Genomic DNA, 144,179 nt, shown 5'->3' with positions numbered 1-144,179 from the left:
GTTAGATTTTCTTGTTGGATAGATCCTTTAAGTAGGATATGGTGTCCTTCCTCATCTCTTATTACAGTCTTTGGTTTAAAATCTAATTTGTCTGACATAAGGATTGCCACCCCAGCTTTCTTTTGGGGTCCATTAGCATGGTAAATGGTTTTCCACCCCCACTTTGTCTTTGGGTCTAAAATGAGTCTCTTGCAGACAGCATATCGATGGGTCTTGTTTTTTTATCCAATTTGATAGCCTATGTCTTTTGATTGGGGCATTTAGCCCATTTGCATTCAGGATAACCATTGAAAGATATGAATTTAGTGCCATTGTATTGCCTGTAAGGTGACTGTTACTTTATATTGTGCGTGTTCCTTTCTGGTCTATGTTACTTTTAGGCTCTCTCCTTGCTTAGAGGACCCCTTTCAATACTTCTTGTAGGGCTGGTTCTGTGTTTGCAAATTCCCTGCATATTTTCAGACCACAATGCTTTGAAACTAGAACTCAATCACAAGAGGAAAGTCAGAAAGAACTCAAATACATGGAGGCTAAAGAGCATCCTACTAAAGAATGAATGGGTCAACCAGGAAATTAAAGGAGAATTAAAAGAATTCATGGAAACCAACGAAAATGAAAACACAATTGTCCAAAATCTTTGGGAGGCAGCAAAGGCAGTCCTAAGAGGAAAGTATATAGCAATGCAAGACCATCTCAAGAAACAAGAAAGGTCTCAAATAAACAACCTAACCCTACACCTAAAGGAGCTAGAGAAAAAAACAGCAAATAAAACCTAAACCCAGCAGGAGAAGAGAAATAATAAAGATTAGAGCAGAAATCAATGAAACAGAAACCAAAAGAACAGTAGAACGGATCAACAAAACTAGGAGCTGGTTCTTTGGAAGAATTAATAAGATTGATAGACCACTGGCCAGACTTATCAAAAAGAAAAGAGAAAGGACCCAAATCAAAATCATGACTGAAAGAGGAGAGATCACAACCAACACCAAAGAAATACAAACAATTTTAAGAACATATTATGAGCAACACTATGCCAGCAAATTAGACAATCTGGAAGAAATGGGTGCATTCCTAGAGATGTATCAACTACCAAACTGAATCAGGAAGAAATAGAAAACCTGAACAGACCTATAACCACTAAGGACATTGAAGCAGTCATCCAAAATCTCCCAACAAACAAAAGCCCAGGGCCACATGGCTTCCCAGGGAAATTCTACCAAAGATTTCAAGAAGAATTAATCCCTATTCACCTGAAACTGTTCCAAAAATTAGAAATGGAAGGAAAACTTCCAAACTCGTTTTATGAGGCCACCATTACCTTGATCCCCAAACCAGACAAAGACCCCATCAAAAAGGAGAATTACAGACCAATACCCTTGATGAACATGGATGCAAAACTTCTCACCAACATACGAGCCAATAGGATCCAACAGTACATTAAAAGGATTATTCACCATGACCAAGTGGGATTTATCCCTGAGCTGCAAGGTTGGTTCAACGCCCGCAAATCAATCAATGTGATACAATACATTAATAAAAGAAAGAACAAGAACCATATGATCTTCTCAATAGATGCAGAAAAAACATTTGACAAAGTACAGCATCCTTTTTTGATCAAAACTCTTCAGAGTATAGGGATAGAGAGTACACACCTCAATATCATAAAAGCCATCTATGAAAAACCCACAGTGAATATCATTCTTAATGGGGAAAAACTTAGAGCCTTCCCCCTACGGTCAGGAACACGGCAGGTATGTCCACTAACACCACTGCTATTCAACATAGTATTAGAAGTCCTAGCCACAGCAATCAGACAACAAAAAGAAATCAAAGGCATCCAAAATGGCAAAGAAGAAGTCAAACTCTCACTCTTTGCAGATGATATGATACTTTATGTGGAAAACCCAAAAGACTCCACCCCAAAACTGCTAGACAGGATTTCAGTAAAGTGGCAGGATATAAAATCAATGCACAGAAATCACTGGCATTCCAATACACCAACAACAAGACAGAAGAAAGAGAAATTAAGGAGTTGATCCCATTTACAACTGCACCCAAAACCATAAGGTACCTAGGAATAAATCTAACCAAAGAGGCAAAGAATCTGTACTCAGAAAACTATAAAATACTCATGAAAGAAATTGAGGAAGACACAAAGAAATGGAAAAACATTCCATGCTCATGGATTGGAAGAACAAATATTGTGAAGATTTCAATGCTACCTAGAGCCATCTACACATTCAAGGCAATCCCTATCAAAATACCATCCACTTTTTTCAAAGAAATGGAACAAATAATCCTAAAATTTGTATGGAACCAGAAAAGACCCTGAATAGCCAGAGGAATGTTGAAAAAGAAAAGCAAAGCTGGCGGCCTCACAATTCCGGACCTCAAGCTCTACTACAAAGCTGTCATCATCAAGACCGTATGGTACTGGCACAAAAACAGGCATATAAATCAATGGAACAGAATAGGGAGCCCAGAAATGGACCCTCAACTCTATGGTCAACTCATCTTCGACAAAGCAGGAAAGAATGTCCAATGGAAAAAAGACAGTCTCTTCAACAAATGGTGTTGGGAAAATTGGACAGCCACATGCAAAAGAATGAAACTGGACCATTTCCTTACACCACACACAAAAATAGACTCCAAATGGTTGAAAGACGTAAACGTGAGACAGGAGTCCATCAAAATCCTAAAGGAGAACACAGGCAGCAATCTCTTCGACCTCAGCTGCAGCAACTTCTTCCTAGAAACATCACCAAAGGCAAGGGAAGCCAGGGCAAAAATGAACTATTGGGATTTCATCAAGATAAAATCTTTTGCACAGCAAAAGAAACAGTCCACAAAACCAAAAGACAACCGACAGAATGGGAGAAAATATTTGCAAATGACATATGAAAGGGCTAGTATCCAAAATCTATAAAGAACTTATGAAACTCAACACGCAAAGAACAAATGATCCAATCAAGAAATGGGCAGAAGTAATGAACAGACATTTTTCCAAAGAAGACATCCAAATGGCCAACAGGCACATGAAAAAGTGTTCAACATCACTCGGCATCAGGGAAATCCAAATCAAAACCTCAATGAGATACCACCTCACACCAGTCAGAATGGCGAAAAGTAACAAGTCAGGAAACGACAGATGTTGGCGGGGATGCGGAGAAAGGGGAACCCTCCTACACTGTTGGTGGGAATGCAAGCTGGTGCAACCACTCTGGAAAACAGTCTGGAGGTTCCTCTAAAAGTTGAAAATAGAGCTACCATATGATCCAGCAACTGCACTACTGGGTATTTACCCCAAAGATACAAATGTAGAGATCCGAAGGGGCACGTGCACCCCGATGTTTATAGCAGCAATGTCCCCTATAGCCAAACTATGGAAAGAGCCAAGATGTCCATCAACAGATGAATGGATAAAGATGAAGTGGTATATATATACAATGGAATATTATGCAGCCATCAAAAGGAATGAGATCTTGCCATTTGCAACAACATGGATGAAACTGGAGGGTATTATGCTGAGTCAAATAAGTCAATCAAAGAAAGACATGTATCATATGACCTCACTGATATGAGGAATTCTTAATCTCAGGAAACAAACTGAGGGTTGCTGGAGCGGTGAGGGGTGGGACGGATGGGGTGGCTGGGTGATGGACATTGGGGAGGGTATGTGCTATGGTGAGCCCTGTGAATTGTGTAAGACTGTTGAATCACAGACCTGTACCTCTGAAACAAATAATACATTATATGTTAAAAAAAAAAAAAAAAGAAGAAGAAGAAGAAGAAGATAGCAGGAGTGGAAGAATGAAGGGGGGGGAATCAGAGGGGAGATTAACCATGAGAGATTATGGACTCTGAGAAACAAACTGAGGGTCTAGAGGGGAGGGGTTGGGGGGATAGGTTAGCCTGGTGATGGGTATTAAAAAGAGCATGTTCTGTATGGAGAACTGGGTGTTATATGCAAACATTGAATCATGGAACACTACATCAAAAACTAATGATATATTATAACATAATAATTAAAAAAATCAGATATACCTGAAAAAAAAGCCCCAATTATTGTCTCATTACAAAAGTCACACTGTAGATAAGAATATAAATAGATTTGAAAGAAGAGTTTCTAAAGTATACTGTGAAATATGCAAATACCCAAAAAATATTTGACATAATGATAATATAAAAAATTTTAATATAGAAAATATTATTAGGCACAAGGGAAGACATTTTATGTGGATAAATGGTCCTTATAAAAATGGAGGTATAACAATCTTAAATTTGCTTCAAAATGTAAAAAGCCAAAATTTGAAGATATAAGAAAAAATAGACAAATTTACAATCATAGATGAATATCTGAACAAATTTTAGTAACTATTAGAAAAGACTGACCCATGGGGCGCCTGGGTGGCTCAGTTGGTTAAGCAACTGCCTTCGGCTTGGGTCATGATCCTGGTATCCCGGGATCGAGTCCCACATCGGGCTCCCTGCTCAGCGGGGAGTCTGCTTCTCCCTCTGACCCTCTTCCCTCTCATGCTCTCTATCTCTCATTCTCGTTCTCTCTCAAAGAAATAAAATCTTTAAAAAAAAAAAAAGAAAGAAAAAGAAAAGATTGACCCAAATGGCAAAAATATACAATGTTTGTACAACACATTTAACCAACCTGTTCTATTTGACATTTATAGAACCCTACATTCAAGAGGAGCAGAATACACATCATTTGTAATAAAGATGGGACACTTTTCAAAATGAACTATATGCTAGACATTTAAGTATAAAGAAATCTCAAAGTATTAAAATAATACAGAAGATTTTTCTGATTAATGTGGAATTAAATTGTAATGATTTCAGTGCAATAACAGAATAATATCAAGTCTCCAAAGGGTTAGACATTTAAGCATAAACTTCAAAACAATCCACAGGTCAAAAAAGACATTGAAATGGCAATTATAGGGGCGCCTGGGTGGCTCAGTTGGTTAAGCGACTGCCTTCGGCTCAGGTCATGATCCTGGAGTCTCGGGATCGAGTCCCGCATCGGGCTCCCTGCTCGGCAGGGAGTCTGCTTCTCCCTCTGACCCTCTTCCCTCTCGTGCTCTCTATCTCTCACTCTCTCTCTCAAATAAATAAATAAAATCTTTAAAAAAAATAAAATAAAATAAAAAAATAAACATTCTTAAAAAAAATGGCAATTATAAAATACTTGTAACTGAAAAAAAAATAATATGACTTATCAAGACTTGTGAGATGCAGCTGAAGCAGAGCACATAAAGACAATTACAACCTTCTACGTATATGTTGGAAAAGAAGAAATGATGAAACATTTCACAAAGCTACAAGTTGAAGAGTCATGAAATTTCCTGTGTTTGAGTCTCATTCTATATTCAGGATGGTAACTCTCAGAGCATAATGTTGTTTATAATTTACAAATTTTCTATCATCACAATGATTTCAACTCTCTTAAGAGGAAAAAAAAATCTATACACACAGCAAGGTAAGTTAATCACTGAGCATGTAATACGTATACAACACTAAAACTGCATAAAAAAGATTAATATTTTCAGTGAAGTTATCTATTGTCTGTCAGCTCTAAACTAAACCTTCTATAGTCCACATGATTCTCTTGGGATTCATTTCATTGTGAGCTGGCTTCAATTTAGGTTAGATAGTAGGCACTAGAGAAATCTTGGGAAGTGGGAGTTGTGGGGAAGGTACTGACTTCCTGTTTTTCCTATTCCTATCTGTTGCCCTAGAGGCAGCAGCAGGCAAATCTCCAGACTTCCATTTTTTTGTCATTTTTCAGAGTCAACCTGACTGTGTTCCCCACAGGTAACAGAAGATTGAGAAGCATCCCCTTCATAAAGGTCTGAGAATCAGCTCTGTTGGGTCCCTCCTTCAGGGCCGCTAGGTTCTTCTAACTCCAACTCTTCCTTTCCCCCTTAGACTTAGAAGTGGTAGCTGCTTCCTCTAATTATTAATTTTTATTTTCTCTGAATCCCCTTTTCAACTCTTTATGTCTTGCAACAGCCATGTAACCAATGATCTTCTTTGAAATGACAGGAGTGTTTTCCAATTTCTAGATGGATCCTGACCGATCCAATTTCCGTTAAAAGAGGAAAATGAAGAATAATTTAAAAACGTCCCTAGAAATTTCTAGAATTAACGCTAATATTTGTTGAAGTCCATAAGTTTTCTGTTAGGCTTGCTGCTGATTCACCAGGTCCTGGCCTCCAGTTACCTGGAATCCTTCCCCCCGCTCTGCACCTACATGGCACATCTCAGTGCCCAGTCCAAGCTAAAGGCCTTTCTGGTCTTCCCTGAGCACGTGAACCTCCCCATCAACACCAATGGGAAGTAGTGAGAGTCTGTGGCACCCTTGGCAGAAAGTGGGGGTTGCCTGCCTTCCTTTCTCCAGGACCAATAACATTTCCAAGCAGGAAGCAAAAAATAATAAATAAACAAATGATAAAATCTTTTAAAAAATCAGTTTTCTTTCTGGGAAGACTAGATTAGATTAAAAGCTGCAAAAATAAAGATTTCTGCCACCTATCCCAAAATCCAGATCTGAGATCCATGCACAGGGAGATTTGGTCAGCAGTTGGGAAATTTACTCAGGCAGCCTAAGATAAATCACTGTTTTATACTCATCTTGTCCTGAGATTGGGGATAAAGTAGGCTGCAATTCAAACTTGCTTCTAAAAAGCAGGCCCTAGACTTGTACCCAGATGTGCTTATTTTATGAAACCTACATTCAGTGAAGAATGATCTGTTGTCACAAGCTAGCCTAAAAGTGAAAAGAGAAAACCACACTGAAATGGTCATCTTTAACACCTCAGCCCTGTATAATAGAGAAAGGAATAACCAGTAGCTGTGAGATTCTTGTCATTCTATAAATCAGATAAATCATTCCTCCTGAGAAACAATAATCACAAGGGTGAAGGGAGAGGCAGAAATAGCTTTCCCAATAATCCCCAAAGGGAAGAAGTTTCCATATAACAATCCAAAGAATTTGAGAAGAAAATTATCCACAGCCCAACCCTCCAAGTTGTCTACCTGAATGATATACTTTTGGAAACCCTGAAACTTGCTTTTACTTAGCTATATTTAAATATTATTTTTGGACTATGTAGGAGAATATATAAGAAATGACCAATAAAAATTGTTGTGTTATTAATTTCAAAGATGTGGTTGAGAAAGTTTGCTCACTGTGTTAGACTGCCTGGAAGAAGATGCATAGGGAAAAACTCACTCTGTCCTTAGTTCCAGAAATAATTATATTTCTCCTAAGCAGCCTCAAACATATTCTTCTCCCTGTTTATTGATCTTGGAGAATGGTACAACCAACCAAAGATGTGGTGCTATCCTTTCTTCATATTCTGTATACAAGCAATCACTGAATTTTATAAATTCTACCTCTTTAATATCTCTCCTTTCCTGCTACAACTACCTCCGTTGCTGGATTGTATTTCAACAGCATTCCAACATGTTTCATTGTTTCCTATCTTGAGCTACAAATGGCCACAGGTTTTGACCAATGCATTCACAATATTTAGGCGGTGGATTGGAATTAGGCATTTCTGTATTTGTCTCACAGATTAGACTGTACGTACTGAGAAGGTAGGTATTATGTCACGGACACTATAATTAATAGAATTATTTTCCTTCTTATGGTAGACATTTGTGAACTTATCCTAATTTCTGTGTCAATTCTGACAATGATAGAAGACCTCATGTGTTATTTTAAGTAGTAACATCTCCACAGGTGTATCATAATTTGTCTACTTTTGGATCTTAGCTAAGCTATTTACCCATTTACTCAATTATTCCTCTTGAATGTATTTTAAGTCCAAATCACTATTGGAATTAGGCAGGATATAAATAAATTAAGCAGTATAAACATTAATTCAAAAGAGAGACCTGGGCTGGCAGACAACCTGCAATGTCCTTGGGGACAACCAGTCTCCTGGAAATCACATTTGGAGAACTATAAATCTTGTCTAGTGCATGTCTATGAGTTTCTACATCCTCTTTACCGGTAGTCTCAGTGATAACATGCTTCAATCCAACTCTGCTCCTAACTGTAAGGTATTAATACATGTAGCCCTAGAACGCTATATTATTTCATGCTTCACATGCTCTCTGTTTTTGACCTTTTAAACATTATTAATAAATGTCACAACTCTCTTTGACCTCATCATCTTTAAGAGACACTTCTTAATGCACTACTGAAGAGGTATAATATTTAACAAAAGAATTGAAAAAAAATGTTGCAGATAAGCTTATAGGCATGCAAAAAGAATGAATAGTAGTTTTTCAATTCTGTTACCCAGAATCTTTGGATTATCTGGAGATATTTGAGGGGCTGCTGTGAGGGGGAAAAAAACCCAGATAATTGGCTAGCAGGATATTTCTCCTTTCCTTAAGTTTCTGCTTCAGCCATAACATTCTACTCCTTGGAAATTTGTGGTGGGGCGTTTTTAAAAAATTGTTTTAACAAGGACTATATGATTTCAGAACTATTTAATTGTTAGAAGCATTTTTTTGTTCTTATTTAACAAATATACTGTTTTTATTTATTTTTCAAATGAACAGGTGACCCAATTTTCATCTTCATAAATGCTAACACAATGGGAACAAAAGCATTTTCATTTAATCAAAGATTTTTCCCTCTTCATTTTTCCTTAGGAAGCTTGCCCACATATACCAAACTCACTGACTAGATAGTCTTTATTATTTTCATCTCCTCTCCAAAGCCCCCATTCAAAGTATGCTGATGCTTTAGTTAATCATGAATGGGCCTCAGTTTTTATCTAGAGTTTAGTAGGATTAATCAATAACTCCATTAAAAAATGTATTAGTCATCTATCTACCTGCAGAAGGGCTAGAATCTTGATATGTAATTCTTTGAAAAGTTACAGATTATTCTTATGTCACTGGTTTTATATATGCTGAGGAGAACTGCATCAGATTAAAACAAAGAGGGGACATATTAAGTACACAAAAATTTGAAAAAGAAGACATGAGAAAGAACATTTTTAGCAGCTAACTCTAATTCAATCTGTGTTTCAGATCAATCTGGAACTGAGAGGAGTATAAATTGCCTTCTAAGTACTTCTGTTTCACTTAATCAGGAAAACTTCAAAAAGCAAATATCTCAAGATAAATTGCACTGGAGAACAGTTGTTACCAAGCATCTGGCAAAATACCTAAAGAGGATTATTCTCATTAACAAGATTTTTTAAATCTACATTTTAAGACCATTAAACGAACTTAATCTTAGCCTGCATGATCACTACTACTCCATTATCTATTTAAAGATAAAATACAAGAACCAGTGTTTCCTAGATGAACCAGAACATTTCCAGAATGATGAAAAGTATTCCAGCCCACTGACTATAAAATTAGATTGCCGAATGACTGTGGCTGGCTCGATTCTGAGGTCATGATGACTCTTCTTTATGCTAAGCAGATGAAATGTCAGAATAAAATCATAGCCTGGCTTTAGTTATGAATCTTAAATTAAGTGAGATAAAAAACCTTTTGAAGTGTCATGTACTATGATGAAGTTTTATCTCCTTATTCTTATCCAGGGTACGGGAAACCTTATTACATACCATGAAGACAATTTGCTAGCTAAACTGAGTTTAAATGAGCTTGTACTCACCTTATGGGACCAAGAAAGCATCTTCTCAGTGCCATTAGTTTACAACCAGAAGCATGCTACTAGATTCACATCTTGTTTTACTTTCTTTGTTAATATTTAATTGGTAGGGAGCAAAATATTCAAAACCCAGCACATCATGTGGTGCATAATTAACCATAATTTTATTTTCTCCTCCATAGTTTGCTACCCCAATGGCGATAAACATTAAAGTACACTTTACTTTTGTTTTAGGTGCTCTGTGTTGGCCAAGAGTCTCTAAATGTTTTAGTCAAGACTACCACCATTATATCCTCAACATATTTGGATATAAGAAATTATTACTATCATAGATTCTCTAGTGTTGGTATGATTTTCATAGATTTGTGTCCAGTGACATCATCTGTTACTCAGGCTTCTGGAACTTGAATATTAATATTTTCGTAGTACAGAACTTTGATTTAAAATTTTCCCTTATCATGTCAAAGTTTTGAGACAAATAACATTCTCCGCATGACTGAGTTTCAGAACTAAAAGCAGGAACAGGGCCCTCTAGGTTTATTTCTTCCATTAAGCTTTACCTGAGAGAAATAAAAATCTAGGCTTTTCAAGCACATAGTTTTCTCACTCTTTCTTTTCTCTCTTTATGCTTGTCTCTGCAAATTTTCCATCCCTTTCATCTGATGGAAAACTATACACGTCAACATATAAATACATATACATATGCACATATACATACATATGTATTACTTATAACAATAAACAAACTTTACATCAAAATTATGATGCTCAGTTTTGAGATAAAAAGTTTATTTCATCAAATACTCCAGGGTTCTATTCATATGTTTAGTGTTACATTATAAAGAGACAGGTCAAGTATGTTCTGGGATCTGAATTAATTTTTATATTATTAGAATATTCAGCATGGTCCCCAACTTCACTTTACATATCAATTTCTTCAACCCCCTAAATATACCTTCCATTTTCTACTACAGAATTCTAAAGTACTTTTGGATATTCCCTCCCTGCCAATGAATGGAATGGATTGCTTCTATCATTTTAAGGAAACTGATTAATATTTCATGTATCATCTTTTGAAGGTCTTTCTAGAATTTTAATAGATACCTGATTCCACTCAAATGTGACCCAATATGCTATCTTAGACCTGAGACAAGTTGATGATAACCATAAGTTGGATTATAGTATCCTGTAGCACCAAATTCTTGAAGAAATACGAAAAATAGACGATTTAAGATCAGAGTAACTGCTTTAAAATAAATTAAGCTGTATGCTAGACATTAGAAAAGGTAGAAAACAGAGAATAATGAATTGATAGCATCAGCCAAAAATAACTTTTATTTTCTAGAATTTTAGTTTCTATAACCTGGTTGCACGACAGTATCACCAAGGGCAGTTTTTAACAATACTAGTGTCTAGATCACAACATTTCTGAAAAAGATTCTCTAGGAATCTGTTTTTCTTAAGAAGCTGCCTAGATGTTACTTCCACAGCCATTCTGATTAAAAAAAAAAAAAATAGGCCAGGCATTTGGAAACCACTAGTTAAGAACTTTATGCCTAAAAGTCCTTAATTACACTTTGAGTTTCATGTTTCACATGTAAAGAACTTGGAAATCATCACATCATCCTTACAACAAGAGCAAGTTGGAAAAACCAAAAATTAGTGACATCTAGGACAAATCAGAGAACTGAGGTTGCAGAGCCCCAAGTCTGTAGAAACAGGTGCGACCTATCCAACAAAGAGATCTGCTTACCTGGAGTAAGTGGCACGGGAGCCATAAACTGGCAGGAACACTTACCGGGTAATTTCAATGCACTGCTGAATGTGCACTAGTATTGATAAGGAGAAAGTCCTCAGGACCACAGCTTTACCTCTAGAAGTCTCACCAATTTCTCAGAGTGAGGATCCAAGAAAGATTCCTTCATGGCTCTGGTAGAGAGAAGGAAAGAGTAATCAGTATGCAATATGTCTAGAGCCTTTGCCATAAGAAAAGTATACTCTCTAGGGGAAAGAACCTGAGCACAATTCTGAGCCTAGTCTTAGCCCCATACAGCCTTCGTGTTTCAACTGAAGAGAGGAAAACAGAGCCACGGGGGCTCTTGAATATTGTAGCTAGAGAAGGAAACAGGTGGCAAGGGGTGAGGGCAGATAAAGGGGGAGAAACAGATGTGAAGTTTATAGCTCTAAAAAACAGGCCACTAAAATAGTGAGATATAATTGGAAGACTACAGAATGTTCACCTTCCTCACATGTTACTAGCCTAAAAAGAGAAAGAAAGAATGAGAAAGGTAGAACAGAGTATCTAAGAACTTTGGGACAATTTCGAAAGTGTAAAATATGTGTAATGTATAACAGAGGAGAAAAAAAGAGAGAAAGAATCAGGGAAAAAAAAGAAGTAATTATGGCTAAGAAGGTTCCAAAATTGATGACAGATACCAAACTACAGAATCAGGAAGCTCAGACAACACCAAATGAAGTGAATACTAAAAGCAACATAAACAAACAAACAATAACAAAACTAAAACTAAAACAGACAACTCAATACAGCTAAACATACCATATTCCAGCTGCAGACAAGACAAAGAGAAATTTTAAAGTAAGCCAGATGAAGCTTGGCTCAGTTGGTAGAGCATGTAACTCTTGATCTCGAGTTCATGAGTTTGAGCCCCACATTACTTTAAAAAAATAAAATAAGCCAGATGAAAAAAATCACTTTACCCAATGAGGAACAAATACAAGATTACAGATTTACTCTCATAAGAAACCTTAGAAGAAAGAATAGAATGGAGGGAAACATTTAAGAATATGTATAGATATATTTAAATATTGAAAAAAAAGTCTGTATCTATTGAAACTACCCTTCAAACATGAAGGAGAAATAAAGATTTTTTCATGAAACAAAAACTGAGGTAATTCATTGTTAACCAGACCTGCACTGAAAATCTTAGAAGAAATTCTAAATGCAGAAAAAAAAGCATATAGATCAGAAACTTGGATCAATATAAAGAGAAAGAAGACAAAGAAGGAGTAAGTGAAGATGAAATATCTTATTTTTTAATGATTAATCTTAAAGCAACTTGCTTACTTTAATACAGTAGCTATGTTTTGGGGATTATAATACATGGATAAGTAAAATGAATGACGGTGATGTTACTAGAAATGAGAGGAAAGAATTAGGAATTCTCTAAGTATTTGTACTATATGTAAAGCAGTATAATGTGATTTGAAGGTAGATTCAGAGTAGTTAAGTATGTGTTTTGAAAATTCTAGAGCAACCACTAAAATTTTTCAAAAAGCAGTGTAATTGATGTGCTGAGAGAGATAACCTTATAAGATAATTAAAGAAAAACAGAAATAGTAAAGGGAGGAAATGAAACAAGAGCAAATGCAGCATATAGAAGTTACAAATATGGTATATATTGAATGAGAGCAATAATTAAATATAAACAGTCTAAATACACCGATTAAAAGATAAACTGTCAGAACTGATAAACAAAGCTAAAATCCTGTATGTTGTCTAAACATAATTCATTTTAAATACAAGAAAACAGATATAAGGACAGCAAAGAGATGGAGAAAAATATTTTATGCCAACATTAATCAAAATAAATCTGAATTAGCTATATCAGTTACAGACAAAACAGATTTATGAACAAGAGTGATTATCAGGGATAAAGAAGTGCATTAAGTAATGATAAAGGGTCAATCCTCCAAGATAATAAAACAAACAAAATGAATGTAAACCCAACAGTAGACTGTCAAAACACATGAGGAAAAAACTGATAGAACTAAAAATAGAACAGATAAATCCACTATTTTTGTAACTTTTCATTCAGTAAGTGATAGGTCAAACAGAAAGAAAATCAGTAGGATATAGTTGACCTGAACAGCAATATAAATATATTTGCTCTAAGTGACCTGTATAGAATGCCCAATCTAGCAAAAGCAGAATATACAATATTCACATTATTCTCAAGTCACATAAAATACTAACCAAGATTAGCCACTTTGGGGGCCATGAAACATACTTCCACAAATTTAAAAATAAGAAATTATACAAATTATATACAAATTATACAAACTGGAAATTATTCCAATCTGCTCATTCTCAGAACAAAATGGAATTAAGCTAGACTCAAAAATAGAGAGATAACTAGAAAACCTCCAAATAACTGGTAATTAATCAATACACTACTAATAATTTATGGGTCAAAGAAAAAGTCATAATACAAATTAAAATATTTTGAAGTGAATATAAAAATACAATGTATACAAATTTGTGGGATGCAAGGGCAGTGGTTAAAAGAAAATTTATAGCATGGAATAAACATTGAAAAAGAAGGTTAATCTAAAATTAGTAATCCAAGCTTTCACCTTAGGAAACCAGAGAAATAAGAATAATTTAAGTCTAAAGCAAGTGGAAGAAAAGAAACAATAAAAAAAGAGTAGAAATCAACTAAATTTAAAACAACAGGAAAAAAAGCCAAAAGCTAGTTGTCTGAAATTTTCAATAAAGTTGATAAACTAGAGGAATGCCTGGGTGGCTCAGTCAGTTAAGGGTCTGCCTTCAGCCCAGGTCATGGTCCCAGGGTCCTGGGATCGAGCCCCATGTCAGGCTCCCTGCTCAGTGGGGAACCTGCTTCTCCCTCTGCCTGCTGCTCCCTCTGCTTGTGCTCTCTCTCTCTCGTTCTCTCTCTCTGACAAATACATACATAAAATCTAAAAAAAAAAAAAAAAGTTGATAAACTAGCTAGGCTAAAAAGAAAAACTTTTATCTAGAAAAAATGAGTTTTAGAATATATTTAGATTTACAGAAAAGTTGTGGAGGTGGTACAGTTTTCATATGCTCAAGCCCAGTTTATTACTGTGTCTTACATTAGTAATATATATTTACCACAATGAATGAAATATTATAGATCCATTATTATTAACTAAAGTTCATACTTACATTAATAGTTTCTTAGTTTTTACCTAGGTCCTTTTGTTATTGCAGGATCCAATCCAGAATACCACATTTATTGAACAAAAGCAATTAGGAATTATGGGATTGTTCTACCTCTGAAGTTCAATGTCAACCTCAATTTTGACCAACAAACTTATATTTTCTTATTTCCCTAGAAATGTATATTCTACACTATACTATTTCTATACTATTTACTTAGAGAAGCTTCTTAGTTTGACACTTAGTTTAAGATATTTTAAGCATACATGTTTATTTTATTAAAAATTACATTTGAATTTATAATTCAATTCCTTTTAAATAAGGCACTTACAATTAAGAACTTAATTTAGCCCAGAGACTGTCCTTACACATTATGCTACAAGCTTCGTTTTAGAGATAGTAAGAGTGAAAGCGCAAGAAGTGAACTGCCTTGCTAGGATAACAGCTAGTTAGCAGCAGAGCCCAAACTACAATACAGATCCCTGAACTCTTCTGTGCTTTTTCCTCTTTCCAACATTGCTAATTTTCCATCTTCATCTCTGGTCTTGTTTTTCCAGCCTTAGATATAAATTAGGATAATTCCTCCAGTTTTGTTCCCGTGTAACAGAATAAATTAAAATAGCATCTGAGTAATCTCTAAATATATATTTTCTAAAAAATTTACAGCTGCAAAATATTTTTTGAAATATAATTCTTTTAAAATGTTTAGAGATCAAATTTTTTCCAAACATCTCACAAGTGTTTTTTTCTTGAAAATGTATGCATTTTATTTTTATGGCATCTTTTATAGTAAATCATTGCAGTGCAGCCTTGATATTTTTATCTTTGAGATATTATAAGCCATTTTACCAAGAGATGGCCTATACTTACACCTGTACTGACCTACAGACAGTAACGGCTCATTTGTAAGTTTTATAACCTAACGGTTTAATATTTCACTGGAAAGACTCTAATGGGCTTTGGCATGAGAAAAATCTATGGAAAAGTCAGATGACTTTTTATAGATTATTAAGTAAATAATAGTCATTTGAAACAATATACACTTCAGTACCAGGAGATTATGCAAATGTTACAGAGATCTTTTTCTTTCTTTTTTTCCCCCTACCAACTGCTTGAATTTCTACTACATTTATAGTTTTCTATTACAGTTCTGGTTTGTAAGAGGTGGATATGCATATTATAAATGATTGTTGAGCACTTTTGCTTAAGAGAAATAAAACTGTGGGGTGACTGGGTGGGGCAGTTGGTTAAGCAGCTGACTTGATTTCTGTTCAGGTCACGATTTCAGGGTCCTGGGATCAAGCCCCATGATAGTCTCCATGCTGGGCACAGAGCCTGCTTAAGATTCTCTCTTTCCCTGTCCCCCTCTCCCCAGCTTGCGCACGCACACACACGCACTCTCTCTCTAAAATAAATGAATAAATAAAATAAAAGGGAAAGAATCCTGTGATCTTTTAAGCTCTGTTACCTCATCACTGTCTCCATTTCTTTTAAATTGCATTCATTATAACAAATGTTTCATACAAAACATAAAACGGTGATTTCAAATATTGGTTTTTATAACATAAAGTGTTTGCTTAATTTCTAATAATGTTTTCTAATTACTGATTCTGCCCCCGTTTATTAACATATTTTATTGAACTTTTATTTTATACATTTGGCCCATAGTTATGCTATTTATTAATAGAACTTTTTCAATTATTTTTACTTTCGGATGCTTTTTAGAAAACTATTCCTATTAGAGTAATGTCAAACAATTTTCATGTGGCCCAGCCTGACAAAACTCTTTGAAAGATATGACACAGTAAATTGACCAACTTATTGTGGATGTCAGACAATCCTGTAGAACCAACAGGATCTGCCATACTCCAAAGACAGGAATATGTTTTGTCTGAAAAACCTATCATACCTTATTTGAAACAAAAGATATATCAGTTAATGGTATAGAATGATTCCATCCGATTTCAAAAGAGTCCAAGGGTAAGCAAAAAAGATAATGTTTACCGAGGAATTACATAGATAAGAAATTTTGAAGGAATCAATCTCTCAATGAGGCAAGGAGGTAGGGGTGATGAAAGAGATGATAGGGTTAGCAGCTGTAAACTTATTGATCTTGGTTGGTTCAAGGGAAGCAGAGAATAAAGGAACTCACCCCTATAGGAAATTCCTGCTATCTGAACATGACATTTATGGAAAGCTCCATCAAACAACAGCAAAGAACACATTATTCTCAAGTTCATATGGAACATTCACCATGATAGACCACATTCTACACTGTAAAATATAGTTCAATGAATTTAAAAGAACAGATATCATACAAAGTATGTCCCCAGAACTGGATTTAAACTAGAAATCAATAACATAAAGACAACCGGAAAATCCCAAAATATTTGGAGATTAAACAACACATTTCTAATATAATACATGACTCAATGAAAAATTCTCATAAGAAAATATTTTGAATATAATAAAAATGTAAAGATAACTTAAAGACATTTGTGTGATGCAGCAAAAGCAGTGCTTAGAGGGAAATTTGTATCACTGAATGTATATATGGAAGAAAAGATCTAAAATCAATAACCTAAACTTCCCTCTCAGGAAATGAGAGCACAAGAACAATTTTAAATCTAAAGCAAACAGAAGGGAAGACATAATAGAAATTATAGAAGTAATACATAAAATTTTAAAATAAGGAAATAATAAGGAAAATCAACAAAACCAAAAGCTAGTTCCTTGAAAAAATTAATGAAATTGAAAAACCCATAGACAATTTAACCAAGATGAAGAAGACATAAATCACAAATATCAGAAATGAGAGAGTGTAATCACTTCTGATCTCACGGACCTTAAAAGGATTATAATAGAATAATACAGATAGCTCCGTGTCCTCAAATTTAATAATGCAGATGAAAAGAGAATAATTGAAAAGCATAAACCTAAACTCAAACAAGGAGAAATCAATGATATGAATGGACCTATATATATTAAATAATTTGATGACTAATTTATAACCAGAGCAGATAAATGCATTACAAAAAACTACAGATCCATATCTTTAATATAGATGCAGAAACTCTCAAGAAAATATTAGCAAATAAAATCCAATAATATATTAAACTATTATACTCTACAACTGAGTAGGATATTCTAGTTATGGAAGGCAGGTTTAACAATCAGAAATCAATTAAAGTAATGTACCACATCAATAGGCTAAGGATAAAAAGATCACATTAATATCGATAGTTTAAAAAAATTTTTTTACAATGCATATAAATCTACAATTATCTCAACTACAAAAACACAAAATGAAAAAGACAAAAAATGATATCCTAGGATACAAATTACATAAAAAAATAAAAAAACATGCCAGGTCTTTTGATCGACTACTTATCATCCTAAAGACTCATTTTTTTGTAAGTTTATAAATAAATTATATATGAATTTTCTGTGCCTCAATAAAATGCCAAAAAACAATTTTTGGATTTAGAAACACACACACACACACACACACACACACATACACATTTATACACATATATGTGTGTGTGTGTGTGTGTGTGTGTGTGTGTGTGTGTATGTCAAGCCAGTAAATAAACTTCAAAAACAGAAGAGAAATTATATGGGCATAACAAAGTTCAATATAAAATCGTACTGCCATTACGTTACGTTTAAAAGTGTTTTATTGGTAAATAAATAAAGCTAGGGACAGGGTTAATATACAACCTCGAATTCCATATTGCATGTATTAATATTACCAATGGAAAAATAAATAAAATGTAAATGAAATATAAAAAGGATTACACAATTTCATTGCTATAATTAGTATCTAATTTATTTCATTTACTTCAAAGTACAGTACTGATGCTTTTATTTTGGTTATCTCTTCCTAAATACAAAATATATCTTTTTTTAAATTTTTTATTGTTATGTTAATCACCATACATTACGTCATTAGTTTTTGATGTAGTGTTCCATGACTCGTTGTTTGTGCATAACACCCAGTGTTCCACGCAGAATGTGCCCTCTTTAATACCCTTCACCAGGCTAACCCATCCCCTACCCCCCTCCCCTCTAGAATCCTCAGTTTGTTTTTCAGAGTCCATCGTCTCTCATGGTTCATCTCCCCCTCCGACTTACTCCTCTTCATTCTTCCCCTCCTGCTATCTTCTTCTTCTTCTTTTTTCTTAAAATATGTTGCATTATTTGTTTCAAAAGTACAAATCTGTGATTCAAAAGTCTTGCACAATTCACAGCGCTCACCATAGCACATACCCTCCCCAATGTCCATCACCCAGCCACCCCACCCCTCCCACCACGACCACTCCAGCAACCGTCAGTTTGTTTCCTGAGATTAAGAATTCCTCATATCAGTGAGGTCATATGATACATGTCTTTCTCTGATTGACTTATTTCACCCAGCATAACTCGCTCCAGTACCATCCACGTCGTTGCAAATGGCAAGATCTCATTCCTTTTGATGGCTGCATAATATTCCATTGTGTATATATGCCACATTTTCTTTATCCATTCATCCGTCGATGGACATCTTGGCTCTTTCCACAGTTTCGCTATTGTGGACATTGCTGCTATAAACATTGGGGTGAACGTACCCCTTCGGATCCCTATATTTGTATCTTTGGGGTAAATACCCAGTAGTACAATTGCTGGATCGTATGGTAGCTCTATTTTCAACTGTTTGAGGAACCTCCATACTGTTTTCCAGAGTGGTTGCACCAGCTTGCATTCCCACCAACAGTGTAGGAGGGTTGCCCTTTCTCCACATCCCGCCAACATTCTGACTGGTGTGAGGTGGTATCTCATTGAGGTTTTGATTTGGATTTCCCTAATGCCAAGCGATGTTGAGCACTTTTGCATGTGTCTGTTGGCCATTTGGATGTCTTCTCTGGAAAAATGTCTGTTCATGTCTTCTGCCCATTTCTTGATTGGATCATTTGTTCTTTGCGTGTTGAGTTTGATAAGTTCTTTATAGATTTTGGATACTAGCCCTTTCTCTCATATGTCATTTGCAAATATTTTCTCCCATTCTGTCGGTTGTCTTTTGGTTTTGTGGAATGTTCCTTTTGCTGTGCAAAAGCTTTTTATCTTGATGAAATCCCAATAGTTCATTTTTGCCCTGGCTTCCCGTGCCTTTGGCGATGTTTCTAGAAAGAAGTTGCTGCAGCTGAGGTCGAAGAGATTGCTGCCTGTGTTCTCCGTTAGGATACTGATGGACTCCTGTCTCACGTTTACGTCTTTCAACCATTTGGAGTCAATTTTTGTGTGTGGTGTAAGGAAATGGTCCACTTTCATTCTTCTGCATGTGGCTGTCCAATTTTCCCAACACCATTTGTTGAGGAGACTTTCTTTTTTCCATTGGACATTCCTTCCTATTTTGTCAAAGATTAGTTGACCATAGAGTTGAGGGTCCATTTCTGGGCTCTCGATTCGGTTCCATTGATCTATGTGTCTCTTTTTGTGCCAATACCATACTGTCTTGATGCTGACAGCTTTGTAATAGAGTTGGACATCCGGAATTGTGATGCCGCCAGCTTGCTTTTCTTTTCCAATTATCCTCTGGCTATTCGGGGCCACTTCTGGTTCCATACAAATTTTAGGATTATTTGTTCCATTTCTTGGAAAAAAGTGGATGGTATTTTGATGGGGATTGCACTGAATGTGTAGATGGCTCTAGGTAGCATTGACATCTTCACAATGTTTGTTCTCCCAATCCATGAGCATGGAACATTCTTCATTTCTTTGTGTCTTCTTCAATTTCTTTCATGAGTATTATATAGTTTTCTGAGTACAGAACCTTTGCCTCTTGGTTAAATTTATTCCTAGGTATCTTATGGTTTTGGGTGCAATTATAAATGGGATCGACTCTTTGATTTGTCTCTCTTCTGTCTTGTTGTTGGTGTATAGGAATGCCACTGATTTCTGTGCATTGATTTTATAGCCTGCTACTTGACTGAATTCCTGTATGAGTTCTAGCAGTTTTGGGGTGGAGTCTTTTGGGTTTTCCACATACAGTATCATATCATCTGCAAAGGGTGAGAGTTTGACTTCCTCTTTGCCGATTTGGATGCCTTTGATTTCTTTTTGTTGTCTGATTGCTGTGGCTAGGACTTCTAATACTATGTTGAATAGCAGTCATGAGAGTGGACATCCCTGCCGTGTTCCTGACCTTAGGGGAGCTTTTCCCCATTGAGAATGATATTCGCTGTAGGTTTTTCGTAGATGGCTTTTATGATATTGAGGTATGTACCCTCTATCCCTATACTCTGAAGAGTTTTGATCAAGAAAGGAGGCTGTACTTTGTCAAATGCTTTTTCTGCATCTATTGAGAGGATCATATGGTTCTTGTTCTTTCTTTTGTTAATGTATTGCATCACGTTGATTGATTTGTGGATGTTGAACCAGACTTGCAGCCCAGGGATAAATCCCACTTGGTCGTGGTGAATAATCCTTTTAATGTACTGTTGGATCCTATTGGCTAGTATTTTGGTGAGAATTTTTGCATCCATGTTCATCAAGGATATTGGGCTGTAATTCTCCTTTTTGATGGGGTCTTTGTCTGGTTTGGGGATCAAGGTAATGGTGGCCTCATAAATGAGTTTGGAAGTTTTCCTTCCATTTCTATTTTTTGGAACAGTTTCAGGAGAATACGCATTAATTCTTCTTTAAATGTCTGATAGAATTCCCCTGGGAAGCCATCTGGCCCTGGGCTTTTGTTTGTTGGGAGATTTTTGATGACTGCTTCAATTTCCTTAATGGTTATAGGTCTGTTCAGGTTTTCTATTTCTTCCTGGTTCAATTTTGGTAGTTGATACATCTCTAGGAATGCACCCATTTCTTCCAGGTTATCTAATTTGCTGGCATAGAGTTGCTCATAATATGTTCTTATAATTGCTTTTATTTCTTTGGTGTTGGTTGTGATCTCTCCTCTTTCATTCATGATTTTGTTGATTTGGGTCCTTTCTCTTTTCTTTTTGATAAGTCTGGCCAGGGGTTTATCAATCTTGTTAATTCTTTCAAAGAACCAGCTCCTAGTTTCGTTGATCTGTTCTACTGTTCTTTTGGTTTCTAGTTCATTGATTTCTGCTCTGATCTTTATTATTTCTCTTCTCCTGCTGTGTTTAGGCTTTATTTGCTGTTCTTTCTCCAGCTCCTTTAGGTGTAGGGTTAGGTTGTGTATTTGAGACCTTTCTTGTTTCTTGAGAAAGGCTTGTATTGCTATATACTTTCCTCTCAGGACTGCCTTTGCTGTATCCCAAAGATTTTGAACAGTTGTGTTTTCATTTTCATTGGTTTCCATGAATTTTTTAAATTCTTCTTTAATTTCCTGGTTGACCCATTCATTCTTTAGTAGGATGCTCTTTAGCCTCCACGTATTTGAGTTCCCTCCGATTTTCCTCTTGTGATTGAGTTCTAGTTTCAAAGCATTGTGGTCTGAAAATATGCAGGGAATGATCCCAATCTTTTGGTACCGGTTGAGACCTGATTTGTGACCTAGGATGTGATCAGTTCTGGAGAATGTTCCATGGGCACTAAAGAATGTGTATTCCGTTGCTTTGGGATGGAATGTTCTGAATATGTCTGTGAAGTCCATTTGGTCCAGTGTGTCCTTTAAAGTCTTTATTTCCTTGTTGATCTTTTGCCTAGATGATCTGTCCATTTCAGTCAGGGGAGTGTTAAAGTCCCCCACTATTATTGTATTGTTGTCAATGTGTTTCTTTGCTTTTGTTATTAATTGCCTTATATAATTGGCTGCTCCCATGTTCGGGGCATAGATATTTACAATTGTTAGATCTTCTTGTTGGATAGACCCTTTAAGTAGGATATGAAATCTAGGTCTCCTACTCCTCCGCCATCTTGCTCCCAAGCTCTCACATTTGATTTCTATTCTGCACAAGCCTAGAACCCTCTTGGCTGGTCCTGTGGGACCTTCACTTAGGTTTGCAGAGTCAGTCCACTTGCATCAAAACTATTATTATATTCTCTTCTGCCTATTACCAACTTTCTTTTAGCCTGAAATTTAGATCAAAATACTGTATATTAGCTACAAACACATTCATTTTTAAAATAAATCTACCTTTTTATTCATCATGGAAAGTCTGATTTAGCATACAATATTTTATTTTTTTGGAAAGTTATTGATGCATACAGCTGATTGTAGTAGCTTCTAAAACCCTGTAATTACAAATCTAAAATCTGAACATCAGACAAATTATTGAAGGAATCTTTTATAGATAATGACTGATTTTGTGAATGATTTTGTAATTCATTAGTCTAAATTCTTTTAAACATTGCCTGCTAAAACATTATCTCTAGGTAAATTATTGATGTATTCCTTAATTACAATATTATATGCAATTCAAACACCAGCTAATTTCACCGAAATTATTATTTTTTAATTGGCTCAACCGCTGAGCCAACTTTCCCTTCAAGAACCTAAAGTGATATCCCAGATACATACATCAAGTGAAATAGTACTTTGAAAAGGTTACTTATCTATATGAAGATTCTAAAATATAGGGCAGCAATATAATACAAAACTATAAAAGGATAAACATCTAGATGGATTATAAATACAATCATTTCATTAATACTTTAAAATATTATTGTAGAAAAGAAAAAAACCAAATATTTGTTTTCAAAATACTTTAATGACATAAAATATATTTTTGGCAGTGAACGTGAAAATGTAATTATCTATATCTACCATGCCATATATGTATAATAACCTTGAAACCCAGTGAGTGACAGTGACAAACGTTTGTTAATCACTCCCAGATCTATGCAGTTTTGGCTGCTTCTCTACTGAGCTATACTGTGATTTGCTGAGATTATCTCTGCTAGATTTAGCTGTGATTGGCCACAGACTAAGTGTTAGGATTAAGTCTGTGCCACGTGTCTTCTCATTCTAGGACACAAACTGAAAGAACACCTCTCCTCTGGGATGTGGGGTTTCATGAAAGAGGAAGAAAGCAAGAGGAGTAAATAGAAACATGCAATGCCTCATATTGTTCCTGCTCAGAACTAGCATAAATCACCTCAGCTCAAGGAACTTCTGTGCCCTCATTCAGGAATTCATTAGGAACATTTCTACCCCAAAGTTATTTCAGGTTACAGTTTTACCAAATTTTGTACTACTATTATACATGGGTTGAATATTTTCTGTCTATAGTAACAGCCTAATGGTCGACAACCATGTATCTCTAATGTCAATGCCACACCACTGAGGTTTTGTTATGGCAACATTCTATATCTGGTGTCACTTCTTTTAGCCTGGTTTTGTTGTAATTACGCACAACATTCAACTGGCAACTCTGATGTTTACAATGGCTTACATTTATGTCTTGCTTTAGCATCTGAGAGTTTACTGTGACTCTTCAGAGCTCTACTGGGTTTATCTTTGCTGGACTTGGATGTAGGATGCAAGCTGGGTGAAATATATCTCCATGTGTTTCCTCGATTTGAGAACCAGGATGAAGAAGCATATCTTATATGAGATGTGTCCTTAGAGTGGCGAATGGAAACACATAATGTCTCTAAATACCTCTGCTCAGTAATGGCAAACTCTGTTTTATTTGCATTCTACTGGTCAAAAAAAAAATTACCTGGCTAAGGCAAAGGTCAGTGGGAAAGTACAATGTTTTCCCCCACATTAAACCATGGCAAGAGTGAGGAAAAGAGGAAATATCATGAATAAATAATACAATCTACACACTGAGTAAAGTAGATAAATACCTTTGTATTTTTTATGTCCTTACTATTAGGTCTATTTTATTTCAAAACTAAGTACTACTGAAAAATTATTTCATGAAGCTGGATGACACCATTATCAAGTTGACTCATTCTGGTTTTCTGTTTTGTAAAATTAATGCTATAGTCTTGTATACAAATCATCAATTTTAAATATGCAGTTTTCAATCTCTACACAACAAAACAATGCAAAGAAGCTTGATGTTTCTGAAACAAAAGGCTGAGGCAATTATTTTAAATAATTATAATTACAGTGATGAATATTTAAAGTGCAAATGTTTCTAACACTGTTGTGCATTTGGCTTATCAATTTCTCCAACTATATGTTAGGATGTGTTGGAAGATAAAATTACTGATATTCTCTGTTCTTTAAGGGGCAATAGATTGCTTCTAAGCAATAGAAGAGGGTTTGAGGATTATTCATTTGTTATGTTATTAATGTACACATAAGCTCATTGAAAAAAAATGAAGCTGTCCTTGCCTACATGCTCAGCGCCATGAATTTTATCACCAAGGAAGAATGTGTGCAATGATTGCAATTGCTATATTTCAGCTTTGGCCAAAATCTAGCAGTGTTATGAATCAGAATGATTCTGTAATAATTTTGAAACGAATCTATGCTCAAGTAGTTAGACATGCCTACATGAGACATTTTGTTACTAAACTTCTTTGATTGTGACAAGTTACTAATTGCTTTACATTAATATTTTATTAAAACATGTCATAAACTAGATTTAATTTATACATTAGAAACTAAAATCCTTGGTCATAACACTGGTCAACAGTTATTAAGCAAACACAATGGGAATGAATATTACACACACTGCCTTTTAAACTTATGCCAATCTCAAGAATTCTAAAATTACATGAAATGTTTTTATACCTAGCAGTGACTAAGCCCTAACCATTTGCTTAGGGAACAGTGAGTGGTCCTCCAAACTGTGACTTTCCTTCTTTCTGGTAACATGGTAAGAGTATATTTCCCTCTTCCCTTGTAGTGAGGTATGTCTCTCTAAGTAATTATCAATGGAATGTGAGCAAAAGTAATGTTTTCCACTTCCATGTTTAGTCCTCAAGATAGTGGCCTTATCCTTTCTGCTGGGAGAACAGTTAGGGACCATAGTGATTCAGCTTTGAGACAATGGGATGTGGCTGCACCATGATGTGGAAGATGTCCAAGTTTCTGAATGTCCATGCAGAACAGAATTGTCTTGTAAATGCTATTAATTTAGAACTATTACGTGAAAGTGAAATAAACTTGCCTGTTTTTCTAAACACTGTAATTACGAGGCTTATGTAAACACCAAGGAACTCATTATGGTCATTTGATTTAGCAACAAGGCATAGTAATTTTAATGCTACCTTCTTACATAGCACATACACAGAGAGATTCTAAGAAAGAACCCTCTCATCAAATGTAGAGTCTCTCTCTCTCTCTCTCTCTTTTTTTTCACTTTCTCTTCACATGGGTTAGCTAGTAATATGTTTTTGATAATGAAAAGGATGGATTTCATTTTACATGATTTTGCTAAATCACACAAATATGCCAAACATCAAAAATTACCATTGCTAAGTAAATAATGTATAAAAACATATCAGTTTTGATGTTTCTCATTTAAAGTTAAAAATCAGTTATTGCAAATTTCTTTTCAACTTCATTTTTAAAGCTTATCTTTTCAAAAAGAGGTGTTTCAAAAATGGAATGTAGTTGAAAATTCACTAGAAAACAAATAATCAAAATGACATTTGGAAGGATTATACACAAAGTGTAAAAATTCTTATCAATAATATACAAAAGATTTCATTCTCCTTTTTTAAATTTTTATTATGTTATGTTAGTCACCATACATTACATTGTTAGTTTTTGATGTAGTGTTCCATCATTCTCCTATGTTTTAACTATTTATCTTGAAATATAATTTTTTAAGATCCAGGGAAAATAATTGTTAAACATGAAATGAGATGATCTATGCTTTACATAAGATGGGTTCTTTTCTACAGTTTAAACCTAGCAGGGTACTTAGGAGCAGTAGGGAGCTAGGCACTGACATAAATCATAAGGATGAATACACAATACTGGACAAAACATATTTGAAATCTATTAGTACTTTGTAAGTATTCATCAAACTATTTGACGCATAATTTTTGATGCATAATTTTAATGACTCCTGAATTTTTTCCCCTAATTCAGACAAATAAGAAAATAAAAATGGTTAATTCTTATGCATTTGCTCATTAACTTCAACTTGATGAAATAATAAGCAATGCTCAGAGGAAATATCATCCTTGATGACTTTTTTTTTTTTTCATCCTTGATGACTTTTAAGTGTCCATAGTTTGGGTTCTCCAAAGTAGAGTCCTGAGAAGGACAGGGAAAACAATGGGGAAAGTGGGACAGAGAAAAGCCAATGACGAATGTATTAAGGAGCAAGTTGCTCTGAAGAACAACTAAGGCTCAATCCTGCCTGGGGGTGAGGGCCTCTGAGAAGCACTGTGGAACAAACCCCAGGGCTGACTTAGTGGAGGGCAGGCAGACTCCACCGCTTTCCTATTAACTCTCACCCTGCACTGGTGGAGCATTGCTCTCAATTCTACAGAATTGCATCTGATGGGGGGCGAGTAAGCTCCCTTAGTGGTGGAGAAAGCTCTCAGGCAGAGAAGGAAAACAGATGCAGGGCCTCTGGTTAAGAAGCAGTTAGCTACTTGGAAACAGTCTATAGCGACAGGTGACCTCAGATGGCCCAAGGCAAATGTGCTGGTTCATCAAAAACATCTGCCACTCTCTACTTTATAACTATTATATTGTATTTGTTTATTCATCCAATATTCATGAAACACCTTTCATTGGGAAAGAGTTCTAATTGCTTAGGAAACAAGAGTCAACAAAACAAAATCCTCATTCTTGTGGAAATTGTATTCCAGTGGGGAAGACAGACATTTAAAAAAAGAGTAAATGAATATATAATTGAGTGGTATAGATAGAATGTTAAGATTTCAATAGTAAAACTATCTATATCCCCCTTCCCCACTCCCCCAAGCACCTGAGAATGACAACCAGCAGGTTTGGGCTCATTTTAAGTAAATATTTTACTCTATAGGAACCCGAAAATAATGAAATAGACTGTCTCTTGAGTGAATTTTTATTTGTCAAGGTTAATGGAGAACAATTAGATTATATGAGATGTTTGGTTAAATGATAAACTTGTTTCTGACTCTGAGAGAAATAATGATTTAAATTTAAAATTCTTTTAGATTCTTGATTTAACCTGCAAAAATTCTGACCATGTTTTAGAGCTAAAGAATAATATTTGAAATATTTCATGTCACCACAGAATACATTTTGATTCAAGTTGAATATACCTTTTCTCGCAGAAAATCTCCTTAACTGTGTCCAGAGCGTGTGCATTAATTATTAAATTTCTAGCCCACAGCATATCACCTTACATGTAGTATGTGCTGTATTTTCTGCCCAAACTATATATGCGTGGACTTATTTTATGCATTAAGTATCTTGAAATTACTATATAAGCATTTTAATTTCCATATTTGTTATCAAGCCATCTCTATATACATTTTTCTTCCACAACTATTTAAATTTCGAAAGTAAGTTAGCTGCAGGGTTTAAAGAGGAAAAAGAATATCCTAAAATTTAATTGAGAAATTTCCACAATAGAAACTATTTAAGTGAAGTTTGCAATACAGTGATATTTATTTTCTATTGAATTTCATGGTTGATAGTGGAAAGCATGCCCAAAACACACAGTTCCTAAAATTTCCTATATAAAGTGTTTTTTGTATACAAATACCAGAAAATTTAGAAGATTAAATTTATGAGATGCATGAATAATAAGTTAAAGAAGTTGCTGTCTTCTTTTGATTATTTTTCTCTGAACCAGAAAAAAAATATTAAAAAAACCATAAGCCTCCGCAAATAAATAGTGGAGATCCTTGCCTCTAGGAATAGTTTTAATAAAACAATACTGCTAAATAAATATAGTCTCTGTTGCTTCTTCTTCTTTGAAAAATATGATGCAGATTGCTTTAAATAAACTTTTGTGTTTTGTTTTTGTTTTTTGAGAGAGAGAGAGAGAGAGCATGAGTGGGGTGGGGGAGGAAGGGACAGAGGCAGAGAGAGAATCTTAAGCAGGCTCTATGCCCAGGACAGAGCCCGATGCGGGGCTTGAGCTCACAATGCTGAGATCATGATCTGAGCCAAAACCAAGAGTCAGACACTTAACTGACTGGGCCACCCAGGTGCCTCTAAATAACCATTTTAAACAAGTGATAAGGCACATAATATTATAATGCTAATAAAGCTTCAGACATTATAAGGAAATACTATATATACTACATGTATACACACACACACACACACACATATATGCACACATACACACACATTCACACACACAAAGCAGAGACTTTAGTTAAATTCTATGGTAGTTAATAAAGTTTGTATAAAGGCATTATAACTTGATACTTTCAAATGAATTTTTTTTAATTTACATATACATTATAACTGATTCCAGAAACTGACAAAATGACTACAAAATCATGGTCATGTAAACATGATAATTACTTTCCAGGAACCATTTCTGTTAGCTATATAACTTTATAATGGTATTTGTCAAGCTACATTTTTTAGATTTGCATAAAATTTTGATGTGCACGTTCTAAAAATTTATCTACATATATACACTGTACCATTCAATATAAAAGAGAAATACAAAATTAGAGATGATGTATTTCTTAATCTATATTGACAAGGTGTTCCTTGTGTTCAACTGAGGATGACTTTGGCTCTCCAATATAGATTTGTGTAGATTTGTTTTTAATGACTTGAGATTCTGAGAATAGTCTTCCTTATGATGGCATTCTCATTCCAGATTCCTAAAATAGAGGCCTGGAAGTAAGACACATTTCTGCTACACAAATGGGTAGTGTTAAGCTATAGGGCAATGGTGGCTTGGTGTTGAATAAGCATAAGGACACTGTACATTATGGGGAAAAAAACTAATTCTAAATATAATTGTGATGTTCACTGGATATATGTTAATACTTACCTACCTGTCTTAGACATACCCTCAAATAAGTCTGCAATCATTTATTAAGAAAGTGTAAAAAGACTTTATGCCCATTCCCAAATATCTAATTATTTTAATAATTTTACTTTACTTAGACGATATCTACATAGGTGATGTAAACTGGTACATTTAATGTAACAACAAAGGCAATACATGTGATGCTTTCATTCTATCCCAACCTGGCCAAATGTTTAGATTCAATTATATTTTCTTTCATGTAACCTGGTTTTAATATATACACAGTTCCTAGCATTGTGTCAAATACTGAAAAGGCCATGGGATAAACAAAGAAAAGAAACAATTCTTCCCTTCTAATAGTTCATAACAGCTTAAAATATTTTATCTGGGGATAGCCATCACAGCAATAAAGCTTATTTTGTATTGAGGGATATTTGGTAGGACACAATTTATTTGGGTCTGAGATGAAGAAAGTAACTAGGAGGAATGCTTCCTTCCTCTACCTCTTTTTTCATTTTCTTTGTATTTTTCATCTTCCCCAACCCAACCCCGCTTTCAGCTTTCCCCTTCTGGTCTCCTTCCTTGGCCACCTCCCTCCCTCCCTCTTTCCTTTGCATAATTGTATTCTATTATAGTCAGGAAAACAGATAAGAAAACCGTGCTATTTTTCTCCCCATATCATGGCCTATCACTTTCAATTTCACTAGTTCTGCTTTTGCTGTCTCTCCCGTCAATGTGTTCTGGTAAGGATAAAGCAGATGATGGGCTTGGAGAGGTTAGGCCTCAGTTCATCATCCACTGGCGATTTGTTTCTCATTTATAATTCTAAAGGAACACTTGGTTAACCTATTGCTGAATATATGGTACTTGTGCCATATTGTTTCCTAGAGAGAAATTACCTTCTTCACTCTTACCACGTAACACTTTAAAATGTTTTGAAACTCAGGCTAGCTGCCTCAAATTCACTCTGGAACACAGATGACATGGAGAAAGGGGAAGAAAGAAAAGGGGCGGGGGAGAGACCTGCTTGCATGGACACAGACACAGAATAGGGAATGCACGCTCACCGTACTCAAATGCGAATTCCTGTCTGCCAAGTGCTGAATTGAGCTGAATGCGCAAATGGAACTGAAGTGAAGGACACTAAATATTCCATAAATTGGTATTTAAGCACTGAACACATATTGTGCCCTGAGATGTATAAAAGAATGCCACAAATTCTTTAATTCTCTTTTCAGTGGGAGTTGGAGTATATTCTTATTTCCTTTGAATCTGGGCTGGCTCAAAACTGCTTTGATCAATAAAGGTCTGTGCTCATGCTCTAAAACACGTAGCAACTTCTATCTTAGCCTCTTGGAACTTGAGTTACCATGAAAGATTTCCAAATGTCCAAGTACTTAGCTGGGGAGGCCATCTGGAGGGTTCCTACAATTATGTGGAAGAAGGGTACAGTTGAGCTCTGCCTTCAGTCTTTCCTTCCCAACATGCCAGACAGATGAGTGAAGCCATTTTGAATCAACCAGATCAGTCTAACTGCCAGCAAAATACTAACACTGGGGCATTGGTACTGCATGAAACACAAAATTCACCCTGAAGCTGTGCCCGTATTTATACCTCACAAAACAGTGAGGCATATTAAAGTGGTTGTTGTTTAAAGCATTCAGTAGTCTGTTGCTTATCCATAGATAAAAAAGATCATGCCCTATGAACATACTACTTAGTCTACTTAGTCTTCCGATTGCTTATATGACAACCGCATATTTTTCACATTGTTAATAACATTTCATATCTATATATTGTGGTGTGACTTGGACCGGGTCTGAGTTGAGGAAAGAGAAGGGGACAGCACCAAATGGTTTCTTCCATCAAAAACCTGGATATATTCCCTTTTACCCTCCTTTTGTTCATGATTCTAGAAAGAGGAACAGACCCAGGACAGGAGTATACATATGCAAATAGGACAACCTTAGAGGAATGAGTCAAAAGCTACCCAAGTTGTTGTCAACTGCCTTTAGCACTGAACTAAAGGTAGGGTTCAAAGCTGTGTTTTAGTGAATGCATCACTGCTTACAACTCTCCAAAGAAGTTACTGGAGAAGTCATGCTCCATTCAGGCAGGTCTCCATAAGGCTAACAACATTTTCTGTGTTTCAGCAGCTCCCAGCTCTGTGACACAGTTTCAAATTGTGCTTCAGTTTTCCTTTGAAGCCTTTTTTTTTTTTTTTTTTTTGCCTAGTCTGCTGCTTATAAAGGCCCTCTTTCAGCTTTTAAAAAAGATAAAAGGGTTGCATGAAAGTCAATTATTTTCAAAAGAGTAATATGGAAAAACAATAGGAACGGAGAAGTTGGGTGAGACACAGTTTTGTGACCTACTTAAAACAAGTCAAAACATTTGAGATTTCTTGATGTCAACTGTTCAAAATGAGTCTAATAACATGTAGTCTTCTAGTCCGCATACATGTAGAATTCTGTTCTGTGGTTGCATTGCACTGGGAAAACATCACCAAAATAAGACACAGTCTTGTGTATATTCATATCATTATCTGTCAGCTTCTGTGGGTTTACTACCAACACATAACTATAGAGGACTTCTCCCCTGAAAAGTGTGACTAAACAGTATTTCAAAAATATCTTCTCTACTGTGACCAAAAAATTTGAAAAAGTATGGAAAGGTTTAGGTGGCTTATTTTGTAATCATAAAAACTACAAAGTAAAAATCAGAATTTCAGATGTTACCAGACATTCCATTGCCCAGTTTTCACAAAATATTTCAAATATCTGAGAAAATACTATAAAGCACCCAAAATTTCATCCTTTACAAGGAAAGACCAACAGTCATTCTATTGCCAAAGTCTTAGATGATTTTCTACTACCTATTGGTTTGATGAACTATACAGCAAAAATAAAGAAATTTTACTAAAATTTGAAATAATGATCTCTAGCAAAGGCTACTGAGTTCCCATTGAAATACTCCTGAGAACACAGAAAAAGATACAGTGTTATAAAACTATTAAAAACTGGGTGCGCCTGAGAGGCTCAGTCCGTTAAGCATCTAGGTCCGTTAAGCATGGGATTGAGCTGCATTAGGCTCCGCGATGGCCTCAGAGCCTGCTTAGGATTCTCTCTCTGCCCCTTCCCCGTGTGTGTGTGTGCGCGCACGCACACGTGCATTCTCACAATAAGCAACCTACTAAAAACTGAACAACTGGTCAAGAATTTTCCAAATCCCAAAGAAACTGTCACCAATCATAGCAGAGATAGGACCTTAACACAAAAAATGAAAGGTGTTGAGAAGATGATGGCAGATTTCCATTCAATCACAGAGAAAATAAATCTTCCCAAACTAGAAAGGACAAATATCTATTCCTTTTTCTAGCCAAAACATACATGCGTACACCTTATAGGAGCAGTCTCTGGTGTGTTTGTTTTGTTATGTTTTGTTTTTTCCAAGAATGTGAACCACATTGGATGGTCTAGTTCTCATTCATTTCCATTTCAGGACTGAGTTGGACATCCAGTTACGGGTTAGAGCCTAGCATGTGAAGTCCATCACGGGGAGGACAGAGATGGAAAAAGTGGGAATGTTGGTGTATGAGGGATTACAGCGGCTCATGCCCTGCTTCTGAAAAGGAAGGAAGTGTAGCCTGCTTCAAATATTCCAGTAATAAATTCCTGTCATTGAAAAAAATAAAGCCCTTTAATTTCAATAGAATGTTAGTTGGGGACACATCTTACAATCCAGATTCATTTCAGACTCAAAAAATTTGAAGAGCAGAAATAATTGACCCATTCTGTTTATGTCAAAACCTGAGCCAAGTCAGAGCTTTCCCCAGTTAATGATTGGAAAACAAAGAACACCTGAATTCCTTAATAAAACCAATGGAGAAAAGTCAACATAAAAAGTAAAATAGTGGAGTGCCTGCATGGCTTAGATGGTTGGGCATCTGCCTTTGGCTCAGGTCGTGATCCTGGGGTCCTGGAATCAAGCCCCGCATCTGGCTCCCTGATCAGCGGGAGGCCTGCTTCTCCCTCTCCCTCTACTGTTCCCCCTGCTTGTGTTCTCTCACTCTCTCTGTCAAATAAATAAATAAATAAATAAATAATCTTTTTTTTTTTAAGATTTTATTTATTTATTTGAGAGAGAGAGAATGAGAGATAGAGAGCACGAGAGGGAAGAGGGTCAGAGGGAGAAGCAGACTCCCTGCTGAGCAGGGAGCCCGATGCGGGACTCGATCCCGGGACTCCAGGATCATGACCTGAGCCGAAGGCAGTCGCTTAACCAACTGAGCCACCCAGGCGCCCAATAAATAATCTTTTTTTAAAAAAAAGTAAAAATAGCAGTGAAGATAAATATGAAAAATATAATTGAATACTCAAAAATTCAAGACAATGTTGACCATATGAAATAGATAAAAAATGAGATGAAAACAATTCAAATGAAAAAGGTAAGTGTTAGAAACAAAGCATGGAGAGGTAGGGAGGAAGGGAGGGAGAATCTCACTCACTGGGATATGAAAATATTATAAGACAAATTTAAGTTCATAAAACTTGACCTATTTTTCAATGAAAACAATATAAAATTTAATCAGTGATGCAGATGAGAACTGTAGGAATATCCCTTATAATCCAGAGACTAAAGATAAATATTTAGAATGGGATAACATTAAATATATGCTATTGATAATGCAACAATAAATAACAGATATAAAGGACAGGGAATAAAACACAACTAAAGGATAATATGTATGAAATGTGTATGAAAATAAAAGAAAAATTGATCAAAATAATATAATCATGGATATGAGTAAGAGAAATAGCAAAAATAATTCTTGAGAGAGCACAAACATAATAATAAGCACTCAATAATACTAATCTGGCTTTTATAAAAGCTTTGATTTTTATCAATAGAATCAAATAGAAAGTAGAATCAGATGTATACATGCTTAAGTTTTCCTAATAAAAATTCCAATGGTGGTTTAAATTTGAAAGAAGGAGGAAGGATAAATGAGTAAGGCTACCTAAGAACATATTTTTGAAATATATGTATAAAAACAATATGAGTACATTTCATACCAAATTATTAATATGTATTATAACAATATAGTATGTAAGATCTGATTTGGGTGAATGAAATAATATAGAGAGTAGCTTAATAAAAGTCACAATTTATCACTCAATTCCTGCTAGGCACTATCCTTAGTGTTTTATATAAGTGTACTTGTTTAATATGCATGATAATTCCTTCACATATGTGCTTGTGTTCATTGTCTGTTCTGCTGTCACGGAGCAAGAATTCCTGTCCCCTCAAAGGTCCTGGAATCAGACTAAGAATCCAGCTGACATGAGACAGATTAACAGGAGAAAATTAAATTTAATAGGTGTAAGTACAAGGAATCCACATAGACATGGAAATTCCAAAGATGGTAAGGCAAAATGAGGTATATACGTCATTCCGAATTAAGGAGAAGGGTGTAGGGGTCTGAGATTTCAGAGGAAAGGAATGCATTTCACAGGGTGATAACAAGAGCAGATGTTTGGTGATTAGATGTTTGCCCTACCATACAGATGGGTTACCCAAATAAAATTTATCTCTGTTAATAACCCTTATTCTGGGAAAGACCCCCAATTTAGATTCTTCTGTGTGGTTAAGGAAGGGACAAAAGTTTCTCTAAAACCCAAAGGTTCTCAAGTGCCTTCAGCTCAAAATAACCCACATGACAAAGTGGCACATTCTGGGGGAAAGAAGTGGGATGGTGTGTTTCCTGAACCCCCTCACTGCCATGACAAATTACCTCAAATTTAGGGACTTAAGACAACAAACTTATTATTCACAGTTTCTACAGGTTAGATGTTCAACAAAATTTTTGCCAGTCTAAAATCAAGGTCTCTCAGGGCTGTGTTCCTTAATGGTGGCTCTCGGGGGAAGAATCCACCTCCAAATTCATTAAATTACTGGCTGAATTAACTTCCTGTGGTTGTAGGACTGAGGTCCCCATCTCCTTGTTGGCTCTCAGCCAAGTACCATTTTCAGCTTTCAGTAGCTGCCCACATTCCTTGACATGTATTCAGAGCCAGCAACTGTGGGATGAGTCCTTCTAGTACATTGAATCTCTCTCCTGCTTTCTATTCTAGCCAAATACCTCTGGCTGCCCTCTTCCTTCTTCTTCTGCATTTAAGGGCTCATGCAATTACTTTGAGCTCACCTGGGTAATGCCAGATAATCTCACCATCTTAATGTCTGCTGATAAGTAACCTTAATTCCATCTGCAAAGTCCCAAGACAGTGGTACCTAGGTTAGCATTTGATGGAATAACCAGAAGGTGAGACTCTTGGGGGAACATTATTACAATTTTTCCTACCATAGTACTATTTTTATCTCAGTTTTACAAATGAGTAAACTAGGTGCTAAGTGGTTAAATATCCACCAAGGACATAGAGTTAAAGGTAGAGAAGCGGATCTTGAGCCTGCGTATTCTAGCTCCAGAGCCTATGATATCTATCATTATATCATAAAGAATTATGCCAAGGAACAAATCCTGGCATAACACCGTGCTATCGATAATTCTAACAACATCACAAATGGAACAATTATAGAGCCCTGTGACACAGCATTCACTAACATTAATCCCAGAGCCTTTAAATATTTAAATATAAAAAGATAACATTTCTGTGATTTCATCAGTCTTACACAGTTCACAGACCTGTACCTCTGAAACAAATAATATATTATATGTTTAAAAAAAAAGATAGTAGGAAGGGAAAAATGAAGGGGGGGAAATCGGAGGGGGGGGACGAACCATGAGAGACTATGGACTCTGAGAAACAAACTGAGGGTTCTTGAGGGGAGGGGGTGGGGGGATGGGTTAGCCTGGTGATGGGTATTAAAGAGGGCATGTACTGAATGGGGGCACTGGGTGTTATACGCAAACAATGAATCATGGAACACTACATCAAAAACTAATGATGTAATGTATGGTGATTAACATAACATAATAAAATAAAATTAAAAAAAAAATTCAATCCCTAGGTAAAAGTTCTTAATAAAATAAAATGTAACGGTATTTTCTTTTTCAGTAGAATCTTCTTAAAAATCTTACATCAGATTTCATACTTAAAGGTGAGGAGATACTAGTAGCATTCTCAGGCAGAAGAAAAGAATGCCTTTAATCACTGCATATATTGAACATTGTAAAAAAGGTTCTAGTGAGCACAGAAAGTAAAAACAAAAAACAAAAACAAAAACAGAACAAAAGAAAAAAGAGAAAGATTAATCAGAAAGACATAAAACTATCATAATTCTCTAGCAAAATAACAGACTTTACAAAAAAATTATTGTAATAAAAAACCGAGTTCCACAAGTTTTCCAGAATACAAAAATCAATTTACAAAAACTGACTGTATTCCTAAACACCAGCATAAACAATTAGAAAAAGTTACAGATGAGAAAAGGGATTTTCCTGTTGTCTCTAAATTTTGGCTAAGGCACAAGACAGAGGATAGCAATGGGCAGAGATGGCCTTAACCTTCCCCTCAGCTCAACTAAACTTTAGACAGGCTTCTCCCTAACTGGAGGCCCTGAACTCCCTTTCCTTAGATCATTTACTTTAGGGGTACCTGGGTGGCTCAGATGGTTAAGCGTCAGATGGTTAAGGGGCCTGGGATCTAGCCCCACATCAGGTTCTCTGCTCAGTGGGGAGCCTGCTTCTTCCTCTCCCTCTGCTATTCCCTTAGCTTGTGCTCTCTGTCTCTCTGTCAAATAAATAAATAAAATCTTAAAAAAAAAAAAATTTACTTTGGAAAAAGCGTACTTGTAAATTCTTTCTCTGCCTGTTAACATGTAAATATTTTTAAAAAGCCTTTTGTCAGTTTTACAACCAAAAATATCTTTCTTGAGGACCTGAGAGCCATCCTTTGAAATGTACTCATCAAGGAAGACAGAGTACCTATCAGGAACCAAGCTTTGGTGGGGGCCTTGCTCCATGTTGTAAAACTACTTCCTGCTGTGAAGATAAGAAGAGGTTATTTTTCCTGTGGGGAAAGCCAATTAGCAAACACAGGTGACCTAAGACTCCCCCCAAAACTCCTCAACCCTTTATTTCAAGCAGGGCTGAGCTCAGACTGAGTTCTGGACTTTCTGTCCTACTGCAATAGTCTGGAATAAATCCTCCTTGCCTGTCCGCTTTGTTCACTGCAATCTTTGCTTTGACACCACACTTACATTGTAGAAGGAAGGGGAACCCAGAAGTTGTACAGAGGCTGGGAAAAGAATGAGGAAGAGGGGGCACCTGGGTGGTACAGTCATTAAGTGTCTGCCTTCGGCTCAGGGTCCTGGGATCGAGCCCCATATTGGACTCCCTCCTTGGGGGGAAGCCTGCTTCTCCCTCTCCCGCTCCCCCTGCTTGTGTTCCCTCTCTCTCTGTGTCTCTCTCTGTCAAATAAATAAATAAAATCTTAAAAAAAAAAAAAAAGAATGAGTAAGGAAGAGACAGGGAAAGAATCTTCTACCCCAGGTATCCTAGGCATGAGTCACCCCTATACTAGGGAGAGGGAAAAATCTATGAACTTGAAGGGAGATTTAAATTTTAAATTGGATTCTACACTGGAGCCGTCATGCTAATACCTCAATGTGAGTTATAATTACTGAGATAAAATTTGTTTCTGTAAGTGAAAGCATTCTGAAAGCGATGGCTTCTATCTTAGCAGTCATTCATGGCAGGGATGGAAGATTAAACTATTTAAAAGCACTTGTTAGATAAAAATATAGATACCTCCTGATGTACACTTCCAAGTTCAGTACATTTAATCAGATATTTAAATTGCTTTTTAAAAAGTACAACACTTACAGGATTAGCACAGGAAACTAAGTATCTATAATAGCTTTTAACAAAATATGTATAGGACTTTAATGGGAAAAGAACAAAATAAATGAAAAAGTATCTAAAATTCATTATTAGAAGACAGAGTATTGGTATGTTGATTATTTCCAAATACATGCTTTATTTTTATTTATATATTTAAAGATTTATTTATTTTAGATGGGGGGGTAGGGGCAGAAGGAAAGGAGAGAGAGAGAGACTCTTGAGCAGAGCCCAACATGGGGCTCGATCTGATGAACTTGAGATCATGACCTGAGCTGAAATCAAGAGATGGATGCTCAATCAAGTGAGCCACCAAGGCGCCCCACATAAAAATTCAAATTAGACTACCAATGTTTTTCCTACCTTTTATAATTTTTACTCCAAGATAAGGCAATCCACATAGATTAAAATATTATATCTATAAAAAGTAAAATTTATAGAATAAAATATAGGGACTTATTTTAATCACTTCAAGTAAGGGAAGACTTTTTTTTTTTTTTAAGTAAGCTCTACGCCCAAAGTGGGCTTTGAACTCATGACCCTAAGATCAAGAGTCAAGAGTCACATGCTCTGGCTATTGAGCCAGCCAGGCACCCCCAAGGGAAGACTTTTTAATGAAAGATATAAAAACTACAAAGCTTGTAGGGAAAAATTGGTGAAACTCATATCAAAAACCAGGACATTTAATTAAGAAGAAATAGGAATAAGGTGGAAACAAGGATATGTTTTATATACCAGGAAAATGGCAGTGAACAAGACAGATCTAATCTGTGTGTCAAGGAACTTCAACACTGATGGAAACTGGATTCAAGCCCATCTTCTTTAACTCCAAGCTCATACTTTTTCACTACACAAAAGTAAACATTTTGGGGTAAGTCTAATTTGTGCTTTTTTTCCCCTTATAGGCCTCTATTTGCCCTCTAATAAAGGAACTGATCAAAATCTCCGCCTTGCAAAAGAAACTTAAACTTCATATACTTTGTAAATAATTCAATTAAAATCTAAATTATCCGAATGAACTATTTCTCCTCTGTATATCAGTTTGCTGATGGCCACCTGTTTACACTCTACGTAGCTGCCAAACAAATATATCCTTTCCATTTGGTGATAGGAAACAATCTCCAGGCCATCACCTTCCACATTATGTTTCATCTTGGAATTAATTTTAATGAAATAATAATGTACTTGGCTCCAGAATATCATCTACCATCCAAGGATCTCCAAGTATGTAACAAACATTAATTAAGTAACACAATAGCTCTGTAAGAGAAAATATCATTATCACAATCCTGGAATTGAATAGATTGTTGAACAGGGAAAGTAATGATGGGGAACCGATTTTGAACTAATCAGAAGGGAGCAGGTTGCCAACTTGAATCCTTTGAGTTTATTACCTTCTTCAAAGGAATAGAAAAAGGGTTGGGGATGAGTGGGGCTGACCCTGGGGGTGAAACATCTTACTCCCTCACTTAGTTTAGCATATGAATTCCCCGTCATAATACATTTAAAAAGATATTTGGTTGATGATTTAAGAAACCTAAAAGCATTATGTTTAACATCACAAAAAAGCCCCTAATTCAAACCTAGTCCTTAAAAGAAAGACATCTGTAACTGAGGAAACTAGTTGAATGCCAGGCATATACAAATCAATTGGTAAAAACAAACCAAAAACCAAAAAAACCAAAAACCATTGTGGCTGCTGAAAATGACTCAAAAATTCCCATTCCGATATAAATTAGGAGATAATTGCTTATGAAATACAACATATCTTTAAATCTAATATAAAGTACAAAGTTAACATTGTCATCAAGAGAAGTCACTTATCTGTAAATGAAAAACATGAAATTTAGGGTTTGTTTTTTTTTTTAACAAAAATATTCTGTGTTACACAAGGCTTTTAACTGCTGGGTAAGGAAATCACTATGATCATTTTCCATTTGGCATGGTAACATTTGATTCTTCTGTATCCCAAGGCCAAAGATAGTTTCTATCTCAAAAGAAAGGGTCTAATAAGAACTTCACTAATATGTTATCCACATTCAACACATTTATTTATAGGAAAGATGTCTCATTCTCTTTATCACACAGCTTTGTTGTATTTAACTTTATCTAACTTTAATAATTGCTGGGTTTGGGGCACTTCCACTATAAAAAATTTCACACATTTTGCTGATTCATAATTGGCAGTTCCTCTCAAACGTAAGGCTGTGAACATCAGAGTGAAGAGGCTAATGTTTCGCTCAGGTAATATACTACATTTGCATTCCCTGTAGCTCTTGTAATTTGTAGAGGTGTTTTGTGTTTGTATGAAAGATGATCTTAGAATTACCTCTATCCTTCTATGCACAAGGAGCTGAAAAACACTGAATGAAGATGAGATTGGTCATTAAGCTATGGAATATGCAGAGGATGTTCTAATCCATTTCTGCGTTTGGATTATGTCATCCAAAAAGAGTTTCTCAGTTATTTTGATTGCCAAAAATACTTGACAGCTGCATGCTCTGTTAATATATGAGTTCTTGGAAAAAGCATGTTTGCTTAGTTATAATGTAGTAAAGTTAAGATCACTCTATTAAATAAATACTAATTAAATAGTTTATTGGGAATTCTAAACTGCTTAATATGAGTTAGTCTCCTGAAAGGAGAAGTGTTACTGTTTTAAGTGTTACACTTAAAAACAGAAAGGTAAATTGACTTTTGCTTAGAAGTTCAATTAACTTAAAACATATCACAAAAACTGCTTTTTGACATCTTTTACCTGAAACTTTATCTTGACTCTATTTATTCCTATTTCATCATCCTTAATTTAGCTAAAACATTACACATATAGATCTATTAGTTTAAGAGACTATTACTTAGGAATCAGGACTTTTGTGGAAAGAGTACTAGTAAAGAAGAATTAATATTTTCTTGCTTAAAATATTAATCATAATACTTAATGCCTATTAAACAAGCTTTTATTAGGCATGCGGCAAATGCTTTTTACGTATTTGCTCACTTAGTCCTTATAGAATCCTGTGAGATAGGCATTATACTAAAGCTAACATTATTATATCTATGGTATTTGAGGAATAGGCACAAAGTAAAAATGTAATATATCCAAAGCTACAACAAGTAAGTGACAGATCTGTATTTTGAGCACAGTACTGGATTATGTCTTGCTAAGTAAGTGGGATCCATGATTTCTGTCACCTTTAAGAAACATGGATGGAGGGGCACCTGGGTGGCTCAGATGATTAAGTGACTGCCTTCAGCTCAGGTCATGATCCCAGGGTCCTGGGATTGAGCCCTGCATTGGGCTCCCTGATCTGCGGGAAGCCTGCTTCTCCCTCTCCTTCTACTGCTCCCCCTGCTTGTGCTCTCTCGCTCTGTCAAATAAATAAATGAAATCTTTAAAAAAAAAAAAAAGAAAAGAAACATGGATGGATTAGGGAACATGGGTAGTTCTAGTTTTCTGAAACTTACAGATTTCAATGCAGTGAAATAGAACTTTGGTTTTCATCTTAGATAAGAAAATCTTAGGTCTAGATTTTAAGATACAAGTGATAATGTCTGTATCTGAAAAGGCCTGATAAATGTTGAAAAAAATTGTAACACTGATATTTTTTCTTAATAATTATATTTTCCAATGTTATTTATACCCTTAAGCCAAGTATCTGTCTCTGTTCCTAGGTTCCTGTTTCCAGATTTAGAGTATAAAATCTCTTCTGTCTCTCACAGATGATCACTGATTTCTTCGATAAGCAGACCTGGATAAATTGATCACTATGATTGTATGCAGTGGAATAACTGTAACTAGTAATCTCAACTAAAAATTATAGTTAGAATGACATTCTATACAATGTGAATTAAAAAGCTCTAGGTTACTGATCCTAAGTTTAAAGTACACTGCAACTGACTTTCAGGTTATAGTTATAATTCAATAGCCAAATTCTATGCAATACTTACAAATCTTACAGAACTCCAGAGCATTTAAAGTAGTACTAAATGCTTCCACAGAACAGTACAACATAAAATGTAAACTAAGACAATACTGTGGCAATCAGGGCAAATTATGCAACCTGCCTGAGTGTCCCCATATTGAGCAGAACTACTCTGCTGTGATTGGTGCTCAAAACTAGCTCATTCCGGTTGCAACAAAGTCTTTTAATAGTTGCACATACCTGTCCCACATAACATTTTCTGGTTAGCAGTGAAGGTGGCTTTTTTTTTGTTGCTTGCTGCCTAATTTTTTTCTCTTGTTTTTCCTTTCTTTCATTTGAAAAAAAAAATTGTTTTGCAAGTAGTATCTATAGGTTTCATTCAAGTAGAGCAGATCAGTATTTATTAGGAAAAAGCTAAACTGCACAAAGCAAAATGTTGCTTGGCAATACAGTTTTCTTAATTGACGTACTATTAAAACATAATTAGTGTTTTTCAACATTGCTCCGTTTGAGAGTAAGAACGTAATTATGATCAAATATCTTGGTCCTGAATTTTGTTTTATTCTTATTTGTGTTTTTAGAGAGAGAGAGGGAGAGAGAAAGAGAAAGAGCCCATGCAGGGGGTGAGGCAGAGGGAGAGGGAGAGAATCTTAAACTTAAGTAAATCCTAAATCTCCTCCATGTGTGGAGCCCGGCACGGGGCTCAATCTCACGACCCTGATATCATGACCCGAGTCAGAATCAAGAGCTGGACACTTAACTGACTGAGCCACCCAGGTGCCCTTTTGGTCCTAAATTTTAGTTTCTATTGTTCATATGCCCAGCAGACAGGGTAGCTTTTTTAAAAAACTACAATCATGGTATTTGTTTAAACTTTGCCACCCACAACCCCTACTCAAGAGTGTAATCTAATAAAATAATATTGGGTTAATTAACATATCAGTAAAGTTCTTATTTCACTGGCCAGTTTATTTCATAACTTCAGAAATCATGTTCTGCTGATGCTTCCTAAAATAAACAATGGCATTTATGTAGAGCATTTCCTAAAATTAAGAAGAAAATGAAAAAGATAAAAAGGAGAAGGGTGTGAAGAAGGAGGAACATTATATGATGTATCTTATGGGAGGTGCTATTTTCACCACCTCGCACTACCAAGGAGGGACTAGGTGCACAGAGAAGCTACACAACTCCTCCAAAAATCACACAGGTAGTGGAACTGAGATTTGAACCCCCATGATCGAGCCCCAGAACCCAGGTTCTTAACCACTCTATGCTATACGACCCTTCTACAACTTTGGAAAAATGCTGCTTTCTTAACACTTTACCTCTGTAGTTCTGTGAACTCTTTTTGAACACGAGAATCTACAGATTCAGAAATAGAAGATCTGTTGTAAATGATTCTTTAAATTATTTTTTAATAATTTTTATTGTTATGTTAATCACCATACATCATTAGTTTTTGATGTAGTGTTCCATGATTCATTGTTTGTTTTTAAATCACCTTTTAAATCACATTGCCCCTTCACATGCTCGTAATCTTTTATGATGAAAACATATACTAGTAAGATAATCTATGAGTATCCCGTGGCCTTGACTATATATAAAAGTTATATATAAGTATATAAATGCACACACACATATTGTGCTTGGCCAACTGAAATAAACAACATAGGAAACACAGGATTTTAGAATCAATCAGAGCGACTTTAATTCTGAGCCCTGTGCATTTTCTGAAATTAGTATAGGGACCCTAAGGTTAAAAAAAAAAAAATTGTTCCAAGTACATGATTGCCTACAGTAAGGGTTGGATAATATAGGCTATACATTAAAAAATATATAATAAAGACTTCTTCATCTAATAACTATTTTAATGGCAGCTACTGTTGCTAAGGGCTGTGCTCTGTCCTGAGCAATGCACTGAGGATACGGATACACCATTCCTTGGCCTCAGGGAGTTTACAATTTAATAGGGGAAGTCAAGCATTTAAGAGATCATTGTAAGTGTAGAATCTGTCTAAAAGGTAGAGTACAGATGGCCAAGGGAGCAATCGCTACTTGGGAGAGCAAATTCAGTCTAGGATGTTCAGGGAATCAAGAGCGAAGAGCACAATTATCAGCTAAAGAGATTGGAGGGGAGGGGAAGGGTAGAAGGAGAAGAATGTTCCAAACAAGTGCCACAATACTTTAAAGAATTGCAAAACAGAACAGCATGGGAGAAAGATTCTTCAAAGTACATGAGGATTCTTGAATGCTAATCCAGGACTAGATGGTTAAGTCCTTGAGGGACTCTTAACTGCTGTCAGTCAGAAATCTTTGTGCTTCATTTGCACTTCTGCGAAGGATAGAGACGCTTTCTCAGCGGGCCTTGAAGAATGCCACGGTGTAAGAGGACAGAATTCTTGCCTGCTTTACTCTGCGTTGGGCTCCTAACTCCCCAACAGAATTCCACTGTCCCTACGATTTGGCCTCATAAAGCAACGCCCTTTCTCATAGGAGGAGAAAGCTGTCAGACCTGTGCCACTCCTTACAGCCCACATGACTGAGTACCATGCTCCTCCATCCCGCTGCCACATCTCCTACTCATAGGCACTCTCTGCCTCCATGTCTTTCCCTGGATGATGTGGCAGAGCTGACTGTTCAAGAGAAAAATCAAACCAGTACCTGGGGTCAGAACGATTAGCTTTCAATTTCCTCTTTTTCTTCCAGTACAGAATCATTTTCTCTGTGTGTGCATGTGTCTTTGTGTGTGTTTAAGAGAGCGGAAAGCCTGCTCTCGGCATAAATCATGCTGGAGAGTATTCTAGAAAGAAGGAACTGATCGTGTTTATGAGGAAACGAGTCTCTTCAAATATTTAGGATCCTTTGACATAAAGAAAACAAACTTGAGTTCAGAAATTAGTAACGTGCATTGGCTTGCATGGTAAAAGCTACAAGCTATCTGCCAAAATCTTTTTTCTTGTTTTTCACCTGGGCACACAGTAAAAGCTACCATCCCAACCTTTATTAAAATTAGATATGGCTATAAAACTCGATTGTAATTAAAGTAATGTGAAGGGAGTGATACATGCCACCTCTAGGACAGATACTTAAATTTTTCTATGTGCATCCCTCCATGCTCTCTCCCCTTTTGTTGACTACAATTAGAGAAGCCACATATTGAAGATGGAAAAGTTCTTATTGGTCTGGGATTCCAAATGAACCCTTGGAGCAAGACTCCCCCTTCCACCCCACCCTCCCCCCACTTCTGCCCCCGCTGCCCCTACCTGCCCCCCCACACACTTTTTTCACTGTCTTGGAATACCAGCCCTACACTATCAGATAAGAGGAAAATATGCTGTTCTTCCCTTGAGTCTTTAACATTTTGTTATTAGCTTCTATAGCTTAGCCTACCCTGACTGACACAGAATCTCTAAGTTCTCATTCTACATTTATGAAACATTTTATATTACAGATAAATAAAACTTTGTAGCCTATTAATATAATTCATTTACCTCTTAGTCAATTAAACTCCTTTGATAAGATAAAAAATAATTTTGTTGTATATTTACTTTTCTTTTGTGGCTAATATTTTAAACTCATACCAGCAAAACCTAGAAAATAACATGCTTCACCTAAGAAAAATGTTTTCTTTTAATGGAGAGTTCTTTTATAGGACCACTGTTTGGCTGAAGTACACTACTACTCTTAATCATGTATTTCAAATACATGAAACTGAGTTCTTATAATACTTCTCTATAACTCTTAGAATAAAGATTCAAAATGATAAAACCCTAATGTTGACCTGAAATTTTCTCTCTCTTATATCTCAACACACATTACTTAAGTATGCTGGACTTTAGTGTGTTCTTCTGAAGCATAGTTATCAAAGATTTTTTACATAAAATTTTAAACATTTTAAAAATGTAAAACCTATTAATAAGCCATAGTGCTGTATATTATTAAAATATCTTTGCACCTAATTGGAACATTACTAATACTGGTCGTGATTCTAAAGTTACTAAAATTTCCCAAGATGTTCTGGAAGAGCTCTGATTTATCAAGCTGTATATATTAGGCAATGAACATTCAAGGTCAAGGTCCCTGGAAGCCATTGGTCTAGGGCTATGCATATGAAGGAGTCCTCTGAACTTCCATTATATATGCAAAGGCAAGTTTCTTCCTAATGCATTATCTTACTTTTTGTACAGATAAGCAAAAAACAAAACAAAACGGAAAAAAAAAGAGCAAAAAACCACAAACTCATAAAAATTCTTTCTTTGGTTAATAATGATCAAAATACTAAAACCTACAAGCATCTTTCTCAAAGAGGTTTATTAAGGCTCAGTTTCTTGCAAAAAAAGAATTATGCATCATTTAGCTTGAAATAAAACTTAAAAATTGGAATTTGGCTTTCATATGAAGTAAATTCCATTTTTTTCCTCTTAATTCAGTGGTTTCTTGTTTGTTTAATGTAACTTGTTACAATTCAACTAAGCCAATTTTAATGCCATCTAAACAAGTCACCAATTTCTTCTTGTATCCTAAACTGAAATTAAAAGCAAAAGTATTTTATTGTCTATACATTCTTTTTGAGAGTCTGTAAGCTATTTTTTTATTCAGGAAATACAGTCATAGGAATCTCAGAAAGTAGAGAAGGCAGTAAATACAGATTCTCATGTTCATGAAATCAAGCACTCATTATCAATTCTTTGGCAAGGACTATCTCAATTTGAAAAGGCCCCCTGAACTCCAATAAATATATATCCATACAAACATCCATGCATACATGCATATAAACAATCAAAAATGTTCAGATACCAAGAGTAAACTGATATTTAACAAATAGTTTAAATCAAATGATGTCAAAAATTTTTCTAAAATTGCCTCTTTTTTGTGTTAAAGAAAAAGAATAAAGAACAACATAGTATAATGATTATTAACATCAGGAAGAGAATAAAATGTGAGGAGATATTATTACATACCATGGGTTAACCACAGTCACTGAAACTGTATGAGTGAGTTGTGATTCTTGAAGCAGAATACGGATTCCGTTTACAGGTGGCAGACTGGGCACATGCATTTATTACTTCTTTCCACTAATTTTCAATTAAATTCCTTTGAATTAGCAGGAAAGATATTCCTTTTAAATATATAATAGCAATATAACAGGAAATAGTAAAGGTAACAAAAGCTAAAAGATAGAAAAACAGAAGAGATCATGCTTGGAAAAGGAAAAAACCTTATGAGCCAAAACAGGTACAAAATGGGACTATTGTGAAGGTAAGAACAGGCTTTGCCATAGAAGCTGCTGAGAAACTCCAGGTTCACTTTAGATCAACTAAAAGTGAGCTGTGACAAGATTTCATGAATAATAATTGAAGGACTGCTTAAGAAATAGGTCAATCACTCACTGCTATAGAAGTAACTGGATTGTTATGTGTACCTCCAGATAAACTCATAAACTCAAAGTGGTGGGAACTTTTTTTTTATTGTTTTGGGGGTCAGAGATAGAAACAGAGCAGCAAAGCTTAATATAAATCTGGATTTTCACAATAAATATGGAGAGGTAATGAGTGAGGAGAAAAGTCAGCCCCATTGCTGAAACACACTTAAATATCATACTCCAAGTAAACCTGTTCTTAATTTGGTCCTCATAGAAGTCTCCATCTGGCTTCCTACATCCACAACATGAAGGAAAACTAGCCTGTAGTACAAAGCAATACATCTATCAAGATAATCTGGCAGTATTATTAAAAGTAAATATGGGGGCACCTGGGTGGCATAGTCGGTTAAGCGCCTCACTCCTGGTTTTGGCTTGGGTCATGATCTCGGTGTAATGGGATCAAGATCCACGTGGGGCTCCATGCTTAGTGCGGAGTCTGCTTGGGACTCCCTTTCCCTCTCTCTCTTTCTTGCTCTAAAATAAATAAATCTTTAAAATAAATATGTATAGGTGCTTTGGTGTCCACCCTAAAGAAATACTTGTATATATGTGTGTGGATACACACACACACACACACACACACACACACACGAATATTAACATTTTTATAATGGAGGAAGCAGCACTAATGTTTATTATTAGGGCACTGATAAACAAAGTACAGTATATCCTTACAAATCAAGACCATCCTATCGTTAAGAATTGTGTTGCATGGAGATGAAAATAAGAACAACAGAAATATTATATATCTGATTGGAGGAATAGTTATATGGGTATATACATTTACCAAAAGTCACCAAACTTTTATTTCTACATTTTACTGAATATAAGTATATACCTCAACACGTAAAGCTAAGAGAGAAGTCATCATGAGTTTTGTTGAGATATGTTAGGACATAAAAATAGATCTGCGGACAAAATATTTTGTAGATATTTACACCTTCACAAAAAGGGAGGTGTTTATAATAGCAAAGAGGAACAAAGTATAACACAAAAATTTAAAGTATATAAATGTATGACAGAGATGAGAATGTAAATTAAAAATTTTTCCTACCTCAATAAACCAGAGGAGGAGATTATTTTGATATGAGTACCTGAGAATGAGCAGTTAATTGCTGGTTTTTCAACTTGGCCACTCATTAGAATCACTTGTAAGGTTTACAGGAACTACTGATGCTTGAGTCTCATTCCCAAAGGCCATAATTCAATTGGAGGAGGGTATCACCTGGGCATCAGGAGCAGGAGTGTGGAACACCTCCCAGGTGATACTAATATGCAGCAAATTTTAGGAACCAACAATTAATCATTCTTGGGTTCAGCTGAAGCCAGCAGAACGAAACTCACCTAATGTTAAACAAAGATGGATTTAGAAGCATTTGATGTATTTCAGATTACTGAATAGACGCTGTTGATATAGATAAATGATTTCACACACCAACAGTTAGGAGGTGGGTATGGGGGCCCATCTTTTCATGCTGCTTAACTAAATGATAAGAGATTTGCTAAAGAAGCTACATTCCTTAAGATGAATGAAGATCACCACTTCTCCTGAATCAATAGATTTGTTCTCATTCTGTCTTAGCCTCTCTTGTATTACCTACTCTGACACAAAGATACTTACATTAACTGAAACAGAGTATACAGGTTTTTAAACCCTCTTCCAGATACCCCCTTCTGCATCCCATATCATGACTGGAGTACACAAATGGAACAGAAAAATACCTACTGACCATCTCTGAAACATTCCTCTGGTAACCTCACACTAACATCCAAATATGACAGAGTTCTGGCGGATGGTTGGACCTTATCCTCAGAAACACTGTTAAGAAACAGTCCTCCATCTCCAGGGACCAGGTAACAATGAAGACATATGCAGAAAAGCATGTTTGAAGACCAACTCTTAATCTTTTCTCCAAGGGATGGGGACTGATTCCAATTACTGAGCCAGAATGAGCTATTCTTGCTTGTTCTCTAGCCAATATCTCTGTGTGCCCAATCACAATGATTTATACCCATGATGGAAAGACTAAACTCACAGGGGTAAGATAATCTTATCATGTGAACGCCAAATGCAGATAAGCTGATTATCATGGAGGATTTGAAGCAAGAGAAACTGGATACAGAACTCTAAACATTTCTTATTATCAGCCAGTGTGCACAGCAGCTGCTCGTAATCACCAATCACAACAAGCAGATAAACAGAAAAGGGGAAAATATTGTGGATGCACCCAAATTCCAAATCTTGGCACCTAACTGAATTTAGCACGGAGCATCAGCATGAATTCAAATATGTGTGAATCACAGTAATCATGTGAAGTGCTAAATCACACATTTCATGGTTTATCCAAGCTATCAAAAAGCACCAAATTCCATGTATGAGTTCTACTAAGCTTTGAAGGGTCAAACTTTTAGAGTTTCATCTCTCTCTCTCACACACACACACACACACACACACACACACACACACACCTTTTCCAACAACATGATTTGTTATAGTATTAGATAGCGATTATTAAACAAAAAATTAGGATGTATAAATCAGAGATACTGAAGACAAAATTAATCAAAATTAACAAAATAACAATTCAAAGAACTATATACAGATATGTATACACGTCTATCTATCCATCTATCCATCCACACACATAGACACATGCACACAAACATATATATGTATATAATCAGAAAATTTACTCCCCAATATTTATTAAACTTATCAATAGACCAAATAAACTCAGAGTTTATTATATAGGGAAAATCAAGTGCAATAAAGGTCAAAGTGAGAGATCCTTGCAGTGATAGAACTGTTCCATTTTTTACTTTGGTGGTGTTACACAAACCTACTTGTGTTAAAATTACATAAAACTAAATACATACACACACACACACACAATACATAAATGTCTGATTAGATCTGAATAAGATTGGTAGATTATATCAATGTCAATATCTTCATTGTGATATTGTGCTTTTGCAAGGTATCTGCTATAGGGGGATACTGGATAAAGGGCACACAGGATCTCCGTATTATCTCCTTCCACTGCATGTGAATCTACAATGATCTCAAACTAAAAGTTTTACTTAAAACTTAAATGCAAGGTGGTAAGTGCGAAGATAAAGGGAAGCATGAGTTGCTACAGGGTGCACAGTAGGGCTATACAATCTAAATTGGTAGGTTAAAGAGTTTGAGTAGAAACAAATTAGCCAATTAGCAAGTAAAATTAAAGCAGTCCAGGCTTAAAGATCGGTTTATGCAAACAATGTAGTTTAGTCTAGAACGTACTGTTTCTGAGTATTGTTAAGTAATTTTGAATATCCTCTAGGCAAGAAAGAAGAGATTCTGTTGGTGAAAGAGTTACTGGCCAATTATTTATGGAATATGTGATGACATTAATGCTTATGGATCCAAACCTTAAAAGATATGTGAAGCCCTTTATTTTTATTTTTTATTTTTTTGTATTTAAATGCTTTACTCAAAGCTTGGTGCACAGTAACCACTGAATAAATGGTATTACTGTTATGATCATTACTTTTTTTTTTCAGCCTCCAAACCGTTTACTTGCCCTCTTTAATACCCATCACCAGACTAACCCAAGCCCTCATCCCCCTCCCCTCTAGAACCCTCAGTTTATTTCTCAGAGTCCATAGTCTCTCATGGTTCGTCTCCCCCTCCGATTCCCCCCCTTCATTTTCCCCTTCCTACTATCTTTTTTTTTTAACATATAATGTATTATTTGTTTCAGAGGTATAGGTCTGTGATTCAACAGTCTTACACAATTCACAGCGCTCACCATAGCACATACCCTCCCCAATGTCTATCAACCAGCCACCCCGTCCCTCCCACCCCCGACCACTCCAGCTAAGCGAAATAAGTCAATCAGAGAAAGACATGTATCATATGATCTCACAGATATGAGGAATTCTTAATCTCAGGAAACAAACTGAGGGTTGCTGGAGTGAAGCCCTTTAAAACTTGTATCTAGAAGTGTGCCTGCGTGGCTCAGTAGTTAAGCGTCCACCTTAGGCTCAGGTCATGATCCCAGGGTCCTGGGTTCAAGCCCCGCATTGGGCTCCCTGCTCAGTGGGAAGCCTGCTTTTCCCTCTCACACTCCCCCTGCTTGTGTTCCCTCTTTCCCTGTCTCTCTCTGTCAAATAAATAAATAAAATCTTTAAAAAAAGCTTATATCTAGAGACATTAAAATGATCTAAAGGCCATAACAGTGAAAGTCATGGATGAGGCTAAGATGGAGGCATGAGCAGCATAAACAGTTGCAAAAATCCAAATGAAATTCAAAAGAGTGCCTGTCACAAATTGGGAACTGGACAAATATTTGGTGAATGAAAAGGAGACAGTGGTTGTAGAAATGGTAAGAAGGGGATGCATAGCCTTCCCTGAATATCCATTTGATATAAATGGCGTGGTAGACAAAGTAATCAAGATGACTCCTAGATTTCTCCTTGGGATAATTCAGAAAGAAATGACTCCAGGGTTATAGATACGCATCTTCAGTGTTTAATTATACCCTTTATCTCCATATAAACACGAGTGTTTGCTTGTAACTCCCTTTCTCCTTTCTCCTTTCTCTAATGGAATATTGGAATATACCTTGTATTGGAAAAATTGAGTGGATATCAAAGATTACCAGGGCACAAGATAAACAATTTCAGTTCTTTTTGTTTAGAGTATCTCAAACCATGCTAAGTCCTCCAAAAATTGTAAGACTGCATTATATTTTTTTATTTCATGTTGGAAAGAAGTGTACACTATACTTTTTGTTCCAAGTATTCAAATAATATGTCCTCCTGGAAATCAAAAGTATAACAGTCATCTGGACTACAGAAGCAATAACCCTCAATAATTTGCAATGCTTTGAAGACTGCCAAATAGGTGGCAAAAACACTAATTTTAACTTTAAGATAACATATTGCATTTCTTTTATGATATCCCTGCAGTGGTGAAAATGGAAATTATTGACTCTGGGAACCAGGCCTACAGTGCTGTTAATCACTGTATTGCTATTAATTGATTTCCTTAGGAGTAAGGAAGATCCAGGACACCACTTACTAGACCTCTATCCCACTCATAATACAGTGATTTTGATATTCCTTATAGAGTTTTTAGAGTAAAATGTTTGTTTTCAGAACAGAGATGGCTTTGTATGAAACAAATAACCAATCAGTTTAAACTATACGTCATAGGTTGACTCTTTGAATGAGACTTGAATTGTTCTTTTCTCTTGTCAGTGTTACCATAAGTAAACAATTTGAAAATATGCATTCAGTTCAGTTACCTTGCATGTGTGTGCACAAACCTCAAGACCTTTTATTATTTTGAAATAACATTGAGGGACCTTGCTATTTTGTCCAATATAACTAGAGAAATCATTCCACTTTGTCAAACAAAGCGCTCAAATTTCTAAAAGCTAGAAGCTAAAAGCCATTACTTTGCTTCATTTTTTTCCCCACAGTCCATAACTGGCAATGGAAAGCATGAGATTATATATTAAATAAAACTATAATTCATAAGAAAAAATATATAATGGTATATTCAAAATAATAGAACATCTATGCTGACATGAATATATTTATGAATGTATTTAAACAATGAACATATGTCTATCTTAACCAGGGAAAATCGGAGGACTATTATCCAACACATTAGAAAGTTTGATTGATTGATCATTTTGCCCTTTTTCTTAATAGACTATTACAATAGTAGACAAAGGAAGAAATAAAGTGCCCAGTCAATCGATCTGTATCATATTGGAAAGGTCAAAATAGAATTGTACATTACTACTGTCAGAAATATATAAAACATTAACATTTCCATACTATATTCTCATCGCAGAAATTGTAATGGAGACTGAAAAAGACACAATATCCCTACATTCTTATGATCAAAATAGTTAAGTTGGAAATGGAATGGCATAAATCTAATCACAGGAGATGTGCTGACTGGAAGAAAATACTATGGACTCTTTCCTTTCTTTTGCAGGATCTTGAGGTCTCACTCAAGCCATCCTATATGAACTTGTATATCTTTCCTACAAGAAACACTGAAGTTGACATATTTGTACTCACGACTTACAAAATAACATCTCTGTTAGAAATAGACCAAGGCATAAAAAAATACTAAATAATAATAAATTTAATAAATATGACAAAAATAAATATAATAAATAAGAACATCAATTAAGAATAACATTTTGTGAGGCACCTGGGTGGCTCAGTTGGTTAAGCATCTGCCTTCGGCTTGGGCCATGATCCCAGGGTCCTGGAATCAAGCTCTCAGCTCAGCAGGGAGCCTGCTTCTCCCTCTCTCTCTGCCCCTGGCCCCCACTCATGCTCTCTCTCTCAAATAAATATATAAAATCTTTTTTTTTAAAAGTCCATAACAGTTAAAAAAATTACATTTTGCATCTTGTTAAAATGAGGAAGTATAGAACCTTGAAAAGAACTATATATAAATGTAAATGTTCTATGAATAGCTTCAAATTGAATAGATTTTGATATATTTAAATATTTCTTGTAATTATTAGCTATGTAACTGTGTTATTCAGAAAGGATTGTAAAAAATACAGTATTTCTAGGGGTGCCTGGGTGGCTTAGTTGGTTAGGTGTGTGACTTTTGATTTCAGCTCAGGTCATGATCTCAGGGTAATGAGATTGAGCCCCAAGTTTGGCGTGGCTGGGTGTGGAGCCTGCTTAAGATTCTCTCTCTCTCTCCCTATGCCCTTTCCCCCACCAAAAATAAACAAATTTTAAAATTACAGTATTTCTTATTAAACTCTGTATTAAATATAATACCAACTTTGTATTGTATTATGTGGGATTTTTTTTAAAGTCATAGTGTGTACATGAGTTGTACACACATGCATACATACACCAAACCATGAATTACATTACTTATTTAATATGCTTAACAGGATGAAACTAGTGGATTCACAGAGCATACTTTTTTAGAGATATGAATTCTAAGAAGCATTAAAAATATGTGGTCCTTCGTAGCCTTGAAGACAGTTTGTATTCTTTTTCTGCCTCTGGGCAATTCAGTTTAAGTTGAAATTTATGTAGCAAACATCTTATCATAATTCCTACCTCTGAAGAAACTCAGTAATGATACTGGAGGCTGGAGGCTTCATTACTATTTTAAAATACCTTTACTTTGGAAAAAAATAGATATTAAACAGCATAATTGCTGAAGACACAATATTTATGAAAATGAAAACTTCCAGCAAATTTTTTGTTTTTGAAAAAAATTACCTTGGTTTTAAAAAATCAAATGTAAATCAATAAATATTTGAATGCCTAGAAAGTACAGCATTTATGTATTATGAAATATACACATGATAAAAAATGGGGAATGTTCCCAAGAAGTTTACTATCTAGTACAGATACAATAAAAAGGCTGAATACCATTAATACTAAAAAAGACATTAAAACATTCAGTAGGGAAAGTGAGAGGGAAAGGAGGTAATATGGGTGAAAATATCAGAAAATGCTTCAAGAAGGAAGTGAACAGGGCTTAACAAGCAGAAATGTCAGAGGAGAAAGCTTGAGATGAATATTCCAAATGAAGAAATAAGAGAGTGTGCAAAATAAATGGGGCTAGTATATGAAGACACTGTGAGCAATTCAGGTAAGTTAGAAAATGGTTTAAGCATCTAAAGAGGTACTGGAATAGGAAGGCTGAAAAGTGTGGTTGGGTCATATTGCTAATAACCTGAATATGCCAGATTGTATTTGATGCGGAATGGAAAAACTAAAACTTTTTGGGTAAGAATATGAAGAAGAAAGTTTAACACAGTCATTGTATCTAGAAAGATTTGTGTGAACCACTTTTCCAATTCATTTATTTTTCAAAGGCTTTTATGCGGATTAAAGAATAATCCTCCCATGCAAGAAAATGGACTCCTAAATTTGAGTTCATCATTTTACTCTCTCTCTTTCTCTCAATCCCTCTCTCTCTACACACACACACACACATATGCCTTCTATGGCACCTCAAATGAACTTATTTACAGAGTTTGGAATAGTGTTTGACCCCCAAAAGAGAAGCAAAGAATATTTTCCAATGAATGAAAGAATCAATTGTATAGAAATGATTAAACTTGTTTGAAGACCACTATAATTCTCTAAGGCATAATGGAGAAAGGAGAACCTCTTATGCTGTTGGTGGAATGCAAACTGGTACAGCCATCCTGGAAAACAGTATGAAGTTTCTTCAGAAAGTTAAAAATAGAATTACCCTACCATTCAGCAATTACACTACCATTTACCCAAAGGATACTAAAATACTAATTTGAAGGGATACATGAACTCCAATGTTTATAGCAGCATTATCAACAAGAGCCAAATTATGAAAAGAACCTAAATGTCCAATGACTGATGAATAGGTAAAGAAGATGTGGGGTGTGTGTGTGTGTGTGTGTGTGTGTATACACACACACACACACACAATGGAATATTACTCAGCCATCAGAAAGAATGAAATCTTGCCATTTGCAACGATGTGGAGGGAGCTAGAGAGTATTATGCTAAGCGAAATAGAGAAAGACAAGTAAGTACTGCATGATTTCACTCATATGTGGAATTTAGGAAATACAACAAATGAACCTGGGGTGGGGGAGAAGCAAACCAAGACAGACTCTTAACTATGGAGAACAAACTAATGGTAACCAGAGGGAAGGTGGGTGGGGGGATGGGTTAAATAGGTGATGGGGACTAAGGAGTGCCCTTGAGATGAGCACTGTGTGTTGTAGGTAAGTGAGGAATCACTAAATTCGACACCTCAAACTAATATTTCATTGTATGTTAATTAACTGGAATTTAAATAAACACTTGGGGGAAAAAGAAATTAAGGCACGAAATAGGACAGGGAAGTGGTAATAAATACAAATACTGAAATTTAAGATTAAAAAAAGGAAATCAAAGGTTTGATTCCAAGGTTTTGATCTGGAGGACTTAAAAGACTGGAAAACAAGTCATCAAAATACAAATTAAGAGAAAGACGTTTAAGATTAGTAGGGTCATCAGTGTTTGGAACATGCTAAATTCCAACTACGCAATGAAAGACTAGGGTGAAGGTAGGTAGGATAAAGTCACAATCGTAGGACAAGATTTCTAGAAAGAGGTAATTTCTACAGGTGAAGTTTTGTTTATAATCTATACTACAGAAATGATTAAAACAATGGAAGTAAATGCTACTCAAACGATAGAAACTATAAAAAAGAAATTCAGGGCACATGGGTGGCTTAGTTGGTTAAATGTCCAACTCTTGATTTTGGCTTAGGTTATGATCTGAAGGTTGTGAGACTGAGGTCCGTGTCAGGCTCCATGCCGGGGTGTGGAGGCTGCTTAAGATTCTCTCGTGCTCTCCCTCTGCCCCTCCTCCGTCCCCCATCCAGCTTGTGTGTGTGCTTGCTCTCTCTCTCTCAAATAAATAAATAAAATAAATAAATAAATTAATTAATTAATTAATTAAGTGTTAAAGATGTTACCATTTAGAAAGCCTACATTTAAATGAAAAAGGGTAAGCAAAATAAAGAAGTCAGGCTGAAGGACAAAGATATTTGGACTGATGATGAACATGATTCAGATAATATTGCTGATAATTAAGATGGAAATAACATTATATGCTAACCACTGTGCCAGTACTTTTAAAGCTTTTCCGATTTAACTCCCAGAACATATCTATGAGGTCTAGATTATTATTTTTACTTTTTCTTTTTAGGTGTTGAGGAAATGATGTCCAGAGGGTTAAAAGGAAGAAACAGCCTCAGGATTAAAACAACATGGGGGGGGGTGGATTTTTCAACTTAAGGACCCTAGATCTTAACCTGAAAAATATTTCCTTTAATAGTAAGAAACAAACCAAAACAAAGCAAAAAACAAACAAACAAATAAAAAACCCAAGGCTGTACAACCACAAAATCCATCCTCAATGAAAGTAGGATAAATCTGCATAGCTGGCACATAGTATTTAAATATATGAGGCAGAAGAATACATAATAAATGACTTAGCAAAGAGGAAGAAGTCATACTTAATTGTCTTCAAGTTGGGATGGAGAAGAAAAACCTAGCATAACCTTTGGAAAGCTTCAGGAACCGCTGTATCAGGTGCTGTGAGAGCATGGTCAGAAGTACCAGAAAATGAGAGCTTGATGGGAAGTTGGTTAAAAAAAAGAAAAAAAAAAGCAATCTATATTTGTCCCCCACGTCCTATATCTGATATAGGAGCACAATGTGGAAGTTTACTTTTTGAGTTAGGTCAGTGTCTGACTATGCACCCTTTTTCCTAAGCAGATCCAGAAAAACAGCAGCCTGATTTATACCACGCAGGCAGGAGATCTGACTGGCTTACAGTAAATTCAATGCACATAGAGCTTCCAATCAATTTTTAGTGCCTCATTTGTAAATATAAATGCGCTGCCAACAAGTAAGGATGAATGATAGAGACAAAAGCAGCAAATAGAAAAAAGGAAATGGTGACAATGATGGAAGGAGAAAATATATTAGTAATATTTTCAGAGGTATTGGAGAAGATACAGCAGCATTAAGCAATACTTTAAAATCATTCAGAGAAAAAAAAAGGAACCTTGGAAATTTTAAATAGCCATAAAATAGTAAAATGATTGGAAAAAAAAGTCAAATTTTATTTCTCAGGGAAAAGAAAAAGATAATGGTTTTCAGTAAGAGAAAATAGAAAAGAAAATTGGTAAAGAAATTGAAGTAATCCAAAATCTGGCTAACAGAACTCCAACAAAAGGAGAAAAGTGAAACTGAAGGAAAGGAACTTTTGAAAGCAATCATTAAAACAAACGAACAAACTCAGAAACAGGGGCATGGAATTCCAGAGCGATAGGGTCCAAAAAATACTCAGCACAGAGAATGAAAAATAGACCCTTATTTAAAGCATATTATTATGAACATATGGGACACAGAAAGTAAAGGGAAGTTCCCACCATGGTATACAAGTCCTAAAATTAATATCTTTTGCTTCCTTGGCATTTGGTAGAATTGGGATTGCTTCGAATGGCCTAATGTACAGGTCCCACCCCACCCCCCGCCACCCTGCTGCAGATAAGGTTCTCTACCCAAACACCCTTGTTAGCAAAGGGATCAGGCACAGTTCCTGCTTATTCTTGAGCAGTGGGTTTCAGTTCATGGATTATTTCAGCCCATGGTATTATTCAAACGAGGCAATCATAACCTTCCACAGAAATGAAGGTTACCCTAACCTCTCGTACTACAAAACCTGCCTTCTACAGCTTCTTGTCCTTCACTCTGTTCCAGAACACATCCCCCTGTGGCCCCGAAGTCTCCTCCTCCCCTGGACTGTAAGTACATGTACCTAATAAAAATGCTGTTAATCTTCTCTGCTGTCAGAGGTCACATGTTCAGACCTCCCTGTAACCATAGAACAGGAGTTCCTCCCTCACTAGTGGGGTGAATCTTATTCAGTTGAAAGACTAAAATATTTTAAAGAAAAGTCAAATAAAAATGATGATAAATCAGAATATCAGATTTTCTTTCTTTTTTCTGGAATATCAGATTTTCAAATGTAGCAGGAGATACAGGAAGAATTTTCAGCAATGTTTTCCAAATTCTGAGAAAAAAACCTATTTACAACCTAATATTCTTTATCCATTAAATTATCTAACACATATCAGAGAATAAAAGCATTTTAGACTTTCAAAGTATAGAACATTTGAGTTGCCTGTACCTTGTTAAAGGAGCTATCTGAGGATAATTCCTGTCAAAGCAAGAAAATAAACCAACATAGAAGAACTGCGATCCAGGACAGGAGACTCAACCCAGTAGAGAGATGAAAAAGATCCAGAGATCATAGCAAAAAGGAAGTCTCCATGTGATAGTTGTGTGGCAGGACTAGAGTGCACAAGTTCATATTTTAGTAGGAAGTCAAATGTCTCCATTAGACATGTGTTCAGCAAAATAAAATATGCTTGAAAATGAGTTGAAAGCTGTGGCCATATGGAAAATGTTATAATGAGGCATTTTACAGAGCTCTTGGAGTGTTTGGGGTGACTTATTCCTAAGTTCAGAGAAAAGCAGGGTAGGGGTTGTTAATTTTTAACTCCAGTAACAAAATCAATGTAGAGGAAGGAAACGTAATCAGAATACATTTCCTGGTTCACAGTGAACAATATCTGAAATGTCATCATGGAAATACAATGTTTTTAAGAAAAATTAAGGTATGCTTATATTGAGAGAAAAACAGGAGGAATAAGTGAGCCAAAAAACTAATAAAATCTTACAGTAAGAATCTGTTAGGTAACATTTAAATTGATTAAACAAGATACAGCAGTATATTCATATTCTTTAGAGTTATGGAGATATTACCAAACAAAATAGTTCAATATTAAATGTATTTGCTTTTGAGGTATAGGAGACGTCTTGAAGAATGAAGGAAAATTTTCTTTAAAGTAATCATTTAGAGGCCATGTGGGTGACTCAGTCGGTAAAGCATCTGCCTCTGGCCCAGGTCATGATCTCAGATTCCTGGGATTGAGCTCCACGTTGGGCTCCCTGCCTAGCAGGAAGTCTGTTTCTCCCTCTCCCTCTGCCACCCCCCCCATATCTACTCATGTTCTCTCTCTCTCAAATAAATAAAATCTTAAAACAAAATAACCATTTCAGGGATAGTTTACTTTTAAACCAGCTTTATCTAACATATTTGTTGAAAATAAATATCAATTTTTAAAACCAATCTGGCTTATATTTCTGATTATTGAAAATGTGTCCCGTAGTCACACCCACGGACAGATCATGTGGTGTTTTCCACTATTTTTTGTGGTGAAAATATAAGTGTAATTGTTTTCACTATGACATTCTTTGCTATATTAATTCTATTTTTTAACTTAATTTTAGTACTTCAATTCATTCCTCTCCAGCTCACCTGGGGAATTAATTGGAATCTTCTTAAGAACCATTATGATGCTCTCATTAAGATTACCCTTTTGGGATCAAATTATGTTAAAAATAAAATGATTCTGGAGGTCTAATTCATCTCTAGTTTATGGCAATTGGGGACCTAATTTATCTAATGAAGATCACCCTGAATCGCTGGGCCATCGGTGGTGATGGGTGCCTCATCATTTTTTAGGATATTATATCTCTGAAGATTCTAGTTGTAACTTGAGATATAAAAAAAACAAGTTGATGATTCATTAAAAATCTATAGCAAAGTTACATTTAAAGGCTACTCTTACAGAAAGCCTTTTATTTTTTATTGAGGTATAACTGACATACAATATTATATTATTTCAGATGTAAAACAAGGATTCTATATGTATATATTTCAAAATGATCACTGCAATAAGTCTAGTTAATATTCTTTACCATACAGTTACTGACTTTTTTTTTTTTAAGATTTTATTTATTTATTTGACAGAGAGAGACACAGCGAGAGAGGGAACACAAGCAGGGGGAGTGGGAGAGGGAGAAGCAGGCTTCCAGCCAAGCAGGGAGCCCGATGGGGGGCTCGATCCCAGGACCCTGGGATCATGACCTGAGCCGAAGGCAGACGCTTAATGACTGAGCCACCCAGGTGCCCCTGACTTTTTTCTTATGATAAGAAATTGTAAGATTTACTTTCTTAGGAACTTCCAAATATGCACTACAGTATTATTAACTATAGTCACCATGTTGTACATTACATCCCCATGACTTATTTTATAACTGGAAGTTTGTACCTTTTTTTTTTTTTTTTAAAGTGGGCTCCACTCCCTGCATGGAGTCCAATGCGGGGCTTGAACTCATGATCCTGAGGTCAAGACCTGAGTTGAGACCAAGAGTCAGATGCTTCACCAACTGAGCCACCCACGTGCCCCCAGAAGTTTGTACATTGTGACTGCCTTCACCTCTTTTGTCCACCCCCTACCCTCTGCCTTTGGCAACCACCAATCTGTTCTCTGTGTCTACGAGCTTATGTTTTTGTTTGTTTAAATTCCACATATAAGTGAGATCACGTGGTACTTGTCTTTCTCTGACTTATTTCATTTAGCATAATGCCCTCAAGTTGCACTGTAGAAAGCCTTTTAAATGTCTGATAATTCACTTCGGGTCTAAGTGATAAAGTGATATAATGATAATAAAAGGCCATTATTAGAATTGAGTTTATAAGTCTACATTTGGAACCTAAACATTACCGAGGTAATGCCCTGGATCCTAATGTGCATCCAAAATGATATGCAAATCCGTTCTTTTTTTTGGCTATTCAAAGATAATCCTAACATGAAACATGCTTTTACTTGTCAAAAGAACCCCACACCCTTATATTTGTAAGAACACGTATATTGCTGTTTGGTTCTAAAGTGATGGTCACATGAAGATCTACCTAAAAGTAGGTTTAATATTAGGGTTACATTTAATAGAAACCTGCACCTTGGCACTGTGGCTAAGGAATAAGGGGGGTCTGTATCTAGCAGCACTTAAAGAGATAACTGTTGGCGGAAATATAAACGATGGGGAACTCCAGAGAGCTGTGCCCCACTTGAGAGTATAATATAAAGAGGATAAGGTGGACAAGTAAAGAGATATACCAAGGGGTATAAAACAGGAGTGCATGCTTGAGGCCACTCTAGGGTAATGAATATGTAAAGGGATCCTTAAACTAATGTCTCATTTTATGCAGAAATTTTTTATTCTAACTTTTAAAAATTATCCTTTAAATTTAGATAAGTCTAAAACATTTTATAAATTAAGAATTAGAAGACTAACAATTTAGTAGTGAACACTTAGATTTGAACTACAGAACGATTCTCGTTGATTTTGAAGTTATTATTTGCTAAGCTAAATGGATTGAGTTTTTCTTTTATGTTGACAGAATAGGCTATAGACAAAATTGTCAGATCTGAGAGGAACCTCCAGTCAGGTAACTAGGTGAAGAAAATAAATACCTTAATCAATATTTAAAGTACTTGTTTCAGACTCATTTTACCCCTGAAATAAGATAAACATCTAAAAAGCAATTCTAGGGGTGCCTGGCTGGCTCAGTGAGTAGAGCATGAGATTCTTGATCTCAGAGTTGTGAGTTCAATTCCCACATTGGGCCTGGATCTTACTTAAATGAAAATAAAGTAAAACAAAACAAAACAAAATGAAAAACAGTTCTAGTAGGAACTGGTAAACCAAACCAACTTATAGAAAAAAATGAAAAAGTCATACAGATGCATCAATAACCTACATACAAATTAAGACATAAAAATATTTATCTGGTATAATTGAATTATGATTCTAATTAAATATTATAAAAAATACCACAATATCATATCAAGTATCAACAGGATATGAATACACATCAAACAATTCCAATTCCAAAATAGCCAATTAAAACTGAAAAGGTGTGGAAAACAACACTAATATAGCACATGAATTTTATAGCTATTTCAAATTATTCCAATATCCACAGGACTTAATGAACTAGTTTCAGGGGCTTCTGAAATCTAAATGGCAATTCTCATCACTTCGAATAAGGCATCTAGGCACACAAATTTGGTTTTATGAATGTCTAGGAATATTTTTTCTTAAAACCTAGTCATAATTATAGGAATCATCATTTCTGATTTCTCCCTATTTAGTGTCATCGATATGGAAGGTTTACTAAATTTTCACAAGCTAGACAGAAGTAACACATACTGGGAAGACAGGTGATTTAAAATCGACAGCTGAAATCTGAAGTTAACATAGAAATCATAAAACCTAGTGACTTTAAATCAAGGAAATCGACAGGGGTGATACCCCCTTTATGTTATTACATGTATACTTCTGAAATTTGTGAATTGCGTGAGGACGATGTCTCAGGGCATGGCAGTGTTTTTACAAAGCATACAATACTATATGTAACCAGAAAAAAAAAAAAAGTGAAGAGTTGAGGTCACTAGCCAGATAACTTATTGATACTCATCATTGGAAATCGATAAGAATACATGTAGCATTCATGCTGCTTCCAGTGGTCCTCTGCTTTTTTGGGGGGAGCTATGGTGAGGCTCTAGAAAGCGAGTTTGAATCTGTACATGTATATGACTATGACTAACAGATGATTTGTCCCCTCCTTGAAAAAACTGAGCTCATTCTTTATTTCTAAAATTGTAAAACTCTGTTCTCTGCTAGGCTCATGCCCACACTGGCTGTCATCTTGCTGCAGGAAGAGGCCTGTTTAACCCCGCCTGAAGGGATGAATAGAGTACCTTGGTTTGTCTTCTGATGCATCAGTCACTGTCACTCAGAAAGTGAGATATGAAAATGAAAACATCACAATAGCAAAATGACGTATTCTGACATTGTTACACTCTGTCTTACACTACAGCTTTCCCTGTGAAATTAAATATTAATTTTTTTGTAGATGGGAAATTGTCTGCAAAATAACAATGTCGTGAATTATCATTCCACAAACAGATACGGAGTTTATTCATAGTTTCAATTAATGTGGTCTGAGAAGTTCTGCAAAGTGAATAATAAAGGACAAGGGTAATAAGAGGACATTTGAGCATATTCCATAAAGTTGCCATGTTCATTTCAGACAGAGTCCGCAGAAGTGGATTTCTGAAGACAGAGATGGCTGAGCCTTTAGGGAACACCTGACCGTCCCCAGACAGGCAAGATTCTGAGCCTAATGACATCCTCATAATGATGCAATTAGTTTGTTTTACAATTTACTACTACCAAACAAACTGACACACCTCAGAAAACACTGAGGAGATGCTAAAAGGGGGAATTTAAATATATTTAATTGAAATTTCTATTTTCTCAAATGAGGTAATTCTAGCCCATGCAGATGACGCTCATGCTCAATGGCATAGAACAAACCATTAACATCAACTCTCCTGCTCTTAGCCATCACTCTGTTCTGCTGTATCACATGCTGCCTATGCTTGTGGGAAGGGGAGAAAATGTCTAACATGATGTCATGTGACCTGGTAATACTGGAAATGAGTATTATGAAATGACAATCCCATATTTAATTTTATCTGAGTATCTCGATGCCAGATACCTTTAAGTTTTTCCAAAGCAGGGATGAGTTCTTTATCAAATATGATATTCCTATTCTTATCTTAGTGATTTCGTTTACATGAAATGTTTGGGTGAAGAAGATAAAAAGGCCACCATTTCAAAAGAGTACAGTAGGGAACTGTGGTGATAAATAGCTCTTCGGAGACATGATGACAGATGCCATTAAAAGCCACAAGCTGTTAAATCTAGAGTCTCATGTATGCTTTGTTCTTGATTTCTAAATATATCCCAGGTTGTTTTCAGAACTTAAAACACAGTCATGGGAGGTTGGTGATTAGAGGAACTATTTGAAGTTTCACAATCAGAACAGCTGGTCCAGAGATGACAGAAGATGATGCTGAGTTTTACGAAGCAAATGCAAAATAGTAAGTGGAGGATGTTTTGGCAAGTAATGAGAGAAACCATCAGAGACTTATTGCAGGTGTCAGATCACATTTAGCTTATGCATGTTTCCCAGACCCAGTGTTTCAAATGGCCCTCTTAACTCTAAGTGAAAAAGCTGTATGATTACTTGAGAAATATAGAAAGGAACAGAGTTTTGATTTCAAAACAAGCATAAAGGTGATATATGGCATGAGTGTTAAAAGAGCAGGTCACAAGTTCTAAGGGCATAAGACTGTTAATCATCTTTCACCTAAACTACTATAATCACTCCCTAACTGGTCTCCCTGAATAAATCTTCCTCCCTTAGAGTTTATTCTTTGTAGACAATACAGAGTGGCCAATTTTTGATTCAGGCCATCTCATTATTCTACCCCAAATCTCCCAAGGCCTTTCATCACATTTAGAATAAAATTCAAACCCTTTTCCTTTACCTGAACAGCCCTATGAGATTTGGCTTCTGACTAATCTTCTATCAGCCTGTTCCCGTCTGATACTTAGAACACGGCGGACTCCTTGCTGTTTATGTACATGCCAATTACCAATCGATTTCAAGACCTTTGCTCTTGATGCTTCCTTCCTCTGAAATAGGCTTCCACCAGATATTTGTATGCTTGGCTTTCAAACTTCATTTAAGTTTATGTTCAAATGTCACCTTCTCACTACCCTATCTGAAACAATTTCTATTGACTCTGTCTCCTTATCCTATTTTATTTCTCTTTATAGTATATAACATTACTTGTGTTTTGTTATGCATCTACTTATTTACACACTGTCTTGTGAATTTGAATGTAAACTCCACTAGGTCAGATTCTTGTCTGTCTTGCTTATCTTATATCCTCAGTGCCCCAAACAATGCCTTGCACACAATAGCATTCAATAAATATCCCATGGAGTAAAAATGAATAAAGATATTTTTATATTATATAATGTTGCCAAAGTATTCATATGGTTTTAAAGAAATTAGAGTAATTAAAGCTTAGCTTATCCAAATATACTAGGCTCCTTAAGGGGTGGGAGTGGGGAGGTGTCCAATTTTAGTCCTCATGGTATCATGATACACTATACTTATGGTCCAGGATTTATCTCTTGACTTGGATGTAGCTCTGCTAAATTAATACTAATGACTGTTACTGTCTTCTTTTGGACTATTACTTGATTTTCTTGGTATACCATTTTAAACCATTCATTTCTCAGTGTTTGTTGTGGAAAACGATAGATTTCCATTTGGGTCTCAAACATCATCTGATTCAACAAGCAAAATATACACCACACCAGTCTTCCTTTTTCCCCCAGCTTTCCCCTAATTTTTGTCCAAAACACACACCACACCAGCCCTGTGCCCTGATTTAGATGAAATCTTCAACTCCAACTGGTAAAACAGAATAACCCCCAACTGGATCACATCTCTGATTAGATCAGAAACAGGGCTATACCCTTCTAAGATACACTCTAAAAAGCAGGAAATCATATTATTGTCATAATGTTTAATTTATTTAAAGTGACAACATCTATTACTACTTGGCAGTTAAAATATTTCTTACTCTCTTAAGCCAATTTGTACGCTATCTCAAATTCATTGCATATTCTAAGCAACATAATACTCGAATCGAAGCTGATGAAGTCTATATGACACTTCTTTAAAAAGGAAGTCTGCTGCTACCATTCTGACAGATAGAGGTGGTTCCTACAGCTGAAGGAGGAAGGTTAGCCTGAGGCATGTGAAAGAGGCAATTACCTCTCCCTAGGCATTTATAAGATCTTGACTAGAGGTCATATTTTTGTTTTCACATTGCGTTTGTTGAAGGTAAATAGAAAGGCATGCTTAAACGGTCTCACTTAGTGTGTTTCTATTTGATTAAGAGGCTAAGATATTTCTAAAGATCAGGCTTGCCAAAAGGGCTGAATACAACTGAAAACCTTGAAGTTTTACCTCTGGTTCAATATCATCAATGTCCTCACTGCCCTCTCTTCTTGCTGAGGCACTGGAATGCTCTCTCAAAGATGAAAAATTATTATGTAGGTCTGTCAGTTCTGAGGCTTAGCATTAATGCCAAATACCATTTTCTATGTTCGTATCTTCCTGGTGTGTGAGCTGGGTTTATTTTGACCGTCCTTCCAGGTACATGTTTACTTTTCTCCAACCCTGCTTTATGCCCTGGGAGACTGGCCCTTATGGATTTCACTAGAGGGATCCTTTGTGCTACAATTAAGGGTAGAGAATAAAGAGCACCAGCAGAAGCACCAGAAGAGGTTAGGAGAATAAGGTTAGTCCTGGCTGTCTTGTGGGCTGTCTTCTTCGGCTGGGTGTGTCATTACATCTCTCTCTCTCTCTCCCTCTGTTATTTTGCAAATCCCTCTGCTCACCACTTGGGCTTCTGTATGTTATTGGTGGGCTACTGCTAGGACTAGTACAGTCCATTACGTCCCGTGTTTTCCTTATTTGGCTTCCTGCCCACACCTTGGTAAAATAGTGTATTTCTACAACTACTCAATTTGAGGGTCATGTTTGAAATCTGACTGATATCATCATTCAAGGTTAGTCATGGGGAAAAATAAAAGACAAGTCCTCTCCGGGCCACAAAGCTTTAAAGAACCATTTCTGATCACAACTTTCCCCTAGGAGTCCACACTTGACTCTGAAGCAGGAAAGTTTTCACATATGTGTAACAAATAAAAACTAGGTTTAAGGAAGTACAGATGCGTAATAAAGAGATTAAAATACTATTTGGTGAGATAATTACTTTGATAAATCCTAGCCAGCTTAATTTTTAATCATCTTTTAAGATTCTATTGCCTTGCTAATTTCAAGCAAATTTGGGAAAGTGATCTTAAAAGTGGTAACTTTAGGGTATACCTGCCTCTTCCCTCTCTTCTTTAGGACACCGAGTTTAAGATAATTTGTTATGTAAATTGTGTAAAAAAGATCAGAATACTCAGGATGCATGGATTAGTACAGAAATGACAAAGTTTGCTTTCTTAAAATATTTTTAAAAAATTTTATTTTTTAAGTAACCTCTACACCAAAAGTGGGGCTCAAACTCACAACCCTGAGATTAAGAGCCATATACTGCACCAAATGAGCCAGGCAGGAGCCCCTAAAAATATTTTTATTCACTGATTCAAATAATCTACATTCTACTTAGCTATGACAAACTCATACATGTATTTTTCAAAACTTTTTATTTAGGAAAAATATTGTTATTTTCAATTTTTTGTTTGATTTGCAACTTTTAATTTTTTTAGAGGTGGGGAGGGGGAGAGGTAGAGAGAGAATCTTTTTCTTTAAATTTTTTTATTGTTATGTTAATCACCATAAATCACATCATTTGTTTTTGATGTAGTGTTCCATGATTCATTGTTTGTGCATAACACCCAGTGCTCTACGCAGAATGTGCCCTCTTTAATACCCATCACCAGGCTAACCCAACAACCATCCCCCTCCCCTCTAGAACCCTCAATTTCTTTTTCAGAGTCCATCGTCTCTCATAGTTCATCTCCAACCCCGACTTACTCCCCATTATTCTTCCCCTCCTGCTATCTTCTTCTTCTTTTTTTTCTTAACATATATTGCATTTTTTGTTTCAGAAGTACAGATCTGTGATTCAACAGTCTTTCACAATTCACAGCGCTCATCATAGCACATACCCTCCCCAGTGTCTATCACCCAGCCACCCCATCCCTCCCACCCCCCACCACTCCAGCAACCCTCAGTTTGTTTCCTGATATTAAGAATTCCTTATATCAGTGAGGTCATATGATACATGTCTTTCTCTGACTGACTTATTTCACTCAGCATAACACCCTCCAGTTCCATCCACGTCGTTGCAAATGGCAAGATCTCATTCCTTTTGATGGCTGCATAATATTCCATTGTGTATATATACCACTTCTTCTTTATCCATTCATCTGTCGATGGACATCTTGGCTCTGTCCACAGTTTGTCTATTGTGGACATTGCTGCTATAAACATTGGGGTGCACGTACCCCTTCGGATCCCTACATTTGTATCTTTGGGGTAAATACCCAGTAGTGCAATTGCTGGATCGTATGGTAGCTCTATTTTCAACTGTTTGAGGAACCTCCATACTGTTTTCCTGAGTGGTTACACCAGCTTGCATTCCCACCAACAGTGTAGGAGGGTTCCCCTTTCTCCACATCCCCGCCAACATCTGTCGTTTCCTGACTTGTTAATTTTAGCCATTCTGACTGGTGTGAGGTCGTATCTCATTGAGGTTTTGATTTGGATTTCCCTGATGATGAGCGATGTTGAGCACTTTTGCATGTGTCTGTTGGCCACTTGGATGTCTTCTTTGGAAAAATGTCTGTTCATGTCTTCTGCCCATTTCTTGATTGGATTATTTGTTCTTTGCGTGTTGAGTTTGATAAGTTCTTTATAGATTTTGGATACTAGCCCTTTATCTGATATGTCATTTGCAAATATTTTCTCCCATTCTGTCGGTTGTCTTTTGGTTTTGTGGACTGTTTCTTTTGCTGTGCAAAAGCTTTTTATCTTGATGAAATCCCAATAGTTCATTTTTGCCCTGGCTTCCCTTGCCTTATTACAGTCTTTGTTTTAAAATCTAATTTGTCTGATATAAGGATTGCCACCCTAGCTTTCCATTGGTGTCCATTAGCATGGTAAATGGTTTTCCACCCCCCTCACTTTCAATCTGGAGGTGTCTTTGGGTCTAAAATGAGTCTCTTGCAGACAGCATATTGATGGGTCTTGTTTTTTAATCCAATCTGATAGCCTGTGTCTTTTGATTGGGGCATTTAGCACATTTACATTCAGGGTAACTATTGAAAGATATGAATTTACTGCCATTGTATTGCCTGTAAGGTGACTGTTACTGTATATTGTCTGTGTTCCTTTCTGATCTATGCTGCTTTTAGGGTCTCTCTTTGCTTAGAGGACCCCTTTCAATATTTCTTGGAGGGCTGGTTTCATGTTTGCAAATTCCTTTAGTTTTTGTTTGTCCTGGGAGCTTTTTATCTCTCCTTCAATTTTCAATGACAGCCTAGCTGGATATAGTATTCCTGGCTGAATATTTTTCTCGTTTAGTGCTCTGAAGATCTCATGCCAGTCGTTTCTGGCCTGCCAGGTCTCTGTGGATAGGTCTGTTGCCAATCTAATGCTTCTACCATTGTAGGTTACATATCAAGATAGAGAATTTTAAGGAGATTCCACACCTGACTCGGGGCTCCATCTCACAACCCTGAGATCATGGCCTGAGCCGAAATCAAGAGTCAGACCCATAACTGACTGAGCCACCAGGCACCCGGGTAAATTTTGACTTTAAGCTTTTAATCTTAATTTCTAGATTTATTTCATTTTAGTCAGAGAATAGGAATGGCTGATGTCTTATTTTTGGGAATTCTGTGAGGTTACATTTGTTAATTAAAATAGGATCAATTGTGGAGCGCCTGCGTGGCTCAGTCAGCTAAGTGTCTGCCTTTGGCTCAGGTCACGATCCCAGGGTGCTGGGATGGAGGCCTGTATCAGGCTCCCTGCTGAGCGGGGAGTCTGCCTCTCCCCCACTCCTGCTCATGCTCTCTCTCTCTCTCTCAAATAAATAAATAAAATCTTTAAAAAAATAAATAAAATAGGATCAATTATGGCTTATTTTATATGGAGGCAGAATATGCATGCTTATAGTTTATAAAACATGAAATATTTAAAAGTGTCTTACCAAAGAACACCTTTCTTCCTCTCTGAGTTTTGAAGTAATTGAGAACTAAGAGAGACAGTAGAGGGAGAGGAAGTACTAACTTTATTAATAGTAGAGGCTAGATTGGAAGACATAAGCTATTATAAACCCAATAATTTATGAGGTAACTCTTTCCTTGTAATATAGATTACAGGACAGCATGGTGGAGTTTTAGTTTGCTTGACAGATAAATGCACCTATGTCCCCGTCTCTCATAGGCCTAAGTGAATACTGAAAGTCTAAATTGGAATTGGGAATAAAATACATAACACATTTTCTTTAGCTTTTCAATGTGGTAAGAATTCTTTGAAACTCAAACCTATATTTAAAAACTCAGATAAAATCTTAAATTTGGCAGATCATCCTTTTTTTCCTAAAGTATATCTAGCTGTCTATTATCAACTTATTTATCTATCCTTTTTATTCACCTTTTAAAAAGATTTTTTTTAATTTATTTGACAGAGAGAGAGCGAGAGAGCATGAGTAGGGGGAGTGGAGGGCAGAGGGAGAAGCAGGCTCCCTACTGATCAGAGAGTCTGATGCGGGGCTTGATCTCAGTACTTTGAGATCATGACCTGAGCCAAAAGCAGACGCTTAACTGACTGAGCCACCCAGGCACCCCTCACTTTTTAAAATAACATAAAATCAAATAAAACCTTATCATTAAAAACTAAAAAACAAAAAAACAAAAAACAGATACATTAATCTCTCTCCATGTCAAATACACAAAATCATTCTCCTAATAGGTAACCATGATGAATTTAATGTCTAAACTTCCAGACCTTTCTGCATGTATTCACATATTCACATTTACATGCCTACATGTTTCTTTCATATAAATTTTTTTGCTACCCTCTTCTTAAACGTAACATTTCTCTTTAAAGATTTTATTTATTTATTTGACAGAGAGAGACACAGCGAGAGAGGGAACACAAGCAGAGGGAGTAGGAGAGGGAGAAGCAGGTTTCCCTCGGAGCAGGGAGCCCGATGCGGGGCTCGATCCCAGGACCCTGGGATCATGACCTGAGCCGAAGGCAGACACTTAACGACTGAGCCACCCAGGCGCCCCTAAACGTAACATTTTGATTGAGAGATTTAGTGGTTTATTGGAGAGACAAGTCACAATTTCTTTTATGGTGCTTTTCTACAATGTAGGGCCTTTAGGCAGAGATGAAATGATCTGAATGGATCTGGCAGGGACTCTTTTCTACCCTGTTCAAAAGAGAGTAGTTATGGAATTAGAAATTATAGCTATGGGTTGCATTTTCTCCTAGAAACATGGACTTTCTGATCTACTTGATGAGATCAGCATTAACAGCCGATGCCATTGGTATTTGCTGTCCTCAGTCCTGCTGTTAATGGCCATGATAACCATTTTAATATAATTATTTCATTTTCTTTAAATGTACTCTTTTCATCCTTTTCTTTAGCACTTAAGTATAATTGCCCTCTTTTTCTAGTTACATCCCTATTTTTTCCTTATAGTGATATCACTCTTTCCCAGTGTAGTCCTTTGAGATTTCGACAAATAAAACCATGAACAGAGAATCAAAAAGTTTTAAATCTCTATGCTTGCTTTTCCATTATGTATTGTTTTCCATTTTGTTCAACTTTATTTGGCCTACACAGAACAAGATTGAGGGGAAATATCCAGCCCTTCCTTCCATCATCATAATTGAGAGATATACTATTGTATGTGCTGGGGAGGCATAGTATATATGAAGTTCTTGATATAAGGAAGTAAACAACAGCATTTTTAAATGACCTTAAGATATTGTGAGGGAAAAATATGTATGCATGACAAAAATTTAAAAAGCGATTAAACTGAGGGGCACCTGGTTGGCTCAACTGGTGAAGCATGTAACTCCTCATATCGGGGTTGTGGGTTCGCGCTCCACATTGGGTATAGAGATTACTTAAAAAACAAACAAACAAACAAACAAACAAACAAACAAAAACCTAAGTCCAGTGGTTTGAATGAGAAGACAAGAGAACTGAACCGAAGCTGGGCACAGTCAGGGCATGCAGTTCCACTGAAAATGGAAGATGGTGGTGAACGTATACTCAATTGTCAGTCACCAGCAATAACCTAAGTCAACAGAACATGCTGGCCTGGATCAAGGAGTCTCTGCCACTGAATCTGATAAAGATGGAATAGTTGTGTTCACGGGCTGCCTGTTGTCAGTTTATGGACATGTGGTTCCCTGGCTCCGTTACCTTGAAGAAAGTGAACTTCCAGGCTGAGCTAGAACACAAAAACATCCAGAACTTCAAAATACTACAGCAGATGTTAAAAGAATGGGTGTTGACAAAATAACTTCTGTGGACAAATTAGTAAAAAGGAAAGTTTCAGGACAACTTTGATTTTGTTCTGTTATTCAAGAAGATTTTTGATGCAAACTATGACGGAAAAGACTATGAGCCTGTAGCTGCCAGACACAGTCCAGAAACTGCAGTGGCTCTCTCCCTTGTTGCTCCAGCTCTGAACAAACCCAAGAAACCTCTCAGCTCTAGCAGTGAGCTCCCCAGAAGCCCACTGCAACACAGAGAACCACTGCAACCCCAGAGGCCGGCCCGGGTGTGGTGTGAAAGACCCCTGGTGTGGGCAACAGGGATGACGGAGCAGTTGAATTGATGTAGCAGGTCAATGTAATGAAACTCACTGTCTAAGACTTGGGGAAAAAGAGAGATTTCTACTTTGGAAAGTTAAGGAACATGGAATTGATTTGCCAAGAGAACGAGAGGGAAAACAACCCTGTATTGCAGAGATTTGTGGACATTCTCTATGCCACAGACAAAGGGTTTGTGCTACCTGCTGAAGGGGGCCCACAGGAGGAACAAGAAGAGTATTCACAGCCTGGACCAGCACAGCAACATCTTAATTCCTCACTGCAAATCATGCGCTTTAACTGTAAAATACTCCCTTTAATTATTCTTAGAGGACTCACTGGTTTCTTTACATAATCAAAAAGTACCTCTTCTTAAAGTGCACTTTGCAAAAGTTTTACTCCTTTTCTGACGAGTTTGGATTAGGACTTTGTAGCAGAGCACTATTAACATCTAGTTGGGTCACCTAGGGAACAAAGAGGCTGATCATGGGGCTCACCGTGTGGACGCCGGTACCACTCATTGCTGGAGAAGGTGTTTTTATGTAACACACTGAGGTAGAGTCCTCAGTAGAGAAATGTAAAGACTTACTTGAATTTTAAGCTAATGTGAAACCTTGGCAGAGAACGTTTTAATAAATAAATGCCTTAAGAGTGTTTAAAATATGCTTCCATAGTTCAAAATATAAAATGTAACACGACAGGAGATTTTACGTGTCTTGACATTGTGTCTGGGAAGGAAGGGTCAGACCTCTGGACCTTTGGAATCTGCTGTTCACAGGCCTTGCAGTGCTGCTTGAATCTGCAAAGGCCTAGACCTTGGCCTGAAAGCAAAGTTTAAAAAGTTGCACTGTCAAGCCTCTTGGCTTTATAGACGAGTGATATCCCTGCTCTAAGAAGCAAGAAGCATTGTTGTCTGGATGAAAAGAAGGTGTGTTTCAGCTGTGAGATGTTTGAATTGAAGAGCTTGAATTTCACTGAATATTTCTCTGCCAACTTTTCCAGTTATCCCTAAAATCCCTATGTATTATGTTTTTTGGGAAATGAGGTATGTCCAGTTTTTAAATCTAACAACTACTTATGAGGAGTTGCCCCCCATCTCTGGGATTTATAATGGGGGTTGTGCCCCATTTTACTGTCTTTTAAATTTACATTGAACACGTGTCTCTTCTCTGTTTCCCTCACCCACTGGGGACCCCTCTTTGGCTCCTTAAAGTTTGCTGCTTTGAGTTTAAATTCAGCAGGTAGGTGGTCATGCTGCAAGTTCTTTCTGGAACCCCTGCAAAGGGAGTGACCAGTGAAGGCCATTGCTACCTTGAGATCTGCAAGGCTGGGTGTTCTCGGTACCTGCTGTCCACAGCCCTCCAGTTACTCGGATATTTTGCCAGTGCACTCATCTCTTTGAAGATAAAACTCATTAGCGTGTTTGCTAAATGTGAATTTTCTTTTGCGGAAAATACAGTACCATGTCTGAATTATTAATCTTTAACATATTTCATTCCTTAACGCTTCCTCATTGGCTCTGCCCCTAGCCTATTCAGTTCCTTTGTTTGGCAGGATTCTGCAAAACGTGAGACACCCACTAGTGAGACCGTTCATCTCCTGATGTTTTGATTTGTTTCTGGTGGTAGCTTGTCCTAAAATGCGTGTAGAAAGCAGATATTTTATGATAAAATTGTTGTGTAGGGCAAGCTTTGTGTGGAATTCAGAGGAACCCAGATTCAGTAATTAACAATGCCAAAAAATGCAAGTAACTAGCCATTGTTCCAATAACAGTGGTGCTATTTCTCTTTTGTGGCCTTTCAGACTTTTGTTGCCCTAAAATTCCATTTTATTGGGAACCTATTTTCTACCTGGTCTTTCTTGACAGGGTTTTTTTCTACATTAAATAGTTTCTTTTTTTAGAAGATTTTATGTACTTATTTGAGAGAGAGAGAAAGAGAGAAGGACAGAGCAAGAGCACAAAAACGGGGTGGGGGGGCAGAGGGAGAGGGAGCTGGATGTGGGGCTAAATCCCAGGACCCTGAGATCATGACCTGAGCTGAAGGCAGATGTCTAACCAACTGAGCCACCCTACATTAAACAGTTTCTAAACAAAATTCTATATTTCAAGAAAAAAAAGCTATTAAACTAATGTAAAATAAAAAAATAGTTTTCTGATCTGTCATGCTCATCTTCCAAGTTCCTGTTTGTAGCCACCTTTTACATTTTCTTGTATATTTCCAGAAATTCATAATATATAAATAAATGCACATAATCATGTATTTACATATACACATCTTTTATACAAATACATACAAAAACATACATGCATGTATAGTTATAGACATATATATATATTCATGTACACATACTAACCTGTAATCTGCTTTTTTCCTTATTTTATCCTAGATTTGTTTTTCCCGTGTCTATACTCCTAGATCTACCTTATTCTTCCTAATTAATAAATGATACTTTATTGAATGACAACTATCATAATTCAACAAGTCTTGAATTTACATTGATTACCAGTTTTGCTATTGAAAACAAAGCAATGAGCATATATACATAAATATTCCCATGCACTTAGGTTAGTATAAACTTTGGCAGACTTAATAATTCACTCTTCATAGGTTTACAAGACTTTTGCATGTGTAATGTTTTGAGTCCTTAGCTTTCTATAGTTAAATAGATGATAGATAGATAGGCAGACAGAGATATGTCTATCTATATCTCTGGTATTTCTCATTGCCTTTTAGGAAGACTTTGCCTGACTGCTTTCAATTCAAGAAAGAAAAGGCATTAAACTCCTCATTAATACTCACACTTACCACTGTGTAGACACCATTCTACCTCTATTTATTGCATTGAAACAAGAGATTTTAGATAATAATACCATGTCTATATCATGGCTATTTTTTTTTACAACTTTAAGAGAGTTCTTCATAAGAGCCCATAATGATCTGTTTCCAATTGTGAACATTTTTTCCTGAGAATTTCCAGATTTCAATATAAATATTCTTATATAAGAGAGTGAAAATAAATATTCTTAGGAATTTTTTCTAAAGTTTTAGAGAATTGTCAAATACCCCTGAGTCATACCAAAAAATGCTGAACTTAAAAATGAAAGAAGTTCTTCAAATTTCAGCATCTGTCTCCATATTCTTTTTATTGTAGGTACAGGATGAAAGGGATCCTTGGTTTCCCTTCTGTTCCTGGGCTCTTGTTTATTTAATTCTACATCCCCAGGGGCATGTTACCTCAGCTCACTCTCAGACTGTGTTCCTGTTCTGCCCCTAACTTACACTGTTTGCTCTTACTTTCTCTTTCCTCTCAGAAAAGACCATTTTTTTTTTGATGGTGATTATGACAGTAATTTTTATTTTGTGGAAATTATGTTTTTACTGGGGACTGAGAATTTACCAGAAGCTTATTACAAACAGTAGAGTGTTTAGTGCCTATCCATCATTTACACAGGGGTAAATCTAAGCTTAGTGAAGTTGAGTAATTTTGTCCAGGGTCCCTATAGCCTCTCTTTTAGCTACAGATTCCAACCCACAAATAACCCACTGCCGGGTATTAACAGTGGGTGATAAAACATAAGATGGCTAAGCTCAATCCTAGATGTTCTCAGAGGCAAAACTCTCCCTTGGCTCCCTGAAAGTGGTGTGTAGACAACTATGGTGCTGCATAAAGATTCTCTGTCTCTGTTTGGAGAACAAAGAAACTCTCTTAGTTTTCGATCTCAGATGGCCACAGTAAATTGTCTCTGACTCACAGCAAAGGAACTAATTCCTTATGTAGACCTGTGTCAGGAACAAGATAGGTCTGTCTCCATTTGGCTAGATGAGCTAGTTTTGAGGAAAAGAGAATTCATGAAGTATATATTTTTCCTCAAATACAGTAACTGTGTGTTTATGCATGTCATGCAAATTAAGCATATATATATGTGTGTGTATCCATATATATGTTTTGTAAATATAAATATATCAACAGGTAGATAAAAGTGTAGATACAGACATAGGAATGGATCTAGATAGTACAGAACAGTAGTTCAGAGCATGGATCCTGGGTCAGACTGCTTGGTTTTGAATCTCAACTTTCTAACAAGTTTCTTTATTTTAAAATTGATTTGATAACTCACCTGAAGTGCAGTCTAAAGGCAGAAATGAACAATACAATGCAACACAACACAACCACATCAAGCCATAAAAAAGGGGGGGGGACAAAAAAAAACCCCAAAAAATGAAAGCTAATAGCCTGGATTCAGATCAGAGCCCCACTACTTACTAGAAATAAGATCTTGGATAACTTTTTCACTTCTTTGTTCCTCACTTTCTGAATCCGTGAAAAAAAAAAAAATCCAGTCACCTCGGATTTTTTTGAGTCACCTCAACTAGCTGTGAGGAATAAATAAGAGAGTAACTTAGAATTTTACCTGGTACATTACAAGAATGATAGAAATGTTAGCTATTATTGCCATCAATCTATTCAGAAACCAGGAGACAGAAAGAGCTACTGTTCATTGAGCTACTGTTCATATGTTTAGCAGATGCTTTGCAAAAAACATGGATTACAGCCTCCACCTGTAATTGCTTTTTCTCTACTTGAGTACGGATGAATATGCTAAGCCTTAAACTGAAGGTCTTTGGCAATGATAACTTTAAAATTCTAGTAGTGAATAGTGATACAACTACTTATAAAACAAAAACCAAAAGAAGATGTGATTGAATTCTAATCTCAGCTGAAAACACAAGAAATAGGTTACATGAATGACTAAATAAGGTACAGTTTCTGTAAAGTAGTGGAGCCAAATACTAATGGCAGAATGAAGGTTTATGCCCAACTCTTGTACCAGCTGGGCTGGCTTTGGAAACTACAGTTAGCTCAAGATCAGAGATAGTCCACTCTCCCAAATATGATATCCTACGGAAGCAGTAATATGGGTTCCACTTGGTAAGTTATTGTCAGAAATAAATGTCATCTGATAAAAATGTGATTATCAGATATGATTTAAGAACATCTGGTTTTGGCTAAGTGATCACCATGGAGCTCCAGTCAACTACCACTGATAAGAATTCATAGTAAACTCTATCATTTTTATAAGAATTCATAGTAAATTCTAATACCTCTTTTATTTTTTTTTTAAGATTTTATTTATTTATTTGACAGAGAGACACAGCGAGAGAGGGAACACAAGCAGGGGGAGTGGGAGAGGGAGAAGCAGGCTTCGCTCCGAGCAGGGAGCCCGATATGGGACTCGATCCCAGGACCCTGGGATTATGACCTGAGCCGAAGACAGACACTCAACCAACTGAGCCACCCAGGCGCCTCACTAATACCTCTTTTAATCATTTCCCCCCAAAGTGATCAATTCAAAATAAATTTAAAAAATTTTACATATCCACAAGCATAAAAACTGTAAGGTCAGGATATAATTTTACAAAGAAATGGCATATCTAATAACATTAATTCAATAGTTATTTCCCATCACTAAAATTTTTAATAATATAACTATGTAAATGTTTATTCCAACTAAAATCACTATTCTAAAATAATCAAATTTGGGAATAATTTTGATGTCAACACTTTTATATTTTATCTCTTTCAGAAGTAAAGCAACGTGAGCAAACTAACAGCACATCAGTGTATTCTCAATTCTCTAATCTCTCAACACCCCATAGGTGGCAATCATGAAAATTTTGATATGAGTATGCAAAATATTTTTGTACATTTCTGTGTGTGAAGATACAAGTGTATATATTTGTTTTTAACATATGTGGGATGAAATATACTTTCTTACATATAACTTTGCAACTTGCTATTTTCCTTTTTAAAAAAAATCTCTCATCCTAAAACATACTTTTAGGCCTCTGCTCCTGGTAACAATATTTAATAATTTTATAATTTTCTTTTATATGAATAATTCACAATTTACTTAACCATTCACTACTAAGTGGATATGGACGTTATTAGTAACATGTGGCCATTATAAACAATGTTGCAGTGAGCATTCATATATATATATATATATATGCAAAATACTTTGACTATTTCTGTAGGAATCAACTTTTTAGATAAAAATATCACTTTATTATTAATAATACTGTGCATTAACACTCTTATATTTTTAAATATTCCAATATATGGACGATTTAAACTTTTCTTTTTTTTTTTAGATTTATTTTTTTTTATTTATTTGACAGAGACAGCGAGAGCAGGAACACAAGCAGGAGTGGGAGAGGGAGAAGCAGGCCTCCCACTGAGCAGGGAGCCTGATGTGGGACTCGATCCCAGGACCCTGGGATCATGACCTGAGCCGAAGGCAGACGTTGAACGACTGAGCCACCCAGGAGCCCTAAACTGCTTTAATTTTCAACATTTGGTGGTTTTGTTGAGAATCCCTGTTGAGAAATTAGTTTCTTTTTTTTTTTAAGATTTTATTTATTTATTTGACAGAGAGAGACAGCGAGAGAGGGAAAAAAAGCAGGGGGGAGTGGGAGAGGGAGAAGCAGGCTTCCCGCTGAGCAGGGAGCCCGCTGCGGGGCTGATGCGGGGCTCGATTCCAGAACCCTGGGATCATGACCTGAGCCGAAGGCAGACGCTCAACGACTGAGCCACCCAGGAGCCCGGGAAATTAGTTTCTTTAAATCTACTGCTTGTGCCCGACTAGCTCAGTCTGTAGAGCATGAGACTCTTAAATCTACGGCATGTATCTTTCTTTTGTCCATTATTCTAATTTTCTGTACTTCAGGAAATCTTTATTACTGTTTTGCCTTCTATATTTGTTGTGACTATTTCCCCCTCCCCAAATATTTCTTGTCTATTAACCATATTTATGATTTTTATTTTTTTTTAAAGATTTTATTTATTTATTTGACAGAGAGAGTGAGAGAGCACAAGCAGGGGAGTGGCAGGCAGAGGGGGAAGCAGGCTCCCCGCTGAGCAGGGAGCCCAATGTGGGGCTCGATCCCAGGACCCTGGGATCATGACCTGAGCCAAAGGCAGACACTTAACCATCCGAGCTACCCAGTGCCCCATATTTACGATTTTTAATGCAGATAATATCTTCATCTTTGTATAAGCAAATCTGCTGGCCTTTTTGTTGATAGCTTCTGACTTTCTTTTTAGCTTTCTTAACTAAAATCAAAGTAAGTGGCAGGAACTCTGAATGAAAAACTCAACTCAAAGAACACTTTCACAAAACAACTATAAATTATTGAGTGGGATTATAATTCTTGTAACATTAGTATTCTATCAAAGGCATATTACACAGCTAGAAAAGATATGTGGACTGAGAGTGTGTTGTCATTGCTGATCAGACACTGCCATTTGACGATATGTCTATAGGAATCTCATAAGGGCTCTGCTTTACTATTTTAGAATAATAATTAGCATATGCTTTTTATATAAATTGTGTTCTTTCACATTTAAATTGATTCACCTTTTGACGTGCTATTGTTTGCCAGAACTACAATCAAACTACATTAAGAACGTATCTTAGCATATTTTTTACTTAGAGGTATCTATTTACAAAATATTAGAAAGTAATTTTCAGACCAAATTTATTCAGGCATCTTGTTCATTATTCATACATTGTGCCATTACTATGTCTGTCCTTTAGAAGGAAAACAAAAATCAATCTGATAATGCTAAATTAGTATAAGGTGCTGTCTTAGTCCACTTGGGCTACTATAACAAAAATACAAAAGACTGGGTGGCTTATACACAGAAAATTCTCATAGTCTGAATGCTGGGAAATCCAAGATTAAGGTACCAGTAGATTCAGTGCCTGGTGAGAACCCACTTAGATGGCTGTCTTGCCATGCCCTCACATGGCAGAAGGGGTAGGATAGTTTTCTGGGGTCTCTTTTATAAGGGTAATAATTCCATTCACGAAGAGTCTAACCTCATGGCCTAATCACCTTCCAAAGGTCCCACCTCCAAATATCATCATAATGGGGATTAAGTTTCAGTACATGAATTTGGGGGTGGTGGTGAGCACAAACATTCAGTCTATGGCAAGTGCTAGGAAATGTATGTATTCCTTCTTTAGTGTGTTGTTAATGTTTACTTGATGATCACAGGAAAAATGTGAACTATATCCTTTAATAATTTGCAAATGGAGAAAACAAACTCAAATCCAGGTTATTTTATTCAAGTTCAGATATTTTTATTTATTTTGCTTTGTTTTCCCACTGTATAATAAAACAAGTTAAACGTCCCTTCATAAATTACTAAAATAATTTGAATATTGGTTCTGTAAAGGCAAAAATTACAGTGGATAAAGTTAATCAGGCAAGGAAGACTTTAAAGACTATTGTGATAAGGAAGAGAGGTTGGAACTAAGTCTAAACTCAACTCCAATGAAGTGAGGGTGGTATTATTCCTTAGGGCTGGAATGAGTTAGTGGAAATTTAGTGGAGAATGTTATAGGTCATCTGTGTTTGCTCAATTGGCTTATCCAAAAGAAAGATAAGGTTGTCATATCTTTATGACAGAAGGCAGCTTTACAACTTGGAGCAAGGCACCTGCGGAAGTTAGGTCCCTATTCTCTCACAGAAACTAAGAGATAAGAGTACCGGTCAATGATTACATTTCAAATAAATGGGTCTTACTTCCTAGAGAAAACCATTTCTGGGTTGTAAAACTTGCAAAAAGCTTTTAAAAAGATTTACATCTCAACAGGGCAGAGAAAGAATTTACAATTACAAGTTTTCTAAAGTAAATACTCTAAGAAAGGGGAGGTTGGGGGCCTATAGTCTGGAAGAGGCTTTGTCTAAAGTGTAGTGAGGCTGAGGGGAACATTAAAGCCATCTTGATCGATACAAATTGAAAATCTCAAACTAAAAGGAGATCTTGCAAATCATGCCACTTGTAACGTCAGCATGAGATTCAAACCCCTCACTCTGAAGGATGTTTAATTATCAGTTACATTCAGAGATATTCATGTTGAATTTCAGTAATTGGAAGACTGATTTTTTTTTTTTGATTGAGTGAACATATTTTGTTGCAATTCATCTTTCACAGAGTGTGGAACTAAACAGTAAAAAACAATTTATCCTTCTAAATTAAATAATTTATTCTTCTAATTTTAATAATAATTTAGATTAACAATTTATTCTAAATTATTTTTATTCTTTACTAAACATTAAAAATTATATACTTGATTTTTTTATTTTTAAAACTCTGCAAGCTCTGTCATTCGTATTTACTTTGAAAAACCAGGTGGCTGTGGTATTGTACTTTTAATAATCTTGCCTATTTTTCCCTCAAAATTGCTTTTCAACCAAGTAAATATATTTAAGATATTTTATTGCCACAAATGTTAAAATCTAACTCTCCATATTTTCTACTAGATTGTAAGTTAGATCTGTGAGTTGTAATGATAATTTGTAATTGATTATGGATGATTTAATAAATAACTAGAAAAATATATTCAATAATAAATTTGGCATTTTCTGGCAAATGTCTAAGAGATGTGATATCAAAAATAATGTGTTAGAGGGTGCCTGGGTGGCTCAGTTGGTTAAGCGACTGCCTTCGGCTCAGGTCATGATCCCGGAGTCCTGGGATCGAGTCCCACATCGGTCTCCCTGCTCGGCAGGGAGTCTGCTTCTCCCTCTGACTCTACCCCCTCTTGGGCTCTCTCTCTCACTCTCTCTCTCTCAAATAAATAAAATCTTAAAAAAAAATAATGTGTTAGAAATGACACATCTCTAGGGCACTACTGAAAGTTCACAACATTCACTGCAGCAATTACCATACTTACCGTGCCTTTAAATGTGTCTTCACTTATAAATCTTTGGGCAATTAGCTTTAACATGCCAACATATTTTTACCTATTAAACACCTCCTCATTTTTCTAAGCTATTATAAAATTCAAGAATCTTACAGTGAAAAAAATGTATTACACATTAAAACTAGAAAGAAAGAACAGTTAAGTGGATATATTCATATTCTGTAATGTAAAAAAGATAGAGGTAGTTAAAAGAGACAAAAATCCTAACAACTAATATTTGATAAGGAAGCCAAGAATACTCCATGAAGAAAAGACAGTAATTGGGGCTGGGAAAATTGAATATTCACATGCAAAAGACTGAAACTGGATCCCTATCTTATGTCACTTAAAAAAATTAACTCAGGGACACCTGGCCGGCTGCCAGCAGAGCATGCGGCTCTTGATCTCAGGGTTGTGGGTTTGAGCCCCACGTTCGGTGTAGAGATTGCTTAAAAATAAAATCTTTAAAATAAATAAAAATAGGGCGCCTGGGTGGCTCAGATGGTTGGGCGTCTGCCTTTGGCTCGGGTCGTGATCCCGGGGTCCTGGGATCGAGTCCCGCATCAGGCTCCCTGCTCCTTGGGAGCCTGCTTCTCCCTCTGCTTCTCTCTCTCTCTCCTCTTCTCTCTCATGAATAAATAAATAAATAAAAATTTTTTAAAAAATAAATAAAAATAAATCTTCTAAAAAAATCTTAAAAAAAAGAACTCAAAATATATTAAAGATTTAAATATAAGAACTGAAACCAGAGAGGTCCTAGAAGAAACATAGCAAAAAAGCTTCTTGGCGTGGGTCCTGGCAATGATTTTTTTTGATATGACATCTAAAACATAAGCAACCAAATAAAAAATAAACAAGTGGAACTATCAAACTAAAAAGCTTCTACACAGCAAAATGAATGATTAACAAAATGAAAAGGGAACCTGCGGAATGGGAAAAAAATATTTGCAAACCATGTATCTGATAAGGGGTTAATATTAAAAAAAAGTAAGCAAGAAAACAAATGATTTGGTCAAATATAAACCTGAAGAAAGATTTTTTTCCAAAGAGGATATTCCAATGGCCAACTTGAGGAGGTGCCCCACATCACTAATTATTAAGGAATGCATATCAAAACCACAATGAGATATCACTTCACATCTGTCAGAATGGCTATCATCAAAAAGACAAGAAAGAACAAATGCTGGTAAGGATGTAGATTCTGGTTATGTACAAGTTCCGATATCACTCTCTGATACCCAAATATAACCCACAACCTAGTAGTTTTCTTACTGATCCTAATAGAACACAGCAAATATGAACATCACATTGCTAAATGTGTTTAAGTTGAAAGGCATATTTTTGTAAAAAAAAGATTTAATGGCTTTCAAAACATAGTTTACTAGATGACGATGTTACTGTAAAATTTAAAATATCAACACATTTAAACTAATGATATACTGTATGGTGACTAATATAATAAAAAAATAGAATATCAGCAAATTCAAAGTATCTTTGTTCGTGAACTTTTTAACAAGAGTATAAATTAAATTCTTAGATGAAATTCTTAATCTTTTGACATAAATAGTATCAATAGGTAATAAAGAAAATATGAACAGAAGCACCAACACTGTACGAACACTGTACTAACCATCTAGGAGGTATCATACAGTAAATATGTGAAAATATGCATTGAATAAAACTACCTCATAAATAAGGTAATGTTGAGAGATGATAGAACAAAAGAATACCAGAGTACCTACTATTGTTTTAAGGATCCTGGCCAATATTTGAGCCTGAACAACAATGTAAACATGGCAGAATTCAACTGCAACACAGTATCATTTTCTTTAAATATTAAAATACACATTATAAATAAAATCCTTAAAAAATGGCTACTAGGCAAACCAACATGATTGTAGAAACTGGAGAAACTGCCAAGAGTATTGGCAATCAAGATAATTGAAGTCAATGAAGGATAAGTAAACAGAGCATAGGATAGGTAAACAGAGGCCAGGAAATTCTCAATATTACCCTCAGATATAAAGAATAAAAATCTGAGGTTGTGTCCTTATCTTACATTTATTAAGAATGGTGGGTTCCAGAAAGGGCTGCCTACATGGAAGGTGTGAAAAACTTAAGGTACGTTGTATTTTTGTTCCTGAATATTTCTCCCCTTCACTCAAAGAGTACATGCCTCTTCCCATTGGTATTTCTAAGGCTTCCCTGAGGACAGCAGATGTACTTCTTCCCTAATAGCAGGCACAGCCCCGTGTCTTGATTGCATGAATAAAAAATGAGTGAATGCAATGTGTGCCACTTCCAGTTTTATGGAGCATTGTATGAGTTTGCTAATTCTAATTCAAGTATAAATTTCAAAGTACATAATGAATAGAAGAAACATTCTGGAGCAGAAGGGTGATAACCATCCGATGATGTGACAGGTGTTATAATGATTATTAAACAATGTGCCAGGTTCTATGGCAGGCACTGAGGACACAGAATGTGGTCATTTAATATCATTTCAGAAACCAAAAAAGAACTGGGGTTTTCCAAGAACAATTGCATACTGCCTCCCTCAAGCTTTTTTCTTTATCTGTCATGCTTTCAGGCTATAGAAATGTGGTTAAAGCAGAAAATAACTTGGTATTAAACAGTACAAAGTAGGGAGAACAAGCAATATGGATATGTTGAGAACACTGTCAAAACATGTCAAAGAGCAAAGATCTGGACAAAGTGAACCCAAGCAGGAAAAAAGTGACAAGGAATGGTAACGGTAGCAATGCATACTAATACATGACCAATGTATATTAGCTTATATATGCTGAAACAGAAGAAAAATTTCCCACAAATGATAAGAACACTATAAATAGTATAACAATTTTTTTTTTAATTGAGAGAGAGAGAAAGTGTGTGAGCAGGGGAGGGATATAGGAAGAAGGAGAATCCTTAAGCAGACTCTCCTGAGTGTGGAGCCTGTCTCAGGGCTTGATCTCACGACCCTGAGATCGTGACCTGAGCTGAAACTAGGAGTTGGAGGCTTAACTGACTGAGCCACCTAGGTGCCCCTGTAATAATAATTTTAATAAAACAATACCTCTAAGATAGAACGTAAAGGGGGAAAAAAAAAAGATGGGATGAAAATGTAACTTGCAGATTAAAAAAAAAAAACACCCAAGGACAAAAATAACACTTGAAAAAATAAAATTCAAAATAGCAAGAGACAGAATGGACGAGGTAAAACTAGCATAATCACACAGACTCTTTTTGATCCTTTATATTATAAAGAACATGACAGAAATTCAAGTTCGAGGAAAAAATATTTTAGTCACCAAATAGGGGATAAACTTGCATAAAGGGGAACAATTCAGCACAACCTCAAACTTCTAATACTGTTAAGTGCTTAAGAACACTGGAATGATGACTGAAAAGCTTGGGATGATGGAAAGTGTAAGAATACCGCACTCTTTAAAGAATGAAGAATATGCAAACTTTAGGTCTGCATGTTATCAGGTATTTTTCAAAAATATGTTGACATTGTTTGTGTCAAGTTAGTAGACTGTGGTATTAGACACACCAGGCACTTCTGGTGATGGGTATTAAAGAGGGCACGTTCTGCGTGGAGCACTGGGTGTTATGCACAAACAATGAATCATGGAACACTACATCCAAAACTAATGATGTATGGTGATTAACATAACAATAAAAAATTAAAAAAAAAAAAGAAACACCAGGCACTTTCCAGGTTGAAATATTTCTAACTGTGCATGGCTGATACTTAAATAACACTACTTTAACGAGTTAATGAAAGCATGATCGTAAAGTATCAATTGGTTAACAAGGTAATGTTCTTGCAAAAGGCTCTTTTGCCTTAGGTAGGTAGTTCTCAGTTCATAAAATCATGTGGTCTGTTTGTGGTAAGTCACAACAATTTTTATTTATAGAAAAAAATTAATTCAAGTTTCATAAGTCTTGAACTCTGGAATGATGTACAAAAAATATAGAAAATACATATATGCAAGATCAGGGAGAGGACTACTGACAGCGATCAAGCCAAGAAACCGACTATTGTGTTAAGGGTTTTCTCTTTTTTCTTCTTTTCTCTTCCTCTCTTGAACATGAACACACAAAACTTACGACTTCAACGGTCTCTCTTTCTCTGTCACATACACACACACCCATCCACCCACCTATTTCAAGCTTTAACATTTTTCTGTAGAGGGCCTCTGGGTGTCTCAGTTAAGCGGCTGACTTAGGCTCAGGTCCGGATCTCAGGTTTCTGGGTTCAAGCCCCACATTGGGCTCCATGCTCAGGGGTAGACTGCTTGTCCCTCCTTCACCCTTTCCTTATGACCCCCCCCCTTCTCATGTATTTGCTCTGTCTCTCAAATGGATAGAAAAAATCTTTAACATTTTCTTGTAGTTCAGAAATAGAATTACTGGATCTTGTAGATTAAAACAGTATTTGAGAACCTCCAATATAACATCTACCACTCCACTAAACTATCTACAAATACATACAAAATGATGAAAACCCACGTATACAATGTCTGAATTTTGCAATACGGGCCCATATCCAAACTCTAGCAATTTTGTGGTGAAGAATTTACCAAGCTTCCGCTCATTACAAAGAATGTTTCCTTTTTTGCTTCCCTCTCCCTCCTCAACCTGCCTCTCTTCCTCTCTCCTTTTCTCTTTCTCTCCTTCTCATTAAACAGCAGCTGCCTGGAAAATGATAGAGGATGCTTTAAATTTTTCTTATGGCCTATCCACTGCATCAAAGAATCAGTCTTTGATGACATGAAAATTGAGCAACCAAATATATTTTGGCTGTTTGCTGATTCTTTTTCTTCTAGACAAAGTATTGACCTTTCAGTTACCTACCATTTTTCACATGCATTCAAAGGTAGCGATTATCAGGAGAGAGAAAAAAATCATGGAGGATAAAAGAAGAGAGAGAGAGAGAGAGAGAGAGTGTGTGTGTGTCAGGGTGGGGGATGGTGGTGATAACGATGGCATTTTAAATTCTCAACTGTAAAGGCCCCACAAGTAAAACACTAGAAAAGAGTAGTCGACAGAAAAAAATCATTTTTGCTTGTTTTGAAAAATCTTTCTCATGTCAAGAGGTACAGATGTTTAAACAGTAGGGTCACGAGGGGATGCCGCTTCATTCAAGGAGAAATGTACAAGGTGAGATTTTGAGGGAAATTATGGATCGTACTTGGAGCTCTAGATGATAAATTGTCTTTTATATGTAAACCAAAAAGGGAAATGTACAAGTGGACAGAAAGTAAAGTGCAAGAATTATTATAGTGTTAATAATTATTATAACAACTATTATAATAACAGCAAACACTAAATTTACTCAATATTCCTCAATTCCAAGCATTGTTTTAAGTACTTTGCACTTACATTATTTAGTTCTCAAAATAACCAAGAAGCACTTTTACTAACCTCATTTTATAGATCAGGAAACAGACACAGTATTCAATCAATTCACCAGGGTCACACCACTGATAAACAGTATTTGAGGGGCTCACATGGTGTACAGGGCTTAAATTTGCTGCAGAGACCTTGAACTGCAGGCCAGTCCTAGATTATTGATGGAAGGTGTGATTTTAACAACAAAAAACACCCACAATATAAAAATTAAAAACAATTTTTATGAGAAATAATACTACGTAGTCATGTATTGTTTGGATATGAACTATATTCCAACCTTGAATACTGCAAAAATTTGTTTCATGCTTTCACTTCTTTAAGGTTCTATATTTCTTTTCTTACTAGTTCATTTTTAATGTTCTAAGAAATTGTCTAATTCTTTGCAATCCTAGGTCTTAATTTATTTCATCTTTAAATACAGAACTGTTAATGAGCTTTTTTCCCCTGAGAGTTATCTAACCTGAAACCCAAGAATGCCATAACCTTTCTGAAAGTGTTTCTAATCGATTAGCAATTACAAGTAATTCAATTAAATGAGCTCATTTTTTTAATGTTTAATGAAGTTGTTACTGTAATAATTATTTTCTGAGCACTGTACTTCAAGAATCTAAACATAATTCTATTTGCCTTTGTGAAAATTGAAACAATGCCTCTCTTACAATGCTTAATCTTTCCCTCAATAAGCAACCGTTGTGGTAACTTTGCAACATTCAGACACTGTCACAATATTTTCAGATAAAGACAATTGTTACATGGTTTTATTAATTTATATAAAAATAGACTGTAGAGGATCACATGGCTGCTATTTTTTTTCCAGTATTGAAAGACTGTCTGTAACGATAACTCTTGCCACAGAGCAGTTGAGGTGATAATTAGTATACTTGTTTCCTATATAGATGTTATTAAGGACTGAAGGAAGAAAGAAAAACATGCTTGAATAAAATAAAAATAATAATAATAATAGGAAGAGAAAATGGTTAGAAAATTTTAAAAATGATACTATTTCCAAATTGAAAATGTACAGTTAATAATTTCACTTACGTGCTTTCTCTGAGAGGGGTGATTTCTAATAAAGGAGAAGAAATTAAGCACATTTGAGAGTTAGAACAGAGCTTGGGGCACTTACGTTATATATAATATTTTCTACAGGTATCCATATCTCTACAAGATAATCACATGGACCACAAATACACTCAGCAATGCATGCTAATACATAGAGAGAGGCTCGGTATGAAGAGAATTCAGAAGACACCATATGAAATAAGAGAAGTAAGTTATAGAACTGGATAATATGCTTACCCCAGACCAAAGAGAAGTTGTATAATAGGTGTAGGCATTTCCAGGGGATATAAGAGGAATTGGTGATTTGGGTGACTGAAACAAGGTCAATTTCCTCCATTTGTTGAACTAGGTAGACAAGGGATAGTGATTAATGAACTAACTTTTGCAGACACAGTCAGCTGAGAAATGGTATTGATGGGACAAGGGATGGAAGGTGATTAACTCAGTTTCCTCAGCTTCCTATTTTTTTAGGGGATGAGGACAGAGAAGTTATCATTTAAGAAAGGGCATTGATATCTGGGGGAAAAAAGTTTCCTAACCTTTTAACTCTTTCAGAAGAAATTAATTTCCTAGCACCTTTTGTACAATGAGAAATAATTCAGTGAACTGTATATTATTAGGAAAATTTACTCAGTACACTGAATGTGTTTGATGATGTAAGATTGGACAATAGCAAAAAGATGCAATATTTCCTTCTCTGAATATTTTCCTAAACTATGAATGCCAAAATACTTCATTGAAACATTCTCAATACTTTAGCTGACTCCAAACTTGTGAAGTTGTAAAGACAACTCTTATAAAAAGGGAAATATTTATGATTAAATATTGGAATAAAGCCATATTGCATCTTGAAAACAAGAAAGGAAAATCTTTATGGGGTAGAAAAGATCTCCAAACAAAAATGCTCAAAAAGAAGGAAAATTATATATATAATTTTACATAATACATATATATGTATATATACTTACACACACATACATATATATATATACATACATACACATTATAGATAACTTTCAAGGATTCGATTGCTTACAGTGGAGTAACAGTCTTCATTCATTAGGAAAATAAATGTATTTTGATTTATCTGAGAGTACATAAACTCTCAGAGGATGAATATATTCCAGAAAGAAAATTAAAAAGCACCAGAGAAGAAAGCAATGAGCTACAAGGAGAACAGGTAAGCAAGTAAATCAGTTAAGTATATTGCTAATCCATATAACTATATTTTTAAAACACAGCAGTTAGAATAACCCAATCTGATGTATTTAAAAGCTAGCTGGAATTAAAATTTTAGATATTAATAATATAGAAACTAGCAAAGAGAAGCTTGAGAGGAAAATTAAAGCAAGCTTTTAATTTACTGAAATATGCACATACATAAATATATGCACATTTATGTATTTTTTTTGTAAAAATTTAAGGGGGGGACCCTGAAAGTATATGTAGAGGTATATATCATCCAAACCAACAGAGTAAGAAAAATGAAAGTCAAATCCAATCAGTGTTAGAGAAATCAAGAAAGGTGAATGAAACAAGCACACACACACAAAAATGTTAACTAGAAAACACAAAATGGTATCTGTCAAGTAATCCCAAACAAATCAGCAACATAATGATTATAAATAGATTAAACATTCCTTTAAAAAGCAGAGACTCCTTTTGGATTAAGAAAAAAATGAAACCTATAAAGTAATTCCAAATAAATCAGTAATCATGAAAAAATGAACTTATTATAGATCTTATAATAAGCACAGGTTCCTTTTGATTAAAAAAAGCCACAACTCTCTGAGGAACAGACATATCAATTGTCTTAAAATGAATATGGATACATTGACTAGAAAGACAGAAATTAGAGAAAATAAATATAATCAACTTCTTCAAAGGGGTTTTCCTGCAAAGAAGAGGAAAGAAGGAACACAGTAGCTGGTGTGAAAAATGAGGATAAGAACAGAACTTTTTTTAAAAAGGAAAAACAGTAGGACTGTGTGTTTGTTCATGGAAATGATCCAAAAAAAGTGAAAAAACACTGAGGATAGAGGAAAAAATGTGGATAATTGCTGGAGCAATGTTTTATACAGGCAACACTGCCCACCTATAGTTTACAAATCAACAAATAATGTTTTAATATAATATCTGAATCATGACAATTACCCATATAAGAGGAAATCATAACAAAATATCCTTAATGATACATATGGACAGAATAAGAACGCAATTAAGGTACAACTGTTCTAACTCATGATGGCACATCAACAAATACTCTAGAAAATAGGCTTAAGGTAAATAAAACATTATCTATGATCAGTATGCACACATATATACATATATACATATATATGTATACATGATAGATACAAACATTAGAGGAGCTAAAAACAAAAACTTAAAAAAATTTTTAAAGATTTTATTTATTTGAGAAAGCATGAGAGAGAGAGAGCAAGAGCAGGGGGGAAGGGTAGAGGGAGAAGTGGACTTCATGCTGAGCAGGGAGTGCAATATGGGACTCGATCCCAGGATCCTGGGATCATAACCTGAGCCAAACGCAGACACTTAATCTACGGAGCCACCCAGGAGCTCTAAAAACAAAAACTTTTAGCACTGGTTGCCTTTATGAGTGAGAAAGATGAAGGGTGCTTTTGTTTTGAATTCCATACTCTAGGCCATTTGAAAATGATTACCACTTGTATGCATCATCACGGTATTAGAACAAAAAATATTTTTTTAAAGATTTTATTTATTTGAGAGAGAGAAAGAGAGTGAGTGAGTACAAGGAGCGGGTAGGGGTAGAGGGAGAAGCAGGCTGCCTGCCAAGCAGAAAGCCCGATATAGGACTTGATCCCAGGACCCTGGGATCATGACCTGAGCCGAAGGCCAATGCTTAACTGACTGAGCCACCCAAGCGCCCCAAAAATGTTATTTTTTTATGTTAATGAATTATAATACATTTTATCAATGGGGCAGAAAGATGCAATTACATAGAATAAGATAAATCTATATATGTTGACAAAGAAATAGGTTCCGATATATTATCATGTGAAAAAATTCTAGTTGTAGAAAAAATACATACTAAATTCTAAATACATATTTTATTTGGATATATAATTAAACTGGGGAGATCTACTTTCAAGTTGGACTTTTTAAAAACGATGAGCATGAATTACTCAATTACACTCAACTAATAAGGTTTAGGAACTAATACAAATTCTAGAAGTCAGAGGTTTCTGAGAAATATTTGAATTATAGTGTGATGATATATGCCATTTGGAGAATAAAACACTTTCTTCTTTTGAAAGAATAAGGAATAAGGTCATAGAGTCTCCATTAACTTATATCAATTTGATCACTTTTAGTGACATCAATTACTGACTACTGAGAAATGAGAGCCTATCTCTCATTCAGAATTTCTAAAGAGACAAGAACAGTAGGTCAGACCTATCCTTCTGCTTTGACTCCCTGTGCAATATTTGTTATAACCTTGAATCCCTACATGTAAATTATGATAACAATTTCAATCCTTTCATAGGGCCATTGGAATTTTAAATTCCATTAGTTTGTAAATTAAATACAAATTAAAAATTGTTATAAAAGGTAAGTGTTTTAGACATTCCAAATTACAATTATATTAATCACTGCAATGTTATAAAGTTGTCCATCAGTGTTTGGAAACTAAGTCTAGCTGTATATTTCAGAGTTTAAGTCCATAGACTGAGAAGCCAGAGAGACCTAAAATTAAATCTCTCCTGGTTCTAATATTTAGCAGTTGTGTGACTTGTTAAACAGAAAAACACCACTAACACACTAACACATCTGTGTGTTTTAGTTTCCTCATCCATAAACAAGAATTTTTAAAAAGCACTTAATCTATAAGGCAATATTAAAAATTAGTGCTTGTAAAAGCACTATGAAAAGAGCTTGGCAGGTAGTAAAGTGCTACAGAAGTGTTTGTTAAATCAATTAAAATATAAATTAACAGGAAAAGAGTTAAAGTCTGGCCATGTAATATGTTATATAGGAAAAGAGTTAAAGTCTGGCAATGTAATATGTTATATCAGACATGGCCCAAATTTTTCTCTAGTCCATTTCTAGTGATACATTTCAAAGTTTTGAGAAATTAATTTTTTGAAAGTAGATATTAATTGAATGGAAACACACTGTGTATATATTATTATGTATTTATTTCCATGTGTTTTTTCAAAATTAAACAGCCACGGTATTATCTCATGTTAGAACGATACTGATGAACTCATGCTGCAGGACAATTTTCTGTCGAACGAGAAAAGAAATCTAGTCTATTAAAAATATCAAAGGCAGGGGCGCCTGGGTGGCTCAGTCGTTAAGTGTCTGCCTTCAGCTCAGGTCATGGTCCCAGGGTCCTGGGATCGAGCCCCACCGGGCTCCCTGCTCAGCGGGAAGCCTGCTTCTCCCTCTCCCACTCCCCTTGCTTGTGTTCCCTCTCTCGCTGTGTCTCTCTCTGTCAAATAAATAAATAAAATCTTAAAAAATATATATCAAAGGCAGGGGCGCTTGGGTGGCTCAGTTGTTAAGCGTCTGCCTTCAGCTCAGGTCCTGATTCCCAGGGTCTTGGGATTGAAACCCACATCAGGCTCCCTGCTCGGCGGGAAGCCTGCTTCTCCCTCTCCCACTCCCCCTGCTTGTGTTCCCTCTCTCGCTGTGTCTCTCTGTCAAATGAATAAATAATATCTTAAAAAAAAATCAAAGGCATCTACTGAATAAATCAAAGCATCACGTTAACTGGTTAAGAGTTGGCTTGAAATTATGGTTCCAAACCTAGATAATCACAAGGATTATATGAGGAGTTTTAAAAACAGATATTTAGACTCTCACTGATATATAATCCAGAATATCTAGATTTCTAGGGCCAGGACAACAGAATCCTTCTTTAAAAAAGCAAAATAAAACAAAATCTTCTTCAGATATTGTAATATAAGCACATGTGGGAACCTCTGGTTAAAAAAAAACTTCTTAAAGAACTCTTTCAAATATTTACTTCTATCATTGTTTTATTTAGGACTGTGAATATGTGTATTGGCTAACCACCAAGTATTAGTTTAGAGTCAAGAAACTTAAATTATGCTTTCCTTGTCTCATCTATGTTGCCCATTCCACCCTTCATGATCCAGGCACTACCAAGTTCAAATCTGTATACAGTAGCCATCAGTTCTCCATGTGCTCAATTTGCATGGTATGGGCAATATGACTCACATGGAAACAAGGGGTTCACGAAGATAAAGAATACACTTTTCATTGCTGTCAGAAACTAATAGTATAGCTGCTACCAAAACAGGATCTTGCTTTCAAAAATCAACATCAGATGATTAGGTCATTATCCAGTGATTCATTGAACTTGAATATAGCAACTAAGCTATAGATTTAATTTTTTATTAAGGAGGTGGGTAGGGGAGATTGCCATTCTAGTTCAGAACGGGCAAGCTGACAAAGCTCAAATGTATTTGGTGATCATGCAGTGAAAAGCAGAAAAGAATATATACTTTTATATGACTTGGCAAATCATGATTTCATAGTGCTATGCTATTTATTTCCTAGATAAAAAAGAGGCAGCTACATCGTTAATAACAATAAGGTATGTGGCTATAAAGAGGTGATTTGTTTAAGAAATATTAGGTATAATATCTCAGGAGGCAGATTACATAAATCCACTTGCTTTTTGCACCAATCTGGTACAAGTTGCTAGTAACAGGATTCAAGAAAATTGTAAGCAGATGGTTTATTGGGAGGCAATCACACTGAAGTGTTGACAGACATTCCAAAAAGACTGCCAGGGCTTCCATTTCATGGTCAAATCAGCTATAATTGTCTATCTTTCATTAACCTGTAATAAAGAGATGCATTTTAATAGGGTGTAATTGGTTTTAGATTTCCATGTCTTTCATCTCTTTTCCATAAAGGTTCTGGAAGTATCCTAGAAAGGTACAGTAGTTCCTTCTTTCCTTTGGTCTTCATTCAAGTGATATTTAACATTAACTCTACTGCTATGGGTTTCTATGGGAAAAATATTTTTTGCAAAAATGAGGAAATATACAGAAGGACTTGGAGTCCTAGACATCTTCATCTTCTGTCCTAACATGTTTGTCAAGCAAAATGAACTGTTGTTTCTACTTGCATGATATTTTACCAGTACTTCCTTCTATGGCTCACTCAGGTTGCCCAAATGTTATTTTTGTTCGGTTCTGTGATTTCCTTACTTCCCATTTAACTTTTCTGTTCAGAAAATATATATTTTAAGTCAAAGTACCACTCCTTTTTTCTTTTCCAAAATCACCAAGTTAATGCAACAAGAAAATCAAAGAGATTCAAACTAGTTTCCTGACATGTATCAAAAGAGTTATGTGATTAGGTTGTTCACACTTCACATGTCTCTCTGTTTCTGTCTCTTTCTCTCTCTATATGGAATCACAAAGGCAAGATTTATTTTTCATGTTTTAATTTTTATTTTACAAAGGCAAAATTTATATGGACACTTTATATTATCAAAGTCCAATTCACTTGTTTTGGTACGTGGATTTGATACTGCCTTTCTCACAGAGCAGCAGGGAAAATAGTGCTATTCTAAATCCTCCAGTAAGCACCCTGCTGGGTTAATCAACCTTGTTCCAACTAAATAAAAATCTGGTAAGTCTCAACTGGGCAGATGGGGATCTGGTGCCAATAGGCTCTCAAAGATTACTTTTTTTTTTTAAAGTAACCTCTACACACACATGGGGCTCGAACCCATGACCGTGAGACCAAGAGTCACATGCTCCACTGACTGAGCCAGCCAGGCACCCCTCAAAAATCACTCTTATAAAATTTTACTTTTATTAACAAACATTCAGTTTCCTAAAGACTTAAATAGCAAAATTTTAGAAGATAATAAAGAGCCATTATGACTGCCACATGTCTTCTTTAGCAGAACAATGTATCTGTTCCAATACTGATGGATTGTGGATGGTAGACATATTTACTTCTTACAAAATCAGGAAATAGTGCTTCTTTAATTCATAAGAGAACAAACTTGACATGATTCTATGCCTGTTGTCATGAGTAAAGAAGCTATTCAGACAAACCCTAGGCAATACTCTTCTTTGAAAGCCCCTGTTATTTGAGCACCAGATAGAAATTACAGTTCATTAAATCTTCAGTTTTCACATGCTATTTGGAGAAAATACTTTGCAAAATGTTTTTATTCTGAGTTAACTAGTAGCTTCAGTAAATAAAATGGCCAATAATTTATCCAAGATTTTAATAATATGATTTTATAATTACATATTTTGTGATCAGACGTTAGTAATGTAATAGTATCTTTTGCTAAATTTTCTCCTACCTACATTCTTCTCTATCTACCTTCCTTCCTTCCCTTTCTTTTCTTTTCTTTTTTCTATTTTTGGGTCTTTGATGATTTGCCAAAAGTGGATTAGTCAGTGTGCAATAACTGTATAATTGTTTGCAATGGTATTGTTAGCTGTTCATGCTTTTTTAAATTCATGTGATTATTAAGTCTCTCTGGCAAGTGCATTCTATGTTACACACATAAGAAGAAAAACCACATTGTAGAACACTGTAAATTATACCAGCTGAGCTTTAAATGCTATACAAATGTAGCCTATGAGGAGGTTGAACTCCCACCTGCTGTATGAGCACAATACTAGATAGGAAAACTGTTCTGGAATTCTAAAGATGAACAGACATGGAAAGAATACAGAACACCAGCTAAAAAAGAACTGAAGGAAGCACATCTATCTCTCTTTCCCCCAAAATAGTTTAAATTTAATTATTCAGTGACATCTATTAATAAATATTTTGATACTTAAGAACAATAAAAATTCAATTAAATATATTTATATAACTAAATATATTTTTCTTGTAAAAATGGCTACTTTCCTGAAAATTGTATCAATTTAAATCTAGTATTTCTTGATATTTACTATGATTTAAAATATCCTACAGATATAATTTAGCCCACAACATATATGAGAGCCATATTCCAAAGTAAAACATACCTATGTAAAAAAGTAAAACATGCTAAGAGTAGATAATAAATCAAATATGATGAAAACTTAACGCTTTACAATCAATAACATCGGTACTTACCAGTCAGGGTTTGAAAACAGATATTTCATCTCACTCACTCAACAAAGGAAACATAAGAGTATTTTTTAAAAAGGAATAAGGTATCTCAAATATGGAAAGAAAAGGTGGTAATGGAATAACGTGTATATTTTGGTACTATATGGATAGAAGCAAACTGTGAAAATTAGGTAGCAGATAGGTAGTCTCTTCATATTGGCCCAAATCCCTAGAAAGAAGTAAAAGATGTAAAAAAAGAAGATATATCCATATGAAAAGATACATGGAGTTGAATGAAAGAGGAAATCACAACTCCGAACAAGCAGGAACACTAATGCAAAAGATAAGGGACATGATTTTCTAGATACCGGAGTCAACATTTGAATCAACATTTGGAGTGTTGCTGTAGAATCCACCAAGCAAATCAACATTTTGCTAATAATGTCCAGTAGGGTAGCAGAGATATTGATCCCCAAACAGGATCAGTGAGTGTGAGAACTCAGGAAAGAGGCAGGGCTGGCTGAGGAGCTGATGAATCCAGGAGTGTGCAAAAGCCCTCTAAGCCAGAGAACAGTTATTGCCACAGAGAACCTCCAATAGGAGCTAAATAGCAAAACAGGAAAGACTAAAGAAAAAATTAGTAAGCCCAGGAACTCGTTCATGTTATAGTGTGCATTATGTGACTGTTATTTTGAAACCATTACTCATACCTGTTTCTTGTGATGACATCTCCATTTCCTTTTGAAAATCTACCTTTCCCGGCTCAGTTCCTGAGTCTCATGAGGTCTGGAGCTGCTGCTGCCCTCTAGAGACCACAAGGAGAAATATTTTCTGGGAAGAAAGGCAACAGACTGAAAAGCTTATCCTAAGAGACATGAAGAACCAAGTTCTGCAACTTTGAAAGTGCATCAGGTCCATCTGTAGTCAGCAATACTCTTGACTTTCCATTTAGATGAGCTTATAAGTTCCCTTTTAGATTGAAGCAGTTTAAGTGATTACTTGCCACTTGCAACAGACTCTAATATGTGATATAAAAGTCAATAGATGACAGAAAAGTTCAAGAGATATGGGGCATTGATATGGAGGTACCAGATTTCCAATTTTTTTCTAATAGGAACTCCTGAAAAATATATATTTTTATGTGAGAATAGAGAAAATCAAAATTGGCAAAATATAGGAAGAAACAAAAATCAGGGTCAACTAAGCTCTCAGCAGGATGAATAAATGAAGATATGGCATCTAGATGTTTCATGATAATATTTTAAAATGGCTAGAATTTAAAAATTCCAAATTTCCAAATGTGGAAATTTGCTTGTTCTGCCTAACTTCATTTGTCAAACCTACCATTCTGTCTGAGGATAATGGCTATTGGGCTTCTAAGCCCAATGCAGTATCTGTCCCAAGCCTCTTCCAAAATTCTTTAACATTTTTGTTTGATGTCCTCTGTTTCTTTTCTTTTTTTTAATACGCATTTTTTATGTTATGTTAATCACCATACATCATTTGTTTTTGATGTAGTGTTCCATGATTCATTGTTTGTGCATAACACCCAGTGCTCCATTCAATACATGCCCTCTTTAATACCCATCACCAGGCTAACCCATCCCACCACCCCCTCCCCTCTAGAAACCTCAGTTTGTTTCTCAGAGTCCATCGTCTCTCATGGTTCATCTGCCCCTCCGATTTCCCCCCCTTCATTTCTCCCTTCCTACTATCTTTTTTTTTTTTAACATATAATGTATTATTTGTTTCAGAGGTACAGGTCTGTGATTCATCAGTCTTACACAATTCACAGTGCTCACCATAGCACATACCCTCCCCAATGTCTATCACCCAGCCACCCCAGCCCTCCCACCACGACCACTCCAGCATCCCTCAGTTTGTTTCCTGAGATTAAGAATTCCTCATATCAGTGAGGTCATAGGATACATGTCTTTCTCTGACGGACTTATTTCACTCAGCATTTCTATGCTGTTTGAGAACCTTCTCTTCGTGTGCACCTCCTTGCCTCACATATTGGTGAAATCGGGATTCAAGCTCTACCTCATTCCAGTGTAATCCACATGATTAGATGAACAAATTCAGTCTACATATTCAGTTTCCATCTGCCACCTTTTGGTTTAGGCTCTCAGTGCTTTGGGTAACCCCTGTGTTCCATTCAGACTCCTCCACCCTGGCCATCAGAGCTGTATTGTGGTCAGTGCATTCTCTAGATATGGGCAATTTAGTTTGCTAAGAGATTCAACTTGTTTTCTGATTTAAACATTTTGAGCTACTGGAGCATATAACAACTGGCTTCTGAATATCAGAGTAATGAAAAGTTATTACAGCTTCCTAGTTTACAGGCAACATGTACATTAAATGTGCTTATGAGCATTTTAAGAAATTCTAAAGTTATATTCTGCAAGAAAACTCTAGGAATTCAGCCAAATATTCCATGACTTGGCTGATATTCGAGAAGAGCTTTATGGGGCACACTTTTACTACCCCATTCTACATGACATTGATTTGCCTTTGAACCCAACTAAAGTCCATTACTCCATAATTCAAGTTAATGGGTATATGTATAAGGAAATTTCCTTACCACAGCAGTATGTCTCTCAATATTTTTTTATTTATTAAACTTACTGAATGCTCAAAATCTAGCAATGTTTAGGCACTTCAAAGTATAATAAAGGATGATACTGAAATGTGCATATCACTGCAAACCTACTATGAAATAGAGTATCAGAGTAGTTTTCCCTATAATATAGACCACAGATTTTTTTTAATCTTGCTTATCTGGATTGCACAATTTTAATTACCTAATAAATTGTTTTGTTCAAATAATTAAAAAATTAAAATACAAAGATGATAGGTAACTGTTTAGGGTTCATATTCATATATATTCAGTTGTAATTTTGGTTACTTCATGATGCAACTACTTTTCAATGAACCACCCAAAAGCAATATATTTAGCAAAGAGAGATTTAATCCTACATAGCTGAGTAATGCCAATAATTGAGAGCTTTAAAATGGCTCCTCTAATATCCATTTTGGAATGTTGAGCCACCAATCAAAGCAGTGATTCTGAGAATGAACTGAATTGCATAAGACAATCACAGCTGATATCCCAAGGGATCAGCAAATAGTTCACTACAGCCCAACTATTCAAATCCCAGATAATGTGCCAGAGGTCCAAATGCTCTGCAAGAAATCTCAAATGCATTTTCTTCTATACTGCACATAACATTATATTTTAGCTAACAGAAGAAGTTGGAGGAGGAGGAGAAAGAGAAGATACATTTTTTATAGATGAACACACTTATGTAATCATCCCTCACATTAACAAACAGAACATTCCCAGGGTGCCTGGATGGCTCCGTTGGTAGAGTGTGCAACTCCTGATCTCAGGGTTGTAAGTTCAAGCCCCATGTTGGATATAGAGATTACTTAACAATAAAATCTTTTAAAATAAATAAATAAACAAACAGAACATTCCTATCACTCAAAAAAACCCTGAGTACCTCCTTCCCTCACTACCACCCCCAAGGATAACCACTATCTTACATACAACCACATCTTACAGAACTGAATAGTTTTACCTGGTTTTGCCATTCATATAAATGGAATCATAACATACTATCTTGTGCCTGGCTTCTTTCACTCAACATTATGTTTATGAGATTCAACTCTTTTGCCACACATGGATCTTTCATTCTATTTGCTATACATCATTCCATTACGTGAATTTCCTAGAATTTAATTTCCACTGTACTATTGATAGCCTCTTTGATTTTTACAGGTGGTGTTGCTACAAAGATTCTTCTATTCTACCAAATTATTCTATTTTTATTTTGGCATTTCCTTTGAGTATATACCTACGATGGGATTTCTAGGCTATAGAGGTATGTCTTCAATGCTACCTGATATTGACCAACAGTTATGCAAACTATTTATATTCCTACCAGCAATATATGAAAATTTGGGTTCTCCATCATTGGCCACATTTGGATTTTACTAATTTAACCACCTGGGTGGGTATGTGGTGGTATCACCATAAAGTTTAAACTTGCATTTCTTTGATAACTATATGAACTGGACAGATTTTCACATTATTTGGCCTCTTGAATATCTTTTTGTGTGAAAAGATTTTCAAGGATCATATCCTTTGTACATTATTTCTAGTGGGTATAACTTCTATAACTTATTGATTTGAGGGAGTTTAAGATATATTATAAATGACATAAATTGTATGTTAGATACATTATTAAAATACCTTTCCCACACTGTTGCTTGGACGTCATTCTCAATGCTATTATTTGATGAACTTAAGTTCTTAATATTAATTTGTTTCAACATGCTTTTTGTATATTAATTTTTCTTAATATTAATTTGTTTCAACATTTTTTGGATTAGCACGTCTTTTTAAAGAAATCCATTGCTATTTGAGGTCATAAAGCCTATTCATTGTTTTTTCTGTAAATATTTTGTTTATATTTAATATTTAGATATTAAATTGACCCTGGGAAGCCATCTGGCCCTGGACATTTGTTTGCTGGGAGATTTTTGATTACTGATTCAATTTATTTGCTGGTTATTGGTGTGTTCAAATTTTTTCTTTCTTCCTGTTTGTTTTGGTAATTTGTATGTTTCTAGGAATTTGTCCATTTCTTCCCGATTGCCCAGTTTGTTGGCATATAATTTTTCATAATATCCTCTTATAATTGTTTATATTTCTTTGGTGTTGGTTGTGATCTCTCCTCTCTCATTCATGATTTTATTTATTTGGGGCTCTTCTCTTCTCTCTTTGATAAGCCTGGTTAGGGATTTATGAATTATATTAATTCTTTCAAAGAATCAGCTCTTAGTTTCATTGGTTTGTTCTGTTTTTTTTGTTGTTGTTCTTGTTTATTTCTATATCCTTTATTTCTGCTCTAAGCTTTATTATTTCCCTTCTGCTGGCTTTAGGCTTCATTTGTTGTTCTTTTTAAGGTGCTCCCTTAGGTGTAAATTTAGGTTGTATGTTTGAGATTTCTCTTACTTCTTAAAGTAGGCCTGTACTGCAAGAAAAGGTCCTCTTAGAACTACCTTTACTGCATCCCAGAGGTTTTGGACTATTGCATTTTCATTTTCATTTGTTTCTATGTATTTTTTGTTTGTTTCTTCTTTAGTTTCCTGGTTGACCCCTTCATTTTTTAGTAGGATGTTCTTTAACCTCCATGTATTTGTGATCTTTTCAAATTTTTTCTTGTGGTTGACTTCAAGTTTCATAGTGTTGTGATCAGAAAATATGCATGGTATGATCTCAAACTTTTCATATTTATTTGTTGAGGCCTGATTTGTGACCCAGTATGTGATCTATCTTGGAGAATGTCCCATGTGTATTCTGCTGTTTTAGGATGATATGTTCTGAACATATCTGTTAAGTCCATCTGGTCCAATGCGTCATTCAAAGCCACTGTTTCCTTATTGATCTTCTGCTTAGATGATCTGTCCATTGATGTAAGTGGGGTGTTAAAGTCCCCTACTATTATTGTATTGTTACCAATTAGTTCCTTTATGTTTGTTATTGTTTTACCTATTTGTGTGCTCCCCAGTTGGGGGCATAAATATTTACAATTGTTAGATCTTCTTATTGGATAGACCCCTTTATTATGATATAGTGCCCTTCTTCAACTCTTGTTACAGTCTGTTTTAAAATCTAGTTTGTCTGATATAAGTATGACTATTCTGGTTTTCTTTTGACATCCATTAGCATGATAAATGGTTCTTCATCCCCTCACTTTCAAACTGCAAGTATCCTTATGTCTAAAATGTCTAAAACAAGTCTCTTATAGGCAGTATATAGATGGGTCTTGTCTTTTAATCCATTCTGTTACCCTATGTCTTTTTTAAAAAAAAAAAGACTGATTTATTTTAGAGAAAGAGAGAGAGCACGCACTAGCAGGAGGAGCAGAAGGAGAGGGAGAAGCAGACTCTGAGTTGAGCAAAGAGCTGGACACAGGGCTCAATCTCACAACCCTGATATCATGACCTGAGCCAAAAACCAAGAGTTGGATGCTCAACTGACTGCGCAACTCAGGTGCCTCATCTTATGTCTTTTGATTGGACTATTTGGTCCATTTACATTCAGAGTGATTGTTGGTATGAATTCAGTGCTATTGTATTACCTGTTAAGTCATTGTTTCTGGAGATTTTTTCTGTTACTTTCTAGTTATTCTTGCTTTTGGTCTTTCTTTCCCACTCAAAGAGTCCCTTTTAATATTTCTTGCAGGGCTGGTTTAGTAGTCACAAACTCCTTTTTTGTCTGGGAAAATCGTTATCTCTCCTTCTATTTTGAATGACAGCCTTGCTGGATAAAGTATTCTTGGCTGCATATTTCTCCCATTCAGCACATTGAGTATATCACTTTCTTCTGGCCTGCCAAGTTTCTGTGGAGAGATCTGCTAACCTTATTTGTCTTTCCTTGTAAGCTAGGGATTTCTTTTCCCTTGCAGCGTTTAGAATTTTTTCCTTCTGTATTTTGCAAATTTTACTACAATATGTCTTGGTGTTGGCTTGCTTTTGTTGATTGTTGGGAGTTCTTTGTGCCTCCTGGATTCGGATGTCTGTTTTCTACCCCAGATTAGGGAAATATTCAGCTATAATTTGCTCAAATAAACCTTCTGCCCCCTTTATCCACTCTTCTTATTCTGGAACTCCCATGATAAAATGTTATTACACTTTATGGAGTTAAATTCCCTAAGTCTACATTCATGATCCAATATTTTTCTTTCCCTCTTCTTTTCAACTTCATTATTTTCCAAAATTTCATCTTTTATTTCACTTACTCATTCCTCTACATCATCCATCCTTGTGGTCATTACATCCAGTCAGTTTCACATCTCGATTATAGCATTTTTTTTTTTTATTTTGGGCCTGACTAGTTTTTAGGTCTTTTATCTCTGTGGCAAGGAACTCCCCTGGTGTCTTCTATGCTTTTCTCAAGCCCAGCTAGTGTCCTTATAATTTTTTTTTTTTAATTCTGGATTGGGTATATTACTTATATCTGTTTCGATTAGATACCTGACTATGACCTTTTCTTCTTCTTTCTTTTGGGATGAATTCCTCCAACTTGGCATTTTGTCTAGGCCTCTGTCTTCTCTGTTAGGAAAGCCTGTTATATTTCCTGCTCCTGAGAGTAATGGCTTTATTAAGAAGAGGTCATATATTGTCCAGGGTCTGGTGCTTTAGAAAGGGTTTCTGGAGTATGCTGTGTGCACTCTGCTGCTGTGTTTTGGCTGCTCTTTCCCTCAGGTCAATCCTCTGCAGAGCTTCTCCTTGCCTGCAGGGGAGAGTGTTTGGATCTTGTCCAGAGTGTGGTGAGTTTTAACTAGGTGTGCTCTGGTCTGCTTGTTAAAAGAGGCCTGATCTTATTTCCACTACAGCTGAAGCTTTGCAGCACTCTATGGTCAGTAAACCTGGTGCATGCAGGGGGTTTGTGCTGGCCTTCCAAGGGAGGGGCCGCTGCTCTGACTCTCCTGCACTCTCCTGCACTCTCCTGACTCTCCTGCACACTTGCCCTAGTAAAGAAGCACCTGCAGAGTGCAGAGGGGTGGGGTTTGGTGTAAGTATCTCTGGCCTCCACTATTGGAGCTGTGCTGCTCACTGAAGTCAGTCTGTGCTGATGGGTGGGGGAGAAAAATAATGCAAGCCCTCCCCCACCTCCCTGGAGAGGGGAGTTCATTTCTACTGCCATCTGAGAAGCCCTCACAGAAGAGCAACCAACTTCCCCTAGTGTGTCCCAGACATCCCTCAGGTCCCTTTAGGGACCTGGCATGGCATGGATCCTCACTGGTACTCTGGGGGAGGATCTTGCCACACTGGGCTGGTGCTGGTTTGTCCCAGAAGTGTCCTGTTGGTCACACCAACGTGCAGGGGCTTGGAATTTAGAGTGAAGCACAGCAAAAAGCCTGAGTCCAGGTTAGCCACCCTCAGCAGGTGTCTCTGCCCCTGTGCTTAAGGGGTAGGGGAGAGCAATAGTCTCCACGGACTCTTTTGTCCCTGGAGAGGCAATGCCACCTCCCCCAGATGCACTCCAAGAAGGGGTAAACGTCTCTCCCAGTGTGTCCCAGGGGATCCTCAGATAGCTCCCACTGCTCCCCGGCCTCAGCCCTCCTTCTCCACAGGTGCATCGCAGTGGCTGTCGGGTTTCACACTAGACACAGCATGGACTTCTAAACTCTATAGTCTTTTGAGTTCTGCTGGTTGTAAAAACTCATAATAATCAGCCCCTCTCATTTTCCCAGGCAATGGTTTTTGAGGAAGTGTTTTTCTTATGTGATCCCCTGTGTGCTGCATGCACTCGCTTACTCCCACTCTCTCCCTGATCAGGGCTCCCTCCCCTCCACAGCACCCATGATCCTTTTCTCCCCCAAATCACATATCCACACCTTCTACCTTCCACGATGTTGCCTCTTCTCTCCCTCTAGTTGTGCACTTTGTTCTCTCATTCCTCAGATTGATTTCTTGGGTGTTCAGAGTGATTTGTTATTTCTCTGGCTGTGTTTGAGGGATGAGGCAGGCCTAGGGTCCTACTATTCTGCCATCTTAACTCCCTGATTCTTTCCCATATATTTTAAAATTATGTTCTTATAACAGCTTGAAAGTTCTCTGTATGTTCTAGATACAAATGTTTTATCAAATATTTTCTCCTAATCTGTGTCCAGTCTTTTCATTATCCTCACATTGCCTCTTGAAGGGCAGGCATTCCAACAAGAACAGAGACTTAATATTTCTAAGAGAGGTAGCAATGCCTTCTCACAGACATTCATTATCCATGACTTTTCTCCATTATCTTTTAATCATCCCGAGAAGAAACATTCTTATCCACCAATCATATCATTTTTAAACAAAATGATGCTCTTAAGCATAAAACCAATTGGACCTTTTCTTTACCTAGGACAATTCATACACAGAAACTTCTCCGTAAGAATTAAGTCTATCTCATGACTGAGGATTTCAATGACTCCTGATAATTTTTATAAACATTGACGTTTACAGTCCTGTGCGAAATTTCTCTTCTTCTATTCAAAAGCCCCACTGTTGTTTTATATCTCAGATTCAGCATTATTTGCTTCAGGCTGTTGGGCTTTGGAAAGGAACAACCACTAGCTTTCTGGGATCTCATAAATAATTCCCTTTGCTCTACTGCTATTCTTTCAGCCCCCTCAGCCAAACTGTGTTCCTTCAACACATCTCAAAATATATCCCAGTGAGTCTGTAAACACAGTCCTCTCCATCACTTAAATTATCACACTTGGGTGGTGTCTATCCTCCACTTCACTCCTTTATTCTTTCATTCCCAGCCAGTAATCTGAAAGATCTATGTGGTTCAAAATGGTTCTGGCATCATCAGATAAGAATCTGGTGTGTTAAATACTTTGGAAACACTGGCCAAACTACACTTGGGCACTGAGATTGAGCAATACTAGAAACTATTTCTGAAAGTTATCAATCTTTTGATAATTTCACATGTCTGCATTTGAATGATGCAAAATTTGAATGATATTCTTCAAAATAGGAGTTTGTACTTTGAAGAGCCATTTATTTCTGCAAAGTGAAGCTAAGAACAGTCACAAATGTGGAGGGATTATAGCAAAAAATAGAGAAATACTTGAAATATTTTCATTAAACAAAAATACAGGTAACAAAGCCTACTATTATTGCTATCATTTAATAATTTTTCTAGAAGTTATGAGAAGTTAAATGATTCAGATAAAAGAAGACTATTAGAGAAGGAGAAAAAAATAGAAGTACAAGGAATTCTATAAATATAAATGAATAAAATGAGCATCTTTCCTTATACCAGCAATAATAAACTAGAGAAAATATTTGGGGAACTATTTTTTTAAAAGGAACAAAAATGCAGATAGTTTACACATATTAAAGTGGTATTGAGAAATTGAAAATATATATATTTTAGCAATTTAGAGATGCAAACCATGTATCTTGCTTACACATATTAATTTATAGGTTTAACATCATTCCCCCAAATATCTTAATATGATTAAGTCAAATTAGATGATGCCATTCTCAGAACCATCTATAATAATATTCAGGTTTTAATAAATTTCAAAATGTTAATTATAATAAATGTAGGATATGATTGATGGATATGAAAATACTCAAAAGTATATTATTTAAACCTGAACACATTAGAATCAAGAGTTGGAATAATGAAGCAGACTTGCGTATTAGATTATGCCATAGAAAACTTAAAAAAAAATACCATTCTCCATGCTTCAGCTAATAATTTCTTTTTCTCACCTTCATATTTAATGATGTAGTCTCATTAATTCTATACTCCAAATAGGTCTTCAATCTTCTAATTCCTTCCTATCTCTACTGTCTCTACACCAATCTAAACAACCATTGTGTATAAGAAATTATTACAATAGCCTTGCAAAAATCAGAAGTACAAAAGTGTGATCGTCAGTCTTGATAAGTCAAAGAAAATAAGATTCAAGCATAATAGATCTCAGAATAAGCTTTAAGAGGCAGTTAATATTCTGACTTTTAATTAACACATTAAAAGTCAGTTTTAAAAATAAAGTAAAATAAAAGTCTGTTTTAGAGCAGATATTTTAGTTTCAGAGTATGGTAGATTAAAAACACACCAAATTTTGCAACTCTCCTTATCAATGCAAAATGGAAATCTTGAAAATCCAAAACACTGTAAGGCACAGAATAGAGAGGAGAAAGAACATCTAAGGTAGAAGCACTGATGATAAGCAAATCAAGAATAAACTAAATTACCACTCACCCATCTTCTAGACTTCGTATTTTAGCTTTATAAATCAGCATTTAGCCATTCTTTCTAGAAATGGACTATACTTTCTTGTCATTGCAACCATTAAAAACAGTGATGTGTTAAATATACACTTTAAGGGTAAACTCAAAGTAGTAAGACAAACTATATATTAAAAAAAGAAAAAAGTGAATCTTCTGTGGGATGATCTTAGAAAGATTTTTGCTTTTTAAAAGTTCTCACTGAAGAATAGAAAAAGTGCACATAAGAAAGTAGAAAGGAAGGGTAGATAAGCAGTACGTCTTCTTTGGCCTTCCCTTTATCTTCTTTCTTAGTTTTAAACTTGTACCTCTATAATAAAATGTTATCACTTTAATTCATGTCTCAAGTTCTGTTTCCTAGAGGACCAGAACTAAGAAAATAACCTCTCTGAAAGTATACTGAAGATAAAACAAGAACATTTATTCTTGTGTCCTGTAATCCAAGATTGCTTAATTCAACATGAAAGCTGGTAGGGTTGGACAAGACCAATACTGGGAACTGAGATATTATTAAAAGACAAGTCTGTGCAGGTTATAACAATATGAAAGAAGATGGATTTTCCTGGACTTCATTAATGCAACCCCTTTCATTAAACTCTCTGACACTGTTGGAGAGATGCAGCCTGTATTCCCTTATAACCCAGTAGGCCATTATTTTGAATTTCCCAAGACAGAGGTTAAAATGGATATAGAGGCAGAGAAGGAGCCAGTGATCTAAATGTAAGCCATAATGCAGATACTAATAGGAGAAACAGGGCACAGAAGCTGTTGATTACAAAGAGAACTTTCTAGACAAAGAATTAGATCTAATGAGTATAAGTGGACAAAATCTCCAAAATTGCTTAATAGCAATGGATTCCAATCAAAATAAAACAAGAAGGTGACAAACACAAAGACACATACAAAACCAAAACTAACAACAAAAAGTACTTTTCAAAGTTATATTTTTGACCAAAGTCTAAGGAAATCATTATTTTGTAGCCTGGTCTACAAATAATCTGGCTCCTAAGGATCACACCTTGAAGAATGGAAGGCCATCTGCATATTTATCTCAGATACGTTCAAGATGCATAAAAATAGGGGAGTACAAATGTAAAATGCAGGTGACATTAAAAAAAAATAACAGCAATAAAAACAAAACGAGTTCATCACCAGTTTAGGAAGTCCTTTCTCTTCTATATTTTAGGATACATGTGTTATGAATTAATAACAATGATGTCATGTTTTCTATCCTTTCTTCTCAAAAAGTTATCTTTTTCTCCTATTTATTACATTTTGTGGCTGATTAAATAATTATAGATTGTCAAATATTGATGACTTATAATCTGAGCTTAACTTCACCTAAAAATCCTGGATGTGAAGCTAGATGTTAGGACTAGATGAAATTATTTTAAGTCCTTTTAGAACCACATACATATGATTTATATACATATACACCTATTATATGATACGAATTATATGATACATATACACCTATTATATGATATGAATGTGGTCAGTCAAAAAGTGTGAACTCTAAATACTTTATTGTTAAAGCTTCTTTTGCTTTTATTGGTTGCATTGAGGGATACAAAATGGAGGCTATCTTGAAGAATCTGAGAGTAAAATCAATTGAACAGAAGTGTCAAAAAAAAATCAGGAAAACTGGTATCAGGTAGTGTTTAAGCAAAGAACTCAGCTCTCCTTGAACCAATATTACCTCTAGATTTTTTAGGTAAGGAAGACAGTGATCTGTTATTGACTGGTGTGAACTGGATGTCCCGCTACAAGCAAGTAGGGATATATTACTAACAACAAAAACAATAGAAAACAAAAAAGAACACGGAAAATGATTTCGTATATCAGTTTATTTGCATTGTTGGTGATTAATCTCTTTAGTCACTGAGACTTCTAAAGAAATACATATTACAATAATCTAGAAATATCCTCATTTAATTTGTGGCCTCACTGAGCACTTCAGCAGTAACTAACCATATATCACAACTCCTCAAAAGACATATACGAATTTTCAGTGATATTGTAAAAAATCACAAAGATGTTTTGCTCCCCTCTCATTATGTAGAATAAATACTCTAGGAGGACAAATTATATTTTTTCTCTAACTTTTACATAGGACTAATGATAATGATATATTTGAACATCCAATACATTCAAGTGATTAACTTTTATACTAGAACAGAAGGTTCTGTTGAATAGATGCTGTTGAAGGCCAAAAAAAAAAAAAAAAAAAAAAAAAGACAACTATTTCAAACGTGCTCCTTATAATTGTGTCCTCTTCAGCCAGCTAATGGCTACAGTTGAAACTGTAATGCTTACTTTTAAACTCACTGGATTTCAATTTGTTTCACAGTGAATGGAGTTTCAATATCTTCATGTTTACAATAAACAACTTGCAATACATTCTACAATTTGGGAATTATCTGAGGTCCATGAGCCAGAAATACTATACTTTTTGGCAGTCTACTAGCCCCTGGGACTTCTGTTAAATAAGAATTGGTTTGAAAGAATATAGAATTCTAGGGTGAGAAAGCCCAAGAATTTCAATGACTTGCTTGTTGCAGACGCCTTCTCTGGGAAAGGTGGAAGAATGCAAATTGGATTTTTGGGTTTGTTTTTTTTCTTTTTGAGCACTTCCACTGCATTTGCTATCACACACATGCACATGCACCAGATTGTTTTATAAGAATTTATCACTTTAATGGTTTCACTCAAACTTGTCTTCTCATGATACATTGTGAGGATCTTATTTTATATGATTAAACCTTACACATCGTTCTGTTTATGAGCTAAGGGTAAAGTTGCTGTGACCAACTAGAAAATCTGGCAAGGCAGTAAGTGCTAAATATGGAAGAAGTAAGGGTTCTACTCTGGCAGTTAGTTCAGAAACACAACAAGCAAGAGGTCAAGAACTATCCATTGTTGGGGCACCTGGGTGGCTTCGTCTGTTGAGCCTCTGACACTTGGTTTCAGCTCAGGTCCATGATCTCACGGGTTGTGGGACTGAGCCAAAGTCGGGCTCCGTGCTCAGTGTCGGGTCTGCTTGAGATTCTCTCTCCCTACCCCCCCCAGCTCCTCTCCCTCTGCTCCTTCCCTTGCTCATGCTCTAAAATAAATAAAATCTTAAAACAAAAACAAACAAAAAAACCTCTCCATTATCATCTCCTATTTGAAGACATTTGTTCAAAGCATAAGAAACAGAGACTTATCTAATAAAACAGACAAATATCTGTATGCTATTTGGTTATAGCAATTCTTTAAGTCAGGGGGAAACACACAGATTGCCAGAGCAAACAGTATATTTGATTTTTTTTTCTCTACTGCAAAATAGCTATTTCTTTCCAAGATTTACCTATCAGACATCTAATGGAGTCTGTATTTCCTCATAATCTTAGCTATTTACAGATGGTTAAATAAAACTTCATCTTGAGAAATATTTACAAACACATGACATAGTAATACATGTTTCAGTTGAAATTCAGTAGAATTTATATTTAAAAAACCTGAATTTCTTCTTTGTTATACATTTTATACATGATTTGAGATTTTTAAAAATAGTGAAATTTCTACATTAACTTAGTAAATATATCTGATTCTCTTAAATATAATTAAATGAAATGAGATTTGAACAACCATGAGAACTGGGCTCTAGTCTTGAATGACAAATTGATTTTTTTAATATTGTCTGAAAGGGCAGAATTTTAAAATTTATATAAAGCATTTCCAAAAAATAAATAAAATAAATATTTCCAAATGTAGTTTCACATGTAAATGATTTTCAATATGATATAAACTACACACACACACACAGCTACAAACATACATAAGCATGAGAAGCAAAGCAGTGAACGAGTTAGCCATTTGCTTGAAACCTGTTAGTCAAGTGCATCTATTTTTAACTAGGCCAGGATACTCTGCCTGCATAATATAGGAAGCTTTCTTAAGTCTCTTATTTATCAAGCATGGTTGTACATTGTTTCTGTTTTTCTTCGGTACCTTCACAATTATGTATTAACCTATGTCACAAATGTTTGAATACTCATTTTAGCATTACGAAAGTTCAACATTCAAATGCAATCAAAATAATCAATTGCTTTATATTTATATGAATCACATTTATAATTATTTTGGGATCGGGGGGGTTGGGGACTCTAGCAACCATGATTTAAGAAGACCTGCCTTCTGACTTATTAGCTTTATAGCCATGGCAAGTTACACAACTTCTCTAATCCTCAATTTCCTCACTTATAAATCTGGAATTAACGGTCATCCCTACTTCTTAGAATTTTGTGTGAAGCTTGCATGAAACCATGAGAGTGCACTTTATAAATTGAAAATATCATATAAAGGTGAGATGCTAACATAGAGGCAGAATACTATATTAGGCAGTGAGTACTAGGTAGAAGTAAGCCCTCGGAACATTTTTGCTAATTAGACTTCTGAAATGTAGACTGAAATGGAAATATTAAAGTTGGGAGTATTATTCTTCCTTCCTTCTTTGCTTTCCCCTTCCTTTTTCTCCCATAACTTTAAATGAAGGGAACAGTCCTTTCTTCCTAAGCCAAGTCACGAGGAACACAAACATTTTCCATAGATTTTGAGGATGCCTATAAAATTTCAGGCATAAGTGGTAAAGGTAGATTTCAGCAAATCTTTTCCATCCTGTCTGAAAGAATAATAAATACAGCCTAATAATTTAAGAGCTGTTAAAGTATTTAAACAAGGAGGCCATTGGACTGAGGTGGCTCTATCTAATGCCTGGGGAGCCTATGCAAGCAAACCAAAATCTAAGCCAGAGTCAATGTACTTGATCCAGGAAAATGAAACTTAAGAAAACCAAGAAAAAAACAACCAACTAGGCTTTCCCACATAAGGTAACTGCTTAAGATATAGCCAATCCAATAATTCCCTTGCTTTGCTTCCAGATCTTCTCTATAAAAGCCCCTGTCTGTGGAAGGCCCCTAATCACCTCTGGTTTGTCACGGCCAGACTAGAAAGAATGCATACACAAATAAACACTTGAAAAATTTAATGTGCCTCAGTTTACATTTTAACAGCATGCTTGAGTTTCTGCTTAGGCTTTAATACATTTGATTTTTAAGCATCTTCTTGATTTTATGTTCAGAAATACTCTTCTATGAAACACGCTTGTTAAAAATATGCAGATCTCTTAAAGAAGTTATGGCAGCATAGATACACAAATGTCTTTCAAATCAAATATATTTCAAAAAGACCTGCATTGAAGAGGCTTAAATTTAAAATTGTCATTTTCTAGAAATATTAAACTCTAAATCTGTAATATTTGTATATTAATGTGATTAATATAAGTTTTCAGGTACAATGTGCCTTTATATTACACAAAACTAATAAAGTATCTCCTTCATATGTATTTAATCTCATGTGCATGAGTTATATTTTTAATATCACATACATATCAGTATGATTTTTTATTCAAAAATCGTATTTTTAACAAGTGGCATTTGGCCAAGATTCTTATTTTGTCATATCTAATAATGATTGAATTTATATCTATAAAAATTGCTTTTTATACTCAGATGTTACTTTGAATTAAAACATTAACAATAATAGGCATTAGTGGAGGATGTTATCACTCATATAAAAATATATTATTTTGGTCTTACCATATCAGCATTGGTACTTATTCAGAACCATTATCCTTTCTCCTCCTATTAAAATTGATTACTTTGAAACTGAACATTTGAAGTCATGAAAAGGAAGGGCAATAATATTCTTGATTACATCTCAGGATTCAATCCTAAAGGAAAATACCGAGGTTACTCTATAAGTTAATGTTTCACAGGGAAAAGTAAAAGCACTTGAATTTTTTGGAACAGAATACAGAGATACACAAAACATTTGGCAAAGATATAAGCAGAACTTATTACAAGGCTGAGTTCATTGATAGTACTCACATTAATTTCTGCTGCAGAAAATATAAGAGTGTCTTGAGAGCAAGGGCAAAGTTGCCTCACAAGGACTTTTCCTTTCATTCTGTGAAAACCGCTTCAATACTCAAAGCTTCTGGGCATTTTACCCTGGTATCACTTGCAAAATGCTTCCTTCTGCTTCAGTTACCAGAGGAAACCTAAGCTGATCTCAAAAGTGTTTTTAGACACCGTTCCTATGTTCACAATCTATGCAATGCTTTTGGTGCATTATTGCAGATCTAGGCACTCTCTTAGTATAAAAGACCCCGGGATTTCTCTTTATTGAAGCTAAATTTTCATAAGTTTTGTTATTTCTATTTAATATTTGAGTAACAAAAAACCTTTACAAAACAGCATAAAGTGATATAATCTATCATTTAAATTAGTATGTCAGAGTTTATAGAGTCATATGGAGATTGTGATTTTTGCCAGTAATTTATGAAAAAGTTTTGAAGTGGCCTTCAAATCATGTTGAATATCCTTCTGCCTGTCTTCAACAGAGGTAAATATCTAACTTGGCTTTCTGTAAACAGTTGAGCTTAATTTGGAGTCAAACTAGGAAACAAGAGATCAATTAAACTAATCATATTTCAGTGATAAAATAGACTATAGCTAAAACTCGCTTCTCTTTATTAGTTGTATATCTATATTCTGTGGATAGGAAGAGTAAGAAAATTTTAAATAATCCTGGATCATTCAACACAACTGTGTCTAAAAAAGAATATATCCCCTGGAACTTGATCTAAATCTTGGAACTTGGTCTAAATCATAATGCAAATGGGATCTGGTTCCACAAAGGGCCAAAAGAAAAACATGTTTGTTTGCTAAATAATTTGTCAAACTTATATAAAATATACTAAGTAGTTGTTGTACTGAAATTTTTTTTTTTTAGAATGTGCATACCAAAAATGGTTAACCTGAATTTTATTATGAGGAAACAATCAAATTCAGAACATAAGACCTATGAGGCTGGGACTCCTCAAAACAGTAAAAAAACATGAAAAAGCAAGAGACGCAGAAAACCAAAGACAAAAGGGACATAGAAACTGCATGCAATGCATGTACTTTGATTAGATCATAGATCAAAACAAACAGCTAAAAATTTTTTTTTGGACAATTTGAATATGTTCCACATATTAATGTCATGGAACTATTACATTTTCTTAGTTAAGATAAATGGTATTGTGGCTTTGTAGGAGAATGTTTTGATAGGAGATGCATGTTTAAGTATTTAGGGGTGAAGTATCATGAAGTCTAGTTACTTTGAAATTTTTCAGAAAAATATAGAGAGCGCACGCGTGTATGAGAGCATACGCATGCAAACTGACAAGCTAAAGAGTAATGGGTATTATTTGTACTGTTCTTTCAACTCCTCTGTAGATTTGACATTCTTCACAATAAGACTGAAAAAACATTAAAAAGGTATCTGTTGATGCAATGTATCATTAAGTGAAACAGTATATATGGCACAATTCTACTTTTTAATCATATTCATACATATGCATTTATAAATGTATGTTAGAGTAATGTCAGCTACTGTGACAAAGGGACCAAAAACGTGATTACTCTGTCAAGACGGAAGTTCAGTTCTTGTGCCTGTGACAGTTCAGGATGAACCAGATCAGCAGGCAGGCAGCTCTCCTCCACCAGGACTTTCAGAGACAGGCTGATAATGGTTTGGTTGTCTTCGACACATGAACTTGGTCTAAATCATAATGCAAATGGGATCTGGTTCCACAAAGGGCCAAAAGAAAAACAGTAGCCCATGTTTGTTTGCTAAATAATTTGTCAAACTTATAAAAATATACTAAGTAGCTGTTGTACTGAAATAAATGGGACTGAGACAAAACAGAGGGTTTTCTCTCCAGAGAGAATATGAGTTGGTATTTGATTAAATTTCTCTTTGAAATATTTCCTATTAACAAATTTATAGGCAAATAAGATGATTCTTTGCTTCTGAAATACTACCTTAGAACTCCCCACCTATGTGAATACTAAGGAGATATTTCATAATTGAAAAGATAAGGTTATTATTAATCTCTAGGTTTCCATGGTATTCATTTGGGTCTATTTATTAATCTCATTAGAGGACAATATTCGTTTTCACCAAAAGTCCATATAGTAAATGACTCATAGAGGTTCTGTAAAGAACACCACAAGATGGCAGTGTTTCAGAAATTAATCCATGGAGAGAACATTTCTATATAGTACCTAAAATAATGTAAGATATTTGGGCTTATTTCATTTATTTTTTTTAAAGATTTTATTTACTTATTTGAGAGAGAGAGAATGAGAGAGAGAGAGCATGAGAGGGAAGAGGGTCAGAGGGAGAAGCGATGTGGGACTCGATCCTGGAACTCCAGGATCATGACCTGAGCCGAAGGCAGTCGCTTAACCAACTGAGCCACCCAGGCGCCCTGGGCTTATTTTTAGTGAGTAGAAATATTTAAAGTCATCTCTACAAGTGATTAAGAATTAATGATACCAGGATGTCTGTTTAGTAGTAACAAGCTGTTTCCTTTAAGTAATATAACTGTCAGTTTGATTGTTCCAAAATATTAGTGAGCTTCATCAACATATAAATGAGTTGATGCTAAAGGATTGTCAGTGGATTCATAAATCTCATAATTGCTTACATATTGGTCTATAACTATAATCATTTTTTAAAATTATTTGAAAAAATAAGATTCCAACAAAACATCAATTGTATTTTATTTCTGCACAATTAATAACCAGTTTTAGAATAAATTGAAATTACTGATTAACATATTAAATACATCATTTATATTTTTCAGGATTGGGAACTATTCAGGATTGGGAATCAGCAAGCTTTTTTTATTGGAACCACTCTCATAAAACTCTAAAGTCTTGTAAAAAAATATACAGATTTAACAAGAAATCTAAAAAAACAATATGAAATAATTTCTATTTTATTATAGAAATTATATTTTTGCATCATCACTCTGCTTATACAGGGAAGCTGCTCTTGTTATCATCTTTACAGGAATCACCTATAACTTCTGTCTTTTAATGTATAATTTATCTATATTAAGTGGACCTAATTCTACCACTTCCTTCCTCCCCCTCCCCGTTTTAGGTGTGGCATTATCCCAGAAGGATATGGGGAATAGCCCATCAATTAAAGAAGGTAAATTTATCCTTTTTGTGTTTTCTTAATTATTCAATTGAAATCTGGCAGCATTTACATCAATTTTCCATTAATTTATTTTGAAGCAATATATTTTTTTTCCTTATATGGGTTTTTAATAGTACATTCCACCTCTTTAGTCTTTGCTTTGAGTTAGAAGGTAGGTACAAGTTTCACGTGCTATTATTACTGCTCAATTCTGAACTACTTTAGCTCTGAAATAAATTCCTAGATCTCACTCAGTGATTAGAGACCTTCAATTTCATCCAATGATGACCTCCAAATTATTAATCCCTTTAATGTTGATTCTGAATCATTTTTAGAGACCAGGTAGGGCATCCTTAACTCCTAAGAACATATCCACTCTACTTATTACTGTTTTCTCTTAGATTGTGGTGATAGTCCTTGTGGCATTTTTAACATTCAACTTATTGATTTTATCCTGGACATAAACATAAGGTGCTCTGTAACAGAGATATATCATGGTTATCTAATGAAAAAGGAAATAATGACAACGTGTTTCACTATATCCCTATTCTTACAGCTGGATTGATACAAGGAAAAACAAGTCAAATATCTTACTGATACAAAGTCTGTAACATAAGCAACAAACAGGAAAGTGGGTTTTCTCTGCTTACATACAAGAGAAAGAGATAGTTGCCTCCCACTACCCTCCTGAAGAGAGAGAAAAATCTTTGCTTCTTAGAGACAAGATGGATAGGATCCTGAGTTCTCACTCTAGACCTTGAAAAAATAAATACATCTCTCCAAGGGGTAGATAAACCTAGGCATATCCAATCCATAAGACTTAAGGAGTTCTGGGGCGCCTGGGTGGCCCAGTCGTCAAGCATCTGCCTTCAGCTCAGGTCATGATCCCAGGGTCCTGGGATCGAACCCTGCATTGGGCTCCCTGCTCCATGGGAAGCCTGCTTTCTCCCCTTCCCACTCCCCCTGCTTGTGTTCTCTCTCTTGCTGCGTCTCTCTCTGTCAAATGAATACATAAAATCTTAAAAAAAAAAAAAAGACTTAAGAAATTCTTCTAGTTCCTGCCTTCATTTTCCCTTGAAATGAAAATGTACACATCTGGAATTAAGTAAATCTCCCAAATTCTCTATCTGTGCAGTTATAAATTAACTTCCCAACATTTGATCTTAAGAATTTCATCAGGGTGCTGGGGTGGCTCAGATGGTTAAGTGTCTGCCTTCAGCTCAGGTCACGATCCCAGAGTCCTGGGATCGGGTCCCGCACCAGGCTCCCTGCTCCTTGGGAGTCTGCTTCTCCCTCTGCCTCTCTGTGTCTCTCATTAATAAATAAATTAAAAAAAAGAAGAATTTAATATTTTGTCAACTGTATGTATATTTGTACTATACATTATCTTCTCTTTTGTATCCAGGAAATTATCATCTATTTCTTAATTACAAATTACTTATCCCCCTGCCATCATGATACTATCAAGATATTCTACTATTGATCCAGGGAAGGGCAGAATTTGCCACCCCAAAATAGGTCTTTTTGGCGTAAGAATACCATTGGCTGATTAAGACAGAGGAAAAGCTCTGAAAACCAAGTAGAAGTTACCAAGTGGAAGTTTGTAGCCAAGTAGAAGTCTGTAAGAGAAATTTACATTTGTAAGGAAAATCCTCATTTGTAAGGGTGTCTCCATCCTGTACTAGGAAGAAAAGGAAGAATAAATCTCCGATCATTGGAGAAGGCAACAGTTCATTCTGTGTAACAACCTTACCCTTGTTTAGTGTTTTTTTATTTTTTAATCTGGAGGTAGTATTTAGGGTGGTGGCTTGTGCAATCCAGGGGAGTTACTCAGTTTTCCTGAGTCTCTCCCATGTATACAGGAACTATACCTGTTATTAAACTTCTGCTTTTCTCCTGTTAATCTGGCTTTTTATTACAAATGGTTATCGGCTAAGAACCTAGAAGGGTGGAGGGAACATTTTTTCTCCCCTACAACTTCCTTTGAATTCTGACTTAAATTCTTTTTTTTTAAATTTTATTATGATGTTAATCACCACACATTACATCATTAGTTTTTGATGTAGTTCCATGATTCATTGTTTGTGCATAACACCCAGTGCTCCACGCAGAACGTGCCCTCTTAATACCCATCACCAGCCTAACCCATCCCCCCACCCCCCTCCCCTCTAGAACCCTCAGTTTGTTTTTCAGAGTCCATCATCTCTCATGGTTCGTCTCCCCCTCCGATTTACCCCCCTTCACTCTTCCCCTCCTGCTATCTTCTTCTTTATTTTTTTCTTAACATATATTGCATTATTTGTTTCAGAGGTACAGATCTGTGATTCAACAGTCTTGCACTATTCACAGCTCTCACCATTCTGTCTATATAGCTTCCTATTATCAAACTATACATCCTTTTGTTAATCTAGTAATTGTGTACAAGGCCTCTGTCTTTGTGAAGACAAAGTGGGTAGAATTTGCTTATGCTACTAATATTGCAAAATCTATGTTGCTCAAATGTATAATTTGATGTGGGAAACAAAGGCAGAAGAAAAATTATTAAATTTTCTTATGACCTACAGCTCATTGCCAAGTGCTTGAAACAAGTACAGTGACCTTCCTCTAGGAACTTCAGCTGCTTCGATGCTGACACTTCGCTAAAGGCAAAAGGCAATCTTAGCTTAACATTATCCTGACCCCCCAGGATCCTGTAAGTCTTAGTCTTCTTTAACATATAAAAATTCCTTTGGAAACTTCCTCTATCTCTACCCCCCAAGATAACATGTTGGCAATCAACCCCTAAGCATAAGACCCACCTCTATACATCTGAAGGGTCTCATGACTAAGTTTTTATTAAACAGTAACAAATGACCTTTTCCCAACAATAGTTAGCCCCCTCAGGATCCTGGAAACTTTGTTTCCAAAATACCTGGAAGGCTTAAGCTAGCTATCCCTAACCCCCTCCCAACTTGAAAGTATATAATGGGCCGCTCCTCATGAACCCAGGGCAGCTCTTTCTGCCCATAGGTCCCGTCCTTGTGCTTTAATAAAACCACCTTTCTCTACCAACACATCTCAAGAATTCTTTCTTGGCCATCAGTTTAGAACCTTAACATCTTTCCTGTATCAGAATTGACAGGCATTTTTAGGGGCTGCTTGAAATCTTATCTAATAATTATCCTTTGTTGTGAAGTGAGCCTGCTATTTCAGTGACATTTTCTATTTAATTCCTAAAGTCAATAGGAATCTCCTCTCCTTTCTCCCCACTTGAACCATGAAGTTTCCAGTAATTTTTGCCCTCAACCCCTCACTTTTTTGGAGGTTTGGTTTTTAGATAAAAATTTAGAGAAAAAAAAAGTTCTAAGAAAAATGCTGAAAATAAAAAACCCTCTATTTTCCAAGGGTTTTCTTTTCTAGCCAAATGGAGAGGTATATGGACAATAATCAGATTTTTTTCTAAAACGTTATATTATATCTTCCAATCCTCCTGACATTATATTGATGAGTATTTACAGTTTGGTCTGATCTTAGGTATGTCAAGATTGCATTTAGTTTTATCTATTATATGTACTGTTACATTTTGTTTCTAATTTTCCTGAGATCCCACCCCCCGTATTATCCCTCCCTGCTATACACCCATAAGTTGGTGCTTTTACAACTTTATATTTTCTTAATGCAATCCTGAAAACAATCGCCATTGTTCCATTTCCTGTCATTTGGTCATTGCTCTCCAGGAAACCTATTACCTCTTTTCACTCCCAATAACTAACTTGTTCTAGAATTTGTTATTTGTGAGTCTGTCTACCAATTATATTGGTTTTCTTTATCATTTTGAGACTTATAATGTAATGGTTATGATTGTGTACAGGCAATTGTCCTTTGACCTCACCAAAACCTGGAAGCACCACAACTAGAGGTCAGATTTCCTAATCTGAGAGTTTAGAGGATTCCTAGCCCTGAAGGCTAGGTTACATTATATTTTTCCCCTTTTTCTTTTATTTAATCTAGGTCTTGATACTAATATAAGAACCTTGTTTTTTTTCTAACAGGGCTTTCACAGCCTTTTCTGATTGTGTGGATTACACCAGTATTCCTACAGTACTGGCATAAAATGTTTTTGGTTAATGGCCTTTTCTTATTTCCATTCCCCCATCTGCCCACTGAATTATTGTTTTTTGTTATATACAAACATTCTTTCATGTTATTTATAGGTAAAACACATTTTGCCTTTAGAGATATTCCTATCCAGTATGGATTTCAAGATTTTTTTTTCCTCAGCATTTCTTCATAGCTAATGGCTGAAGACACATGCTCAGGCACACAAGCACAGACTCACACATTTCTGTGTGCATGTGCGTGCATTATAAACTGCTTTCTTTGTATAACTTTTAGACCATATTTATATTGTGCATTTCCTTACTCATTCTTTTTTTTTTTTTTTAAAGATTTCATTTATTTATTTATTTGACAGGGAGAGAGAGACAGCGAGAGAGGGAACACAAGCAGGGGGAGTGGGAGAGGGGGAAGCAGGCTTCCCGCGGAGCAGGGAGCCCGATGCGGGGCTCGATCCCAGGACCCTGGGATCATGACCTGAGCTGAAGGCAGTCGCTTAACCCACTGAGCCACCCAGATGCCTATCCTTACTCATTCTTAAGACACCCATCAATCCTTCAATTTTTGTCTTCTATAATATTTTGTCTTCTATCTTTTTAATTTGTTCTGTTCCTTCTACATACAGAGGTCAGTCCTCCATACCTCTCTAGTATTGACTAGTATATCCATTCAATTCTCCCATAATGGTTCCTAATTCAATGGTTGCTGTATGGTTTCTGATGGCTTTATTGGCTCAGACCATCTATATTTTCATTCTTTGAACACCCACGTCAGTAGAGACTTAATAATATTATTCATGGCTATTGCTTTTAATTTTTAGTTATATCTGTCATCTCTAGATTTTTTAAATTGATGCACAGTTGGCATACAGTATTACATTAGGTTCAGGTGTATGCCATAATGATTCAACAATTCCATGCATTATGCTCTGCTTATCACAAGTGTAGCTACCATCTGTAGTACTAGCATTGCATGGTGACAGATCTGGCTTTACTTCTTGATCTGCTGTAAAACTAGTATCTTTTCTTCCTTTAAAGAAATAGAAGCCATGGAGCTTCTGATTTTCCTGACTCATAGCAAAATCCTTTCCTCACATCTGTAGTTCTGCCCTAATGTATGCTCTGGATTCCATGACTTCTGTCTCTGGCATCCTTTCTGAGACCTCTTCTTTAAAATCATTGCTCTAGCTGTCAGGGACTCACCATCATCATCCTTTATCCCAAGGAAACAATCTATAGAACTAGGACCATATGGGTTATCATCAGGTAGATAGTTGAACTTCTACATTTTTGCCACATTTTCTGCCTTACCTTTCTATCTCTTGACACTGTGTGGGGTTTCTAAGCTTAAGACATGAAAAGGCAGCCGGTATGGAGAGATGTCACTGATGACAGGCACACACTTGTTTAGTGTAACATTTACATTTGTTTTTGTTCAACTAGCTGAAGTAGTAAACTAAAAAGGAGGAAGGACCTTAGGGACATACTATGTTACCAGAAATGGTCAGCCTTTCATTGCCTTTGAATCCCAGCCACTCTGAATCCCAACTCTGCTAGCAAGATTTTCTTTTTCTTTTTTCTTTTTTTGTCCTGAAAAGGACATTGGAGTCGCTTCACAGTTAGCATGACACCATCTGCAGAATATCTAATTCTCTGTGAGAGACACAGGGAGATTCATGTTTGAGGCTCAAAGCTCAATGGTAGTATGACCACAACATTAAAACTTTTATGAAGGGACTCCGGGGGATTGTAGGAGCCAGGCACCGTAGCATAAATCCTTATTACTGTTTCCCTATACTTTCTTTCCAAACACAAACATCTTGTTTACATTACACACTTCTCAGGTAAAAACATGTTTTCCATTATTTAACTTTTCTCAAAAACATGTTCAAAAACAAGTTTTCAGTAAACATGTTTACCACATTTCTTAGGAACAACATGTTTTTATTTTGCAAAGTAAAGTGAAAACATTACCAAAACAAGTTTGCATTTTATGGGACAGGAGATGAATCATCCTTTACTCATTTTTTTGAAAATTATACATATTACATATAAGCATATATTAGTTATGTTAACTAGTTTAAAAATTTAATTTTTAAATTTAGTGGAATGTATTTTAGATAAGAAAAGCAGTTGTTTAAGAAATCAAAGCTACATGTGAAAATATTGACTGACCTGATACAAAACATGGTCTCTGCTCCTATTCTCTACTTAAATATCATCAATTCTCCAATACAGAAATTCAAATTGGATGACAGCTGTAATTACCTCATAGTTCCAGATTTTGGAACACAGAATTTACCCTCACTAGAAATATTCATACTATTATCTACATCAATTCCCAATCATTTATTTCTCTTATTAGCTTACTTTCCTTACTTCATTTCAAATAATTGGGATTGGTGTGCATTGTATTATGTTAATTTAAAATATGTTTGCTTCTGAGGAGCCTGGCTGGCTCAGTTGGCAGAACATGTGACTCTGGATCTTGGGGTTGTGAGTTCAAGCCCCATGAAAGCTGTGGAGATTGCTTGAAAGTAAAATTTTTTTTAAAGATTTTATTAATTTATTTGACAGAGAGAGAGAGAGAGCAAGAGCAGGAACACAAGCAGGGGGAGTGGGAGAGGGAGAATCAGGCTTCCCGCTGAGCAGGGAGCCTGATGTGAGACTCGATCTCAGTACCCTGAGATCATGACCTGAGCCGAAGGCAGAAGCTTAACAAATGAGCCACCCAGGCGCCCGAAAAGAAAATCTTAAAAAAAAAAAAAAAAGTTTGCTTCTTTAAAACAGTTCAGATTAAAAGAATCAGATAATGTTATATATTTATTTTGTGTAGTAACTGTTGTATTGGTGGTATCATAACAGGTAAGTTTAGATTTAGCCTGGCCTCACAAAGAAGGATGAATTAAGTTATCTTTGGTAATATTATTTAAACTGTGATCCTTTCTCTATTTCCCAATCCACGTGATATTTATGTGTATGGGTTATTTCATTCATTAGACCAATCTAATTTAGGGGCTAAAGGTATTTAAGATTTAAACTAAATTCAAATCCCATTCTCCCCACATTAGAGGCAAGTTATATAACCTTTAATGCCTTTGTTTTCACCCTGAAAACAAAGGTAGTTAAAAGGTAATAATATTTATCTCTTTGTTTTGTTCTGAAGAATAAATGGAGAAATAGATGATAAAATACATACTTAAAACATTATTTTCTGTCATTTTCAGATGTAAAACAAACTCAGAATTTAGGTGACTTTCCTAAGTCCATCCAAATCCATGGTAAGTAAAAAAAAAAAAAAAAAAAAAAATCAAGTTTTGTGTTAATTAATGAATATTTGGACAAAATGGCCATATCAGTAAAAACGATTATATGTTTTTATTGATAAATTTTTGGGATGGGATAAATGCTTTCTACCTCTCCATATTAGGGCATCTCAGAAAAGCACATTCTCTTATCTATTTTTATCTACACAATTTGTTAACATGACTAAAGAACTTCTGATCACAGAGAGAATAAATAGTGGAGCTAGTATTTAAATGTAATATATATATATAGACTTTCAATACTAAATTGTTTCTAATATATCACTGGGTGCGTTATATAATATAGGTCACTTTGCCAATGTACCCAATAGAGTTTCTGCTCATAAATGGATAAGTCTATTTAGGAAAAAGAGATAAGCACAATAAAAATTAATGTGCAATGCATGTTATAAATGACATCTGAAACAGTATGAAGCTCACGAAACAGCATGGGGTTAGTTGACAAGCGACTGGTATAGACAATGTACTTGGTATGAATTTAAATGAGGGGAAAACCTCTCTGTCATGCTCCTCAGAATTCAGCTAACAGTTGAAGTGGCAGGTTGGATAGGCTCACACCAGTTCCTTATCTATGCTTTATTTCTCATATCAACCATTAATTTCAACCTCTCCCTTTGACAATTTTTCCTGTGCTTCTAAGAAGAAAGTTAAATGAACTGTTTTGGATTTCAACTTTGATTATGTGCTGTGCAGTGGACACAGTATATATTTTCATACATATGCTTTGCCAGTGTCCATTCCTTTTCCTATCAGAAAACTTCCCTGACAAGACTGTAGTTATTGATTGGCTGAACTGTGTGCACTAGCTTGTACATTCAGAATTGCACCGATTGGCTTCATAATATTCTTTGATACTTGGGTCAGACTAATACACTAAGAATGAACTATCATAAAGTTAAATTAAGAAACAATCCCATTAGCAACTGCAACACAAATACCTAGAAATAAACAAGGAGAGAAAAGATCTGTACAATGGAAATTATAAGACAGTGATGAAAAAAAATTGAAGACACACACATAAAAGGGAAGATATTCTGTGCTCATGGACTGGAAAAATTAATATTGTTAAAATGCCCATATTACCCAAAAGAACCTACAGACTCAGTGCAATCCCTATCAAAATTTCAAGAGCATTTTTCACAGAAATAGAACAATCTTAAAATTTGTATGGAACCACACAGAAAAAAACCCAAATAGCCAAAGCAATATTGAGAAAGAAGAAACAAGCTGGGGGCATACTTCCTGATTTCAAACCAAATTACAAAGATATAGTAATCAAAGCAATGCGGTACAGACAGGCATAGACACATAGATCAATGGAACAGAATGGAGTGCTCAGAAATAAACCAATGCATATGTAGTCAATTAATTTACAACAAAGTAGCCAAGAATATACAATGGGGAAAGGACAGTCTCTTCAACAAATGGTAGCTAGGAAAACTCACACCCACATGCAAAAGAATGAAATTGGACCACTATCTTACAGCATACACAAAGATTAACTCAAAATAGATTCAAGACTTCAATGACAAGGCACCTGGGTAGCTCAGTTATTAAGCGGCTGACTCTTGATTTGGGCTCAGATCATGATCTCAGGGGCCTAAGATGGAGCCCCACATTGGGCTCCATGCTCAGCAGGGAACCTGCCCGAGTATTCTCTCTTTCCCTCTTCCTCTGCCTCTACCCCTGCTTGCATGCACTGTCTCTCAAATAAACAAATCTTAAAAAAAAAAAGGCTTCACTGTAAGACCTGAAACCAAAAACTCCTTGAAGAAAACATAGCTGGTAAGTTCCTTGGCATTTGTCTTAGTGGTAATTTTTTGGGTCAGACTCCAAAAGCAAAGGCAATACTAGCAAAAATAAACAAGTGTGACTGTATCAAACTAAAAAGCTTCTTCTCCGCAGCAAAGAAAACCATTAACAAAATGAAAAGGCAACCTACTGAATAGGAGAAAATATTTGCAAATCATATATCTGATAAGGGGTTAATATTCAAAGTATATAAAGAACTCCTACAACTCAACCGCAAAAACAACACAGCAACAAAATCCAATTAAAAACGGGCAAAAGACATGAATGGACAAATTTCCAAGGAAGACATACAGAGGCCCAACAGGTACACAAAAAGACATTCAACATTACTAATCATAAAGTAGATACAAATCAAAACCACAATGATATATCACCTCACACCTGTAAGATAGGCTATTATAAAACAAAACAAAAAACCACAAACCAAACCAAAACAACCAGAAATAACAAGTTTTGGCAAGGATATGGGGAAAAGGGAACCATCCTGCATTGTTGATAGAAATATAAATTGGTGCAGCCACTATGGAAAACAGTAGGGAGATTACATTCATTCATTCATTCATACATACATACATACATACATACAATAGAACTATCATATGATCTAGGAATTCCACTTCTGGATATTTATCTGAAGAAAATGAAAACACTAATTTGAAATGATATCTGCATTCCCATGTTCAGTGAAGCATTACTTACAAGAGCCAAGATATGGAAACAACCTAAGTGTTCATCAACAGAAGAGTGGAGAAAGAAATCATGGTGTATAGACATAATAGAATATCATGCAGTCATAGAAAAGAAGGAAATCTTGCCATTTGTGACAACTTGGATAGACTCTAAGGGCAATAAGTTAAGTGAAATAAATCAGATAGAGAAAGATACAAGTATATGTAGAATCTAAAAAACTAAAGTTTATAGATAGATTTATAGAGAGTTTACAAGTTTATAGAGAACAGATTGGTGGTTGCCAGAAGCAGAAGGTAGAGGGATGGGTGAATTGGGTGAAGAATATCAAAAAGTGGAAACTTTCAGTTATAAATAAGTCATGGGATGTAATACACAGCATGATAACTATAGTTAATAATACTGTATTGCATATTTGAAAGTTGAGAGTAAATCTTAAAAGTCCTCATCACAAGAAACATTTTTTTTTTTAACTGTGTATGGTGACAGATGTTAACTAGACTTACTGTGGTCATCATTTTGCAATATATACAAATATTGAATCATGCTGTATACCTGAAACTAGTATAATGTGATATGCCAATTATACCTCAAGAAAAACAAATGACATCCAAAAAAAAGTATTTATTAGACTAGGTTTTATAAGGATATACTGCTTATAAGACAACCATAAAATATACATTATGGATGGATGACTTCTGTCCAGGCGTAAATTAAGGAAGAAAGTATATGAATATGCCTACCTAAACACAAGGATTCTATTATCAAAGATAACATGAGGACATTTGAGAATAGACTGAGTTATATTGTGGCAATAAACTCATAATCTGATTGGTGTACTTATTCATGTGCATGTCTAACATGGATCAGAAGAGTTTTGCTCATCATGGTCTTTCAGATACCCAGACTGACTGAGCAACCCCTGACTCATATGTTGCTAATCACTATGCTAAAGGAGAGAGAAAGAGCTCTGGAGAGGCTGATATTAGAATTTATTGCTCCAGCTTGAAAGTGACACATAACAATTCAGCTTACAAATGATGGACCAGAATTAGTTACATGCACCAGCCACCAGGGTGCTAGAGAAAGAGGCAGGGAGATAGAACTTACCTGAATCAGCACTTCAACTATGAGTGGCTTTGCCCAAGTCATACCTTTCTCAAGGCTGATCATGATCACATCTAGAGACTAAAAGAGCTAGAAAAGCCTGGCCATCTCAGATCAACATGAGGCAACTCTGCTAGGCAATACTCGCTCCAAATCTTCCATTAAGTTGGGCAAAGCTCTGACAAATTTAAGTAATAGCTTGACTTCATCCTCTGATCAATCCTGCTTCCTCCCCCTTCTCTTCAGAGATACTGATCCCTAATAAATGTCTTGTACCCTAAACTCCAACAGCTGCTTCTGGTGGACCCGACGTGTGATAATGTGAAATTGGTTCAGACTCTGTGAATATAGCCAGTTTACTTTGTGGAAGATTTTCTCTCTTTATTATATTCATTGTCTTAAAATTTTTTTTTAACATTTTCCTTTTCTAGGGGCAAGGAAATGCCTACTATACATTCTGTGAAAATAAAAACAAATTGTATTTTATTTGCTGAGAGTCAAAGTTTGGTTTTACCATTTTCCTAACCACCATTTTTATAGATTAATTAAATACTATGTTTATATTCTTTTTTTAGTATGGAGGCTGACAACTAGGGCTATTCCTTAATATTTATTTATCATGTTCACAGATGTGAGAGAAACTAGGAATTGTGTCCCCTCATCTCTCTCATTCCCTTCTTCTAGTAAAAGAGCCTTTAACTTTACCAGTTTTCACACTCATCCAGAATAGATTACACTTCCCACCATTTCTTACGATAAACCAGATATTGACCACTTTACAGCCAATAAGATGGACAGGAATGGGCTATTACAACTTGAAGGATGGAAAAGGAAGAAGATGTGTCCCTTCCCTTCATTCTGTTCCAGGTTCTTGGAAAATGGAAATGATGGCTCACATTTGGCTATTGTGGACAAGGAGGACAAATACAATATGTGAACAATGAAGGCAGAGCCTAGAATCGCTGCACCCCATTCCTGCAATGCTCAGATTTGGACTCGTTCAAGGGGTCCTTTTTTAGCCATTATGAATTTGAACTTACCCTTGTATACTGCTAAACCTAATTCTTACCAAGTATTTGTTCAATGTTTTACATAGAATTATCACTGATTCATGAAAAACTGTTCAATTAAATCAATATATTCACATATAACATTTCTGAATGATTTAAAAGTCCAATTTCTGATTCACTCTGTAGGAGTTCAAGTCCTAATTCCAGCCTCTACTAGCTGTCTGGGCTTAGACAAGTTACTAAGACCATCAAACCCCCACTTTTTGAGTTTGTAAATTGGTGTCTGCAATAGCATTTGCCTTGCAGGGTTTGGCCGGTGTACTGAATGCAGTACTAATAGGTCAAGTACTGAGCACTAAGTCATAGTACATATTCAAAGCTCATGTTAGTTGTTACTGATTTTCTTATTATATACTCATGTAACAATAAACTATCTTCAAAATAAAAGATGGCCCAATTCTGGAAATAGGTCAAGGATAAAAAGAAACATATACTGAAAGAGATAGCCATAAGGCTGTTTAGTTCCCACAGTTTTAAATCATGTGGAAGCAAATGATTTATACGCTTAACATGAGACTATACAGTTCATGATTTTTAAAAATCTTCTTTTCTCTCTCGTTATGATGGATTTTTTTTTTTAATACCATATTCATAGAGGTAGTGTATCTTCTTTAGTACTCATAAAAACAGGGCGCTTGCTATGGGCAAGAAAAAAAAAGTGTTGACTCCATTGGAAACACAAAAGCCTTTTAAAGATTTCCTGATACCTCTCTCACTTATTTAAATATCCATGAGTATATGCATTGGGGAGTCAGTTCTTTGTTTAATTTAAATGACTAAACTCAAGGTAATCAATCCTGTTCTCTGAATGCTTCACTCCTTGTCTATTGTGCTGTGGGAACAATCTTCAGATTGTCCACATTCTTTATCAGCAAAAAATAGAATTTTAACCATTTTTATCATTTTTTAAATACAGTACTCCTTCTTTGCCCCCTATCACAATTGATACATATGTGTATATATACTTATATATACACACACACCCTATTTTTTACCTTACTTGAACTTTTTGTAATTAATATACTCTTATTAGACATGATCTTATTGAAATATTTAGAAGACTCTAGATTACTATAGGCTAAACTTTCTCTTTGGATACAAAATTAAGGGCAATTTCAGGGCATTCCCTGCTATTTGATATAGTGTAATTAGCAATGACCTGGGAGTCATGATTCTATCAACATTACACTGTAGGAGTTTGGCTAAATTATTCCAGATTTCTAAGTATCAAGTTTCTAATAGTAAAATGAGAGGAGGGGTCTTCTATAGGGGAAATTCAGATTTGTTGTTTAACTTATTACATGATCTGCCAAATATGGATCATCTATATTCTTTTCTGAATAATTGCCATGCTGAATTATCGCATGTTAGGTAATGAAGTATCAATTTTAGCATTATCAAAATAAATCTGGGGGTGCCTGGGTGGCTTAGTCAGCTAAGCCTCTGCCTCCCACTTAGGTCATGATCTCAGGGTCCTGGGATTGAGCCAGGCTCCACGCTCAGTGGGAAGTCTGCTTCTCCCTCTCCCTCTGCCTCTGCCCCTTCTCCTGCTCCTGCTCGTGCGTGTGTGCTCTCTCTCTCAAATAGATAAAATCTTAAAAAATATATATATATATATGATAGTTAAGTATCTGCAGGGCTCTAATAGTAAGCTTTTTATTGACTGAAGAAATTCAAATACAGTATTTTTATACACTGAACTAGTCTAAGTCTGAGAGAGCAGAGAAAATATAATTACAATTATGATTTCAGTATTAACATCTGTTGCGTGGCTGGGGGTCATTCCTTAAGTTTGGTTCAAGTTGTTTCATGAAAATAAAATATGTGCGTAGAATCGTGTAGATTCAACATTATCTAGAATTTGGCCATATTATCAGAAATAGGTGCAATTCATAACCCCAGCACCAAATAACACGGGTTTATTTAGAAACCTATAATATACTTCTAGTTCAATGAGCTCCTCATAAGGAATCATAAGGAAATTTTGTGATATGGGTGAAAATACTCTATAGGCACTAAGAAATTTAAAAGATGATTCATATACATAAAAATCTAAATCTATTACAAAAATTTTCTTTGAATAGTTCACAGGTTTTTAAAAACCTGTGATTATTGCAACAGCAGAACAGCTCAGCTCAGAATAAATGAGTTCATTCTTTCATTACCTCCTGCTGTGACCTTGTGTCCAGCTGGAGGATTAATATTTGCATATCATTGAACATTTCAGCTGTTTTATTTTTTTCCACTAAAGCTTCAATATCCTAATTGTTGGATATCTTGCCCCGTATTTATAAAGAACTTCTACATCAGTGTGAATTCATGAATTAAGTTTCTAAATTCTTGAATTCCAAAAATATTCTGAGAAAAAAAAATCTTTTCAACACTTTGTGAAAACGAAGCCATGTGACAGCATTAACATGAAATCAGGTTCAACCTCTAAAATGCGTTTTGTTGTCTTTAGAAGATACTAAATTTTGCTCAGGTATGAAGAAAATGATTCCTTTTCTGATTGTCATCTGGCATACATGCACATATTTTTCTATGTTAATGAAGGTCTATTTCCATTTTTTCCTCTCACTGCATAGTCCTAAGATATGTCTGTTCTTTACTCTAGACTTTGGTCTTTCATCTTTTGGCCTGGCAATTCTGGGGTTTCAACTCTGCGCACAAGATGAACAGCTCTTTTGTTTTAGTGTGTTTTCTCACTCACAAACTCTATCAACAGCCCTAAACCTTAATCTCTACCTTGCCAACCCCGTGGAGACCATCATACTATTTTGGTTACCTGCAGCATCTTCTGGTTCCTTCACCCCCTACTTAGTTTTTATTCCCTGAGGGCTTGGAATGTGCCCCACTCATTTACCTGTGTGAACATGGGGCTCATTTCACAGTCTGTCTTCTCTCGAAGCTCACAGAGTGTTGTCCAATGACTAAAACGTGTTCCCCCATATACAATCATCATTTAAGACAGGAAGGTAAATATGCTTCCAATGATACTGTCCTTGCCACTGATGAAAGCCACTTTTATTTGTTTCTGAGATTTGATTAAGATCTTATATTTAGTCTCTCAGTATTTGGATATTTTAGAATTTGTTATAGAAGTTAACCTACCTTAATTATTCAGATTTTGACATGCATTTTGGGTAGCTGCTGAGGGAGGAAAACCCTCAGATACCAAAGTACATGATACTAGATAAACAGTCTGAAAGAATGTGATGGAAAAGGCTAAAGTTGAGCTAATCCCTTTTGGCTCTGACAATATATTTGGTAAAGTGTCATCTGTGATTATTTTGAGTTTTTTAAATTTTATTTTATTATGTTATGTTAATCACCATACATTACATCATTAGTTTTTGATGTAGTGTTCCATGATTCATTGTTTGCGTATAACACCCAGTGCTCCATGCAGTACGTGCCCTCCTTAATACCCATCACCAGGCTAACCCATTCCCCCACCCCCTGCCCCTCTAGAAACCTCAGTTTGTTTCTCAGAGTCCATACATAGTCTCTCATGGTTCGTCTCCTCCTCTGATTTCCCCCCCTTTCATTTTTCCCTTCCTATTATCTTCTTCTTTTTTTCAACATATAATGTATTATTTGTTTCAGAGGTACAGGTCTGTGATTCATGAGTCTTACACAATTAACAGTGCTTCTTCTTAAGCATGTATGTCTAGTGAAACTGTTTGGAAAAAGTAAAAAAATAAAAAATAAATAAATAAATAAAATAAAATAAATCTAATGAGGTTGACTGCTCTCCACTAGGGTTGGCAATTACTACAATAAAAGAGCTCAAGAAAAAATTTGCCAAGGTTATAAGTAGATATGCAAAAAACCCCAAAACAAAACACCAAAAATCAGTCTAAATAATTTGACTGCTTTTCACTCCCAAACAGGTAACATACTGAAAACATCTGCCATCAAGGGCAATTAAGACTATTCAGTTAAGCAAAGGTATTCCGTACTAAGGCAAAGATCAAAATAATATGGCTTTCCCACCACACTTACTGTTTTCAGATTGTGTAGAGAGAAGCATATTTAAAATGAAATAGAGAACTTGTGTGAGTAAACAATTAGGTATGAAGACAATGTTATTGTAACATGGATCTTCACAGAAGCAAGAAGGTCAGAAGCCTCTATTTTTATCACATTCACTGTATTACTAAGTTTTAGGATATTAAGAGAAAAAAAAACTGTCTGAGCCTTAAAATCAATCTTGGGTGCCCAAATTTGAATAAGCAATACATGTGACATAAAGGCGAATAAGATATTAAAGAAAGTTGAAGAAATGACAGTATTCTAACGCGTGATAATTAAAAAGAAAAAATAGAACAGGCATTTTTTTTCTGCACATACTTTCCTTCATGAGAATCTTATTTGGAATATAACAGACATTACCTCATACTTTTATGCAACCCTCCTGGTTTCTTCTTCTACTCTAAAGTCAAAACTCAAAATCTTAAAATGTCTACAAGGCCCAACATCATCTAACTGTATTTACCTTTTTTTGTTGTTCTGACTTATTGGCTTCTCACTATTGTTCAAACATTCAGACATATTTCTGAATCAGATTCTTGACACTGGCTGTTATCTCTACTTGGAATACTTTCCCCCCCAGGTGTTACATAATCTACAGGGAAGCTGTGAGCAAAGGATTAGCAAAGTCTCTTTTCTCTTATGTGTGAGAATGTGACCTTCAGTTAAATGCCTATTCTTTTTGTAACATTATAAGGATGATATTGTGAACAAAATTAATAGGTAACATTGCTTTTCATAAAAATGATCCCTGATTGGGCAATTTTAATTAGAATGGGAAGAAATCTATAGACTAAAATATCTGAGGAAGACAATGATTTGGGATTGTCTAAATGCAGTGACTTTCAGGGACTCTTATAAATGAGCAAGTCCCTAGAAACAATGTATTTAGAAGCATTAAAAAAAAAAAAAAAAGGTTTGGGCTCTTGGGGAACGTAAAACTTTCAATCCAAGCTGTCCCTGTCCATAGAGCTCTTCTCTAGGTCGGATGTGCTGTAGGAATTACTGCAGGGATATTCACTGAATGGGAGGGCCATGCTGTAGCTGCTAATCTAGGTCTGCGGAGACTGGTGCCAAATGTGGCTGCCCTCAGAGAGTCTAATAAATCTTCACATTCAGATGAACCAGAGTTGACCCCCTTGGTGGTTAATGCCATGAGGCCTTCCATACCACCTGCCCATTTCTGATGAAACTAAACTAACTCTCAGACAAAACCTACTTTCTGTAAATCTTCCTGGCTTCTACAGTGGGTGTGTACTTCACTGCAGTCCAGATAGTACTCATGCCATAAGGGTGCTTAGGCCAAGTCACTGTTATTTCTGGGTCGTGTTCATCCAAAGACTAGCTTTTGGCAATGCCTATTTTAATCTGCCTCCTCCAAACTGGGTTCTCCATGGATTATTTTGATCGTCACATTCCTAAACACAAAGCATTTAAGCTTTGTTTCATAAATGCCGTGAATACTGTTGCAACAGGTAATTTAACAGCTCACTCCCTAAATGTATGTATATTTGTGTTAGCCTTTTTTTTTTTTTAAACCTTGATAGACTCAGACACACACAAGCAGACATACACCACATAGGCTGTCTACTTCACACGTAAGGTCCCTGAGTGGTAAAACTTGGTTTCACTCTCTGACTTACTAGCATCATGAAGACCTACCTGGCTTACTGTGATGGTTAATTTTGTCCACTTGACTGGCATATAGGATGCTCAGATATTTGGTTAAACACTCTTCTGGGTGTTTTGTGAGGGTGCTTTTGGAAAGGTTAACATTTAAACAGGTAGACTGAACAAAGGACATTGCTCTCCCTAATATATTGACCTCATCCAGTCAGGTGAAAGTCTGCATAGATCAAAAAGACTGATAGTCCTACAACTAAGAGAGAATTGCCTCTGCCTGACTGCTTTTGAACTAAGACATCAGGTTTTTCTGTCTTCCGACTGAAATATCAGCTCCTCCTGAACCTAAGTAAGCTGGCCTTTACACTGAAACTATACCATCCCTCTTCTGGGTCTTCAGCTTGCTGATTCACCCCGCAAATCTTGGGACTTTATATGTACTTATATGTTATATAAATTGTATGTATTATGTAAATATAGAAATATTCCACCCAAAACTGTTAGAATAAATTCAGTAAAATTGCAAGACAGAAAAATCAGTTGCATTTCTATACAAACTATCAGAAAGAGAAATTAAAACAAACTGCAGCAACACAAATAAAATACCTAGGAATAAATTTAAACAAGGAGAGAAAAGACCTGCACAATGGAAATTATAAGACACCAATAAAGAAAAATGAAGAAGACACACATAAATGAAAGATATTTTATACTCATGGATTAGAAGAATTAATGTTGTTAAAATGCCCATACTACCCAAAGGAATCTACAGACTCAATACAGTTCCTATGAAAACTCCAATGGCATTTTCACAGAAATAGAACAATCCTAAGATTTCTATGGAACCACAAAAGACCCCAAATATTCAAAGTAATCTTGAGAAGAAACAAACTGGAGGCATCCTACTTTCTAACTTCAAACCAATTGCAAAGCTGTAATAATCAAAACAGTATGGTATTGGCATAAAAATAGACACATATGTCAGTGTAATTGAATCCAGAGCCCAGAAATAAACCCATCCATATTTGGTCAATTAATTTATGACAAAGTAGCCAAGAACATACAATGGGGCAAAGCACAGCTCTTCAATAAATGATTGTGGGAAAACTGGGCAGCCACATGCAAAAGAATGAAACTAGACCACCTATCTTGTACTAAAACAATTCAAAAACCAACTCAAAATAAAGACTTCAGAGTAAGACCTGAAACCAATAAATCTAGAAAAAAACCACATAGGTGGTAAGCTCTTTGACATCAACCTTGGTGAGAGTATTTTTGAATTTGACACCAAAAGCAGAACCAAAAATAAATAAATGGGACTATATCAAAATAAAAGTCTCTCGGGGTGCCTGGGTGGCTCAGTAGGTTAAGCGTCTGCCTTCGGCTCAGGTCATGATCCCAGGGTCCTGGGATCGAGGCCCACATCAGGCTCTCTGCTCAGCGGGAAGCCTGCTTCTTCCTCTCCCACTCCCCCTGCTTGTGTTCCCTTTCTCGCTCTCTCTCTCTCTCTCTCTCATTTTGTCAATTAAATAAATAAAATCTTTAAAAACAAACAAACAAAAACCTAAAAGTCTCTTCACAGCAAAGGAAATCATTAACAAAATGAAAAGGAAACCTACTGAATAGGGGAAATTATTTGCAAATCACATATCTAATAAAGGGTTAATATCCGAAAATACATGAAGAACTCCTATAACTCAACAGTCAAAAAAATCCATTTAAAAAAATGGGCAAAGGACCTGAATAGGTATTTTCCCAAAGAACATACACACCTGGCAACAGGCATGAAAAGGTGCTCAACAGCACTATTCATCCAGGAAATGCAAGTCAAAATCACAATGAGAGATCATATCTCACTTGTTATAATGCCTGTTATCAAAAATGCTAGAAATGACAAGTATTGACAAGAATATGGAAAAAAGAGAACCCTTGTGCACTATTCGTAGAACTATAATTGGGATAGCCACTGTGGGAAAACAGGATGGGGGTTATTCAAAAAAATTAAACAACACAGAACTACCATATGATCTAACAATTTCACTTCTGGGTACTTTCCAAAACCAAAACCAAAAACACTAATTTGAAAAGATATCTGCACCCCCATATTCATTGTAGTATTTACAATAGCCAAGATATGGAACTTAAGTGTCCATTGATGGATGAAGAAATTGTATTGTGTGTATAGAAACACACACACACACACACACACACACACTTTAGCCATAAAAAAAGGAAATCCTGCCATTTGCAAGAACATTGGTAAATATGGAGGATCTTATGCTAAGTAAAATAAGCCAGATACAAGAAGACAAATATTGCATGATATCATTGTATGTAGAATCTAAAAAAGTTAAACTCCTAGAACAAGAGGAAAAGAACGATAGTTGCCAGGGGCTGGGAGGTAGGGGAAATGGGAGATGGTCAAAGTATCAACTTCAAGTTGTAAGATGAATAAATTCTGGGGATCTAATGCACAGTATGGTGACTATAGTAAATAATGATGTATTGTATACTTGAATTTTACCAAGAGTAGATTTTAAGTGTTCTTACAACTACACACACACACACACACACACACACACACAGAGAGACACAAACGGTAACTATGTGAGGTGATGGATGTGTTAAATAACCTTATTGCGGGAAATTCACATTATGTACATCATTATGTACACCATAAACAATTTTAATTGTCAATTATGATTCAATAAAGCCAGAAAAAAGTTGATGTTGAAATAAAAAAATAAAGCATTTCATATAAACTATCATTAAAAAAGTAGATTATAGTAAACACATAGATTTCCCACGTGTCACAACTCTATACTGCATCCTAGAACTTTTTTCTTCCAGTCTCCTGGATAATAAAAACCCCTGGGAAAATGAGAAAACATACAAAAATATGATATTACTTATAATACAGCTGACTCTGGCATTTTACATGAATTCCTGAATCAGCCTTGGCTTCTGTTAACTTTCAGTTTCTTTTTGGTTACCACATAAAAAAAAAAAAAAGAAAGAAAGGAATAACAACTTCTACACTTAAATAATTTTCCTCATGAGTAGTTGCTCTGAAAACTCAAGGAAAGTAACATACAGAATGTGTCTCTGTGTGTATATATGTGTGCTATATGTATGTTACAAATTCTCCAGACATGTTTTTTATGGGTAAAAAGCTACTTGCAGATAGCAAGTTGAAAAAAGAAAAAAGGTAGATTGTTATAGTCACTGTATCAGAGCACCTTTCTTTCAAAGCGTAAACAATAGTTTCTTTTTTCTTTTCATATCAAGGTTGTTAATTCCCAAGTGAACGAAAGGGAAGGGTTTGGGCATCAAGCCAGCAACTATTGTCTGATCTTTTCATTCTTTCAATGTACAAAAGAAGCAGGTGGTGTTTCAGCTTTTACTGAATAGGTAGGAAAACTGAAACAGAAAATATAACCTTGTTTCTTGTTCCTCAAAGGTCATACAACTAGTCAGCTGTGCCAAATATTATAAAGTCTACTGTTTATTGAGTGACTATTTTATCAGAGACACTTTGTAGATACCATAAATTTTAATATACATTTTAAACCTTTAACTGCTATTCTTATTTTTCTTTAATAAAAATCATGAAACTCAGGCTCAGAGACTCTATAACTTGCCTCAAGTCACACTGGTAGTAAGTGGCAAAGCTAGGAGTTTAACAAGGATATCTATGCCCCCAAAACTTTCTAATTCCCACCTCCCAAATAAATTGGCTATACTGACATTGAGAGGTTAAACTATGTTGTGAATGCTAAGGGAGGCACTGGAGAGGTTAGTAATGGGAGATACCATAATAGGGGATTACCTATATATAATTTTTAAAGGAAATGCAACTTTATCATTTTCAAGTTACTTAAAAGCATTTTATTACTGGGGCTACTAAGTGAAGCCTGGGTAATTTAATAAATTTTTTAAAAAATCACATTATGGTTTCCAAATACTCCAAAGTGTACACATTTGGGGGGATGCTGGTCTTTTTAAGTGTTATAAACATGACTGCCATTATTCTATTTACAAGTTTGATTTTGTATTTTAAAGTAATGAAAAGGGATATATTCTACCAATCATAAGATCACATGATTATAGAGTGAGAATTCATGGAATCTTTCCTGTTTCTTAAACCAGTGTCTTATTTTGTAACATACACCAATTATTTGGATGAGAAGGGATTTTTTTCTGCAATATGGAACCAGATAGAATAATTGCCTCTTAAGTATCTCATAGGTTACAAATAATAGCTGCTTCATGAGAGGAAAAGAATGTTTAAAATGTTTAGTAACCACTGAATATTTACATAATAATTATAATGATATTTTGGATTTATATTGAACTTTTTAGCAAGACCAATTTTCAAAGACTGCGTCCAGTAAAATGTAAGGCAGTATGCATTCTGTAATATACCAAGGTAAGGACCATAAGTGTATCATTCAAGTAGAAATTTTAATAAACAGGAACAACTGGCAGCTAAAATAAAGTTAAATAGCATATAAACCTGAGCAACAGAGGGATTATTTCCTAACTCTATCCAAAGGAATATTTGCTAGAGAAGAGGGACTGCATAGTGGAAAGGAAAGAGCACTGCTTTTGGATTCAGAAATCCTATGAGCTCTATCAGCTGTAAGACCTGATGCAGATCGCTTAATCTCTCTTCTTAATTCTAAAAGGGGAATGATCACTCTTGACCAACTCATCTTCATGGTTAATGCATAGTCAAATATTTTAGTATGTAACAATACATTTTAAATGACAGAACTATATAAAATAAGATATTCTTGTTTACTGCTACAGTGACTGTTAAGCTGGTTCTCATGGTCAACCAAACACATAGACAATTGGTGAAACTACTAAAGTATTATTTAATCCTAGTATCATTTCATTCCTGCAGTTGATCATATTCAAAATGAGTCTACACACCAACCATGAGTAGCTGCCAACATGAATTCACATCACCAGGATTCATATACAAAAAAGCAAGATTCTGGCAATACACCACTGCCTTACTTAAGCAAAGTCTGGTTAGAACACAAAAGTCCTGAAATTAGCTTGTATTTCATATTGATTGAGATGCCTTTTTATATCTATGAAGGATTATTCTCACTCTTAAAGTTGATTTTCTGTAATTGTGGACAGAATTATGCGCCCTACAATTGGTTCACAATATCCAACAATAGAATGGTGCACATTTTCCTGCAAAATGTGCCTAAAATACTCTGAAAATGATTGAGACTTTTGTCTTTATAATTTATGTAGATGAGCAATGCAAGAATTATGAAAATGTACTAAATACCAACATTTTCCTTTGGGTCTATATGCTAATGAGGCAAACTCTTCTCATAATACTAGAGGTTTCTGCAGTGACCTTCTCAACATAACACTCCAGCAGGTATTGCCAATTAAATGCCATTTAGTCCAATTTGTTTTCTCTGAACTATGGTCTGGCATAGTCCTAAGAAGTAGGTCATGGGGGCAGATTTTAAGTTCTCACCTTAAAGAAACCATGTTCTTACCAGAATTTTTAAGTATCTTTCCTATTTTACTGTGATTCCCTATATGCAGTGACATAGAAAAATAGTAATTTTTAATATATTCATAACTTTCATTAATTTTAAATATTTATATCAATGGTATCATCACTGCTGAAAATAGTAGTAAGTTATTTGTGGAGTCAAAAAAAAAGGTGTAAAGGATGAACAAGAATTTTGCTTTCACCTAGGAAGGTAAAACCTGGTATATTCAATATAAATGATATAATACTGTTCAAAATTTATGAGTTTTCAAAACATAGATGCTCAGCAGTATGAGACCAATGTCTGAAAGAGATACTAATGAGGTGAGCCCATGATCCCAATTCCATGATTTGAGGCCATTTCCCAATGTGGCATGGAGAAATGAAATCCAAGTAGAACACAATCGTCCCACTGGGCTGAAGATGCAGAAATCAGAATTTGGTGTCACAGTAAACATTCATCTTTAAATCTTAATATCTATGTCTTCCTTCTGAGAAACCTTAGAAATAAGCACCATCTCTCAAACCCACCCTAACAAAGCCTAACTAAGCCTTCTTGACAAAGTCCATAAGGGAATTAAGTCCAGTCAAAGTAGAAGAGCTAGGAAAACGAAGCACAGAACAGCACACTTTCATACTGATTATTCATTATTTTAACTGTCTGCTATACTAAGAATCAAGATTTTTCAGAGGAAAATAGTAAAACTCAGAGCTCGTGACACCTATTATCCATACTCACACAGCTAAGCGTGTAAGCTCTGGTATTTCTTCCTCTTCTTACAAAGGTACTAACCCCATCCCAGGAGTTTCACTCTCATGACCTTATCTAAACCTAACTACCTCCCAAAGGCCCCACCTCGTAATACCATCGCATTAAGGGTTAGGGCTTTACATATGAATTTTGGGGGCACATATTCAGTCCGTTCCAGAAACAAAATACAAATGAACAATATTTGAAATGAAAGTAGGGTTATCACTGCATGTCTCAGAGACATTAAGAGAATAAGGGAATATTATTGAAAAATTCATGACAATAAATTCAACAAACAGATGAAATGGAAAACTTCCTTAAAAGATACAACTTTCTGAAATGGAAACAAAATCTAAATAGTATTACATGTGTTAAAGATTAATTTTTTAAATTTTTTATTTATTTTTAAAGATTTTATTTATTTATTTGACAGAGAGAGACAGCGAGAGAGGGAACACAAGCAGGGGGAGTGGGAGGAGATGCAGGCTTCCCCGCGGAGCAGGGAGCCTGATGCGGGGCTCGATCCCAGGACTCTGAGATCATGACCTGAGCTGAAGGCAGATGCTTAACGACTGAGCCACCCAAGCACCCCAAAGATTAAATTTTTAATTAAAAAAAAATCATTAACACTTCCAGGACTGGAGTGTTTCACTAGTCAATTCTAACAATTAAAAGAGGAAATTATGCCAATTCAATATAAAATTTTTAATATAGAGAAAAAGAGAACATATCCTAATTTGCTTTAATTTTATAAGGCTTGCATGATTTTGATATTAAAATCTGACAAAGATATTACAAGAAAAAAATTATCAGGAACACACTTACACAAAAACCCTCAACAAAATTTTCCAAATCAGATCCTAAAATAGATAAAAATATAATACTTCTTGATCAAGTGAGGTTTATCTTAGGGTAGAATGTTCAAAATTATAAAGTTATCAATGTAGTTTTCAAGAAGAAAAATTATAAGATAGATTAAGTATATACTAAAAGCCTTTTACAAAATTCAACATACCCCTTCAAGTTAAAAATTCTCCAAAAACTGAATTTAGAAGGTGGCAGTCAGACCAAAAAGGTGATTCCCCATAATCCCCATGTGCTGGTATTGTGAAATTACCTTCTCTTGAGTGTAGGTAGAACCTGTGACTGCTCTCTAGCCAAGAGGATATAGCAGTGGTGATAGAAGGTTACTTCCATGATTACGTTACATTCTACAGGAATTTTGCTAGCTGACTGGCTAGAAATGGTGACTGCTGGTTTGATGAGGAAGCAATGTTAAGAAAGTCAACACATGCAAGAGAATGCATGTGGCCTCTAGGAACAGTCAGCAAGAAGCTACTGCCCTAGGTCTCCTAACCATCAAAAAATAAACTCTGCCAAAAAACTGAGTAGTCTTGGAAGTGGATTCTTACCCAGTCAAACCTCCAAATGAGAACATAACCTGACTGAAACCTTAACGGCACCCTTGTGAGATTCCCAAGCACAGGACCCATTAACTGGGGCATGGACCCCACTCTCAGAATCAGTGAAATATTGTGTACTGTCATAAACCACTATGTTGGTGGTGATTTGTTAGGCATCCGTAGAAAATGAATGTAATTTTTGATATCAGTATGTGGGGTTGCTACTGACAAATAGCTAAAATGTGGAAGTAATTTTGGAACCACGCATAGGATAGAGGCTGGTGGATATTTTCTTCTGATTGATTTGGTAATATTAAACCACCTTAAATTCCTATTCTCAACTTTACAGAGTTGGTTACGCTTGGTACAGCTTTGTTATGTTATTATTTTGCTTAGGGCTTTTGCATCAATACTTCAAGAGGAAAACTGACTTATTAGACTTTGCTATATTGGTTGAATTTTGTTTTACAATAAGGCCTCTCTAACAGAATGAAATAACTCTTCCTTGTCTGTTATTTGGAAAATTTTGGGTAAAACTGCAATGAACTGATACTTGAAGGCAGTAATTATGCCTTTCTCATTTTAATTCTTCCAGCTTTTAGCATAATTCTTAACAGAAGTAGGGAGTCAATAGTTAGCTATAAACTGAATGGATATAAGACTCTTTCAGTTGTTCAAGAAACTTCTCAGCGGGGAAATGTACTAAACTTCACTTAATTGATAAATAGCACATAGTACTGGGAATACAAATAAATGCCTCACATAGATTTTACAAAAGAGAGCTGTATAATATGTGCACTTTCATAAAATAAACAGGAATTATAAAAATTGTCTGAAATTTTATATAAGATGTAAAGGATTCAGATTTTTCATAAATGTATGCACAAAGAAGTTTGCAAAAAACTAGAGCTTATGATTTAAGTGGACAGAGAAGCAAAATATTTTTGGTAATTATGGATTAAGTTAAAGACAAAAGAACTTGGCATAATGGAACGCTTTTAAGCCTCAGTTGTTTCTTAAGAGCCATGTAATTTGGGGGTGCCCGGGTGGCACAGTAGGTTGAGCATCCAACTCTTGTTTTTAGCTCACGTCTGAGCTCAGTGTAGTGGTATCGAGCCCCACATCAGGCTCCATGATCAGCGCAAAGCCGGCTTGACCTTCTCTCCCCCTCTTTCTCTG

The 144,179-nt window shown here is 35.6% G+C and overlaps 1 pseudogene; it reads left to right on the top strand.

Moving 5' to 3' along the window:
• The first annotated feature begins 72,781 nt into the window (after window positions 1-72,781).
• LOC112825148 (microtubule-associated protein RP/EB family member 1 pseudogene) lies at window positions 72,782-73,699 on the top strand (annotated as a pseudogene).
• The last annotated feature ends 70,480 nt before the right edge of the window (window positions 73,700-144,179 follow it).

Source organism: Callorhinus ursinus, unplaced genomic scaffold (assembly GCF_003265705.2).
Source record: "Callorhinus ursinus isolate GAN/ISIS: 27379988/994484 unplaced genomic scaffold, GSC_fseal_2.0 scaffold12, whole genome shotgun sequence".
NCBI lineage: Eukaryota > Metazoa > Chordata > Mammalia > Carnivora > Otariidae > Callorhinus > Callorhinus ursinus.
This window is presented reverse-complemented; position numbering and strand designations above follow the sequence as displayed.